At 46.9% G+C, this 121,134-nt stretch overlaps 2 protein-coding genes across 6 annotated transcripts; one reads left to right on the top strand and one right to left on the bottom strand.

The window, feature by feature from the left end:
- The first annotated feature begins 26,186 nt into the window (after window positions 1-26,186).
- Window positions 26,187-43,323, top strand: ABTB1 (ankyrin repeat and BTB domain containing 1). 5 transcript variants are annotated; one of them, XM_069736304.1, is made up of 13 exons: window positions 26,227-26,453; window positions 30,306-30,368; window positions 31,077-31,132; window positions 31,275-31,419; window positions 31,596-31,625; window positions 32,262-32,421; window positions 32,711-32,756; window positions 32,992-33,108; window positions 33,274-33,389; window positions 37,009-37,107; window positions 37,661-37,828; window positions 41,155-41,355; window positions 42,271-43,323. In XM_069736304.1, exons 1-13 carry the CDS (start codon window positions 26,398-26,400, stop codon window positions 42,475-42,477), a joined length of 1,464 nt encoding a protein of 487 aa, XP_069592405.1. In that variant the 5' UTR covers window positions 26,227-26,397; the 3' UTR covers window positions 42,478-43,323. The 5 variants fall into 5 exon arrangements, with proteins under 5 accessions (XP_069592402.1, XP_069592400.1, XP_069592405.1 ...); XM_069736299.1 differs by lacking the exon at window positions 31,596-31,625 and having other exon boundaries at window positions 26,201-26,453; XM_069736300.1 differs by lacking the exon at window positions 41,155-41,355 and having other exon boundaries at window positions 26,246-26,453; window positions 42,271-42,616.
- A 13,579-nt stretch (window positions 43,324-56,902) lies between these two features.
- On the bottom strand, window positions 56,903-94,233 carry MGLL (monoglyceride lipase). Its single transcript, XM_069736305.1, has 8 exons — window positions 94,122-94,233; window positions 91,510-91,644; window positions 80,856-80,962; window positions 66,781-66,917; window positions 65,958-66,068; window positions 65,573-65,662; window positions 61,888-62,103; window positions 56,903-59,753 (listed from the first exon to the last, which is right to left on the bottom strand). The coding sequence occupies exons 2-8, from the start codon at window positions 91,635-91,637 to the stop codon at window positions 59,607-59,609; spliced, it is 936 nt and encodes a 311-aa protein (XP_069592406.1). The 5' UTR covers window positions 91,638-91,644; window positions 94,122-94,233; the 3' UTR covers window positions 56,903-59,606.
- Window positions 94,234-121,134: the final 26,901 nt, after the last annotated feature.

Here is a 121,134-nt window from a genome sequence, read left to right on the forward strand (position 1 = left end):
ATATTGATCAGTCCTCCTGACACTTCTGTATTGATCAGTCCTCCTGACACTTCTATATTGATCAGTCCTCCTGACACTTCTATATTGATCAGTCCTCCTGACACTTCAATATTGATCAGTCCTCCTGACACTTCTATATTGATCAGTCCTCCTGACACTTCTATATTGATCAGTCCTCCTGACACTTCTATATTGATCATTCCTCCTGACACTTCTATATTGATCAGTCCTCCTGACGCTTCTATATTGATCAGTCCTCCTGACACCTCTATATTGATCAGTCCTCCTAACATTCTATATTGATCAGTCCTCCTGACACTTCTATATTGATCAGTCCTCCTGATACATCTATATTGATCAGTCCTCCTGACACTTCTATATTGATCAGTCCTCCTGACACTTCTATATTGATCTGTCCTCCTGACATTCTATATTGATCAGTCCTCCTGACACTTCTATATTGATCAGTCCTCCTGACACTTCTATATTGATCTGTCCTCCTGACACTTCTATATTGATCTGTCCTCCTGACACTTCTATATTGATCAGTCCTCCTGACATTCTATATTGATCAGTCCTCCTGACACTTCTATATTGATCAGTCCTCCTGACACTTCTATATTGATCAGTCCTCCTGACACTTCTATATTGATCTGTCCTCCTGACACTTCTATATTGATCAGTCCTCCTGACACTTCTATATTGATCAGTCCTCCTGACACTTCAATATTGATCAGTCCTCCTGACACTTCTATATTGATCAGTCCTCCTGACACTTCTATATTGATCAGTCCTCCTGACACTTCTATATTGATCAGTCCTCCTGACACTTCTATATTGATCAGTCCTCCTGACACTTCAATATTGATCAGTCCTCCTGACACTTCTATATTGATCAGTCCTCCTGACACTTCTATATTGATCAGTCCTCCTGACATTCTATATTGATCAGTCCTCCTGACACTTCTATATTGATCAGTCCTCCTGACATTCTATATTGATCAGTCCTCCTGACACTTCTATATTGATCAGTCCTCCTGACATTCCATATTGATCAGTCCTCCTGACATTCTATATTGATCAGTCCTCCTGACACTTCTATATTGATCAGTCCTCCTGACACTTCTATATTGATCAGTCCTCCTGACACTTCTATATTGATCAGTCCTCCTGACACTTCTATATTGATCAGTCCTCCTGACACCTCTATATTGATCAGTCCTCCTGACACTTCTATATTGATCAGTCCTCCTGACACTTCTATATTGATCAGTCCTCCTGACACTTCTATATTGATCAGTCCTCCTGACACTTCTATATTGATCAGTCCTCCTGACACTTCTATATTGATCAGTCCTCCTGACACTTCTATATTGATCAGTCCTCCTGACACTTCTATATTGATCAGTCCTCCTGACACTTCTATATTGATCAGTCCTCCTGACACTTCAATATTGATCAGTCCTCCTGACACTTCTATATTGATCAGTCCTCCTGACACTTCTATATTGATCAGTCCTCCTGACATTCTATATTGATCAGTCCTCCTGACACTTCTATATTGATCAGTCCTCCTGACATTCTATATTGATCAGTCCTCCTGACACTTCTATATTGATCAGTCCTCCTGACATTCCATATTGATCAGTCCTCCTGACACTTCTATATTGATCAGTCCTCCTGACACTTCTATATTGATCAGTCCTCCTGACACTTCTATATTGATCAGTCCTCCTGACACTTCTATATTGATCAGTCCTCCTGACACCTCTATATTGATCAGTCCTCCTGACACTTCTATATTGATCAGTCCTCCTGACACTTCTATATTGATCAGTCCTCCTGACACTTCTATATTGATCAGTCCTCCTGACACTTCTATATTGACCAGTCCTCCTGACACTTCTATATTGATCAGTCCTCCTGACACTTCTATATTGATCAGTCCTCCTGACACTTCTATATTGATCAGTCCTCCTGACACTTCTATATTGATCAGTCCTCCTGACACTTCTATATTGATCAGTCCTCCTGACACTTCTATATTGATCAGTCCTCCTGACACTTGACGATGATGTCATAAAGGACGTAGATATCCCGCGTCTCTGATTCAGCGACGGGCACAGTATCGACGTAGATGTCATAATTGTTGCCATGGCGACGATGATGTCATAAAGGTTGCCTCAACCAATCAGCGACGAGCACAGTCTGCCGCGAATTCTGGAATCATCATTGTCCATATACTACGGGGACATGCATGTTCTAGAATACCCGATGCGTTAGAATCCTGGAAATCCCGCGTCTCTGATTGGTCTGATTGTCCTGGAAATCCCGCGTCTCTGATTGGTCGAGGCCTAGCGGCCTCGACCAATCAATCAGCAACGGGCACAGCGACGATGATGTCATAATGGTTGCCATGGCGACGATGATGTCATAAAGGTTGCCTCGACCAATCAGCGACGGGCACAGTCTGCCGCGAATTCTGGAATCATCATTGTCCATATACTACAGGGACATGCATATTCTAGAATACCCGATGCTTTAGAATCGGGCCCCAATCTAGTAGTAGATATATTCTTGTACATAGGAGCAGTATTATAGTAGTTATATTCTTGTACATAGGGGCAGTATTATAGTAGTTATATTCTTGTACATAGGAGCAGTATTATAGTAGTTATATGCTTGTACATAGGGGCAGTATTATAGTAGTTATATTCTTGTACATAGGAGCAGTATTATAGTAGTTATATTCTTGTACATAGGGGCAGTATTATAGTAGTTATATTCTTGTACATAGGAGCAGTATTATAGTAGTTATATTCTTGTACATAGGAGCAGTATTATAGTAGTTATATTCTTGTACGTAGGAGCAGTATTATAGTAGTAATATTCTTGTACATAGGAGCAGTATTATAGTAGTTATATTCTTGTACATAGGGGCAGTATTATAGTAGTTATATTCTTGTACATAGGAGCAGTATTATAGTAGTTATTATCTTGTACATAGGGGCAGTATTATAGTAGTTATATTCTTGTATATAGGAGCAGTATTATAGTAGTTATATTCTTGTACATAGGAGCAGTATTATAGTAGTTATATTCTTGTACATGGGGGCAGTATTATAGTAGTTATATTTTGTACATAGGAGCAGTATTATAGTAGTTATATTCTTGTACATGGGGGCAGTATTATAGTAGTTATATTCTTGTACATGGGGGCAGTATTATAGTAGTTATATTCTTGTACATAGGAGCAGTATTATAGTAGTTATATTCTTGTACATAGGGGCAGTATTATAGTAGTTATATTCTTGTACATAGGAGCAGTATTATAGCAGATATATTCTTTTACATATGAGCAGTATTATAGTAGTTATATTCTTGTATATTGGAGCAGTATTATAGTAGTTATATTCTTGTACATAGGGAGCAGTATTATAATGGTTGTATTCTTGTACATGAGGCAGTATTATATTAGTTATATTCTTGTACATAGGGGCAGTATTATAGTAGTTATTGTATATAGGGGCAGTACTATAGTAGTTACATTCTTGTACATAGGGGCAGTATTATAGTAGTTATATTCTTGTACATAGGGAGCAGTATTATAGTAATTATATTCTTGTACATAGGGGCAGTATTATAGTAGTTATATTCTTGTACGTAGGAGCAGTATTATAGCAGATATATTCTTTTACATATGAGCAGTATTATAGTAGTTATATTCTTGTATATTGGAGCAGTATTATAGTAGTTATATTCTTGTACATAGGGAGCAGTATTATAATAGTTGTATTCTTGTACATGAGGCAGTATTATATTAGTTATATTCTTGTACATAGGGGCAGTATTATAGTAGTTATATTCTTGTACATAGGAGCAGTATTATAGTAGTTATATTCTTGTATGTAGGGGCAGTATTATAGTAGTTATTGATTATTTGGGCAGTACTATAGTAGTTACATTCTTGTACATAGGGGGCAGTATTATAGTAGTTATATTCTTGTATGTAGGGGCAGTATTATAGTAGTTATTGTATATAGGGGCAGTACTATACTAGTTACATTCTTGTACATAGGGGCAGTATTATAGTAGTTATATTCTTGTACATAGGAGCAGTATTATAGTAGTTATATTCTTGTATGTAGGGGCAGTATTATAGTATTTATTGTATATTTGGGCAGTACTATAGTAGTTACATTCTTGTACATAGGGGGCAGTATTATAGTAGCTATATTCTTGTACATAGGGGCCGTATTATAGTAGCTATACTCTTGTACATAGGGGCAGTATTATAGTAGTTAGATTCTTGTACATTGGAGCAGTATTATAGTAGTTATATTCCTGTACATAGGAGCAGTATTATAGTAGGTATATTCTTGTACATAGGAGTAGTATTATAGTAGTTATATTAAGTTATATTCCTTACATAGGAGCAGTATTATAGTAGTTATATTCTTGTACATAGAAGGCAGTATTATAGTAGTTATATTCTTGTAAATAGGGAGCAGTTTTATAGTAGCTATATTCCTGTACATAGAAGGCAGTATTATAGTAGTTATATTCCTGTACATAGGAGGCAGTATTATAGTAGTTATATTCTTGTACATAGGGAACAGTATTATAGTAGTTATATTCTTGTACATAGGAGGCAGTATTATAGTAGTTATATTCTTGTACATAGGGGACAGTATTATAGTAGTTATATTCTTGTACATAGGAGGCAGTATTATAGTAGTTATATTCTTGTGCATAGAGGACAGTATTATAGTAGTTATATTCTTGTACATAGAGGCAGTATTATAGTAGTTATATTCTTGTACATAGGAGCAGTATTATAGTAGTTATATTCCTGTACATAAGAGCAGTATTATAGTAGTTATATTCCTGTACATAGGAGCAATATTATAGTAGTTATATTCTTGTACATGGGGGCAGTATTATAGTAGTTATATTCTTGTACATAGGAGCAGTATTATAGTAGTTATATTCTTGTACATGGGGGCAGTATTATAGTAGTTATATTCTTGTACATGGGGGCAGTATTATAGTAGTTATATTCTTGTACATAGGAGCAGTATTATAGTAGTTGTATTCTTGTACATAGGGGCAGTATTATAGTAGTTATATTCTTGTACATAGGAGCAGTATTATAGCAGATATATTCTTTTACATATGAGCAGTATTATAGTAGTTATATTCTTGTATATTGGAGCAGTATTATAGTAGTTATATTCTTGTACATAGGGAGCAGTATTATAATAGTTGTATTCTTGTACATGAGGCAGTATTATATTAGTTATATTCTTGTACATAGGGGCAGTATTATAGTAGTTATTGTATATAGGGGCAGTACTATAGTAGTTACATTCTTGTACATAGGGGCAGTATTATAGTAGTTATATTCTTGTACATAGGGAGCAGTATTATAGTAATTATATTCTTGTACATAGGGGCAGTATTATAGTAGTTATATTCTTGTACATAGGAGCAGTATTATAGCAGATATATTCTTTTACATATGAGCAGTATTATAGTAGTTATATTCTTGTATATTGGAGCAGTATTATAGTAGTTATATTCTTGTACATAGGGAGCAGTATTATAATAGTTGTATTCTTGTACATGAGGCAGTATTATATTGGTCATATTCTTGTACATAGGGGCAGTATTATAGTAGTTATATTCTTGTACATAGGAGCAGTATTATAGTAGTTATATTCTTGTATGTAGGGGCAGTATTATAGTAGTTATTGTATATTTGGGCAGCACTATAGTAGTTACATTCTTGTACATAGGGGGCAGTATTATAGTAGCTATATTCTTGTACATAGGGGCAGTATTATAGTAGCTATACTCTTGTACATAGGGGCAGTATTATAGTAGTTAGATTCTTGTACATTGGAGCAGTATTATAGTAGTTATATTCCTGTACATAGGAGCAGTATTATAGTAGCTATATTCTTGTATATAGGAGTAGTATTATAGTAGTTATATTCCTGTACATAGGAGGCAGTATTATAGTAGTTATATTCTTGTACAAAGGGGACAGTATTATAGTAGTTGTATTCTTGTACATAGGAGGCAGTATTATAGTAGTTATATTCTTGTACATAGGGGACAGTATTATAGTAGTTATATTCTTGTACATAGGAGGCAGTATTATAGTAGTTATTGTATATTTGGGCAGTACTATAGTAGTTACATTCTTGTACATAGGGGGCAGTATTATAGTAGCTATATTCTTGTACATAGGGGCAGTATTATAGTAGCTATACTCTTGTACATAGGGGCAGTATTATAGTAGTTAGATTCTTGTACATTGGAGCAGTATTATAGTAGTTATATTCCTGTACATAGGAGCAGTATTATAGTAGCTATATTCTTGTACATAGGAGTAGTATTATAGTAGTTATATTAAGTTATATTCCTGTACATAGGAGCAGTATTATAGTAGTTATATTCTTGTACATAGAAGGCAGTATTATAGTAGTTATATTCTTGTAAATAGGGAGCAGTATTATAGTAGCTATATTCCTGTACATAGAAGGCAGTATTATAGTAGTCATATTCCTGTACATAGGAGGCAGTATTATAGTAGTTATATTCTTGTACAAAGGGGACAGTATTATAGTAGTTGTATTCTTGTACATAGGAGGCAGTATTATAGTAGTTATATTCTTTTACATAGGGGACAGTATTATAGTAGTTATATTCTTGTACATAGGAGGCAGTATTATAGTAGTTATATTCTTGTACATAGGGGGCAGTATTATAGTAGTTATATTCTTGTACATAGAGGCAGTATTATAGTAGTTATATTCTTGTACATAGGAGCAGTATTATAGTAGTTATATTCCTGTACATAAGAGCAGTATTATAGTAGTTATATTCCTGTACATAGGAGCAGTATAATAGTGGTTATATTCTTGCACATAGGAGCAGTATAATAGTAGTTATATTTTCGTACATAGGGAGCAGTATTATAGTAAATATATTCTTGTACATAGCGGCAGTATTATAGTAGTTATATTCTTGTACATAGGAGCAGCATTATAGTAGTTATATTCTTGTACATAGGGGGCAGTATTATAGTAGTTATATTCTTGTACATAGAGGCAGTATTATAGTAGTTATATTCCTGTACATAGGGGCAGTATTATAGTAGTTATATTCTTGTACATAGGGGGCAGTATTATAGTAGTTATATTCTTGTACATAGAGGCAGTATTATAGTAGTTATATTCTTGTACATAGGAGCAGTATTATAGTAGTTATATTCCTGTACATAGGAGCAGTATAATAGTGGTTATATTCTTGTACATAGAGGCAGTATTATAGTAGTTATATTCCTGTACATAGGGGCAGTATTATAGTAGTTATATTCTTGTACATAGGGGGCAGTATTATAGTAGTTATATTCTTGTACATAGAGGCAGTATTATAGTAGTTATATTCTTGTACATAGGAGCAGTATTATAGTAGTTATATTCCTGTACATAAGAGCAGTATTATAGTAGTTATATTCCTGTACATAGGAGCAGTATTATAGTAGTTATATTCTTGTACATAGGGGGCAGTATTATAGTAGTTATATTCTTGTACATAGAGGCAGTATTATAGTAGTTATATTCTTGTACATAGGAGCAGTATTATAGTAGTTATATTCTTGTACATAGGAGCAGTATTATAGTAGCTATATTCCTGTACATAGGAGACAGTATTATAGTAGTTATATTCTTGTACATGGGGGCAGTATTATAGTAGTTATATTCTTGTACATAGGAACAGTATTATAGTAGTTATATTCTTGTACATAGGGGCAGTATTATAGTAGTTATATTCCTGTACATAGGGGCAGTATTATAGTAGTTATATTCTTGTACATGGGGGCAGTATTATAGTAGTTATATTATTGTACATAGGAGCAGTATTATAGTAGCTATATTCCTGTACATAGGAGACAGTATTATAGTAGTTATATTCTTGTACATGGGGGCAGTATTATAGTAGTTATATTCCTGTACATAGGAACAGTATTATAGTAGTTATATTCTTGTACATAGGGGCAGTATTATAGTAGTTATATTCCTGTACATAGGGGCAGTATTATAGTAGTTATATTCTTGTACATGGGGGCAGTATTATAGTAGTTATATTATTGTACATAGGAGCAGTATTATAGTAGTTATATTCTTGTACATAGGAGCAGTATTATAGTAGTTATATTCTTGTACATAGGAGCAGTATTATAGTAGCTATATTCCTGTACATAGGAGACAGTATTATAGTAGTTATATTCTTGTACATGGGAGCAGTATTATAGTAGCTATATTCTTGTACATAGGAGTAGTATTATAGTAGTTATATTAAGTTATATTCCTGTACATAGGAGCAGTATTATAGTAGTTATATTCTTGTACATAGAAGGCAGTATTATAGTAGTTATATTCTTGTAAATAGGGAGCAGTATTATAGTAGCTATATTCCTGTACATAGAAGGCAGTATTATAGTAGTTATATTCCTGTACATAGGAGGCAGTATTATAGTAGTTATATTCTTGTACATAGGGGACAGTATTATAGTAGTTATATTCTTGTACATAGGAGGCAGTATTATAGTAGTTATATTCTTGTACATAGGGGACAGTATTATAGTAGTTATATTCTTGTACATAGGAGGAAGTATTATAGTAGTTATATTCTTGTACATAGGGGACAGTATTATTGTAGTTATATTCTTGTACATAGGGGGCAGTATTATAGTAGTTATATTTTTGTACATAGAGGCAGTATTATAGTAGTTATATTCTTGTACATAGGAGCAGTATTATAGTAGTTATATTCCTGTACATAAGAGCAGTATTATTGTAGTTATATTCCTGTACATAGGAGCAGTATAATAGTGGTTATATTCTTGCACATAGGAGCAGAATAATAGTAGTTATATTTTCGTACATAGGGAGCAGTATTATAGTAATTATATTCTTGTACATAGCGGCAGTATTATAGTAGTTATATTCTTGTACATAGGAGCAGTATTATAGTAGTTATATTCTTGTACATAGGGGGCAGTATTATAGTAGTTATATTCTTGTACATAGAGGCAGTATTATAGTAGTTATATTCCTGTACATAGGGGCAGTATTATAGTAGTTATATTCTTGTACATAGGGGCAGTATTATAGTAGTTATATTCTTGTACATAGAGGCAGTATTATAGTAGTTATATTCTTGTACATAGGAGCAGTATTATAGTAGTTATATTCTTGTACATAGGAGCAGTATTATAGTAGCTATATTCCTGTACATAGGAGACAGTATTATAGTAGTTATATTCTTGTACATGGGGGCAGTATTATAGTAGTTATATTCTTGTACATAGGGGCAGTATTATAGTAGTTATATTCCTGTACATAGGAGCAGTATTATAGTAGTTATATTCTTGTACATAGGAGCAGTATTATAGTAGCTATATTCCTGTACATAGGAGACAGTATTATAGTAGTTATATTCTTGTACATGGGGGCAGTATTATAGTAGTTATATTCTTGTACATAGGAGGAGTATTATAGTAGTTATATTCTTGTACATAGGGGCAGTATTATAGTAGTTATATTCCTGTACATAGGGGCAGTATTATAGTAGTTATATTCTTGTACATGGGGGCAGTATTATAGTAGTTATATTCTTGTACATAGGAGCAGTATTATAGTAGTTATATTCTTGTACATAGGAGCAGTATTATAGTAGTTATATTCTTGTACATAGGAGCAGTATTATAGTAGCTATATTCCTGTACATAGGAGACAGTATTATAGTAGTTATATTCTTGTACATGGGGGCAGTATTATAGTAGTTATATTCTTGTACATAGGAGCAGTATTATAGTAGTTATATTCTTGTTCATAGGAGACAGTATTATAGTAGTTATATTCTTGTACATGGGGGCAGTATTATAGTAGTAATATTCTTGTACATAGGAGACAGTATTATAGTAGTTATATTCTTGTTCATAGGGGCAGTATTATAGTAGTTATATTCCTGTACATAGGGGCAGTATTATAGTAGTTATATTCTTGTACATGGGGGCAGTATTATAGTAGTTATATTCTTGTACATAGGGGCAGTATTATAGTAGTTATATTCCTGTACATAGGGGCAGTATTATAGTAGTTATATTCCTGTACATAGGAGCAGTATTATAGTAGTTATATTCTTGTACATAGGAACAGTATTATAGTAGTTATATTCTTGTACATAGGAACAGTATTATAGTAGTTATATTCTTGTACATAGGAGCAGTATTATAGTAGTTATATTCTTGTACATAGGAGCAGTATTATAGTAGCTATATTCCTGTACATAGGAGACAGTATTATAGTAGTTATATTCTTGTACATGGGGGCAGTATTATAGTAGTTATATTCTTGTACATAGGAACAGTATTATAGTAGTTATATTCTTGTACATAGGGGCAGTATTATAGTAGTTATATTCTTGTACATAGGAGCAGTATTATAGTAGTTATATTCTTGTACATAGGAGCAGTATTATAGTAGCTATATTCCTGTACATAGGAGACAGTATTATAGTAGTTATATTCTTGTACATGGGGGCAGTATTATAGTAGTTATATTCTTGTACATAGGAGCAGTATTATAGTAGTTATATTCTTGTACATAGGAGCAGTATTATAGTAGTTATATTCTTGTACATAGGGGCAGTATTATAGTAGTTATATTCCTGTACATAGGGGCAGTATTATAGTAGTTATATTCTTGTACATGGGGGCAGTATTATAGTAGTTATATTCTTGTACATAGGAGCAGTATTATAGTAGTTATATTCTTGTACATAGGAGCAGTATTATAGTAGTTATATTCTTGTACATAGGAGCAGTATTATAGTAGCTATATTCCTGTACATAGGAGACAGTATTATAGTAGTTATATTCTTGTACATGGGGGCAGTATTATAGTAGTTATATTCTTGTACATAGGAGCAGTATTATAGTAGTTATATTCTTGTACATAGGGGCAGTATTATAGTAGTTATATTCCTGTACATAGGGGCAGTATTATAGTAGTTATATTCTTGTACATGGGGGCAGTATTATAGTAGTTATATTCTTGTACATAGGAGCAGTATTATAGTAGTTATATTCTTGTACATAGGAGCAGTATTATAGTAGTTATATTCTTGTACATAGGAGCAGTATTATAGTAGCTATATTCCTGTACATAGGAGACAGTATTATAGTAGTTATATTCTTGTACATGGGGGCAGTATTATAGTAGTTATATTCTTGTACATAGGAGCAGTATTATAGTAGTTATATTCTTGTTCATAGGGGCAGTATTATAGTAGTTATATTCCTGTACATGGGGGCAGTATTATAGTAGTTATATTCTTGTACATGGGGGCAGTATTATAGTAGTTATATTCTTGTACATAGGGGCAGTATTATAGTAGTTATATTCCTGTACATAGGGGCAGTATTATAGTAGTTATATTCCTGTACATAGGAGCAGTATTATAGTAGTTATATTAGTAGTTATATAGTAATAACTAGAGGTCCGGTGCGGGCTCCCAACTGTTCCGATGCGGGCTCCCTGCAGGTCCGGTGCCGCCTCCTTACAGGTCCGGTGCAGGCTCCTTACAGGTTCGGTGCGGGCTCCCTACAGGTCCGGTGCTGCCTCCCTACAGGTCCGGTGCTGCCTCCCCACAGGTCCGGTGCAGGCTCCCTACTGGTCCGTTTCGGGCTCCCTACTGGTCCGGTGCAGGCTCCCTACTGGTCCGGTTCGGGCTCCCTACTGGTCCGGTGCAGGCTCCCTACTGGTCCGGTGCGGACTCCCTACTGGTCCGGTGCGGGCTCCCTACTGGTCCGGTGCCGGCTCCCTACTGGCCCGGTGCCGGCTCCCTACTGGTCCAGTGCGGGCTCCCTACTGGTCCGGTCCCGTCTCCCTACTGGTCCGGTCTCGTCTCCCTACTGGCCCGGTGCCGGCTCCCTACTGGCCCGATGCGGGCTCCCTACTGGTCCGGTGCCGGCTCTCTACTGGTCCGGTGCAGGCTCCCTACTGGTCCGGTCCCGGCTCCCTACTGGTCCGGTGCGGGCTCCCTACTGGTCCGGTGCGGGCTCCCTACTGGTCCGGTCCCGACTCCTACTGGTCCGGTGCGGGCTCCCTACTGGTCTGGTGCGGGCTCCCTACTGATCCGGTGCGGGCTCTCTACTGGTCCGGTGCGGGCTCCCTACTGGTCCGGTCCCGGCTCCCTACTGGTCCGGTGCGGGCTCCCTACTGGTCCGGGGTGGGCTCCCTACTGGTCCGGTGCGGGCTCCCTACTGGTCCAGGGCGGGCTCCCTACTGGTCCGGTCCCGGCTCCCTACTGGTCCGGTGCGGGCTCCCTACTGGTCAGGTGCAGGCTCCCTATTGGTACGGTCTCGGCTCCCTAGTGGGCCGGTGCGGGCTCCCTACTGGTCCGGTGCCGGCTCCCTACTGGTCCGGTGCCGGCTCCCTACTGGTCCGGTGCGGGCTCCCTACTGGTCCGGTGCGGGCTCCCTACTGGTCCGGTCCCGACTCCTACTGGTCCGGTGCGGGCTCCCTACTGGTCCGGTGCGGGCTCCCTACTGATCCGGTGCGGGCTCTCTATTGGTCCGCTGCGGGCTCCCTACTGGTCCGGTCCCGGCTCCCTACTGGTCCGGTGCGGGCTCCCTACTGGTCCGGGGTGGGCTCCCTACTGGTCCGGTGCGGGCTCCCTACTGGTCCGGTACGGGCTCCCTACTGGTCCGGTGCGGGCTCCCTATTGGTCCGGTCCCGGCTCCCTACTGGTCCGGTGCGGGCTCCCTACTGGTCCGGTGCGGGCTCCCTACTGGTCCGGTGCGGGCTCCCTACTGGTCCGGTGCGGGCTCCCTACTGGTCCGGTGCCTGCTCCCTTCTGGCCCGGTGCGGGCTTCCTACTGGTCCGGTGCGGGCTCCCTACTGGTCCGGTGCGGGCTCCCTACTGGTCCGGTGCCGGCTCCCTACTGGTCCGGTGCGGGCTCCCTACTGGCCCGGTGCCGGCTCCCTACTGGCCCGGTGCCGGCTCCCTACTGGTTTGGTGCGGGCTCCCTACTGGTCCGGTGTCGGCTCCCTACTGGTTTGGTGCGGGCTCCCTACTGGCCCGGTGCGGGCTCCCTACTGGTCCGGTGCCGGCTCCCTACTGGTTTGGTGCGGGCTCCCTACTGGCCCGGTGCGGGCTCCCTACTGGTCCGGTGCCGGCTCCCTACTGGCCCGGTGCGGGCTCCCTACTGGTCCGGTGCGGGCTCCCTACTGGCCCGGTGCCGGCTCCCTACTGGCCCGGTGCCGGCTCCCTACTGGCCCGGTGCCGGCTCCCTACTGGCCCAGTGCCGGCTCCCTACTGATTTGGTGCGGGCTCCCTACTGGTCCGGTGCCGGCTCCCTACTGGTCCGGTGCGGGCTCCCTACTGGCCCGGTGCAGGCTCCCTACTGGTCCGGTTCGGGCTCCCTACTGGTCCGGTGCAGGCTCCCTACTGGTCCGGTTCGGGCTCCCTACTGGTCCGGTGCAGGCTCCCTACTGGTCCGGTGCGGACTCCCTACTGGTCCGGTGCGGGCTCCCTACTGGTCCGGTGCCGGCTCCCTACTGGTCCGGTGCCGGCTCCCTACTGGTCCAGTGCGGGCTCCCTACTGGTCCGGTCCCGTCTCCCTACTGGTCCGGTCTCGTCTCCCTACTGGCCCGGTGCCGGCTCCCTACTGGCCCGATGCGGGCTCCCTACTGGTCCGGTGCCGGCTCTCTACTGGTCCGGTGCAGGCTCCCTACTGGTCCGGTCCCGGCTCCCTACTGGTCCGGTGCGGGCTCCCTACTGGTCCGGTGCGGGCTCCCTACTGGTCCGGTCCCGACTCCTACTGGTCCGGTGCGGGCTCCCTACTGGTCTGGTGCGGGCTCCCTACTGATCCGGTGCGGGCTCTCTACTGGTCCGGTGCGGGCTCCCTACTGGTCCGGTCCCGGCTCCCTACTGGTCCGGTGCGGGCTCCCTACTGGTCCGGGGTGGGCTCCCTACTGGTCCGGTGCGGGCTCCCTACTGGTCCAGGGCGGGCTCCCTACTGGTCCGGTCCCGGCTCCCTACTGGTCCGGTGCGGGCTCCCTACTGGTCAGGTGCAGGCTCCCTATTGGTACGGTCTCGGCTCCCTAGTGGGCCGGTGCGGGCTCCCTACTGGTCCGGTGCCGGCTCCCTACTGGTCCGGTGCCGGCTCCCTACTGGTCCGGTGCGGGCTCCCTACTGGTCCGGTGCGGGCTCCCTACTGGTCCGGTCCCGACTCCTACTGGTCCGGTGCGGGCTCCCTACTGGTCCGGTGCGGGCTCCCTACTGATCCGGTGCGGGCTCTCTATTGGTCCGCTGCGGGCTCCCTACTGGTCCGGTCCCGGCTCCCTACTGGTCCGGTGCGGGCTCCCTACTGGTCCGGGGTGGGCTCCCTACTGGTCCGGTGCGGGCTCCCTACTGGTCCGGTACGGGCTCCCTACTGGTCCGGTGCGGGCTCCCTATTGGTCCGGTCCCGGCTCCCTACTGGTCCGGTGTGGGCTCCCTACTGGTCCGGTGCGGGCTCCCTACTGGTCCGGTGCGGGCTCCCTACTGGTCCGGTGCCTGCTCCCTTCTGGCCCGGTGCGGGCTTCCTACTGGTCCGGTGCGGGCTCCCTACTGGTCCGGTGCGGGCTCCCTACTGGTCCGGTGCCGGCTCCCTACTGGTCCGGTGCGGGCTCCCTACTGGCCCGGTGCCGGCTCCCTACTGGCCCGGTGCCGGCTCCCTACTGGTTTGGTGCGGGCTCCCTACTGGTCCGGTGCCGGCTCCCTACTGGTTTGGTGCGGGCTCCCTACTGGCCCGGTGCGGGCTCCCTACTGGTCCGGTGCCGGCTCCCTACTGGTTTGGTGCGGGCTCCCTACTGGCCCGGTGCGGGCTCCCTACTGGTCCGGTGCCGGCTCCCTACTGGCCCGGTGCGGGCTCCCTACTGGTCCGGTGCGGGCTCCCTACTGGCCCGGTGCCGGCTCCCTACTGGCCCGGTGCCGGCTCCCTACTGGCCCGGTGTCGGCTCCCTACTGGCCCAGTGCCGGCTCCCTACTGATTTGGTGCGGGCTCCCTACTGGTCCGGTGCCGGCTCCCTACTGGTCCGGTGCGGGCTCCCTACTGGCCCGGTGCGGGCTCCCTACTGGTCCGGTGCCGGCTCCCTACTGGTTTGGTGCGGGCTCCCTACTGGCCCGGTGCGGGCTCCCTACTGGTCCGGTCCCGGCTCCCTACTGGTCCGGTGCGGGCTCCCTACTGGTCCGGTCCCGGCTCCCTACTGGCCCGGTGCGGGCTCCCTACTGGTCCGGTGCGGGCTCCCTACTGGTCCGGTGCGGGCTCCCTACTGGTCCGGTGCGGGCTCCCTACTGGCCCGGTGCCGGCTCCCTACTGGCCCGGTGCGGGCTCCCTACTGGTCCGGTGCCGGCTCCCTACTGGTCCGGTCCCGGCTCCATACTGGTCCGGTCCCGGCTTCCTACTGGTCCGGTGCGGGCTCCCTACTGGTCCGGTGCGGGCTCCCTACTGGTCCGGTGCGGGCTCCCTACTGGTCCGGTGCGGGCTCCCTACTGGTCCGGTCCCGGCTCCCTACTGGCCCGGTGCGGGCTCCCTACTGGTCCGGTGCGGGCTCCCTACTGGTCCGGTCCCGGCTCCCTACTGGTCCGGTGCGGGCTCCCTACTGGTCCGGTGCCGGCTCCCTACTGGCCCGGTGCGGGCTCCCTACTGGTCCGGTCCCGGCTCCCTACTGGTCCGGTGCGGGCTCCCTACTGGTCCGGTGCGGGCTCCCTACTGGTCCGGTCCCGGCTCCACACTGGTCCGGTGCCGGCTCCCTACTGGTCTGGTGCGGGCTCCCTACTGGTCCGGTCCCGGCTCCACACTGGTCCGGTGCGGGCTCCCTACTGGTCTGGTGCGGGCTCCCTACTGGTCCGGTCCCGGCTCCACACTGGTCCGGTGCGGGCTCCCTACTGGTCCAGTCCCGGCTCCACACTGGTCTGGTGCGGGCTCCCTACTGGTCCAGTCCCGGCTCCCTACTGGTCTGGTGCGGGCTCCCTACTGGTCCGGTCCCGGCTCCACACTGGTCCGGTGCGGGCTCCCTACTGGTCCGGTGCAGGCTCCACACTGGTCTTATAGTAGTTATATTCTTGTACATAGGAGCAGTATTATAGTAGCTATATTCCTGTACATAGGAGACAGTATTATAGTAGTTATATTCTTGTACATGGGGGCAGTATTATAGTAGTTATATTCTTGTACATAGGAGGAGTATTATAGTAGTTATATTCTTGTACATAGGGGCAGTATTATAGTAGTTATATTCCTGTACATAGGGGCAGTATTATAGTAGTTATATTCTTGTACATGGGGGCAGTATTATAGTAGTTATATTCTTGTACATAGGAGCAGTATTATAGTAGTTATATTCTTGTACATAGGAGCAGTATTATAGTAGTTATATTCTTGTACATAGGAGCAGTATTATAGTAGCTATATTCCTGTACATAGGAGACAGTATTATAGTAGTTATATTCTTGTACATGGGGGCAGTATTATAGTAGTTATATTCTTGTACATAGGAGCAGTATTATAGTAGTTATATTCTTGTACATAGGGGCAGTATTATAGTAGTTATATTCCTGTACATAGGGGCAGTATTATAGTAGTTATATTCTTGTACATGGGGGCAGTATTATAGTAGTTATATTCTTGTACATAGGAGCAGTATTATAGTAGTTATATTCTTGTACATAGGAGCAGTATTATAGTAGTTATATTCTTGTACATAGGAGCAGTATTATAGTAGCTATATTCCTGTACATAGGAGACAGTATTATAGTAGTTATATTCTTGTACATGGGGGCAGTATTATAGTAGTTATATTCTTGTACATAGGAGCAGTATTATAGTAGTTATATTCTTGTTCATAGGGGCAGTATTATAGTAGTTATATTCCTGTACATGGGGGCAGTATTATAGTAGTTATATTCTTGTACATGGGGGCAGTATTATAGTAGTTATATTCTTGTACATAGGGGCAGTATTATAGTAGTTATATTCCTGTACATAGGGGCAGTATTATAGTAGTTATATTCCTGTACATAGGAGCAGTATTATAGTAGTTATATTAGTAGTTATATAGTAATAACTAGAGGTCCGGTGCGGGCTCCCAACTGTTCCGATGCGGGCTCCCTGCAGGTCCGGTGCCGCCTCCTTACAGGTCCGGTGCAGGCTCCTTACAGGTTCGGTGCGGGCTCCCTACAGGTCCGGTGCTGCCTCCCTACAGGTCCGGTGCTGCCTCCCCAAAGGTCCGGTGCAGGCTCCCTACTGGTCCGTTTCGGGCTCCCTACTGGTCCGGTGCAGGCTCCCTACTGGTCCGGTTCGGGCTCCCTACTGGTCCGGTGCAGGCTCCCTACTGGTCCGGTGCGGACTCCCTACTGGTCCGGTGCGGGCTCCCTACTGGTCCGGTGCCGGCTCCCTACTGGCCCGGTGCCGCCTCCCTACTGGTCCGGTGCGGGCTCCCTACTGGTCCGGTCCCGTCTCCCTACTGGTCCGGTCTCGTCTCCCTACTGGCCCGGTGCCGGCTCCCTACTGGCCCGATGCGGGCTCCCTACTGGTCCGGTGCCGGCTCTCTACTGGTCCGGTGCAGGCTCCCTACTGGTCCGGTCCCGGCTCCCTACTGGTCCGGTGCGGGCTCCCTACTGGTCCGGTGCGGGCTCCCTACTGGTCCGGTCCCGACTCCTACTGGTCCGGTGCGGGCTCCCTACTGGTCCGGTGCGGGCTCCCTACTGATCCGGTGCGGGCTCTCTACTGGTCCGGTGCGGGCTCCCTACTGGTCCGGTCCCGGCTCCCTACTGGTCCGGTGCGGGCTCCCTACTGGTCCGGGGTGGGCTCCCTACTGGTCCGGTGCGGGCTCCCTACTGGTCCAGGGCGGGCTCCCTACTGGTCCGGTCCCGGCTCCCTACTGGTCCGGTGCGGGCTCCCTACTGGTCAGGTGCAGGCTCCCTATTGGTACGGTCTCGGCTCCCTAGTGGGCCGGTGCGGGCTCCCTACTGGTCCGGTGCCGGCTCCCTACTGGTCCGGTGCCGGCTCCCTACTGGTCCGGTGCGGGCTCCCTACTGGTCCGGTGCGGGCTCCCTACTGGTCCGGTCCCGACTCCTACTGGTCCGGTGCGGGCTCCCTACTGGTCCGGTGCGGGCTCCCTACTGATCCGGTGCGGGCTCTCTATTGGTCCGCTGCGGGCTCCCTACTGGTCCAGTCCCGGCTCCCTACTGGTCCGGTGCGGGCTCCCTACTGGTCCGGGGTGGGCTCCCTACTGGTCCGGTGCGGGCTCCCTACTGGTCCGGTACGGGCTCCCTACTGGTCCGGTGCGGGCTCCCTATTGGTCCGGTCCCGGCTCCCTACTGGTCCGGTGCGGGCTCCCTACTGGTCCGGTGCGGGCTCCCTACTGGTCCGGTGCCTGCTCCCTTCTGGCCCGGTGCGGGCTTCCTACTGGTCCGGTGCGGGCTCCCTACTGGTCCGGTGCGCGCTCCCTACTGGTCCGGTGCCGGCTCCCTACTGGTCCGGTGCGGGCTCCCTACTGGCCCGGTGCCGGCTCCCTACTGGCCCGGTGCCGGCTCCCTACTGGTTTGGTGCGGGCTCCCTACTGGTCCGGTGCCGGCTCCCTACTGGTTTGGTGCGGGCTCCCTACTGGCCCGGTGCGGGCTCCCTACTGGTCCGGTGCCGGCTCCCTACTGGTTTGGTGCGGGCTCCCTACTGGCCCGGTGCGGGCTCCCTACTGGTCCGGTGCCGGCTCCCTACTGGCCCGGTGCGGGCTCCCTACTGGTCCGGTGCGGGCTCCCTACTTGCCCGGTGCCGGCTCCCTACTGGCCCGGTGCCGGCTCCCTACTGGCCCGGTGCCGGCTCCCTACTGGCCCGGTGCCGGCTCCCTATTGATTTGGTGCGGGCTCCCTACTGGTCCGGTGCCGGCTCCCTACTGGTCCGGTGCGGGCTCCCTACTGGCCCGGTGCGGGCTCCCTACTGGTCCGGTGCCGGCTCCCTACTGGTTTGGTGCGGGCTCCCTACTGGCCCGGTGCGGGCTCCCTACTGGTCCGGTCCCGGCTCCCTACTGGTCCGGTGCGGGCTCCCTACTGGTCCGGTCCCGGCTCCCTACTGGCCCGGTGCGGGCTCCCTACTGGTCCGGTGCGGGCTCCCTACTGGTCCGGTGCGGGCTCCCTACTGGCCCGGTGCCGGCTCCCTACTGGCCCGGTGCGGGCTCCCTACTGGTCCGGTGCCGGCTCCCTACTGGTCCGGTCCCGGCTCCATACTGGTCCGGTCCCGGCTCCCTACTGGTCCGGTGCGGGCTCCCTACTGGTCCGGTGCGGGCTCCCTACTGGTCCGGTGCGGGCTCCCTACTGGTCCGGTGCGGGCTCCCTACTGGTCCGGTCCCGGCTCCCTACTGGCCCGGTGCGGGCTCCCTACTGGTCCGGTGCGGGCTCCCTACTGGTCCGGTGCGGGCTCCCTACTGGTCCGGTCCCGGCTCCCTACTGGTCCGGTGCGGGCTCCCTACTGGTCCGGTGCGGGCTCCCTACTGGTCCGGTCCCGGCTCCCTACTGGTCCGGTGCGGGCTCCCTACTGGTCCGGTGCCGGCTCCCTACTGGCCCGGTGCGGGCTCCCTACTGGTCCGGTCCCGGCTCCCTACTGGTCCGGTGCGGGCTCCCTACTGGTCCGGTGCGGGCTCCCTACTGGTCCGGTCCCGGCTCCACACTGGTCCGGTGCCGGCTCCCTACTGGTCTGGTGCGGGCTCCCTACTGGTCCGGTCCCGGCTCCACACTGGTCCGGTGCGGGCTCCCTACTGGTCTGGTGCGGGCTCCCTACTGGTCCGGTCCCGGCTCCACACTGGTCTGGTGCGGGCTCCCTACTGGTCCAGTCCCGGCTCCACACTGGTCTGGTGCGGGCTCCCTACTGGTCCAGTCCCGGCTCCCTACTGGTCTGGTGCGGGCTCCCTACTGGTCCGGTGCGGGCTCCCTACTGGTCCGGTACGGGCTCCCTACTGGTCCGGTGCGGGCTCCCTATTGGTCCGGTCCCGGCTCCCTACTGGTCCGGTGCGGGCTCCCTACTGGTCCGGTGCGGGCTCCCTACTGGTCCGGTGCGGGCTCCCTACTGGTCCGGTGCCTGCTCCCTTCTGGCCCGGTGCGGGCTTCCTACTGGTCCGGTGCGGGCTCCCTACTGGTCCGGTGCGGGCTCCCTACTGGTCCGGTGCCGGCTCCCTACTGGTCCGGTGCGGGCTCCCTACTGGCCCGGTGCCGGCTCCCTACTGGCCCGGTGCCGGCTCCCTACTGGTTTGGTGCGGGCTCCCTACTGGTCCGGTGCCGGCTCCCTACTGGTTCGGTGCGGGCTCCCTACTGGCCCGGTGCGGGCTCCCTACTGGTCCGGTGCCGGCTCCCTACTGGTTTGGTGCGGGCTCCCTACTGGCCCGGTGCGGGCTCCCTACTGGTCCGGTGCCGGCTCCCTACTGGCCCGGTGCGGGCTCCCTACTGGTCCGGTGCGGGCTCCCTACTGGCCCGGTGCCGGCTCCCTACTGGCCCGGTGCCGGCTCCCTACTGGCCCGGTGCCGGCTCCCTACTGGCCCGGTGCCGGCTCCCTATTGATTTGGTGCGGGCTCCCTACTGGTCCGGTGCCGGCTCCCTACTGGTCCGGTGCGGGCTCCCTACTGGCCCGGTGCGGGCTCCCTACTGGTCCGGTGCCGGCTCCCTACTGGTTTGGTGCGGGCTCCCTACTGGCCCGGTGCGGGCTCCCTACTGGTCCGGTCCCGGCTCCCTACTGGTCCGGTGCGGGCTCCCTACTGGTCCGGTCCCGGCTCCCTACTGGCCCGGTGCGGGCTCCCTACTGGTCCGGTGCGGGCTCCCTACTGGTCCGGTGCGGGCTCCCTACTGGCCCGGTGCCGGCTCCCTACTGGCCCGGTGCGGGCTCCCTACTGGTCCGGTGCCGGCTCCCTACTGGTCCGGTCCCGGCTCCATACTGGTCCGGTCCCGGCTCCCTACTGGTCCGGTGCGGGCTCCCTACTGGTCCGGTGCGGGCTCCCTACTGGTCCGGTGCGGGCTCCCTACTGGTCCGGTGCGGGCTCCCTACTGGTCCGGTCCCGGCTCCCTACTGGCCCGGTGCGGGCTCCCTACTGGTCCGGTGCGGGCTCCCTACTGGTCCGGTGCGGGCTCCCTACTGGTCCGGTCCCGGCTCCCTACTGGTCCGGTGCGGGCTCCCTACTGGTCCGGTGCGGGCTCCCTACTGGTCCGGTCCCGGCTCCCTACTGGTCCGGTGCGGGCTCCCTACTGGTCCGGTGCCGGCTCCCTACTGGCCCGGTGCGGGCTCCCTACTGGTTCGGTCCCGGCTCCCTACTGGTCCGGTGCGGGCTCCCTACTGGTCCGGTGCGGGCTCCCTACTGGTCCGGTCCCGGCTCCACACTGGTCCGGTGCCGGCTCCCTACTGGTCTGGTGCGGGCTCCCTACTGGTCCGGTCCCGGCTCCACACTGGTCCGGTGCGGGCTCCCTACTGGTCTGGTGCGGGCTCCCTACTGGTCCGGTCCCGGCTCCACACTGGTCTGGTGCGGGCTCCCTACTGGTCCAGTCCCGGCTCCACACTGGTCTGGTGCGGGCTCCCTACTGGTCCAGTCCCGGCTCCCTACTGGTCTGGTGCGGGCTCCCTACTGGTCCGGTCCCGGCTCCACACTGGTCCGGTGCGGGCTCCCTACTGGTCCGGTGCAGGCTCCACACTGGTCTTATAGTAGTTATATTCTTGTACATAGGAGCAGTATTATAGTAGCTATATTCCTGTACATAGGAGACAGTATTATAGTAGTTATATTCTTGTACATGGGGGCAGTATTATAGTAGTTATATTCTTGTACATAGGAGGAGTATTATAGTAGTTATATTCTTGTACATAGGGGCAGTATTATAGTAGTTATATTCCTGTACATAGGGGCAGTATTATAGTAGTTATATTCTTGTACATGGGGGCAGTATTATAGTAGTTATATTCTTGTACATAGGAGCAGTATTATAGTAGTTATATTCTTGTACATAGGAGCAGTATTATAGTAGTTATATTCTTGTACATAGGAGCAGTATTATAGTAGCTATATTCCTGTACATAGGAGACAGTATTATAGTAGTTATATTCTTGTACATGGGGGCAGTATTATAGTAGTTATATTCTTGTACATAGGAGCAGTATTATAGTAGTTATATTCTTGTACATAGGGGCAGTATTATAGTAGTTATATTCCTGTACATAGGGGCAGTATTATAGTAGTTATATTCTTGTACATGGGGGCAGTATTATAGTAGTTATATTCTTGTACATAGGAGCAGTATTATAGTAGTTATATTCTTGTACATAGGAGCAGTATTATAGTAGTTATATTCTTGTACATAGGAGCAGTATTATAGTAGCTATATTCCTGTACATAGGAGACAGTATTATAGTAGTTATATTCTTGTACATGGGGGCAGTATTATAGTAGTTATATTCTTGTACATAGGAGCAGTATTATAGTAGTTATATTCTTGTTCATAGGGGCAGTATTATAGTAGTTATATTCCTGTACATGGGGGCAGTATTATAGTAGTTATATTCTTGTACATGGGGGCAGTATTATAGTAGTTATATTCTTGTACATAGGGGCAGTATTATAGTAGTTATATTCCTGTACATAGGGGCAGTATTATAGTAGTTATATTCCTGTACATAGGAGCAGTATTATAGTAGTTATATTAGTAGTTATATAGTAATAACTAGAGGTCCGGTGCGGGCTCCCAACTGTTCCGATGCGGGCTCCCTGCAGGTCCGGTGCCGCCTCCTTACAGGTCCGGTGCAGGCTCCTTACAGGTTCGGTGCGGGCTCCCTACAGGTCCGGTGCTGCCTCCCTACAGGTCCGGTGCTGCCTCCCCACAGGTCCGGTGCAGGCTCCCTACTGGTCCGTTTCGGGCTTCCTACTGGTCCGGTGCAGGCTCCCTACTGGTCCGGTTCGGGCTCCCTACTGGTCCGGTGCAGGCTCCCTACTGGTCCGGTGCGGACTCCCTACTGGTCCGGTGCGGGCTCCCTACTGGTCCGGTGCCGGCTCCCTACTGGCCCGGTGCCGCCTCCCTACTGGTCCGGTGCGGGCTCCCTACTGGTCCGGTCCCGTCTCCCTACTGGTCCGGTCTCGTCTCCCTACTGGCCCGGTGCCGGCTCCCTACTGGCCCGATGCGGGCTCCCTACTGGTCCGGTGCCGGCTCTCTACTGGTCCGGTGCAGGCTCCCTACTGGTCCGGTCCCGGCTCCCTACTGGTCCGGTGCGGGCTCCCTACTGGTCCGGTGCGGGCTCCCTACTGGTCCGGTCCCGACTCCTACTGGTCCGGTGCGGGCTCCCTACTGGTCCGGTGCGGGCTCCCTACTGATCCGGTGCGGGCTCTCTACTGGTCCGGTGCGGGCTCCCTACTGGTCCGGTCCCGGCTCCCTACTGGTCCGGTGCGGGCTCCCTACTGGTCCGGGGTGGGCTCCCTACTGGTCCGGTGCGGGCTCCCTACTGGTCCAGGGCGGGCTCCCTACTGGTCCGGTCCCGGCTCCCTACTGGTCCGGTGCGGGCTCCCTACTGGTCCGGTGCGGGCTCCCTACTGGTCCGGTCCCGACTCCTACTGGTCCGGTGCGGGCTCCCTACTGGTCCGGTGCGGGCTCCCTACTGATCCGGTGCGGGCTCTCTATTGGTCTGCTGCGGGCTCCCTACTGGTCCGGTCCCGGCTCCCTACTGGTCCGGTGCGGGCTCCCTACTGGTCCGGGGTGGGCTCCCTACTGGTCCGGTGCGGGCTCCCTACTGGTCCGGTACGGGCTCCCTACTGGTCCGGTGCGGGCTCCCTATTGGTCCGGTCCCGGCTCCCTACTGGTCCGGTGCGGGCTCCCTACTGGTCCGGTGCGGGCTCCCTACTGGTCCGGTGCGGGCTCCCTACTGGTCCGGTGCCTGCTCCCTTCTGGCCCGGTGCGGGCTTCCTACTGGTCCGGTGCGGGCTCCCTACTGGTCCGGTGCGGGCTCCCTACTGGTCCGGTGCCGGCTCCCTACTGGTCCGGTGCGGGCTCCCTACTGGCCCGGTGCCGGCTCCCTACTGGCCCGGTGCCGGCTCCCTACTGGTTTGGTGCGGGCTCCCTACTGGTCCGGTGCCGGCTCCCTACTGGTTTGGTGCGGGCTCCCTACTGGCCCGGTGCGGGCTCCCTACTGGTCCGGTGCCGGCTCCCTACTGGTTTGGTGCGGGCTCCCTACTGGCCCGGTGCGGGCTCCCTACTGGTCCGGTGCCGGCTCCCTACTGGCCCGGTGCGGGCTCCCTACTGGTCCGGTGCGGGCTCCCTACTGGCCCGGTGCCGGCTCCCTACTGGCCCGGTGCCGGCTCCCTACTGGCCCGGTGCCGGCTCCCTACTGGCCCGGTGCCGGCTCCCTATTGATTTGGTGCGGGCTCCCTACTGGTCCGGTGCCGGCTCCCTACTGGTCCGGTGCGGGCTCCCTACTGGCCCGGTGCGGGCTCCCTACTGGTCCGGTGCCGGCTCCCTACTGGTTTGGTGCGGGCTCCCTACTGGCCCGGTGCGGGCTCCCTACTGGTCCGGTCCCGGCTCCCTACTGGTCCGGTGCGGGCTCCCTACTGGTCCGGTCCCGGCTCCCTACTGGCCCGGTGCGGGCTCCCTACTGGTCCGGTGCGGGCTCCCTACTGGTCCGGTGCGGGCTCCCTACTGGCCCGGTGCCGGCTCCCTACTGGCCCGGTGCGGGCTCCCTACTGGTCCGGTGCCGGCTCCCTACTGGTCCGGTCCCGGCTCCATACTGGTCCGGTCCCGGCTCCCTACTGGTCCGGTGCGGGCTCCCTACTGGTCCGGTGCGGGCTCCCTACTGGTCCGGTGCGGGCTCCCTACTGGTCCGGTGCGGGCTCCCTACTGGTCCGGTCCCGGCTCCCTACTGGCCCGGTGCGGGCTCCCTACTGGTCCGGTGCGGGCTCCCTACTGGTCCGGTGCGGGCTCCCTACTGGTCCGGTCCCGGCTCCCTACTGGTCCGGTGCGGGCTCCCTACTGGTCCGGTGCGGGCTCCCTACTGGTCCGGTCCCGGCTCCCTACTGGTCCGGTGCGGGCTCCCTACTGGTCCGGTGCCGGCTCCCTACTGGCCCGGTGCGGGCTCCCTACTGGTCCGGTCCCGGCTCCCTACTGGTCCGGTGCGGGCTCCCTACTGGTCCGGTGCGGGCTCCCTACTGGTCCGGTCCCGGCTCCACACTGGTCCGGTGCCGGCTCCCTACTGGTCTGGTGCGGGCTCCCTACTGGTCCGGTCCCGGCTCCACACTGGTCCGGTGCGGGCTCCCTACTGGTCTGGTGCGGGCTCCCTACTGGTCCGGTCCCGGCTCCACACTGGTCTGGTGCGGGCTCCCTACTGGTCCAGTCCCGGCTCCACACTGGTCTGGTGCGGGCTCCCTACTGGTCCAGTCCCGGCTCCCTACTGGTCTGGTGCGGGCTCCCTACTGGTCCGGTCCCGGCTCCACACTGGTCCGGTGCGGGCTCCCTACTAGTCCGGTGCAGGCTCCCTACTGGTCCGGTGCGGGCTCCCTACTGGTCCAGTCCCGGCTCCACACTGGTCTGGTGCGGGCTCCCTACTGGTCCAGTCCCGGCTCCACACTGGTCCGGTGCAGGCTCCCTACTGGTCCAGTCCCGGCTCCCTACTGGTCCGGTCCCGGCTCCACACTGGTCCGGTGCGGGCTCCCTACTGGTCCGGTGCCGCCTCCTTACAGGTTTGATGAGGGCTCCCTACTAGTGGATGTAATTGGACTATCAGAGGTTAATATATATATATAATGAAAATCTATCAAATTATAATATAATGTTAAATATATTTTAATCCCCCCCAAAAAATATAAAATACAAGAAAATAAAAAAAAAAAACGGAAGAGCAAAAATGAAAAATAAGTCACGGATCAGACACGTTTCCGTGTTTACCCTGCAGACTTCCTACACTGGGGGCGGGGCTTCCATAGCCCCACCCACCTCAAGTAAGTCAACAGCTGGAGGGCGTGTCTAATTATGTAAGGGGAGTGGCGTGTGGGCGGGGTTACAGTGGATCGTCTCGCTATTTGAGCAGTCTTCGAAATGTGGGTGTGGTTTGCCTCACAGAGGCGTGGTCATCGGGCAGGGGCGGGGTGTCGGTGACTGTGTCAGTGCGGCACTCCGCTGTTTGTCTCCGCTGTGATCGCTCGTTCCTGGGCCTCCGGCCTCCGCCTCCTCCGACACCGCAGCAGTTTCCCGGTGCTTCTAGTCTCCGCGCTCCGTACCCGCCGGGTCAATGAGCCGTTCGCTCCGCCCAGCGCCGGGCCCGGGCCAATGGACACCAGCGACTTGTTTAGCAGCTGCAGGAAGGGCGACATCTTCAGAGTGCAGTGAGTGACAGCGGCCCCGGGGGTCGGGGGGCGAAGAGCAGTGACGAGGGCACCGGGGGCGAAGACCGGGGCACAATATCCGCTGGGCTATTACTGTTCTCACTCTGCGACTTCATAGCGGCAAAATGTTTTTTTGTTTTCTAATTATTTACATGTTTGTTTTCATAGAAGTCAATGGAAATCGCTCACTGCCCTCCAGATCATTACACATCCTGTATTATACCCCAGAGCTGCACTCACTATTCTGCTGGTGCAGTCTCTGTGTACATACATTACATTACTGATCCTGAGTTACATCCTGTATTATACCCCAGAGCTGCACTCACTATTCTGCTGGTGCAGTCTCTGTGTACATACATTACATTACTGATCCTGAGTTACATCATGTATTATACCCCAGAGCTGCACTCACTATTCTGCTGGTGCAGTCTCTGTGTACATACATTACATTACTGATCCTGAGTTACATCCTGTATTATACCCCAGAGCTGCACTCACTATTCTGCTGGTGCAGTCACTGTGTACATACATTACATCAGGGGTCCCCAACTCCAGTCCTCAAGGCCCACCAACATGTCATGTTTTCAGGATTTCCTTAGTCTTGCCCAGGTAATAATTGCATCACCTGTGCAATGCAAAGGAAATCCTGAAAACATGACCTGTTGGTGGGCCTTGAGGACTGGAGTTGGGGACCCCTGCATTACATTACTGATCCTGAGTTACCTCCTGTATTATACTCCAGAGCTGCACTCACTATTCTGCTGGTGCAGTCTCTGTGTACATACATTACATTACTGATCCTGAGTTACATCCTGTATTATACTCCAGAGCTGCGCTCACTATTCTGCTGGTGCAATCACTGTGTACATATATTACATTACTGATCCTGAGTTACCTCCTGTATTATACCCCAGAGCTGCACTCACTATTCTGCTGGTGCAGTCACTGTGTACATACATTACATTATTGATTCTGAGTTACATCCTGTATTATACCCCAGAGCTGCACTCACTATTCTGCTGGTGCAGTCACTGTGTACATACATTACATTACTGATCCTGAGTTACACCCTGTATTATCCCCCAGAGCTGCACTCACTATTCTGCTGGTGCAGTCACTGTGTACATACATTACATTACTGATCCTGAGTTACATCCTGTATTATACTCCAGAGCTGCGCTCACTATTCTGCTGGTGCAATCACTGTGTACATATATTACATTACTGATCCTGAGTTACCTCCTGTATTATACCCCAGAGCTGCACTCACTATTCTGCTGGTGCAGTCACTGTGTACATACATTACATTATTGATTCTGAGTTACATCCTGTATTATACCCCAGAGCTGCACTCACTATTCTGCTGGTGCAGTCACTGTGTACATACATTACATTACTGATCCTGAGTTACACCCTGTATTATCCCCCAGAGCTGCACTCACTATTCTGCTGGTGCAGTCACTGTGTACATACATTACATTACTGATCCTGAGTTACATCCTGTATTATACCCCAGAGCTGCACTCACTATTCTGCTGGTGCAGTCACTGTGTACATACATTACATTATTGATCCTGAGTTACCTCCTGTATTATACCACAGAGCTGCACTCACTATTCTGCTGGTGCAGTCACTGTGTACATACATTACATTACTGATCCTGAGTTACCTCCTGTATTATACTCCAGAGCTGCACTCACTATTCTGCTGGTGCAGTCACTGTGTACATACATTACATTACTGATCCTGAGTTACCTCCTGTATTATACTCCAGAGCTGCACTCACTATTCTGCTGGTGCAGTCACTGTGTACATACATTACATTACTGATCCTGAGTTACATCCTGTATTATACTCCAGAGCTGCACTCACTACAGGTCCTTCTCAAAAAATTAGCATATAGTGTTAAATTTCATTATTTCCCATAATGTAATGATTACAATTAAACTTTCATATATTATAGATTCATTATCCACCCACTGAAATTTGTCAGGTCTTTTATTGTTTTAATACTGATGATTTTGGCATACAACTCCTGATAACCCAAAAAACCTGTCTCAATAAATTAGCATATTTCACCCATCCAATCAAATAAAAGTGTTTTTTAATAACAAACAAAAAAACCATCAAATAATAATGTTCAGTTATGCGCTCAATACTTGGTCGGGAATCCTTTGGCAGAAATGACTGCTTCAATGCGGCGTGGCATGGAGGCAATCAGCCTGTGACACTGCTGAGATGTTATGGAGGCCCAGGATGCTTCAATAGCGGCCTTAAGCTCATCCAGAGTGTTGGGTCTTGCGTCTCTCAACTTTCTCTTCACAATATCCCACAGATTCTCTATGGGGTTCAGGTCAGGAGAGTTGGCAGGCCAATTGAGCACAGTAATACCATGGTCAGTAAACCATTTACCAGTGGTTTTGGCACTGTGAGCAGGTGCCAGGTCGTGCTGAAAAATGAAATCTTCATCTCCATAAAGCATTTCAGCCGATGGAAGCATGAAGTGCTCCAAAATCTCCTGATAGCTAGCTGCATTGACCCTGCCCTTGATGAAACACAGTGGACCAACACCAGCAGCTGACATGGCACCCCACACCATCACTGACTGTGGGTACTTGACACTGGACTTCAGGCATTTTGGCATTTCCTTCTCCCCAGTCTTCCTCCAGACTCTGGCACCTTGATTTCCGAATGACATGCAAAATTTGCTTTCATCAGAAAAAAGTACTTGGGACCACTTAGCATCAGTCCAGTGCTGCTTCTCTGTAGCCCAGGTCAGGCGCCTCTGCCGCTGTTTATGGTTCAAAAGTGGCTTTACCTGGGGAATGCGGCACCTGTAGCCCATTTCCTGCACACGCCTGTGCACGGTGGCTCTGGATGTTTCCACACCAGACTCAGTCCACTGCTTCCTCAGGTTCCCCAAGGTCTGGAATCGGTCCTTCTCCACAATCTTCCTCAGGGTCCGGTCTCCTCTTCTCGTTGTACAGCGTTTTCTGCCACATTGTTTCCTTCCAACAGACTTACCATTGAGGTGCCTTGATACAGCACTCTGGGAACAGCCTATTTGTTGAGAAATTTCTTTCTGGGTCTTACCCTCTTGCTTGAGGGTGTCAATGATGGCCTTCTTGACATCTGTCAGGTCGCTAGTCTTACCCATGATGGGGGTTTTGAGTAATGAACCAGGCAGGGAGTTTATAAAAGCCTCCGGTATCTTTTGCACGTGTTTAGAGTTAATTAGTTGATTCAGAAGATTAGGGTAATAGGTCGTTTAGAGAACCTTTTCTTGATATGCTAATTTATTGAGACAGTTTTTTTGGGTTATCAGGAGTTGTATGCCAAAATCATCAGTATTAAAACAATAAAAGACCTGACAAATTTCAGTTGGTGGATAATCAATCTATAATATATGAAAGTTTAATTGTAATCATTACATTATGGTAAATAATGAAATTTAACACTATATGCTAATTTTTTGAGAAGGACCTGTATTGTGCTGGTGCAGTCACTGTGTACATACATTACATCACTGATCCTGAGTTACATCCTGTATTATACTCCAGAGCTGCACTCACTATTCTGCTGGTGCAGTCGCTGTGTACATACATTACATCACTGATCCTGAGTTACATCCTGTATTATACTCCAGAGCTGCACTCACTATTCTGCTGATGCAGTCACTGTTCTCACTGGATTCCTTGTCTGCTCTTTTTCAGTATCCAGGGTGTGATATGAGGAGGATGTCCGTGTCATGAGATCTCTCCCTTCTCCCGGAGCTGCACTTTGCTTTCTGCTGTTGCTGCTCCTCTTTTCCTGCAGATTCTGTCATTTACTCTCTTGATTCTTCTTCCTTAGATACCTTGTGGAGCAGAGAGACGTGGAACTGAACGTTCGGGACAAGTGGGACAGTACTCCGCTGTAAGTCCCGTATTCTGTGGTTTTTCTGCCAGGGATTTGGGGGGGGCAGTTCTAATTTGTGCACTCTATGGTTAATTCATAGGATGTGTCTGATCTGTGGGAGACCCTCATCTAGGTTTAGATTGGGGGTCCTCTGACCTCTGTCAATTTTCTAACCTGAGTTCAAAAATAATCAGAGCCTTTAACTCCCATAGAAGTGAATGGAGGAGCCACCTGTGCGTGCGGCAGGAATCCCCCCAGGGTCAGGCAGCCCCCCATTTGTAGATAGGTGGGACCCCGATGTATCCTGCTGTTATAACTCTACATGGGGACACTGTGTATATAGCTGGTTCCTCCTTCCCCAGATCTCTGCTTGCTGTCAGTGACTGAGAACAGTCTTGTTTACATTCCGATTGTTACAATGTATCTCTCCGGACTCCGGGCTTCTAGACTGGATACAATTGTAAGATTCCGTCAGCTTTAAAATGTTTCCTGTGTGTAAAGTTTTTCGGCCTCTAACTGCAGTCACAGATGTTCCCATTTACTTGCAGCAAGCGGAGATACTGAAAACGTTATATTTTTTTCTAAAAGGATCGCGGCTGCAGTTTTTATGTCTTTGTTTTCATGGGAGTCCTGAAATGGGGACCCTGTTTATTTAGACCCATGGGCTGCCATTGTTTTATTAAAGGGGTTGTCTCATGAACACCGCATGCCTGTCTTCTCTCCTAGGTACTATGCCTGTCTTTGTGGACATGAAGAACTTGTCCGGTATCTTCTAGCCAATGGTGAGTCAGTGGATTAGTGCCCCCTAGTGGTGGCTGCAGGCGGTGTCCTTACGGTGGTCTCTTTGCCCCCCACACTGACACATGCAGCTGATCAGACTTTTATCATCCTGCTCTTATTAAATCTAATGATTTGCCGTCTCAGGAGCGAAGTGTGCGGTGAACACGTTTGACGGCGAGCGCTGCCTGTACGGAGCCCTGAGCGACGCCATCCGCCGGCTGCTGAAGGATTACAAGCAGATCCCGGCCAAGTGCATGCAGCGAGATTTCTACGATGACTTCCTGCAAAGGTGATTGGCCAAGAAGTGCGAGCGGCTCCCGGTTCACGTCTCTTAACCCCTTCCTACCACAACCATTTTGTGCTTTTTTTTTTTTCATCTTCTCTTGAGAGCCATGACTTCTTTATTTTGCACCAGCACAGCTGTATGGGGACTTGTTTTGTGACATTTTAGCGTTCATTTTCCAGGGTGAACGACCCGGTAACACAATTCTGCAGGTCAGTACGATTATGGCGATACCCAACTTATAAGGATTTTTTAAAATATATTTTAGTGGTTAAAAGTAATTTAGAACTTTTCGTATTTGGGTTTTTGTGACTCCATCTTCTGAGATTTATCACTTTTTTTATGGAGGCACATAGGGGCTATTTTTTGTTTTTTTTATTTATTTTTTGTTTGTTTATTTATTTATCTTCATGCCAGTTCAGGTACCTCCTTTTGTGATTGCCTTCTATTGCATTTTTTGGGGTACATGTGGCCATTATTTACAACTCCTGATAACTGGATTTTCTTTCTGATACATTGTTCCATCGTTGATAAAACTTTAAATTGTTTTAATAAGGATAGAAAAACCTTTCTGCTTTCCTCAAAACACAGCGCCACCCATGACTCCAGGCAGGTAGTGGTATTGCATCTCCGGCTCCTTTCTCTCCATTAGAGCTGAGCTGTAATACCAGATACAACATACATCAGAGGTGGCGCTATTTCTCAATGAAAGCAGTCAGGTTTTTCTAATCCTGGACAATACCTTTTAAAATTTCTGAAAAACTGAATTGTTCTTCACGTGATGCCATAGATTTATATGGAAGTCCTACTCTGCTGTTTCCCAAATTTTTTATTTTGTGTATCGACAGACTCCTGGAGCAAGGCTTCTATAGCGACACCATGTTTCTCGTCCATGGGGAGTCGTTTTGTGCCCACCGTTGCATACTCAGCGCTCGCAGCCCCTACTTTGCTGAAATGTTTGAGACCAAGTGGAAGGGGAAAAAAATGATTGCTCTGAAGCATCCGCTGGTAAGATGTTATAATGGGGGAGAAGTAAAAAAAAAAAAAAGTGGTGATAACATTGGCTTAAAAAAACCTAAAAAATATTTGGAGAATGCATCGGTGTAGTACCACCTTAGAGCCACTAGATGTCACCTGATGCATATGTTATGCTGAAGCCTTTGCAAAACAGGTTCAGTCCATAGGGGGCGCAGCATTAGGGGTCTTGGTGATTGAGGGGACCCCAGCACTATTGGGGGGATCTGTTACAGATTTTTTTTTTGCCCTGTTTATTATAATGTCAGTTCTGTCTCCGCAGATCAATCCAGCTGCCTTTGGCTCCATTCTACAGTACCTGTATAAAGGTGAGTGAGTCAATGTGCAGCGTAAGATGTGATTCTGTGCCATAAATGTGCAACCTACCTCACAACTGAGGGTTTGGTACAATTGCATCTACACTTGAAAATCGCTAAAAAAAAAGTTTGGATTTCCGCATTCTGGCCATTGAGGTTTGTTGGATCAGTGGGGTGTGAATACTTTCCCGCAGCTTCTATTCACTGACTGCGGCGCTGCCTGTGCCTTCCGTCTTCTTCCCTCCAGGTCGGATGGACATCGATGTGGAACATGTGGAGGATTGTAAGAGACTGGCCAAGCAATGTCGCCTGCAGGATCTCATCGAAGAGCTGGAGGAGAAGTGCAAGAAAGTGTACGAGTTTGGTAAGTGGAGACCTCGCTGATGTGTAGGGAGTCGGGGGTCTCTTAAAGGGATGTTCCCACCTGATATGCATTGCCTGGGTATGACTTTATGGTGGGGGTCCGATCTGGTCACTATTGAATTGTGGGTAGGCATTCTGTAATGTTACCTCTCCTTCCGCCCATCAGTTTCTTCCAAGCCTGGAACGTGTGTGAAGGTCCTGACCATCGAGCCCTCTGGCAATGAACGGCTGCAGGAGGATCTGGCCATGCTCGCTGACTGCGCCCTGCCGCCCGAGCTCCGGGTGAGGGTCCCGTCCAGTATTGTGACTTGTGGCGCACACAAACTCTTTCTGAGGAACTTTGTGTTTCAATTCGTTATTGCTTTCAAGATCTCTGCTTGCTGTCTGTGACTTGGGATCCCATGCTGCTTTATGATGGTGGGTTGGGGCGATCCGCCCGGATTCAGGCTTGTGCTGCGCCTGAGATTATTCCGTGGGATTTCTGCACTGATACATTGTAACCGGAGTTGTCGGTGAGCAGCAATGTTTCTGTATGCTGACAGCAAGCGGAGGTGCTGAAAGCGGCGGGGAACATTGGAACACAAAATTTATTACAAAGCTGCAGAACTTTTTGTCCTATGCTCATAGAGCGTTTTCTGGGACTTTTCCCTCCGCTGGGTCCACGGAAACTATTTCTGGACCCGGACGGCTTCTAAATATAAGACTGGCCGGCGATTTGGGAACAGAATGTCTTTATCCTCTGGGCCGAGTGTTTCCCGGGCGCAGGATCCATAGCAGTCTACCTGCCAGCATGGCCGCCGTTGTCTGTCGCCCTCCTTTGTCATGTGGGTCTATACATTGCTTGTCTTTGGTCCCATTCACTGACAGCAATAAGAGATTTTAACAAATGAAACCAACATGATATTTACAAATAACCGCACTCCCCGTTTGAAGACAGGATGAAATGACAACTCGTGTTACATTTTTTCCCCTAAAAAAACAAACAAACAAACAGCGCCCCCTCTTTCCTCAGGCTGTGTCTGGTATTGCAGTTTAGTCCCATGTACTTAATATATGGATGAGCTGCAGTACCGTAGACGAGGGGCACGGACTGTTGTACTGTTCCTCATCCCTTTGCCGATTGACTGCCAAACTGCAATACCCGACACAGCCTGTGGTCAGTAGTGGCACTGTTTCTGGATTTATAATCTTACCCCCTCTTTAGTATGAAATATCAACTTTTTAATGCAATTACGTCTTATTTCTACTGGCCCACTAACGATTACCGATCTAGTCCAGACATTAGCTCCGCCCCCTGGACTCCTTAGTAGGTCATGTGACCCCTGCTGCCTCTGCTGATGTGCCGCGCTCTTCCTCACCACTTGATAAGGCTTTTTATTTTTAAAAAAATGGTTACTTATTCAGGTCTGTCTCATTCACGTTCTCTTTTAATGGTCTCGGACTAGCATGCTGGGGGTTGTAGTTGTGCCATAGATGGAGACCCTGCTTCACTTTTTATGTGAATGATCCAGATAGAAATCTCCTATGCTCCTATAATAATCCGGGCGCGTGTCTCGCCCCAGCAGCGCCCCCGGGATTGTTAAAGGTGGAGCTTGTAATTACGCTCTGCGCCTTCCCTGTACTGGATTCTGTCATTTTCTTGTCATCGTCCCATAATCCAGATTCGCTTCCTTCCAGGATGAACTCGTAATTGTCTTCTTTTTCTGGAGAGCCACGATCGCCGTGTACACAAATAGACGCACGTAAAGGGGATATCCCAATGAAACCCCCTCTATAAGACCTGATAGGGTTTAAAACAAATTACTCCTTTAAAAAAAATCCAATGTTCATACACACTATTAAGGCTTTAAAGGGACATTCGTCCTAAAGCCACATCTTGAGGCCAGAGTGGAGCGCAAAGTGCGTCTGTGACCGGTGCTGTGCAAGTGCGTCTGTGATCTGTGCTGTGCAAGTGCGTCTGTGACCTGTGCTATGCAAGTGCGTCTGTGACCGATGCTGTGTAAGTGCGTCTGTGACCGGTGCTGTGCAAGTGCGTCTGTGACCTGTGCTGTGTAGATGCGTCTGTGACTGGGGCTGTGTAAGTGCGTCTGTGACCGGTGCTGTGTAGATGCGTCTGTGACCGGGGCTGTGTAAGTGCGTCTGTGACTGGGGCTGTGTAAGTGCGTCTGTGACCGGGGCTGTGTAAGTGCATCTGTGACCGGTGCTGTGTAGATGCGTCTGTGACCGGTGCTGTGTAAGTGCATCTGTGACCGGTGCTGTGTAGATGCGTCTGTGACCGGTGCTGTGTAAGTGCGTCTGTGACCGGTGCTGTGTAAGTGCATCTGTGACCGGTGCTGTGTAGATGCGTCTGTGACCGGTGCTGTGTAAGTGCGTCTGTTACCTGTGCTGTGTAAGTGCGTCTGTGACCGGTGCTGTGTAGATGCGTCTGTGACCGGTGCTGTGTAGATGCGTCTGTGACCGGTGCTGTGTAAGTGCGTCTGTTACCTGTGCTGTGTAAGTGCGTCTGTGACTGGTGCTGTGTAGATGCGTCTGTGACCGGTGCTGTGTAAGTGCGTCTGTGACCGGTGCTGTGTAAGTGCATCTGTGACCGGTGCTGTGTAGATGCGTCTGTGACCGGTGCTGTGTAAGTGCGTCTGTTACCTGTGCTGTGTAAGTGCGTCTGTGACCGGTGCTGTGTAAGTGCATCTGTGACCGGTGCTGTGTAGATGCGTCTGTTACCTGTGCTGTGTAAGTGCGTCTGTGACCGGTGCTGTGTAGATGCGTCTGTGACCGGTGCTGTGTAAGTGCGTCTGTTACCTGTGCTGTGTAAGTGCGTCTGTGACCGGTGCTGTGTAAGTGCGTCTGTTACCTGTGCTGTGTAAGTGCATCTGTGACCGGTGCTGTGTAAGTGCGTCTGTGACCGGTGCTGTGTAAGTGCGTCTGTGACCGGTGCTGTGTAAGTGCATCTGTGACCGGTGCTGTGTAGATGCGTCTGTGACCGGTGCTGTGTAAGTGCGTCTGTTACCTGTGCTGTGTAAGTGCGTCTGTGACCGGTGCTGTGTAGATGCGTCTGTGACCGGTGCTGTGTAGATGCGTCTGTGACCGGTGCTGTGTAAGTGCGTCTGTTACCTGTGCTGTGTAAGTGCGTCTGTGACCGGTGCTGTGTAGATGCGTCTGTGACCGGTGCTGTGTAAGTGCGTCTGTGACCGGTGCTGTGTAAGTGCATCTGTGACCGGTGCTGTGTAGATGCGTCTGTGACCGGTGCTGTGTAAGTGCGTCTGTTACCTGTGCTGTGTAAGTGCATCTGTGACCGGTGCTGTGTAGATGCGTCTGTTACCTGTGCTGTGTAAGTGCGTCTGTGACCGGTGCTGTGTAGATGCGTCTGTGACCGGTGCTGTGTAGATGCGTCTGTGACCGGTGCTGTGTAAGTGCGTCTGTTACCTGTGCTGTGTAAGTGCGTCTGTGACCGGTGCTGTGTAAGTGCGTCTGTTACCTGTGCTGTGTAAGTGCGTCTGTGACCGGTGCTGTGTAGATGCGTCTGTGACCGGTGCTGTGTAGATGCGTCTGTGACCGGTGCTGTGTAAGTGCGTCTGTTACCTGTGCTGTGTAAGTGCGTCTGTGACCGGTGCTGTGTAAGTGCGTCTGTTACCTGTGCTGTGTAAGTGCGTCTGTGACCGGTGCTGTGTAGATGCGTCTGTGACCGGTGCTGTGTAGATGCGTCTGTGACCTGTGCTGTGTAGGTACGTCTGTGACCGGGGCTGTGTAAGTGCGTCTGTGACCGGTGCTGTGTAAGTGCGTCTGTGACCGGTGCTGTGTACATGATTGATGGAAATGGGTGCTGTGTAATGCCGACTCTCTCCTCTTGGAGGCGCTGTGGAGGAAGGACTTGTCTGATGCCGCTCACCGGGCTGTTTTCTTGCAGGTCGGATTCGGGCAGCTTCCATTCAATAGCACCGATAATTTCTCCAGCTACCCCGACGTCTGCTTCCAGATAATGGGCTACAATTTCCTGTGTCACAAGGTAACAACCCGCCGTAAAGGGGGAAAATGAGTGTAAGTCAGCGACAAGGGTCATCCATCACTTGGCCAAAGTAGAGCTCCCACAGGGATCATCGGACTTGCGCCCTTAAAGGGAGTGTTCTTAGGACTTGGATCAATAAGGGTCCGACACCGGGCACCCCCACAATCAGTTGTTTGCTGCTCTGGTGCCGGCCACATGTGAACGGAGCAGAAACAGCGCAGCGCCGTGCGGTGGTCATTCTCTAGTACTGCAACTAAGATCACATTTACATCACATCAATGGCGGCGGAGCTGCAGTACCTAGAACGGCTACGGCACAGTGTATGGTGCTGCTGCTCCGGTCACTGCTTATGTCCGGCCTCTTGTTTACAGCCCGATTTCGGACCCCCGCCAATCTGATATAGGTCATCAATATCTAGTTCCCAGACAACCCCTTTAATTTAGCTCTCTGGTGTTGTTCCCTTTTATTAAAGGTGCAGGAATCCACTCTGTTATGTACAGTATGCACCCGCCAAATTGCCCAGAAGTCAACCCTTTCCCCTCTCCCATTCCAGTCTTTTTTCTGTGGTCGGAGCGACTACTTTAAGGCTCTGCTGCAGGATCACTTCTGCGAGAGCCATGAGCTGCAGACACAGCCGAGCGTCCCGGTCATCACCCTGCACAACATCAGCGAGGAGACGTTTACCCGGCTGCTGTACTACATATACAGCGACGACACCGAGGTGAGACCCCGCGCTGGGGACCGGGGTGTGGGGAGGACTAGTGAAAAGTTCTTCATACCAGCCAATCAGAGCTCAGCGTTCATTGTTTATAAGAAATGAAAACTGATATCTGATTGGTCGCTATGACCATTTTTTTTTTTTTGTTTAAATACTACTGCTGCCTCATTTATCAAAACATCACCTTTCTTGCCCTGTGCAACCAATCACAGCTCAGCTTTAATTTCTTCAACAGTGCTGGAAAATGAAAGCTGCGCTTTTGCAGTTTTCCTATGTACAAAGAATGGAGAGGTCTGTAATTATTATCGTAGGTACACTTCACCTGTGAGAGACAGAAACTAAGAATAAAAAAAACAGAAAATCACATTGTAGGATTGTTACATAATTAATTTGCATTTTATTGCATAAAATAAGTATTTGATACAATAGAAAAACAGATCTCAATATTTGATACAGAAACCTTTGTTTGCAATTATTGAGGTCAGATGTTTCCTGTAGATCTTGCCCAGGTTTGCACACACTGCAGCAGGGATATTGGCCCCCTCCTCCATACAGATCTTCTCTAGAACTCAGGTTTTGGGGCTGTCGCTGGGCAACATTGAGTTTCAGTTCTCTCCAAAGATTTCCTATTGAGTTCAGTTGCCCCGGCTGTGTGTTTCGGGGCATTGTCAAGATGGAAGACTCAGCCACGACCCATCTGCAATGCTCTTAATGAGGGAAGGAGGCAATACATGACACCATCCATCCTCCCTTCAATACAGTGCCGTTGTCCTGTGTCCTTTACAGAAAGCATCCCCAAAAGTATGATGTTTCCCCCACCATGCTTCACGGTTGGGAGGGTGTTCTTGGGGTTGTACTCATCATTCTTCTTCCTCCAAACATGGCGAGTGGAGTTGATACCAGAAAGTTCTATTTTGGCCTCATCTGACCACACGACCTTCTCCCGTGCATCTTGAGGGTCATCCAGATGGCCATTGGCGAACTTCAAACTGTCTGGACATGTGCTGGGTGATCGGGGGACCTTGTGTGCCCTGCGGGAATTTAATCCATGATGGCATAGTGTGTTACTAACAGTAATGTTTGAGACTGTGCTCCCAGCTCTCCTCAGATCATTGACCAGCTCCTCCCTTATTGTTCTGGGCTGATTCCTGACCTTTCTCAGAATCATCCTTACCCTACAAGACAAGATCGCACATGGAGCCCCAGACCGAGGAAAGTTGATAGTCGTCTTGTGTTTCTTCCATTTTCTAATAATTGTGCCAACAGTTGTTGCCTTCTAACGATGCTGCTGCCTATTGTCCTGTAGCCCATTCCAGCCTTGTGAAGGTCTACAATTTTGCCCCTGGTGTCCTTAGACAGCTCTTTGGTCTTGGCCATGGTGGAGAGGTTGGAGCGTGATTGACAGTGTGGACAGGTGTCTTTTATACAGGTAACGACGTCAGACAGGTGCAATTAATACAGGTAATGAGTGCAGAGTAGGAGGCTTCTTACAGAAAAACTATCAGGTCTGTGAGAGCAGAATTCCTGCTGGTTGGAAGGTGATCAAATACTTATTTCATGCAATAAAATGCAAATTAATTATGTAAAAATCCTACAATGTGATTTTCTGTCTTTTTATTTTTCGATTCTGCCTGTCAGAGGTGAAGTGTACCAAAATCGGCAGCGTATCAAATACTTATTTTCTCACTGTAGGTGACACAACACCGGCCTTACAACTTAAACCTCTCTAGCAGTAAATCCTTCCCTAGCGACTAATCACAGCGCAGTTTTCATTTTTCCAAGAGCCGAATTGAAATGAACGCTGCGCTGTGATTGGTTGGTAGGGTCAACAAGGCCAGTTTACTGTTAGGTTTGATAAATGAGGCCCTTATTCTTTTTAGACAGTTTTTATAAATCTGTTCTTTTTTATTATTATTATTATTATTATTATTATTATAATTATTATTATAAGGTTGTTGGCAGCAAAATAGTGAATTAATCCAACTCCTTAATAATATTGACTCTGGTTCCCGGGCTGAACCTGATTTGTTCTTACATTTGTTCAGTAATTTACAGCTTCGCATTGTTTCGTATATTTTACTTAATTTTAAAACCTGTTTTTTTGTTTTTGTTTGTTTGTTTTTTTTTAAACCACACAATGAATATTGTAAATTCAGTATCCCCACCCACAAAACACAGTGGCGGAACTGTTGTAAAATAATGTAATAATAATAATAATACATTTTTATATTTTACATTTTTACCACAATTTTGAATTTTTTTTTTTTCATTGTGGTGCATTCAAAACTGCAAACATTACGCCCCCGTACAGGTACGGTCATGGGGGGGGGGTGAATATTTCTCCTCCTGTTTTTCCAAAACATATCATTTTGACTTTAAAAAAAATAAGTAAATGCAAAAATATATAAATAAATCTATATTTATATTACACACGTTGAAAGGGGACCCAAGGGTCATTTATTATTAAGAAATGTGCTGATAATGAACATCCTATTAATGTAAATAATATAAATAATTGCACGTTTGGCCACGTGTGACTCATTGCCCACCTTACATCCTGTTTATACATGGGCTTGCATTGTGCGGCTCTTACGTTGTTGTTTCCAGCATTTTTGGCTATTACGAGCATTCACTTGGGTCCCTGAAAACATCAATATGATGTTGCATCCCATTTTCTTCCAGCAGGTGGCAGCAGAACACTATGGACAATCCGGGTTGGAGTTTGAAAGTGATATTAAAGGGTTACTTCCCCCCTCAAAAAATAAAAAAAGAACCAAAAAAATGTTATTGCTGGGTGTCTGAAGGCTATTATCATGAGAACTCTGCAGCCCCATCCGGATTGGAGCGGAGGTGCAGATCGGCCTCCGCTCTGTTCGTCCTCTATAGGACTGGTGACTACAGGGCTTTGTTCTATCCAGCAATGAAGGGATCCCGAGCATGTGCACCTACGTCCCACTCAGGATGGGGGCGCACAACCAAGTTCTTAAGGTTTCGAGCCCAAATTATTGGGGGGGGGTCTCACCTGGGGGACCAACCGCTATCAGCAAGTTATCCCCTATCCTATGGATAGAGAAGATGTAAAGTCGCCGCAGACTGATAAATGGAATAAAAAGATGCAAATATTAAATCATATTTTAAGAATTCCTAAACTTTTTTGGTGGGCGGTTAAACTTTTGGGAATCTCCCCTCCCCAGATGGTTGGTCCAGCGTGAGAAATCCCCTTTAAGGGAGGGTCTGGCCACTTCCCACAGGCCTTCTCCTGAAAATGCCCTATTGTTTGTGGCGGTGACCGTCCGTTCTGACCCCTGTGTGTTCTGGGGTCTCCGCAGCTGTCCCCCGAGAACGCTCACGAGGTGCTCTGTGTCGCCGACATGTATCTGCTCCCAGGGCTGAAGCGACTTTGCGGCAAGATCTTGGCGCAGATTCTGGACGAGGACAACGTGATGGTGATTTGGAAGACGGCGAAGCTTTTCCAGCTGACGCGGCTGGAGGATCAGTGCACGGAGTACATGGCCAGAGTTATCGAGAAGGTACAGAACCTGCCCGACACGTTGGAGCGAAATGTCACCATCGCAGACGAGGAACCGAAGGCTTATCAAACCTTGGGGTTCTTCACATCCTGCCCAGGCTGATACACTGTGCCAAACCTTCAGCTCTGCAGGCAGCACATGGGATGAGAGTTTCACCTCTAGATACAAACTTGTAGAACGTAGTTGTACACGGATACATTGTATCAATGTGCCGTCCGATTGTCAACATCTCTGCTCCATGTCTCGGAATGGAAACATTCATGTTTGAATATAGAGGTAAAAAAAAAACTATTCTTCTCTTAGCTGAAGATTTGTTGCAATTGTACCTGGTCTAGAAAATCCTTCTCTGAGCTAAATGCCCCAGCCGCGCAAATCTCCGATTATTCTGAAAGTTTGCTACAATGTATCAGTGCAGGTAAATGCCTGTCTAATTGTAGCAAACCCTCAGCTCTGCGTCTGTCTGTCTGTCTGGGTGGGTTTTTATTTTATGAAATCCCAGGAAGAGTCGAGTCTTACAGAATCTCCGAATAAAGAAATCTTCTGCGGCTTTCGAATCTCTGCCGTTTTTCCAGTTCTCGCCATTGTTAGGATTTCTCCTTTCTGACAGTAAATTGAAATATTTTTTGGCTCTTTGCAATTTAACGACAGACAGGTGAAATTCTAAAAACGCCAAGAACTCGGAAATATTTGGCAGTCGTAAAACTAGTTTATTTGGTGATTCTGCTGCGTTCCCGTAAGACCGGGTTTGGCCATTGTTGAATTGAAATATCTAAATATTTTTTTTGGCTACAGAAATTCTATAAGCGGCGAGGATTCGACATGCAGCGCGTTTCATGAAGTTGTTAAACTTTTTCAGAACTTTTCTTCTCTGCTGCGTTTCCCGTAACGCGTCCTTTCCCCGTTTTGCTCCCCCAGTTGGTGGATTCGGAGGAGTTTGCCTCTGCAGTACGAGAAGACGCAGCGGCGGTAGAAGAGCGGCAGGAGACGGACTCCATCCCGCTGATTGATGATATACGCTTCCACATCACGAGCAACGTGCAGACCTACAGCGCCATCGCAGAGGCAAACCAGCGGCTGGAGGCCTTGGAGCGGCTGCTGGGCTGTCTGGGGCTGGAGTGCTGAGCGCGGGGAGGATTGCGGTGTGCTGTGCCGCGCCGCTGTGTGCCGTGCCGCGCCGCTGTGTGCCGCACCGCTGTGTGCCGCGCTGTATTTGTCCTGCCTTCTTGCCGTTCCCATGCATTCATTCTGGCAGACGGTACAATTCCTCCTAGTCACATACCGCCCGCACCTACATGTCATGTATCCTGGGAGATCTGATACCTGTCAAGAAATGCATTAATGAACAAACCCTTTAAATGTTTAAAGGGGTGCTCCAGTTCTACAAATAATGTTTTCGTTTCCCTCTTTAGAATGAAAAGATCTACCGTTTTCTGTATAAGTTTCTCACTGGTTCAATATCTCTGCTTGCTGTCATTCAATAGATACTTTCGCAGACAACATTTTGACCTTGTGGGCGCACGGCTCGTTCCGCTCTGATAACTGCACTGCAACCGTGACAAATCCTGCATCTATCCTAGGACTGAATTCAGCTCGCAGGAAGGGAAAATCCAAAGGTTCCTGTGCACTGACAGCAAGCAGAGATCTTGAGGAATTGATAAAATGAAAAGTTCTAGTTTCCCCATTTATCTTTTATTAATTTTGCTAAGACTGAAATACCCCTTTAAGACGCTCCCGTACGTCTTATTCAGACTTCGCTGGGTCGGCAGAAGCACTAACCGCTTTTGGCTTTTGGGGATCTATTTATTGCATTTACCAATGGCCGTCACTGTGTGAACTGCGTCTTCTTTTGTACCTTTATTTTGCTGATTACATTGCATGTGATACAATTCGGTGGAGGCGACTGTGAAGCAGAGTATATAGCCGTAGACCTCCGAATAAAGTATGTTGTGTTCCCACCAATAATAATAATGATGATGAAGAGTCTTCAATAATAAGACTAAATTCAAGGTAATCACTGGCACTGCTTTATATATATATATATATATATATATATATATATATATATATATATATATATATATATATATATATATATATATATATATAATTATATTTAATGCAGGACTCCAGAGCTGCACTCACTATTCTGCTGGTGCAGTCACTGTGTACATACATTACATTACTGATCCTGAGTTACATCCTGTATTATACCCCAGAGCTGCACTCACTATTCTGCTGCTGCAGTCACTATGTACATACATTACATTACTGATCCAGAGTTACAACTCAGGATCAGTAATGTAATGTATGTACACAGTGACTGCACCAGCAGAATAGTGAGTGCAGCTCTGAGGTATAATACAGGATGTAACTCAGGATCAGTAATGTAATGTATGTACACAGTGACTGCACCAGCAGAATAGTGAGTGCAGCTCTGGGGTATAATACAGGAGGTAACTCAGGATCAGTAATGTAATATATGTACATAGTGACTGCACCAGCAGAATAGTGAGTGCAGCTCTGGAGTATAATACAGGATGTAACTCAGGATCAGTAATGTAATGTATGTACACAGTGACTGCACCAGCAGAATAGTGAGTGCAGCTCTGGGGTATAATACAGGAGGTAACTCAGGATCAGTAATGTAATATATGTACATAGTGACTGCACCAGCAGAATAGTGAGTGCAGCTCTGGAGTATAATACAGGATGTAACTCAGGATCAGTAATGTAATGTATGTACACAGTGACTGCACCAGCAGAATAGTGAGTGCAGCTCTGGAGTATAATACAGGATGTAACTCAGGATCAGTAATGTAATATATGTACATAGTGACTGCACCAGCAGAATAGTGAGTGCAGCTCTGGAGTATAATACAGGATGTAACTCAGGATCAGTAATGTATGAACACAGCGACTGCACCAGCAGAATAGTGAGTGCAGCTCTTGAGGGTTTCTTTATTTGAGCAGCACAATGATCCAGTATTGACTTTCATAGGCTTCATCATATTATATGACGGGGTCGGGCGTGGTTTTAGCAGTCACATCGTCACTTGTAGGGTTAAGTGATGGACCCCAAGGCCATTATTAGCAGTACACCCCCTCCGGTCTTCTCGCAGTTCTAACCTTGTCTTATTAATTCCTTAGGAAAGGACTAAGGTAAGAGATTCTCCGCTTCTACTTACAATGCCCGGAGGACGCGCGGCTTCGTCGCTGCCATCCCAGGGAGATGCATTCAGCGCGACGTCTTCATTAAATCTTGCATGTAAATGTTTAGAAACAGAAAAATAATTCTTCCAATTCTGTTGCCCCCTCTGCTGTGGGTTCTGTGTGCCCGGCGTCTAATTAGCGAGCAGAGCGAGGACGGCTATTAATAACGGCTCGGAGGTTCCCTGCGGTTCTTCTGTGCGGCGCTCAGACCTGTGTCGCTGTTTGACATCTCTGGAAAAGAAATTATTATTTTTTTGTTGTCTCGGGCAGAGATGAAATAATTATACAGGAAAAGTCTTTTTTTTTTTTTCTTGATTTTACTGGTCGCGTTTTTACCGCCAAACCGTTATACAATGATCCGATGTCTCCCCTCTCAGTCTGTGTGAGAGATCGTCATCCTTGTATCGGATGGAGAAATTCACCTTCAGTTATTCCTGGAGGAGAAGAATCAGTCGTATAAATTATCACCGTATTATGGTCGCCACTGATGTGACATTACAAGGTCAGAGAACGGAGAAACGATGCCGCTGCTAAACGTTTGACGAGTACAGATGGAATCGTGTCCTACTGTAGTGTTTCCGGCGGTGTTATACTTCAGAGCTGCACTCAGAATTCTGTTCTTTATGACAGCCTTCAGATTTCCATCAGTTTAGATTAACTGCTATAATGCATCTGGGCAGTTCAGAGCCAGTACACAGGACTGACATGTATTGCCTAGGAGGCACAGACAGGGCCAAGGGACGGACATGGGGCCACTGTGTCCCTTGGCCCTGTCTGAGCCCCCTTGACCCTGGCTGTGCCCCCTAGGTCCCTTGGTCTGGCCCCAGCATCATGCCCTCCAACTGAGCAGCATTTACTTATTTATGAGTGAATTCCCTGCCTAACCATCCCTGTATAACGCTTGTCTGTAAAAATGAAGGTTTAAAAAAAGCATTTATATTGTCCCTGTTTCCTATGCTAATGAACGCTTTGACTAGTCAGTGGGGCGTTAGTTGCCCCTGACTAGTCAGACCTCTTTCCATGTTATCACAAGGTTCAGAGGCGCACTGCACATGTCTGAAATTCAGAAGATGGCTTCTGGTTATGCGTAGGGCGCCTCTGAAGCTGGGAAGCCTGCACCTGGCTGCAGAGGTGCAGTGTTGCTGTCGAAATGTGCGGCACACATGCACGAGGTTTGCAGGGGATGTCGATGACGAGAGCTCCTACAAATTATGTTATCAAGCCCACAGGGGTCACTGGTGATCACTGTATTGCCTGTACACTGACACTATATACAGAGCTCATTTGTATGTCACTGGAGATCACTGTATTACCTGTACATTGAGACTGTATGCAGAGCTACTGTGTATAATGTCACCGCTGATCACTGTATTACCTGTACACTATAGACTATATACGCAGCTCCTGTGCATAATGTCACTGGTGATCACTATTACCTTTACACTACATGCAGAGCTACTGTGTATAATGTCACCGGTGATCACTGTATTACCTATACACTATATACAGAGCTCCTGTGTATGTCACTGGTGATCAAAATTACCTGTACACTACATGCAGAGCTACTGTGTATAATGTCACCAGTAATCACTGTATTACCTGTACACTGACACTATATACAGAGCTCATGTGTGTCACTGGAGATCACTGTATTACCTGTTATGATCAGGTGGCCTTGGAGCAGCATGAAATGACCTTCGCTGGAGCAGTGGTAACTATACTGACCGCAAACCCTGATCCTATCACCGCAACTAGAAGTAGCCGTGGGGTGTGCCTAACCAGACCTAGACACCTCGACACAGCCTAAGGACTAAATATTCCTAAAGATGGAAATAGGAAAACTCTCTTGCCTCAGAGTAGACCCCCAAAGGATAGGTAGCCCCCCACAAATAATGACTGTGAGTAGGAAAGGAAAAGACACACGCAGACAGAAAACAGGGATAAGCAAAGGAGGCCACTTCTACCTAGATAGGAAAGGATAGTACAGGATACTATGCGGTCAGCATAAAACACTACAAAATATCCACAGCAGAAAAATACAAAAACCACCTAACTAAAGATGTGGAGAGTATATCTGCGACTCCAGCGAGTCCAACTAGACTGAGAAAAACATCAGGCACAGTCTAGCAGGAACAAAATAGAAAGATAAGCACAGAAAATAAACACACAGCAGTGTCTAAAAAAATGAAGAAAACACTTAGCTGAATTGGCAGTAAGCAGGAGAGGCCAGGCAGAGGACCAACACTTCCAAAGAAATATTGACTACTGGCAAGGACTAATGAGTCCTGCACAGCTAAATACCCCAGTCAGAATTGCAATTAGCAGAAACACCTGTCCAAGACTGCTGCTCAGGAATAACTGCATTACCATCAACCACCACCGGACGGAGCCCAAGAGCAGAATTCACAACAATTACCTGTACATTGAGACTGTAGGCAGAGCTCCTGTGTATAATGTCACTGGTGATCACTGCATTACCTGTACAGTATACACTATCGACAGAGCTCCTGTGTATAATGCCACTGGTGGTAATAACAGCGTTATTAGTATTGTTTTTTTTATTAATGATCAGTAGTGTAGTATTCAGTCAAAATGTTGTGGTAATATGTGGTCCAATCATGGTGTGGCGGTATTTCTCTCTTGTATGTTGTATTATTAAAACTGTTTTTAACTAGTGATGAGCGAATATACTCGTTACTCGAGATTTATTGAGCACGCTCGGGTGGTCTCCGAGTATTTTTTAGTGCTCGGAGATTTAGTTTTCATCGCCGCAGCTGAATGATTTACATCTGTTGTGGGGGTTGCCTGGTTGTACTTATGCTGGTTATCAGATGTAAATCATTCAGCTGCGGTGAGGAAAACTAAATCTCCGAGCACTAAAAAATACTCGGAGGTCACCCGAGCATGCTCAGGAAATCTCGAGTAACGAGTATATTCACTCATCACTACTTTTAAGCAAAAGAACTATTTTAATGTACAATTACGGTAGTTTGCATCGCAGTTATGGTGGAGCACAGTAGATGTGCAGAAGCCGCCAGTGTTTTACAGTCGATGCTCCACTATAACGGGGATAATGGCTAACAGGTATTTGCATATAGCTGTAGGGTGGGCCCATAGTGTAAATTCCTTCTGTGGGCCCCAGACACCCCAGTGTGAACCTGACGGTCACAAGATACTGATGATGGAGGTGATGGGTGGTCACCAGATACTGATGGGATTTACATTTCTCTTTTCTTTATTCACTTTAAGTTTTGTTATTTGATAAAACCATTAACACTTCTATGTATGAAAGCTTAACACTTTGCAGCTTTTTTTTCCACATTTGACCAAAACATATCCTCAGTACTCTATTATATATTTCTGTATCATCTATCTATCTAGCCATCCATCCATCCATCCATCCAATGGGACAAATCAGCTGCAGTACCCTATTCTGTACACTAGGTGGCACACTAATGCCTGGCTCACTTGTGTTATTACTATAGTAGTTCTGATGTGTTCTCTCTTATGTTGTCATCGATCATGTGATTAGTATAAATGATGACATCAATATTTTCTGAACATTTCAGTATATATGGCATATCTTATCTTTCACAGCTTTCTTTTCCCGGATGATAACATTCTGTTTTGTTTTTTTAAATTGTTATGGGCAATAATACCCTGAACTGGTTTGTACCAAGCACTAAATCCTAAATGCTATCTGCTCCATCTTATGAATCCAATTTTTTTTGGTTATTTTTTTTTGTTGACAATATATTTAATATTTTAACAAAGAGGCAAGTTAAATAAAAAAAGAAATGGTGGTGCATCTAGTTCCCGTGATGAATTCTGTGGGGTCTGCACTTTTGATGGCGGTTCTGAGGGGTCTGGTGCCCCCTTACCAAGTAGTGACGCCCTTAAATGTGCCTCGTAAAATAATGTATCGAGTATCCCTTTAAAAAGTAATAATGGCCCCGAAGTTATAAAGTTTTCGTGCCCCTTTAAAATGTAATATTTTTGCGCGTGCCCCCTTAAAAATAAGAATGGACCAAGCATCCCCTTATAATGTAATAGAGCCCCTGATAAAGTAGTAATAGGCCGAGTGGCGCAATTTATCCATTTATCTCAGTTTAGAGCTAAAATCTCGATCTGAGCATGCGCCATTTTATTGAAGTCCTGCACACCGGACGCCGGCTCCCACTGCACAAGAAAGAGGAGGCGGGGGGGGGGCGGAGAACCAGAAGACCCCGCCTCCAGATCCCACCCCAAAGCACAGAAGAGGTCACTTCCTGAAAACTTTATAAGGTGAATATTCAGCAGCCACTGATCGGATCCCTTCACATGAGGTATCAGACTAATCAGTATCACAGTGCCATTATAGCCATGCCTTTAGTTTATAGTGCCAAATCCTGCTGACAGGTTCACTTTAAGAAGCCTCCTGCTCTGCACTCATTACCTGCATTAATTGTACCGGTCTGAACTCGTTACCTGTATAAATGAAACCTGTCCACATAATCAATCACACTTTAACCTCTCCACCCTGGCCAAGACCAAAGAGCTGTCTAAGGACACCAGGGACAAAATTGTGGACCTGCACAACACTGGGATGGGCTACAGGACAATAGGCAAGCAGCTTGGTGAGAAGGCAACAACTGTTGGCACAATTATTAGAAAATGGAAGAAACACAAGATGACTGTCAACGTTCCTCGGTCTGGGGCTCCATGCGAGATCTCGCCTCGTGGGGGGTAAGGATGATTCTGAGAAAGGTCAGGAACCGGCTCAGGACTACATGGGAGGACCTGGTCAATGACCTGAAGTGAGCTGGGACCAGTCTCAAACATTCCCATTAGTAACATACTACACTGCCATAGATTACAATCCTGCAGGGCACACAAGGTCCCCCGATCACCCAGCACATGTCCAGATTGTTTGCCGTTCGCCAATGACCATCTGCATGATCCAGAGGAGGCGCGGGAGAAGGTCAGGTGAGGCCAAAATAGAACTTTTTTGTATCAATTCCAGTCGCTGTGTTTGGAGGAAGAAGAACGATGAGTTCAACCCCAAGAACACCGTCCCAACTGTGAAGCATGGTGGAGGATATATCATACTTAGGGGGTGGTTTTTAGCAAAGGGGACAGGACAACTGCACTGTATTGAAGGGAGGATGGATGAGGTCATGAATCGCGAGACTTTGGCCATCAACCTCCTTCCCTCATTAAGAGCATTGAAGATGGGTCATGACTGGGTCTTCCAGCAGGACAATGACCCGAAAAACACAGCCGGGGGAACAAAGGAGTAGCTCTGTACGAAGCATTTCAAGGTCCAGGAGTGGCTTAGCCAGTCTCCAGACCTGAGCCCTTTGGAGGGAGCTGAAACTCAATGTTACCCAGCGACGGCCCTGAAACCTGAAAAATCTGGATAAGATCTGTATGGAGGAGGGGGCCAATATCCCTGCTACAGTGTGTGCAAACCTGGGCAAGATCTACAGGAAACATCGGACCTCTGTAACTGCAAAGGTTTCTTTACCAAATATTAAGTTCTGTTTGTCTACTGTATCAAATAATTAATTTGCATTTTATTGCATTAAATATGTAAAAATAATAAAAAAAAAAATCCGAAAATCACATGGTAAGATTCTGTCTTTCACAGGCGAAGTGTTCCTACGATAAAAATTACAAGGGAAAACTTGCAAAATCAGCGGCGTATCAAATACTTATTTTCTTCACTGTATTTACCAGGAAGGAGCCCAGGACGAGGGTCACATGTACCAGGATGGGGAAGGTCTTCATTTTCCATCGGGGCCCCTCAAACTGTAGTTACGCCATTGTCTGCGGGTCGGAGCCGCACATCAGGGGCCCTAAATATAATCCACATTGCAGAGCTCAGGCCTCGTTCACATCTCAGTATTTGTGTCAGTGTTTTATGCCAAAACCAGGAGTGGAATTTACAGAGAAAACTATAACGGAGCTGGACAGCGGCTCTGTGTTCTGCAGACGCTCCTGGTTCCGGCACACGGTACTGATGTGTGCACAGAGCCTGATGTCCTCGCTTTGCTACAATGTATCAGTGCGGAGTTATCAGATGTAACAAACCCTCAGCTTGGAGGAAGTATTGGATCCCTGCTGGTTCTCAGAATCTGGATCTACTCAAGATCGGTCCAATTCACCGACAGCAAGCACAGATGCTGCAGAAGACGAGAAATAAAAATCTACAGCTGCAGAATTCTTCGTCCTACGGAAAAATGAGAAGAAATATTTCTCCTGACCGTTCATCATGAGTCAAGACCAGCAGGACAAGTGCACAACGCGCTCCAAATAAACCCGAGAAATCGATGCCCCCTCCGCGTTCAGTAGCAACCACGGATTATTAATTTGCTTCACAGTAATTTTAGGGCAAAAAAAAAAAGCTTTTTATGGCATCTGGCTCCGGCCCCCCTATTACTACAGAGCGCGGCGCGGAGCCTGAGGTAACAAAAGGAGGGAACGGACCCCGAGCCCACTCCTCCCGCAGCAGAGGCCCAGAACGCAGCGGTGTGTGTGCGCATTTGTCAGCCAATTACTAACGCCCGGGCGCACTCAGGGCAGAATACGAGCGTTCCAGCTGCAGATTGTGAATGAAGGAGGGGGGAGAGTGCGTGCTGCTCCACACTGGGAAAAAAAGGAAATGAGGGGAAAAAAAGAGGAGATGATTAGTGATGAACAGAGCGAAGCACGGAATCAGGAAGAAAATGGGGGATGAATTTCAATCGAGTTCACTGCACGATTTATCGTAATGGTTCATATGATCAGTGCCGTCAGCGGGGTTAACGCTTCACCGGGAGGCAAACGGATGGCGGCATAATCACAAATCCCGGGCCTAACAGGGACATGAATGGTAACCTGAAAATACATATTACTGCACATAGGAGCAGTATTATAGTAGTTATATTCTTGTATATAGGAGCAGTATTATAGTAGTTATATTCTTGTACATAGGGGGCAGTATTATAGTAGTTATATTCTTGTACAGAGGAGCAGTATTATAGTAGTTATATTCTTGTACATAGGGGCAGTATTATAGTAGTTATATTCTTGTACAGAGGAGCAGTATTATAGTAGTTATATTCTTGTACATAGGGGCGGTATTATAGTAGTTATATTCTTGTACATAGGAGCGGTATTATAGTAGTTATATTCTTGTACATAGGAGCGGTATTATAGTAGTTATATTCTTGTACATAGGAGCGGTATTATAGTAGTTATATTCTTGTACATAGGAGCGGTATTATAGTAGTTATATTCTTGTACATAGGAGCGGTATTATAGTAGTTATATTCTTGTACATAGGAGCAGTATTATAGTAGTTATATTCTTGTACATAGGGGACAGTATTATAGTAGTTATATTCTTGTATATAGAGTCAGCATTATAGTAGTTATATTCTTGTACATAGGAGCAGTATTATAGTAGTTATATTCTTGTACATAGGGGGCAGTATTATAGTAGTTATATTCTTGTATATAGAGTCAGCATTATTGTAGTTATATTCTTGTACATAGGAGCAGTATTATAGTAGTTATATTCTTGTACACAAGGGGCAGTATTATAGTAGTTATATCCTTGTACATAGGAGCAGTATTATAGTAGTTATATTCTTGCACATAGGAGCGGTATTATAGTAGTTATATTCTTGTACATAGGAGCAGTATTATAGTAGTTATATTCTTGTACATAGGGGGCAGTATTATAGTAGTTATATTCTTGTATATAGAGTCAGCATTATTGTAGTTATATTCTTGTACATAGGAGCAGTATTATAGTAGTTATATTCTTGTACACAAGGGGCAGTATTATAGTAGTTATATCCTTGTACATAGGAGCAGTATTATAGTAGTTATATTCTTGTACACAGGAGCAGTATTATAGTAGTTATATTCTTGTACATAGGGGGCAGTATTATAGTAGTTATATTCTTGTACATAGGAGCAGTATTATAGTAGTTATATTCTTGTACATAGGAGCAGTATTATAGTAGTTATATTCTTGTACACAGGAGCAGTATTATAGTAGTTATATTCTTGTACACAAGGGGCAGTATTATAGTAGTTATATCCTTGTACATAGGAGCAGTATTATAGTAGTTATATTCTTGCACATAGGGGCGGTATTATAGTAGTTATATTCTTGTACACAGGAGCAGTATTATACTAGTTATATTCTTGTACACAGGAGCAGTATTATAGTAGTTATATTCTTGTACACAGGAGCAGTATTATAGTAGTTATATTCTTGTACATAGGGGGCAGTATTATAGTAGTTATATTCTTGTACATAGGAGCAGTATTATAGTAGTTATATTCTTGTACACAGGGGGCAGTATTATAGTAGTTATATTCTTGTACACAGGGGGCAGTATTATAGTAGTTATATTCTTGTACATAGGGGGCAGTATTATAGTAGTTATATTCTTGTACACAGGGGGCAGTATTATAGTAGTTATATTCTTGTACATAGGGGGCAGTATTATAGTAGTTATATTCTTGTACACAGGAGCAGTATTATAGTAGTTATATTCTTGTACATAGGGGGCAGTATTATAGTAGTTATATTCTTGTACATAGGAGCAGTATTATAGTAGTTATATTCTTGTACACAGGGGGCAGTATTATAGTAGTTATATTCTTGTACACAGGGGGCAGTATTATAGTAGTTATATTCTTGTACATAGGGGCAGTATTATAGTAGTTATATTCTTCTACATAGGAGCAGTATTATAGTAGTTATATTCTTGTACATAGGAGCAGTACAGTATTATAGTAGTTATATTCTTGTACATAGGAGCAGTATTATAGTAGTTATATTCTTGTACATAGGAGCAGTACAGTATTATAGTAGTTATATTCTTCTACATAGGAGCAGTATTATAGTAGTTATATTCTACATAGGAGCAGTATTATAGTAGTTATATTCTTGTACATAGGGGCAGTATTATAGTAGTTATATTCTTGTACATAGGGGCAGTATTATAGTAGTTATATTCTTGTACATAGGAGCAGTATTATAGTAGTTATATTCTTGTACATAGAGGCAGTATTATAGTAGTTATATTCTTGTACATAGGGGGCAGTATTATAGTAGTTATATTCTTGTACATAGGAGCGGTATTATAGTAGTTATATTCTTGTACATAGGAGCGGTATTATAGTAGTTATATTCTTGTACATAGGAGCGGTATTATAGTAGTTATATTCTTGTACATAGGGGCGGTATTATAGTAGTTATATTCTTGTACATAGGGGCGGTATTATAGTAGTTATATTCTTGTACATAGGGGTGGTATTATAGTAGTTATATTCTTGTACATAGGGGTGGTATTATAGTAGTTATATTCTTGTACACAGGAGCGGTATTATAGTAGTTATATTCTTGTACACAGGAGCGGTATTACAGTAGTTATATTCTTGTACACAGGGGCGGTATTATAGTAGTTATATTCTTGTACATAGGGGCAGTATTACAGTAGTTATATTCTTGTACATAGGAGCAGTATTACAGTAGTTATATTCTTGTACATAGGGGCAGTATTATAGTAGTTATATTCTTGTACATAGGGGCAGTATTATAGTAGTTATATTCTTGTACATAGGGGCAGTATTACAGTAGTTATATTCTTGTATATAGGGGCAGTATTACAGTAGTTATATTCTTGTACATAGGGGCAGTATTACAGTAGTTATATTCTTGTACATAGGAGCAGTATTACAGTAGTTATATTCTTGTACATAGGGGCAGTATTATAGTAGTTATATTCTTGTACATAGGGGCAGTATTACAGTAGTTATATTCTAGTACATAGGAGCAGTATTACAGTAGTTATATTCTTGTACATAGGGGCAGTATTACAGTAGTTATATTCTTGTACATAGGAGCAGTATTACAGTAGTTATATTCTTGTACATAGGGGCAGTATTATAGTAGTTATATTCTTGTACATAGGGGCAGTATTATAGTAGTTATATTCTTGTACATAGGGGGCAGTATTATAGTGGTTATATTCTTGTACATAGGGGTAATATTATAGTAGTTATATTACGTTTTATAGAAGGCAGTATTAATGTAATATTATTTAGGCTATGTGACTTTTTTATGGCACTTCCATTTTTGCTCATGGCATACACAGGGCATGGATTGACTATTTTGTTCCTTCGCTCTACATTGTTGCGTGTCATCCTTCTGCTAGTCACCTGTCTCCTTTTCTCAGCCTGTCGCAGACCTCGGGATCTCTGACAGCTCTGTCACAAGGTGTCTTATAAATAAACATTGCAGGTTTGTCACTTGCTCTTGCAGCTTTCACACATTGCCTCCGAAGGCTCCAGAATGGTGGAGTCATAATAAAGGCTTATAGCGAATAATCCCCGTGTACAGGAGACGCAGATAATTCTATTAAGACAATTAAAAACTTAATGATCCATAAAAGTACAAGTTATAGACAAATCCTAATTGGATGATACAGTGTTGCAGCCAATATGTCTCAATATATAGCAAACCTAGTGCCACAAGATGTGGGGTGACTGAAGCTGGGGTGCACAGAGTTTAGGGGACCAGGGAAATCTGTTTGCCATTTTGGATTAGATAGGGGTCCGCTATGACGATGTCCCCCGAGAATCCACTTACACTCACAATGTAAAAAACAATTAATTTTCAATACAAGAGTTGCTAGACTTCCGTATTGAGGATCTGCAGCTGCATCTCCCTCCTCTCCCCTCCTTCAGATTCCATTTACTATTTCACTTTAGATGCATTTTCTCATCTTTATTTCTCAGAAGAAGAAGAGACAGATGAACTACAAGCTGCAGAAAGCCAATTCGATACATTGTATCCCTAAGTGCAACTATTTGGAAATCATCCGGGTTTGCTTTAATAGGAGACAGGTTTTGTAACAAGTTTATTTCCCAGGGACTAACAATTCTGGAAGGCGTTTTATTAGAACGGTACATTCTATTATTCCTCTGTTATCCTTCCTGGAAATATATGAAGAAACTGAAAACTGGGCATTACCCATCCCCTGGTTAAAGAGGTCTTCATATTTGCTACCCAGATGCCATTTCTTATGAAAGGGCATTGGCCACTGAAAATAGGATATAAGCTATTAATTGTGGGGGTCTGACTGTGGGGACCACCATCAATCAGCAGAAGAGGGCAATGCTCCTGCTTGACTGATGCGCCATTCATTCTCTATGGGAAAAAGCCGAGCACAACACTTGGCATCCCTATGGGAATTAATGAAGCCGGGGTTGGGGGTCCGCGCTGCCGCTCTAACAGGGATAAAAGTGCCCAATTCTGCCAGCAGGCCCCCGGTCCCGATGGTCAGAACCCCTCCACTTAACCTGCAGATGTGAGACATTCATTTTCAGGGCACACCCCTTTAATCTACAATCCAGGACCCTCAATAAGGAGAGCAGAGGGACGTCCCCTACAGATGTTCCGGGCCACGGATGGTAGGGGCACTGCCGGCCGCTCCTGGTGCCTCACATTTGGGTGTAATGCCTGGGGGCGCGGACTCCGATAACGGCGCCGGGTGGAGACGCCACAACAGCTGCAGAACGCAGGTCCATGGTAATGAAGAGAATTTACATTTCATCTGCTGCACTGAATACATTTCACAGCTTGTGCAGAATATCGCCCAGGTTATAGCGACACAGAAAACACTGCGATAGCAGCTGCGGCAGGTCATGGCAACGGGTACCGCGCCCAACGATGTGCCAGCAGGAAATAATATCCAGGTTATGCCACCAGTATCACTATATATACATCGGCTGCACATATATAATTATATGCAGAGGACGCCCAGGTTATAGCGGCTGTACATATATAATTATATACAGGAGATGCCCAGGTTATTGCGGCTGTACATGTATAATTATATATACAAGAGATGCCCAGGTTATAGCGCCTGTACATATCTAACTATATACAGGAGATACCCAGGTTATACCAGCTGTACATATATAATTATATACAGGAGATGCCCAGGTTATTGCGGCTGTACATGTATAATTATATATACAAGAGATGCCCAGGTTATAGCGCCTGTACATATCTAACTATATACAGGAGATACCCAGGTTATACCAGCTGTACATATATAATTATATAAACAGGAGATGCCCAGGTTATAGCGGCTGTACATATCTAACTATATACAGGAGATACCCAGGTTATAGCGGCTGTACATGTATAATTATATATACAGGAGATACCCAGGTTATACCGGCAGTACATATAATTATATACAGGAGATGCCCAGGTTATACCAGGCGTACACGTATAATTATATACACAGGATACCCAGGTTATAGCAGAACATACAATCCACAGCTCAGGTCTAACAGTCGGCTTTTATTCAGACAGGACTTCAGTGTTTCTTCCGTGTTACAGGTATAAAAAGTGACGGATATTTTGTGCCTTTCTGGTTACAAAGTGCAATAATAACAGATACAGAAATCTCCAGGTTTGTGGATCAGACCAAGATTAAGACAAGTTTATTAACCCTTCAGTTGGTGATGAAATATCCACCTCGTCTCCTACTGTAATGTTCAGTGTTCGCTCCATCGTTTGGTAGGGCACTACAAGTCCCAGGGTGGCCTCCCATGTTTTCCTTTACAGAGAATACTGGGACTTGTAGTCCTTCTAACCGAACACACGTACAGACGTTGTAGTTTTGCAGATTTACATTCAAAGAAAAGTTCTGCATAAATCCGGCAATAGAGGGAATGAGGCCATGTTATAGTAATGGGGCTGAACCTGGATCCCTAATATTCCAGGTAAGTCAGATCGGGGGGGGGGTCGGCATTTGCTGGAATAACATGAGCAGTACAGGAGGATAGTTGGAATGTTTAAATATATCTTAAAGGAGCGGTGGGTGCGGAAGTTTTTCCCGATACAGAGCCCCGAATGCTCAGCTCCCCTTCACATAGAGCTTAATGGTAAAATTCTGCCTCCCTGTGACCACCACTAGGGGGAGCACACGCTGCTTATACATTGAACTTCGCAAGCTCCTGAGCTCCCCCTAGTGGTGGCTACAGGAAGGCAGAATCATATAAGACTGGTCAAGAGATTAAAAAAAATAGAATATGTAGCTCCGGAAAAGAGAAAAAAAAAAATCAGCATTGAGTTGGAATAAAAATAAATCGGTTACATTCATGAAGAACATTAACTTGAGGGGTTTATACACAGGATCGAGGCCCAATAGGATCATGAATATTTATAATCCTAATTAGGACGGGGCCTTTAACTGACAATTTCAGGGGTGCGGCGGTAGCAGTCATATTTGCGTCATGATACCTTAGAGGGATGGCAAATAAAAAGACAGTTGTGTCATAAATTGAGGCCCCATCATATGTTTGAACACTTGTAAATTTTGGCATGGAGGCAAGACACCACTGCGGGGAATAAAGGGGCGCCACGCCGATCTCCTCATTTTGATTTCACACATGGATCCATAGCATTTTAGTGATGCCACCACTAGAGGGAGCTCAATGGTAACTGTATAAGATCACATGCACTGAGCTCCCCCTAGTGGTGGCCGCAGGAAGCCAGTATTTATCATGCACTGCTGGAAACAAGGGAATTAGATCAGAATCGGGGGGGGGCGGCGATACTAAGTTTTGCAATGGGGCCCTGTTATATCTGTGTATTGGTGTAATACATATGGGTAGGATGCAGAAACTGTTTTTTCTTCCTATGTAAGAGTTGTTTTTTTTTTATACATTTCACCACCAGGAACACCTAACACACACCGTCCCACAGACATGAGTGGCTAGAGAAAACATTACATGTTGTCAATGAATAGCAGGCAAAAAGGCCACAAGTTCACATTTCTATAATGTATAAAATAATCTAAAAAACTACTGGAACCGATCCGGCAGTAATATATTAACATATTAAATATTGTATTATATTATGTGTAATAAAATCTATTAAAATCAGAGCCGGGAGGAGGTATTTACAGAGGGTCCTTCACATATGGGGCAGGGGTCGGTACGGGACATATTGCTTTGTGCTTCGTGGAGAACAGTCCAGGAGGCTTTTATTCTCGAAGGTCCACAGTAAGCGAGCGACTCCTTAATCCTCAGGAATCTATCAGTACGACTCTAGGAAAGTGGACGGGACTTGGAAAATTATTGCTGAGAATGGTAATGCCCAATCCTCCTGGGAACACCAGTCTGCACCGTGCCGGGATATCGTAGGTGTCCTTTCTGATCCAAGCTGGGATGTAGCAGGTGCCTTTTCTGCATCACAATGGGGCTTCTTAGGTGTCCTTTCTGCACCATGCTAGGAGGTCTCGGTTTCCCTTTCCGCACCGTGCTAGGAGGTCTCGATTTCTCTTTCTGCACCGTGCTAGGACATCTCGGTTTCTCTTTCTGCACCGTGCTAGGAGGTCTCGGTTTCCCTTTCCGCACCATGCTAGGACATCTCGGTTTCTTTTTCTGCACCGTGCTAGGACGTCTCGGTTTCTCTTTCTGCACCGTGCTAGGACGTCTCGGTTTCCCTTTCCGCACCGTGCTAGGACGTCTCGGTTTCCCTTTCCGCACCGTGCTAGGACGTCTCGGTTTCTCTTTCTGCACCGTGCTAGGACGTCTCGGTTTCTCTTTCTGCACCATGCTAGGAGGTCTTGGTTTCTCTTTCTGCACCGTGCCAGGATAACATGGATGTCCTTTGTGCCAAGACATCCGAGGTGTCCTTTCCGCACCTCCTCAGGGTGACACGTGTGCGCTTTCTTGCACCGTGCCAGGATGTCCTGTGTGTCCTGGAAAAGGTTGATACTTTATTTTTGTGCTTTCTCTAAATTTTATAAAGAGTTACATTTGAATTAAGGAAGTTTCCCAGGAGATCCTTCATCTCAAGAAGTTCTGCTGGAGGACATTAGGAAGGAGTGATACTTGGGCTTGGCTTCGAAGTGTCAAGGTTGGAGGTCTTAGGAGTAGTTGGACAGGGGGTAGGTCAGCAGGAAGAAGACCATACTGGCTGGAGGCTTATTCCGAAGGAAACAAACTTGAATGCTGCATTCTTGGAGGACTTTCCTAAGTACTGGGAGCAGGAGTTGCATCGGAAGGAGCAGCTCCCATAGGTTCTAACCGCTGGAGGATCCATCTCTCGATCTCTTGGAATACAGAGCTAGTCACCTCGGGCAGTTCTTTGTGCAAAGCGTGAAATCCTTCATCATAGATCTGCAGAATAAACATATATTTAGTTTTCTCGAGCCTCCATACTCAAGTGTCTGCCATAAAAGACTCCAACTCCTACTGGTACAATATCAATACATTATTGATACTTGATAGCAAAACCCTGCAATTCACATCATGACCACTGGGCGGCCAATTAATAGACACATATACTATAATCATCTCCCAACAGAGTAACACAAAAGAATGGTTTTTTAAAAATTCACCATTTTTTATCCTTCATCTTAAGATATATCGAGCTGAAGGAAGAATGGAACGACTGATGCCTCCATCATCACCTGCAGGCAGCATTGGCAAATGAACATATTTTCCTCCATTTGTGATGACGTTATGGGGCTATAGGAGAACGTGACGCTTTATGTTTGTCGCTATGGTCAATACCAGAATCGTCCATCTAACTGTCTCCACGGTCGGAGGACTCCCTTGCTTTGTCATCCCCCCCTCTACGTGTGATAAGTTAATAATGTGGTGCAGATTCAGGGCTTAGATTTTGGCTGAGGTGCGGACCCCGACATCTGGACTCAATCGTGGAGAGAATGAATCCTTCTAGCAAAGTGCGGAGGACTCTCACTTCGGGTTGCCAACATTGCACAGATTGTTCAAGTGTTTATGACCTTATAAATCCACATCACGTTATCCGACCAGGACACGGTGACCCAGCTTTCCCGGAGCCCTGACCGACATCCCAGCACCGTCACCCAACTTTCCCGGAGCCCTGACTGACATCCCAGCACTGTCATATAATGATGCTATCTAGTGATAAGTAATCACTGCAGAAACAAGCATCTTTCTCTCCTCCTGTGTATTTACACTTCTCACCATTTTTTAAGATCTCCGCTTGCTGTCGGTGAATAGAACATTTGTCTTTCCAGCCGAAGGCGTCTGTGCTACAATGTATTCAGTCTGAGCTCATAGAGAATTATTTTGGGCTCTTGGCTGACAATCTGCATGCGTTGGTACATTGTAACAAAGTATCAGCACAGGAGAGAGATTAGTTTAAAGGGGTTTTCCTCAGATGGATATATTGACGAACAATCCTTAGGATCAGATTGGTGGGGGACCGACGTCTATTCCGTAGTCAGGAGTCCACACTGCGCAGCGGCCGTATTGGCACGGAAGCTCAGCTCCTATGGAAGCGAATGAGATCTGAGCTGCAGTTCTGCAAACGGTCACTAGATAGCGCATGGCGCCGTATACATCCCATAGCCCCCCAGGGATAGGTAACAGCTGATCGGGGGAGGTTGTCGGGTGTCAGAACTCCAATCCGATCCTAAGGATAGGTCATCGATATACAACATCTGAACAACCCCTTTAAGACAACGAGCACACGTTGCGGCTGGAATCAGGCATTCTGGGCAGCAGTCTGCAGGGGGCAGCAGCGAGCAGCACACTTGGTGATAAAAAGTGGCGCAGAGTTATGCAATAAAACGGCCGCTCATTGATTTACAGTGCGGCTATGAAGAATTAAAGGGGTTGTCTGGGGCGAATCTCGGCACACCTCCGCCGATCAGCTGTTCCTGATGTTGACAGGACCTGCACAGCAATTTTTTAATTTGCGGCTTATTAAAATTTGCAGCCGTTGTTGAGATATTAACACTGTTCTTCCGTTTACAGCTCGTTGCCTAGGCGACCGACCACCACTATTAGGCAGCAGAACACGCACGATGCTTCCAGCGCCTTACTACGGTGCTTGCTGTTATTTCCTAATCCCGGCCACCATTAGCACAGTACTGACAAGCTATAGCCAGCAGCGGTGGTCGGTTTCCTAGGCAACAAACTATAAACAAAACACAAGTGTTAGTATTTCAAGAACAGTTTCAAATGTTAACAAGCAGTAAATTGAAGTGATAGTTTATCTGAGCACTATCCAACAACATGCATCTATGAAGATAGGAAAAATCCTTTAAAGGGGTCCCCCTCTTAACTTTTAAAGGTATCATTACTTATTAAAATAATAATATTACCATATTGGGGTAAATCGAGAGACCCCCTTAGTATCAGATGTAGCTGAGCACCGCTGAAATCTATAGACGGCCACCTACATTGTGAGGGCCCCGGATGATGAACCCCACCCCCTTTACTTCAGAAGACCCCAAAGTCTGGGGGTTTCACTCTTCACCTTTAGTGTTTTGTCCTCGCTGGGGATGGTGTCCATCATGAGGCGCGAGCCCCGAATGTCACACAGCTTGTCCGCAGTGCCGTGGAAAAGCAACAGAGGCAGCCTAAAATGAGGCAGCGCCTTCTCCACCCGCGCCGTAGCATTGAGCAGCTGCACCCCGAACGAAACCTTCATCCCCCCGTGGTAAACCAGAGGGTCCGTGGCGTACGACTCCACCTGGGGGGAGAAACGGCAGCAATGACATCCACGGTACAGAAGGCAGAAACATCGGATTAGTAAAGGCGGCTGTCTGCTGCGCCGTGTATCTAATCCTATCCTGTGTGCTGCGCCGTGTATCTAATCCTCTCCTGTGTGATACTGTCTGCTGCGCCGTGTATCTAATCCTATCCTGTGTGATACTGTCTGCTGAGCCGTGTATCTAATCCTATCCTGTGTGATGCTGTCTGCTGAGCCGTGTATCTAATCCTATCCTGTGTGATACTGACTGCTGCGCCGTGTATCTAATCCTCTCCTGTGTGATACTGTCTGCTGCGCCGTGTATCTAATCATATCCTGTGTGATACTGTCTGCTGCGCCGTGTATCTAATCATATCCTGTGTGATACTGTCTGCTGAGCCGTGTATCTAATCCTCTCCTGTGTGATACTGTCTGCTGAGCCGTGTATCTAATCCTATCCTGTGTGATGCTGTCTGCTGCGCCGTGTATCTAATCCTCCTGTGTGATACTGTCTGCTGAGCCGTGTATCTAATCATATCCTGTGTGATACTGTCTGCTGAGCCGTATCTAATCCTCTCCTGTGTGATACTGTCTGCTGCGCCGTGTATCTAATCCTCCTGTGTGATACTGACTGCTGAGCCGTGTATCTAATCCTATCCTGTGTGATACTGTCTGCTGAGCCGTGTATCTAATCCTATCCTGTGTGATGCTGTCTGCTGAGCCGTGTATCTAATCCTCTCCTGTGTGATACTGTCTGCTGCGCCGTGTATCTAATCCTCTCCTGTGTGATACTGTCTGCTGCGCCGTGTATCTAATCATATCCTGTGTGATACTGTCTGCTGAGCCGTGTATCTAATCCTCTCCTGTGTGATACTGTCTGCTGAGCCGTGTATCTAATCCTATCCTGTGTGATGCTGTCTGCTGCGCCGTGTATCTAATCCTCCTGTGTGATACTGTCTGCTGAGCCGTGTATCTAATCATATCCTGTGTGATACTGTCTGCTGAGCCGTATCTAATCCTCTCCTGTGTGATACTGTCTGCTGCGCCGTGTATCTAATCCTCCTGTGTGATACTGACTGCTGAGCCGTGTATCTAATCCTATCCTGTGTGCTGCGCCGTGTATCTAATCCTCTCCTGTGTGATACTGTCTGCTGAGCCGTGTATCTAATCCTCTCCTGTGTGATACTGTCTGCTGCGCCGTGTATCTAATCCTCTCCTGTGTGATACTGTCTGCTGCGCCGTGTATCTAATCCTATCCTGTGTGATACTGTCTGCTGCGCCGTGTATCTAATCCTCCTGTGTGATACTGTCTGCTGAGCCGTGTATCTAATCCTCTCCTGTGTGATACTGTCTGCTGCGCCGTGTATCTAATCCTATCCTGTGTGATACTGTCTGCTGAGCCGTGTATCTAATCCTCCTGTGTGATACTGTCTGCTGAGCCGTGTATCTAATCCTCTCCTGTGTGATACTGTCTGCTGCGCCGTGTATCTAATCCTATCCTGTGTGATACTGTCTGCTGCGCCGTGTATCTAATCCTCCTGTGTGATACTGTCTGCTGAGCCGTGTATCTAATCCTATCCAGTGTGATACTGTCTGCTGAGCTGTGTATCTAATCCTATCCTGTGTGCTGCGCCGTGTATCTAATCCTATCCTGTGTGATACTGTCTGCTGAGCTGTGTATCTAATCCTCTCCTGTGTGATACTGTCTGCTGCGCCGTGTATCTAATCCTATCCTGTGTGATACTGTCTGCTGCGCCGTGTATCTAATCCTATCCTGTGTGATACTGTCTGCTGCGCCGTGTATCTAATCCTATCCTGTGTGATACTGTCTGCTGAGCCGTGTATCTAATCCTATCCTGTGTGATACTGTCTGCTGAGCCGTGTATCTAATCCTATCCTGTGTGATACTGACTGCTGAACCGTGTATCTAATCCTCTCCTGTGTGATACTGTCTGCTGCGCCGTGTATCTAATCCTCTCCTGTGTGATACTGTCTGCTGCGCCGTGTATCTAATCCTATCCTGTGTGATACTGTCTGCTGAGCCGTGTATCTAATCCTATCCTGTGTGATACTGACTGCTGAGCCGTGTATCTAATCCTTTCCTGTGTGATACTGTCTGCTGAGCGGTGTATCTAATCCTATCCTGTGTGATACTGTCTGCTGAGCCGTGTATCTAATCCTATCCTGTGTGATACTGTCTGCTGAGCTGTGTATCTAATCCTATCCTGTGTGATACTGTCTGCTGAGCCGTGTATCTAATCCTATCCTGTGTGATACTGTCTGCTGAGCCATGTATCTAATCCTATCCTGTGTGATACTGTCTGCTGAGCCGTGTATCTAATCCTATCCTGTGTGATACTGACTGCTGAACCGTGTATCTAATCCTCTCCTGTGTGATACTGTCTGCTGAGCCGTGTATCTAATCCTCTCCTGTGTGATACTGTCTGCTGAGCCGTGTATCTAATCCTCTCCTGTGTGATACTGACTGCTGAGCCGTGTATCTAATCCTCTCCTGTGTGATACTGACTGCTGAGCCGTGTATCTAATCCTCTCCTGTGTGATACTGTCTGCTGAGCCGTGTATCTAATCCTATCCTGTGTGATACTGATTGCTGAGCCGTGTATCTAATCCTCTCCTGTGTGATACTGTCTGCTGAGCCGTGTATCTAATCCTATCCTGTGTGATACTGTCTGCTGAGCTGTGTATCTAATCCTATCCGGTGTGATACTGAGCACACACTACTATGGATGAGGATGGAACATTTTCCGCCATCACCTTATACCAGCGGCTGCAACAGACACTGGAGACCCCGCAAGATGTCAGGACGGTGGGGGGAGTAGTCCGTGCTGCGGGATCAGATATTATGGATCCGTTTATAAAAACACGCGCTCATTCTCATAGATGGATACACAATAGGACGGCGAGATCCATCAACAGCAGCTTACTGACAGTTTCCATAACCACTGACCATAAAGTGCAGAAGGCTTGTCGATGAGGAGCCCCTCGCAGACAGGACCACGGGGGGCCGGAATCGATAGTCCCAGGGTCTGGTGTTGACCCCGCTGTATGATAATGATGCCTGAGCCGATGGTATATAGTAAGAATGCAGAAATCACTATTCAATCTCAATAAAGTTCTGAAACTTTCTAATGGACTTTTTATTTATCACCATTTTCTCTGCTAATAGGGACTGAGAACAGAAATCAGCTGAGGGTTTGCTACAATTGGATCCTAAACTCCTGGATACAGACGATACATGATGTGACCTGATACATTGTAGCGAACCATAAGGGAGATTATGGCTGCCGAGCACTGGATACAACTGTAGCAAATGGCACCGACAGCTCAGTTCTGGTTCTTCCCCGGACCCCCATCTCCAGGAATCATAGTGGAGAGATCAGGGGTGATAAGGGGGCGCCGCTTATCTCCTGCAAAAAAAAAAAAAAAAAATAGAACCCATTGCACGCACCTCCTCCTTATTCCGGGACACGTTGTTCGGGTCGATGCAGCCGAGGGACAGGTTGGGCAGGACGTGGTTCAGTATTTTGGCCGCAAACACCTGTTAAGAGAGTAAAATACACATTTTTTTGGGAAATACTAATATTTTCTGAAACTTCAGATATTTGACACACGGCCTCCGTCTATGCGAAAACTGGAAATCACAATAATTCATTTAACAGTTGCTCCATTTTTATCCTTCTATGGTAAAATTAAAGGGGATGTTCAAAATGGTAAAAGTGAGGCAATGGTTGAGACAATCCCTTTAAGAGCCCCATGTACCGCAGTTGGCGGAATTGTCACATCACGTACATGGAGGAGGAGGACCGGGTGCAGCCGCTGCTCTCAGGACTCACCTTGAATGATGTGGCAGATTCGGGATTTGGTAAAACCAACGGGGAAATCAAGACGACGCCAGAAAACTCCACCGGCCGCTCGTTAGCCATTAAAATGCTAATTGCACCACCCTGGAATAGAAAGAAAAAAGGCACAAATCTGTCCAAATGTAGAGCTCATAACTAGAAGAAAAAGTAATAAGGTTCTACGAAATAAATGAAAAAAACAAACAGCGCCACCACTTTCCACTGGTCGTATGTGGTATTGCAGCTCAGCCCCATTCACTGCAGTAAAGTAGATGAGAATGGAGGAAAGAACACAACAATGGGCAGAGGTCGCACTCTTAAATGGAAGAAAGTAGCAAAAGCTTTAATTTAATATAGAAAAATAAAACAAATAGATAAAAATAAATATTTAAAGAGGAAGCGCGCTGTAAATACACAAAGCAGAAGATGGGGAAACGCTGGCAATGTGGCCGTTATTATGGGGTCACCTCCGCGCTCCAGGATCCAAGTCCAAGAAATGTTTCACGCCTGATCTCACGCTCATTAATAATTAATGGACGCACGGGGGGTGGGGGGGGCTTTAATGTTTAATGCTTTATTACGGAGTCAACAGAAGAAAGGAAACACGAGGAGCAGCCATGTCCCCCCATCCCAAGCCGTTAAAGGGATGACGGCTGCTAATTTGCACTATATTGGGTCTTTATTTGTAGCTTTCAAACCCTCTGCTTGCTGTCAGTGAATGAAGATCTGACGTGGCCGCACTAGGGCAGCGCACACGGCAGCAGGGCTTGTGCACATGATCTGAGGGGGTCCATATCTTGTCCCTTGGGGGTCTCACCATGGAGTGTCCGCAGATGAACATCGGCAGGTCCGGAAAGGCTTTCCTTACAAGGTCCACGTGCTGCAGGCCGTCCCGGACGTAAATCTGGAAATCGGACACCGTCATCCTGTCCCCTTCGCTCTGGCCATGGCCGACTGCGTGAGAGCGGGAAGAAGAAAAAAAAAAAATTTATAAAATTTCAAACAAATATATTAAAACCCCCTCAATACAAGATGCCCCTCTGCCAACGCCATACTTGGGTGGACCCCTGGGCCCTGGTATACCAGCTGCTGACACTGGCCCAACCAGGTGGATTAGTGCTCAGGCGATCGGCCCTGCGGGGGTCCGGCCGTACGGATGATCACCCAGCTTTTCCAGATGCTGAATGGCACAGCCAGGCCGACGTGCCGATCAGAGTGATGGGAGCAGCTGGGTGAACTGCAGTGAATTGGGCGGCACATGGAAACGGGCGAGAAAATAAAAAGGCCGGTTGTTTTGCAGGATGTGCCCTATTTTCATCAGGCGCCAGCCCGTGCCCGGCACATCAGAAAGACTCGCCGAGAAAAGCCGTCCTGCCAAATCCACTTGGCATGGAAGGGGCAAAACAATTCTTCTAGGAGCGGAGACAAGAATGTTAAATGGATGCAGATAACAGGAAGGAAAAATGGAAAAGTTATAGAAAAAAGTGCAAAGTATTGGAAAGGACATAAAGATCATAGGCCCTGGGGGTCCGTGGGACCCCAATATCCCCCTTACACATAGAGACACCAGTATTAGAAACAGTAATATATACAGTCTTGGGGCCAAACACCCCAGTACAGGCTTTCCAAATAATACAGACCCCAGACCAGGCTCCCTGAGCAACTACAGACCCCAGACCAGGCCCCCTGAGCAAATACAGACCCCAGACCAGGCCCCCTGAGCAAATACAGACCCCAGACCAGGCCCCCTGAGCAAATACGGACCCCAGACCAGGCTCCCTAACTAAATGCAGACCCCTTAACTAAATGCAAATCCCAGACCAGGCCCCCTAAGCAAATACAGACTCCAGTCCACATGAGCAAATACAGACCCCAAACCAGGCCCCGTGAGCAAATACGGACCCCAGACCAGGCCTCTGAGCAATTATGGACTCCAGACCAGGCCCCTGAGCAATTATGGACCCCAGACCAGGCCCCTGACCAATTATAGACCCCAGACCAGGATCCCTAACTAAATGCAGACCCCAGGCCCCTTAACTAAATGCAAATCCCAGACTAGGCCCCCTAAGCAAATACAGACTCCAGTCCACATGAGCAAATACAGACCCCAGACCAGGTCCCCTAGGTAAATGCAGACCTCAGGCCCCCTAAGTGAATAAGGACCCCAGACCAGGCCCCCTAAGTAACTACAGACCCCAGAGCAGACCCTGCAAATAGCCCCCTCTCCTCACCTCTGCAGCTTCCCGCCTGACTTGTCTGTGCAGAAGAGAGGACTGTGGGGTAGGAGAGTCTCCGCATTCAGGATGTGGTGCCAGGAGGGTCTCACGGTTCCTCTAGGAGTCGGCACATGTCCCCTTTCCCATACAGGACATTCCTGAACAGTCGGCACTATAGCTTTATAGTCCATTTTCACACTGAGCGCAGCAATAGGAGGATTTACAGTGAGCTCCCCCTAGTGGTGACCGCAGGCAGACGCATTTCTGTAACTACGTCTACGCTGAGGATTTGGCTCAGCGATCAGAGCGCTCATCATTGTAATCGTATACTGAGAGTTTCACAGTGATACATTGTCACCAGTAGCCTCCTATTAGGGGTCGATAATAAATCCCTCATTACAGCCGCACCGCGCGATATAGACGCTGAACTTTATGTAAGGAAATCCAGTATCGGCTCATTTCCCATATTTAGTTTTTGATGAAAGTTTTGACAACTTCTGTAAATATTCAGTGGTAAAGCTTACACCTGCAAAATCTATAACGAGAGATAAGTGTGTGCTAATTAATCCGCGGCGCCCGCTCAAGGCTCAGACTGCAAATTAGCAAGAAATGACAACGAAGAAAAACGGGCAAATAAAGGCAAACGTGCAACGCCACCTAAAGGTCAGTGATGTAACCCCCCGAATGGCAGACCCCCCTAATATAGCTGCACATGCACCGCGCAGGACTCTAACGCCACGTTCACATGTGCAAAAATGACAATTTCTCCGCAGGTTTCTGCACCAAAATATTTGTGATTAACTGGGATAATTGATTCTAAGAAGAAGAGGTTTAGTTTGGGGTAAAGGAAAGGGTTAAGACCCGTAAAAACACGTATATGAAAGTTTCGGAAAGTTTTGACACTCAGTGAATCCCATATCCATCGCCTTTCCTGAGACGGCAGCTTTCTAGGTGAATCCGACCAATGATAGAGCGGTATCATTGTATATTAGGATCTGCCATTCTGGAGTCTAGAAAAGCTGGGTGATACATTGTTGAGAACGGCTCCATGACAGACTGTGTGATCTTTCCACAATATCAGTCATAACCTGTGGACAGGTGTGAAGAGGTTTTTTGGAAATATGTAGCCAAATATTCCAAATATTGGACAATCCCTTTAAGAAAATAATTAATTCTGTATTTGGGTATACGGTATTAAAGGGTATTCTTGTCTAGAACATTTAAAGGCATATAATCCTCTAAGACCGTCATATTGCAAAAATAAAAAGCTGCTTACTCGGCTCTTCTTTAACTCTCTAATAAAAGTTTATGAAGAAGTTGGCGCCGAGGAATCTGATGTTCTGTTAGTAGGATCCAGAGAAAGCCATGTACGGCAAGGGTTAATGCGTAAACAGCAAGAATAATGTCCCACTTGATATTAAACAGTTGATGAGGCACAAAAGACTCCCTGCTCAATTAACGAGCTGCGGCAACGAGTCTGTGGTGAGTAATGTATCAGTCAGCACCAACAGCAGCAGCATACAGCACAGCAAAGGGGTCCGACACTGCGGAACCAAGGAGCAAAACTACTGCACATAGGGGAAGCACAGGAGCAGAACAAAGAGCACAGCTCTGGAGTATAATACAAGAGGTAACTCAGGATCAGTAATGTAATGTATGTACACAGTGACTGCACCAGCAGAATAGTGAGTGCAGCTCTGGGGTATAATACAGGATGTAACTCAGGATCAGTAATGTAATGTATGTACACAGTGACTGCACCAGAAAATAGGGAGTGCAGCTCTGGGGTATAATACAGGATGTAACTGTTGTGAATTCCGCTCTTGGGCTCCCTCCGGTGGTTGTAAGTGGCACTTTTGTGAGTTCTGCTCTTGGGCTCCCTCCGGTGGTTTTAAGTGGAATGGCTGCTCCTTGGATTTAGCAGTCTGCTGCTGCTTTCACTGATTATCTTTCTGCTCGGCTATTTATGCCTGGCTCTTCCCTTCAGCCAGTGCCACTTGTCAATGGTTCCTGGTTGGATTCACATCTCTCTTGGATTTCCCTGATATCCTGACCAGTTCTGCAAAGATAAGTCCTTTCTTTGCTCTTTTCTGTCCACTTGTTGTGGACTTATCCGTTCTGTGCATTCTATGTTTTGTCCAGCTTGTCAGTATGGATTAATTCAGTTAAGCTGGAAGCTCTGGGAAGCAGATTTACCCTCCACACCTTTAGTCAGGTGTGGAGATTTTTTGTAAACTCTGTGTGGATTTTTGTAGTTTTTAATACTGACCGCACAGTGTTCCATCCTGTCCTATCTATCTAGCTAGACTGGCCTCCTGTGCTCATCCTGGTTTCATTCTACGTATGTCTTTTCCCTCTCCACTCACAGTCATTACTTGTGGGGGGGCTGTCGATCCTTTGGGGATTTTCTTTGAGGCAAGATAGTTTTCCTGTTTCTATCTTTAGGGGTAGTTAGATCTCAGGCTGTGACGAGATGCCTAGGGAGAGTTAGGAGCATCCCACGGCTACTTCTAGTGTTGTGTTGAGCTTAGGGACTGCAGTCAGTACAGTTACCACCTCCTTCAGAGCTCGTCCCATGTTGCTCCTAAACCACCAGTTCATAACAGTAACTCAGGATCAGTAATGTAATGTATGTACACTGACTGCACCGGCAGAATAGTGAGTGCAGCTCTGGGGTATAATACAGGATGTAACTCAGGATCAGTAATGTAATGTATGTACACAGTGACTGCACCAGCAGAATAGTGAGTGCAGCTCTGGAGTAGAATATAAGATGTAACTCAGGATCAGTAATGTAATGTATGTACACAGTGACTGCACCAGCAGAATAGTGAGTGCAGCTCTGGGGTATAATACAGGATGTAACTCAGGATCAGTAATGTAATGTATGTACACAGTGACTGCACCAGCAGAATAGTGAGTGCAGCTCTGGAGTAGAATATAAGATGTAACTCAGGATCAGTAATGTAATGTATGTACACAGTGACTGCACCAGCAGAATAGTGAGTGCAGCTCTGACACCTAAGACATCCTGGCATTGAAGCTATTTCCTAAAACATAGCTCACCGACAACGCAATATTTTTAGGCTGCAGAAATCTGGTTGGGAGCAGTCGTCTAATCACAGAGGAGATTCCATGTAATGAGATGATAGTTACAGACTAGTTCACACTGTGCAGCACACAACTGATAGCCGGTCTGTGCACCTGGATTACGGGGGTTTATGCTCCAAGATGGGACGAGATCAGACAGGAGTTCAGCTCCTGCAGGGGCCTACTTCTGCCAGATTTCAGGTCCGATAAGACTGAATTATATTGTGGTTGGAAAGTTTTTGCTGTCTGCTGTCAGGTGCTAGGACTGATCCTCTAGTTCTCAGACGTCCGTTTTTCCCCATAGAACGTGTACCCATTATAGTCTATAGGGCTGTTCACATATTTGGATTTTTTCAGGGACTTGTGTCTGCAAAAACAAAAATCACGTGCGATGCGTTTATAGCCTGCAATTCTCTGGCACTGCTGCCGCTGCGAGTGTGCGCTATGTGGTTTGCAGGTGTCAGACGCCATTTTTAATCTCTCATGTATGAGAATTTAAGACTAATGCACCAAAGTTGATCCATCTTGATACATCCGGAGCAATTTGCACTGACACACACATCTCAGCCGCCCTCCATAAAGTTCCCGCCAGCCTATAAATGACCCCCGTAGGGCTGACAAGCAAAACTCCGCTATACTGCCATTTTCTTTAGCAATGTAGAAAATTAAGTCTCTCTTCCCAACCAGCGACATTGCGGCGTGTAAACTTTTGAACTTGACTTAATGTGATTACATTTCATTATGGGTTTTAATAACGTCTGCCAATTAACAAAGGAGCGTTTATCAGCCGGCTCCGAGCTCCCCGATGGGCTCCGACACACCAGCCCGGGCTAAAGCTTTCCCGCCACAGGGTCACAGCGAGGAGACGGATCATGTTAGGGGGTCCCCCACGGGCTCCAGAAAAAATCCAGGACGCAATTACTGGAGAGATAGAAGAGATTTGTATACGGCGGGGACAAGGCATGGTTATAAATCCACATTTATGTAAAAGGGCCCTGGAAGGAATGGGATGAGAAATTCAGCGGAAAGGCGACACCGGCGGAATATCGTCCTACAAGTCCCAGTCTACGGCTGGTACAGGGGCTTTTGTGGTAATTTGTCAATCACTACAAGGGGGCAAATGCCCAGAAATGACACGGCAATGCTGTGTGCACCGTACCAGGCCACAGGCCACCTATTCTCCGCTTGAACGGATCGTGGAAATATTTGATTATAGAAAGGAAACATGTGAAAGGTTTTAGGGTCGGGCAAAATGATTTGCCGGAATTCCTGTAGGCCTTCTGGTTATGAGATCTGTGCGGTATATGGAATAATTGATGAGCTAGGATTAGGGTAGCGCCACACGTCGATGTGCAATAGAACGGTTCACAAGTGGCGGTATTATAGGGTCTCGCTACAAATCCGCAGCGTGTGAGCTCACGCCCGGATCATGGCATGGGTGCAGAACATTGGCAACCTCCCCGCATTTACACCTCTCCTTTCCCTCTTGAATCCTGGGCAACACTGAATGGTAATCCTCCTTTAATAAAGCAAGAATTATAATTGCAAGGGCAGATCAAAGGAAAAGACCCATAATCAAAAAAGCCTTCAAAAGGAAAAAAGGTTTATCATCTGTTATTTAGCGAGAATGTCAGCAGATTATACTCCCCCACTTGTGTCTGCCAGCCAGCGAAGAGTTAATCCCATAATACTCCCTTATGAATGTTCCTTTTTTTCTTCTGTTGATGGATTATTATCCATCTGCCGCTGCAGTCACAAGTAGTTTTTACATTTATTAGACGGCGGCTGTTTACAGAAACAGAGCAGAGATTCTCGTCTTCTGCCCATAGAGATGCCATTAGGTGTGCCCGCTGCGGCCGACAGACACCGGATCTCGGAGTTCGCACTTTCAAGGCTTTAAAAGCCCTGGAAGAAACGGTCGTACATTCCCCAGGATCTGGATAGCTGGAGAAATCGGAAATAAGGAATAGAGGTGATAACGGAAGGACCTCGGTATAGCCAATCCTAGAAAAGGCTGGTGACCTCCCATCATACCTCCCATCGAGTGGTCACAATGCTTTTCCAGGCTCCAGAAGGGCATTTGTGTCTCGCTCTGAGGGGAAGTATCCCCCCATTACTTGGGAACCAGAGTTTAAGTAGAGACAATATGGAGTTAGTTGGCTACGGTCACTTAGGGAAGATTTTATATGCCCAATGGTGGCAGCTGATGGGGATGTCATACTTCAGATCCAATGCCTTTCATACTATTCTCCACCCCAATTCACCATATCTCAACTCAACTCCCCATATCCATCCATTCTTCCCCAACTCACCATATTCATCAATTCTTCCCCAACTCACCATATCCATCAATTCTTCCCCAACTCCCCATATCCATCAATTCTTCCCCAACTCCCCATATCCATCAATTCTTCCCCAACTCACCATATCCATCAATTCTTCCCCAACTCACCATATCCATCAATTCTTCCCCAACTCACCATATCCATCAATTCTTCCCCAACTCACCATATCCATCCATTCTTCCCCAACTCCCCATATCCATCCATTCTTCCCCAACTCACCATATCCATCCATTCTTCCCCAACTCACCATATCCATCCATTCTTCCCCAACTCACCATATCCATCCATTCTTCCCCAACTCACCATATCCATCCATTCTTCCCCAACTCACCATATCCATCAATTCTTCCCCAACTCACCATATCCATCAATTCTTCCCCAACTCACCATATCCATCAATTCTTCCCCAACTCACCATATTCATCCATTCTTCCCCAACTCACCATATCCATCCATTCTTCCCCAACTCACCATATCCATCCATTCTTCCCCAACTCACCATATCCATCCATTCTTCCCCAACTCACCATATCCATCAATTCTTCCCCAACTCACCATATCCATCAATTCTTCCCCAACTCACCATATTCATCCATTCTTCCCCAACTCCCCATATCCATCCATTCTTCCCCAACTCACCATATCCATCCATTCTTCCCCAACTCACCATATCCATCCATTCTTCCCCAACTCACCATATCCATCCATTCTTCCCCAACTCCCCATATCCATCCATTCTTCCCCAACTCCCCATATCCATCAATTCTTCCCCAACTCCCCATATCCATCAATTCTTCCCCAACTCCCCATATCCATCCATTCTTCCCCAACTCACCATATCCATCAATTCTTCCCCAACTCCCCATATCCATCAATTCTTCCCCAACTCCCCATATCCATCAATTCTTCCCCAACTCCCCATATCCATCAATTCTTCCCCAACTCCCCATATCCATCAATTCTTCCCCAACTCACCATATCCATCAATTCTTCCCCAACTCACCATATCCATCAATTCTTCCCCAACTCACCATATCCATCAATTCTTCCCCAACTCACCATATCCATCAATTCTTCCCCAACTCACCATATCCATCCATTCTTCCCCAACTCCCCATATCCATCCATTCTTCCCCAACTCCCCATATCCATCCATTCTTCCCCAACTCACCATATCCATCCATTCTTCCCCAACTCACCATATCCATCCATTCTTCCCCAACTCACCATATCCATCAATTCTTCCCCAACTCACCATATCCATCAATTCTTCCCCAACTCACCATATCCATCAATTCTTCCCCAACTCCCCATATCCATCCATTCTTCCCCAACTCCCCATATCCATCCATTCTTCCCCAACTCACCATATCCATCCATTCTTCCCCAACTCACCATATCCATCAATTCTTCCCCAACTCCCCATATCCATCCATTCTTCCCCAACTCACCATATCCATCCATTCTTCCCCAACTCACCATATCCATCCATTCTTCCCCAACTCACCATATCCATCAATTCTTCCCCAACTCCCCATATCCATCCATTCTTCCCCAACTCCCCATATCCATCCATTCTTCCCCAACTCCCCATATCCATCCATTCTTCCCCAACTCCCCATATCCATCCATTCTTCCCCAACTCCCCATATCCATCCATTCTTCCCCAACTCCCCATATCCATCCATTCTTCCCCAACTCCCCATATCCATCCATTCTTCCCCAACTCCCCATATCCATCCATTCTTCCCCAACTCCCCATATCCATCCATTCTTCCCCAACTCCCCATATCCATCCATTCTTCCCCAACTCCCCATATCCATCCATTCTTCCCCAACTCCCCATATCCATCCATTCTTCCCCAACTCCCCATATCCATCCATTCTTCCCCAACTCCCCATATCCATCCATTCTTCCCCAACTCCCCATATCCATCCATTCTTCCCCAACTCCCCATATCCATCCATTCTTCCCCAACTCACCATATCCATCCATTCTTCCCCAACTCACCATATCCATCCATTCTTCCCCAACTCCCCATATCCATCCATTCTTCCCCAACTCCCCATATCCATCCATTCTTCCCCAACTCCCCATATCCATCCATTCTTCCCCAACTCCCCATATCCATCCATTCTTCCCCAACTCCCCATATCCATCCATTCTTCCCCAACTCCCCATATCCATCCATTCTTCCCCAACTCCCCATATCCATCCATTCTTCCCCAACTCCCCATATCCATCCATTCTTCCCCAACTCCCCATATCCATCCATTCTTCCCCAACTCCCCATATCCATCCATTCTTCCCCAACTCCCCATATCCATCCATTCTTCCCCAACTCCCCATATCCATCCATTCTTCCCCAACTCCCCATATCCATCCATTCTTCCCCAACTCAGCCATTCCCCAACTTATTGGAGCCATCCATTTATCCCCAATTTACCCTATTTAATATATTCATATCTGAAATTCAATATATCCCAATTCAATTTACCATATCCAACATATCCAAGCCTAATTCAGCAAATCTCTCCCAATTTAAAAAAAATAAACTATCTTGAAGCACAAAGTGATTACTAGATGGTTCCACCTATCAGGTGTTCATTTATAGGGTATTTTTAAGTAGCAGAGTGGCCTTTGGGCCCCGTGAGGCACCAAGGACGAGTGCTTCCTCTGTACCCTAAAAACGAACAGATCTGACTTCATGCCTCTAATCTAGAGCCCTGCACCAACTTAATACCAGTATGACCATAGACTGGGGCGTATGCACCATACAGGCACACCGGGGTGCAGGAGACCTTCCAGAGAGGGGGCGCAGGATTAATTGCTTCCATCCTGGTAGAGAAAACCTGGACAGGACTCCCCACTGCAGAGGGAAGGGTAATAAATCTGTAGATCCCTCTGTCCATGGTGGTAAGACCAGGCAATATTATTGGGGACACTTTTTTTTCTATGGGGTCCCTTTTTGTACTGTGCATGCCGCAGCCCATGGATGAACAAATAAGTATGGCTTGGGTACAGCTTGTACACGCCTCTATTGCAGTTCTTGTGTATTTGCATAAGTATTCACACCCACGCAATGAAAAACAGCCATGCACTGACTGTATAAGCATCAGGCAATGAGGAGTTAAGCGTTACGGTCGAGACACGGCTAGACCATATTAACGCTCTTCTTCATGATAGCGAGTTGGCACATCTACCTCTGGCGCCATCCCGGGATCCCTGGCAGCCTTGCCATGCGATATCAGTTTAGTAAATATAGAAAAGGGACAGCGCCAGCCGGAGGATCCTCCTTGTTGGACGGCGAGTTGTTGGTTTCCGTATTACTATCTGGCTCCCTGCAGAGCAGGATACTGCCTGTGCCGTACGTCTTGGCGGAGGGACAAGCTCCGCCGATGTCACTGCTAATATACCAGGTCCGCAGAGGCCTCTGCCATCTGTTAGCCCAACTCGGATTTTCCCACCGTTTCATCCAGAACTTGGGGTTTGTGACTTCACTTCCAGGATTAGATGTTGTTTGCATTGGAAAAAGACAATGAATTTTCCAAAAATTGTCACATTTTATAAACAAAAATGTGCAAAAATAGCTACAATCAAAGCAACGAATAACAATCAATGGAAATAAAATGTACAAGACCCCAAAGAGCAAAGACTAAATGGACATGGCAAAAACGCTAGATATTGGGGTAAGTATGGCGCCCACTGGGTGCTGCTGATTCGTGCCATTGCTGTCCACCTCCCCGGGAGGACCCATTACTGTTCAGCATGAACTCCTAGCTATTGGCCCCTCGCTTTATTATAGCAAGGGGTGTTGGGGCCACGCTCGTCCAAGTGTTGGTTTTATAGGTTTACTTTCACCTAAATACACCACGGTGGGCGCAGGGGCATGACTATAGAGGGTGAGGAGGAAGCCATTGCTCTAGGACTTGTTTCTCAGGACCCTTCTTCCACATAAGAGGCGTTTAAAATGTCTGATGACCCCGCCATCAGTCTCGCATTGGGGTCCAGCGGCAGTGCTGACGGTGGATGACTGACATCATAAGACCCCTCAGTGGTAGTCTGCAATCTCAGCCTGAAAACCAAGGTCTGCAGACGAAGAAGACTACCAAAACACCAAGACTACAAAAAGACACTGAGAAACCGGAGCAAGTTCAGAGAAGAGCAACCAGGATGGTGAGTGGACTGCAAACTATGTTCTACAAGGAACGGTTACAGGATCTGCAAAAAAGGAGCGAAGAGGAGACTTAATAGCGGTCTACAAATATCTGAAGGGCTGTCACAGTGTAGAAGGATCATCATTCTCATCAATGAGTGGAACGGGCGGCCACGGGAGCTGGAGAGTTCTCCTTCAATGGAAGTCTTCAAACAGAGGCTGGACAAACGCTGTCTGAGATGGTTCAGTGACTCCTGCATTGAGCAGGGGGTTGGACACGATGACCATGGAGGTCCCTTCCAACTCCAGAGATCCATAGATTAGGACTTACAGACCCATGTTACATGCGATACAAAAGGAAGACTCTTGGACCCAGTGAAAAACCTGTCTTGTATCAACGTCTAAGGCGAGTCTGAGTCTATCGTCTTCCTGGGGTGCAGGGAGTCACATGAAAGTGTCCGCAGTTCATTTCGAGCCGCCGCACACCCACATCTACTTTTTTCTTCCCGCAGTTCAGCGCCGACACTGGTGATTATAAGAGGCGCGGTCTGTAATTATAAAAGTCTGGAGCAACAATGTAACCACGGAACGAAGCGAAAAGGGAAAGGTCTTGTATCCTCAGAGGTTTATTATTACACATCCGAACTGACTGCGCACCCAGAAATGTAAAGACGCACCCGTTTTCATTTTCTTCACTTTTTTGCATTTATCTTTTTCCTTTCCGTCTTTTATAAGTTGTAACTTTGCTACGTTTCGGTTTATACATTAGAATGGATTTATGGCACCGTTTAATTTACAGTAGAAGGTTTTTGGAAAAATGCAAAAATAAAATAACTTCATGGGGTGGACTAAAGAAAACGAGAAATTCTGCCAATGTTTTTTTGTGTTCTAGTATTACGGCTTGTAATCATTTTATTGCTGTCAGGCTGTAATACTAGAGACAACATACTGACACGAGTGGCGCTGGTTTTGTTCTCATACCCTATAACATATATTTAGAGCTAAAGTTTAAGGTCTTTGGACAGAGAAATGGTAACAACAACAAGTAATCACATTAGGTGTTTTTCCTTCCGCGATTGTGATGACTTAATTCACAAAACAGTTTACAATGATTCATGCAGAGATCATTAGCAGACGGGTTTTCCAACAATTCTGCAAAAAATTAGGCACTTCAAAAAGGTCCCAAGAAATCCGGACAGGAAGGAATTAAGGCACTATTATATTGCAGAAAACATTTCTCTAGAGCAGTCAAATCATTGACTGCCCTAGAGAAAATAAGTATATATATAATTGCCTAAGGGTTTTTCCGTCTGTCTGTCTGTCTGTCTGTCTGCCTGGAAATCCCGCGTCTCTGATTGGTGGAGGCCTGGCGGCCTCGACCAATCAGAGACCGGCACAGCATCGACGTAGAAATCCCACGTCTCTGATTGGTCGAGGCCGCCAGGCCTCGACCAATCAGCAACGGGCACAGCGACGATGATATCATAATGGTTGCCATGGCGACGATGATGTCATAAAGGTTGCCTCGACCAATCAGCGACGGGCACAGTCTGCCGCGAATTCTGAAATCATCATTGTCCATATACTACGGGGACATGCATATTCTAGAATACCCGATGCGTTAGAATCGGGCCACAATCTAGTAGTAGTTATATTCTTGGACATAGGGGCAGTATTATAGTAGTTATATTCTTGTACATAGGGGCAGTATTATAGTAGTTATATTCTTGTACATAGGGGCAGTATTATAGTAGTTATATTCCTGTACATAGGGGCAGTATTATAGTAGTTATATTCTTGTATATAGGGGGCAGTATTATAGTAGTTATATTCTTGTACATAGGGGCAGTATTATAGTAGTTATATTCTTGTATATAGGGGGCAGTATTATAGTAGTTATATTCTTGTACATAGGGGCAGTATTATAGTAGTTATATTCTTGTACATAGGGGCAGTATTATAGTAGTTATATTCTTGTACATAGGGGCAGTATTATAGTAGTTATATTCTTGTACATAGGAGCAGTATTATAGTAGTTATATTCTTGTACATAGGGGCAGTATTATAGTAGTTATATTCTTGTACATAGAGAGCAGTATTATAGTAGTTATATTCTTGTACATAGGGGCAGTATTATAGTAGTTATATTCCTGTACATAGGGGCAGTATTATAGTAGTTATATTCTTGTACACAGGAGCAGTATTATAGTAGTTATATTCTTGTACATAGAGAGCAGTATTATAGTAGTTATATTCTTGTACATAGGAGCAGTATTATAGTAGTTATATTCTTGTATATAGGGGGCAGTATTATAGTAGTTATATTCTTGTACATAGGGGCAGTATTATAGTAGTTATATTCTTGTACATAGAGAGCAGTATTATAGTAGTTATATTCTTGTACATAGGAGCAGTATTATAGTAGTTATATTCCTGTACATAGGGGCAGTATTATAGTAGTTATATTCTTGTACACAGGAGCAGTATTATAGTAGTTATATTCTTGTACATAGGGAGCAGTATTATAGTAGTTATATTCCTGTACATAGGAGCAGTATTATAGTAGTTATATTCTTGTATATAGGGGGCAGTATTATAGTAGTTATATTCTTGTACATAGGGGCAGTATTATAGTAGTCATATTCTTGTACATAGGGGCAGTATTATAGTAGTTATATTCTTCTACAAAGGAAAATGGCTTCTGCAAGGGATAAGAACATGGTCTGTTATCCATTATTCCACATACTAGTAGCAACAAAATAATCAGGGAACGACATTTTGCGAGTGATTCCATTGTTGCGATGGTTAAACGCCTGGACGGACCGAGCTTTTATTTTAATTGATTACAAGGATCAGATTCCCCGCAGTAACGCGGCTGTAGATGCAGCAGGTTAAAAATAATTATCTTGCCAACAAAATTGCATGGAGACGTAAAACCGATGGCATTTCACTTAGCAACATAGACCGGACGCACAATACCAGCAAATGATTTTACCGGCTCCCCATTGGCTCTTTCAGAGAATAAATGTAATTGCTAAGTATTAACTCTTGTTCTGCCCTTCTGCATGGTGGACGGGCACTTACCGTGGTCGTGGGCAAAGACAAAGAAATTTAAGCCGGATAAGATTTGGGCCAAATCGTTGTATCGACAGCAATGCTCCCCGGCCCCATGGACCACAAACACCAGCGCCCTGCCGGGAAGAAAGGAAATGGGGGATCAGAAAAATAACAAAATTCAGATTTCTAAATCATATACCGGATGTTCTGATATCTCCCACCATCCGCACAACCCCGGAGGTGAGAACATTGCACCCTCACGCACCTTGCTGCATCTGATGGGAGCTGCACCTTTAGTGGGTTAATACGGAACCAAGTGCCGCCATATGGTGCCCGGATGCACAGGAGCCCATATTCCATCCACTCCAGAAAAACTGAAGCATGACAAAGCCCGTTTCACCTAAAATTTTGCAACAAAATTGCTCTGTTCATCCTGACTAAAGTCATTCTTAGACAAGCTTATTATATGCACCTGTAATACAGATGCAAGTCCCAGCCCGACAAGGGGGCACAGATCCCTATAAAGCTATTAATTTGGGTTATTAGACCCCCTTAAGACTTGCATCCACATTACAGAAGCACAAAAGTGCAAGCAGTTTTGAAGTTCTTCTCCGGTCATATCCACATGGCCCCATTAATTGCAGCAGTTGCGCATAGATTTAACGTTAACATCAATCCAAGGGTAAGTTAATAACTTGCTGTTCACTGCTAGGCGGGATGCAAACCTGAGAGCGAGCTTCTGAAGTTCCATGTTTGAATGGAGAGATGACAGCGCGTGCACATCACATCGCCATCCACTGGATATGGGACTGGCGATGTGATGTGCATGCATTGGATCACGGCGTGTCACATTCAGGGGTCAGATGATCGGACCCTCAGCGGGCAGCAAGTTATCACGTATTCTATGGATCAGTGATACAACCTCCTATGCAGCCTAAGGATGGGGCTGCCTTCTCGTACTTTTCACAAGCTGTTGGCCCCTCCCGAGTCACCAAAAAAGATGTCCCTAGCGCAGCTGAACGCGGGTTGTTTTCTTCGCATTAATCTGACCCCACAAGTGCAGGCTAATTTGCAGGGTGGGAATTTCCACCCTGCGAGAAACAGATGTTCTTTTGATCTTGGAAAAAAAAACATCCACAGCTCCAATTTTCCTTTAGGAAAAAAAAGTTGTGTCTCAAGTCCTCATCCCTTCCGCTGTGAATGAGGACACAACAACAACCGCTTATAAATAGCAGATGTCCAGCCTTCGGCCTTTCACCGCCATAGTTAACCTCTACATTGCCAGGGAGCCGACACCCCATGTCGTCACCCAGCTCCCAGCCAGTTATGAATGATCCAATGTTGAGAGAAAAATTAAAAACTTTGGCGCATTTCATTAGACTTTTTTTTTTTTTTGTTTTATAATCCGGCAATTTACTAGGCAATTTACTACATGCAAAACTCAGATTAACACACTTTGCTGGGAAAAAAATATGTATACAGTGCACTATATAGGGTATATAGTGCAACCTGCGGCACTACAGATCCTAACATGCCCCCGCAACTAGGACAGGTCTAAAAGACGGACCACCTGGCGGAGCTCAAGCTTTGTCACCGCTATGTGGAAGTTGGGTCTTTTTGCCCCAGTGGGGCTACTGAGACTTTAGCCTGGAAATGTGTGAAAATCACCCAGTACCGGTTCCATCTCTGACTATTACAGTGCCGTCACTGGTTCGGGCCTCAAAGAATGGCATTTACGTGACCACTGCAGCCAATCACTGGCCTCAGCAGTGACCTTTCCATGTGGCGATTGGCTGCAGTATGGATGCACGTGACGTCACTGCTGCCGGACCACATTGGAGCAGTAGAGCTGGAGTGGCGGATGACTGAATAGGCGAGTGATGCTTCTTTTCCCTTATTTTCAGTACGTTTCCGTTTGTTAATAGTAATCCCAGACGATTCCTTTCAGGAATTCTCTTTAGAAAATGATAAAAGCAAAATGCAAATTCTTGTGCTACTTTGCAAAGAAAGCGGATGGCACACAGGTGGTAAATGAGCGCAGCACCGGAGAGCGTGTAAAGCTGCGGCACAGTGGCCCGCGGTAACATGACAGCTCCACAATGCAATCTAAACATCCAGATTAATTTCTCCAGCAGCTGGTGAAGTACGACACGGAGGAGGCACGTGCTATGGCTGCATGTCACGCAGGATTAACCCTCTAACGCCTGGAGAGTAATACAGCGGCCGATATCCTCAATTGTGCAATTCACCTTCTGGTCCCCAATCATCTGCAAACATCCTCCACGTGTCCAGGAATCCTAGTGGTCCTACTATTGGGAATAGCTCATGGACCCCAATGCAAAAGCTCCAAACGGGACCCCAATTAAGTCTGTAATAGCATTTATATAGGGTCTTTGGCCCCCCTAGGCTCCAGGGCCTGACGCAATTACAACTCGTGCACCTATTCCAGTTACGCCCCTGGTTGTGGATATTCCCGTCCCCCAGGACCATCCTCATGTTTGTCCTCAAAGCCTTTACTGCAGTGACTGATTATTCTAAAGCTTCACCCCAATAACCTATTAACCCGTCCACATCAACAGATCAGGGTCCCCCTCCGTTACCAAAGGGGTCCCCCAAATAGGCATCTATCCCCCAACACTGGATGGTCTGTATCCCCAAATTCTCAATAGGAAACCCTATTAATTGTCCCTCAGTCTCCCACACTGCAGCTTATGCCAAACCCTGGTGGCAGGAGCCTCCATTACTTGCATTGACACTTTAGGGGGGGGACCGGACCCCAATATCGCCTTTTGCTACTTTGCATTGGACACTTCTTCCTAAAGGCCATTGCACTTGGCTCCATATTTCTCCAAGGAAGCCATAAATAATCCCGAGTCTTCCAATATTGCTTCATTTCTCCATATCCCATTCCCCAGAAGCGTCTGTCGATTTGCAGCCACACATTTGGGGAGTCGCATAATTCAAAGAAAAATTTCCCACAAAATCCCTCGTGTGTCCCTGAGATGACGGAATGGATGATTGCATCCTATAATCTAAATCTCCAGATTCCAGAAGGGACCCTCAATACCCTTCAGTCTTCTCACCATGCTTCGTTACTCCAAACTCTGGTCCTTCAAAGCCTCCTCGATTTGCATCACGAAAATCAGGGGGGGTCGCCTCATTGACAAAGGAGTTCCCCTAATTGCCTTCCTGAAATGTTAGCCCCCTACAAACCTTTGCACCTTGATCAATATCCTCACGTTCTAAAGGGGGTCTCAATATCCTTCAGTCTCCTAGATTGCATGATTACTCCAAACACGGTCCCCAGAAGCCCCCATCATCTGTGGCCACACATTGGGGTCACCCAATTCACCTCTATAAGCCGTTTCCTCTAGATCCTAATTCCCACTTCCGCCAATCTCCTGCCCCCAAATCCATATCTTGGGTCCCCCAATTCCCAATGATGCCCCCTACACCCAGCAATCGCTTCTCTTTTCAGTGGAAACTAAAAAAGGGGAAGAAGAACTTTAATGTTGTTATTATGTAAAACCAAAGACGGAAGTGGCTTCTCTGGGGTCCGCAGACTGGGAATATTCCTGGGTCTGGGGGAGGGGCGGTCAGTTCATTTCTGCACACATATCAATTCTAGGAGCAGCGGCGTGATGGACGGCTCCGCTCTGGAGTCTTTCCACCAGGATCTCACTAAAGAGCTGTCACACTGCAGAATCCGCTCAGCCGGCTAGGCGCGACCTTGAGGAGCCCGGTGACCTTGTAATGCTCCACCTGAGGTCACTCCGGCAGACATTCCTCCGCTCGCTGTTTGCAGTCTAAGTAAAGATATATATATATATATATATATTATTCCATAGGTGGAGCTCCGCTGCTGATCTAGATAGCCGGCTCGTCTGCGCGCTGTTGGGAGATGCACCTGTCTTCTTATACATAGTGATGAAGGACATTTTCTGGTTGCAAATATATTCAGAAGAATTCATCTGGTTCCAGGTTTGCAGATCTACTGTGGGATAAAAAGCTATTCTGCACAAAAGAAGAAAAAGCTTACTGTGTGAAAAGAACCACAAGGCTCAGCTTTTTATCATATTGCTACAGTGCCCAGATAAAATGACACCAATGCGGTGCCCAGATAAAATGCCGCCATGCTGTGCCCAGATAAAATGACACCAATGCGGTGCCCAGATAAAATGACACCAATGCGGTGCCCAGATAAAATGACACCAATGCGGTGCCCAGATAAAATGACACAAATGCGGTGCCCAGATAAAATGCCGCCATGCTGTGCCCAGATAAAATGACACCAATGCGGTGCCCAGATAAAATGACACCAATGCGGTGCCCAGATAAAATGACACCAATACGGTGCCCAGATAAAATGACACCAATGCGGTGCCCAGATAAAATGACACCAATGCGGTGCCCAGATAAAATGACACCAATGCGGTGCCCAGATAAAATGACACCAATACGGTGCCCAGATAAAATGACACCAATACGGTGCCCAGATAAAATGACACCAATGCGGTGCCCAGATAAAATGACACAAATGCGGTGCCCAGATAAAATGACACCAATACGGTGCCCAGATAAATACAAATATCATGCAGCGGTCAGATAGTGGATATGGTGCACAAGAGGTTATCACAGTGCCAGAACTCTGTGCGTAAAGTTAAAAAATGTCATACCGAACCCAGATATCAAGTACATGAGATATTCAGATAAACAGTGGATATAGTCTGTGGCATATCATGGGTTTAGACTTGTAGTTGCTCTGGGAATGCAAAATTTAGTCACCCAACTCCTCTCTTCAGGGTCCTTTGCACATGTCCTGCATTGGAAGTGATCGTGTCTGCAAGCGTGCAGTGGATGCCTGTCTGGAGTTTGATCGCTTGCTGTGCTCTGCATAGGCAGCAACCAATATGACAAAGCTCAGTATGATGAAGTGAGCTTTGTCATTTCAGGTACTGGCTATGCAGAGCGAAGCAGCCGATGACAAACTCCTCGCCGCTGCTGCGCTCCTCTTGCGAATAGGACATTGTACCACAAAAAAAAAAAAAAATACAACAAATAACCTTTTTATTTTTAAAGTTTTAGCAGGAAAAAAAAATCTAGGAGGTCAAAGCACAAACTAATTTGATTAGCATTTTCCTGATATTACAATACATGTGCTTGGGAGATCCGGGGGTTCGATCCTGCAGTGGTGGAAGGAACTTCAGAAGCACCAACGGTTCATGGGTTAAGGGGGCGCTAAATACTTGCCCTATCCGGGGCGCTGGGAAACCAGGCTGCACCACTGAATACAGTGCACAGGGGGCTCAGGGCATGAAGTGCCAAGGACAAAAATATAATTCAGCTCCCAGATAGTGAGTGCATGTTGCATTCAGATAAATAATGCACAGGTGTTTAGGAAAGAACAGGGTCAAAATTCATGATACCACACAGTATTCAGTGATCACAGTACTAAATTAAAAGTGTCATACAGTACCCAGATAGTGAATATAATGATGTATACCAGATAGCCCCCATATAGCGAGCGCATGCAGTGTCCAGATAAATAGTGAATATAGTGATGTATTCCAGATAGCCACCATATAGTGAGTGCACGCAGTGCCCAGATAAATAGTGACGTATTCCAGATAGCCACCACATAGTGAGTGCATGAAGTGTCCAGATAAATAGTGATGTATTCCAGATAGCCACCATATAGTGAGTGCACGCAGTGCCCAGATAAATAGTGAAGTATTCCAGATAGCCACCATATAGTGAGTGCACGCAGTGCCCAGATAAATAGTGATGTATTACAGATAGCCACTATATAGTGAGTGCACGCAGTGCCCAGATAAATAGTGATGTATTACAGATAGCCACTATATAGTGAGTGCACGCAGTGCCCAGATAAATAGTGATGTATTCCAGATAGCCACCATATAGTGAGTGCACGCAGTGCCCAGATAAATAGTGATGTATTCCAGATAGCCACCATATAGTGAGTGCACACAGTGCCCAGATAAATAGTGAAGTATTCCAGATAGCCACCATATAGTGAGTGCACGCAGTGCCCAGATAAATAGTGATGTATTACAGATAGCCACTATATAGTGAGTGCACGCAGTGCCCAGATAAATAGTGATGTATTCCAGATCGCCACTATATAGTGAGTGCATGAAGTGCCCAGATAAATAGTGAATATAGTGCATTAGGACAACACATACGGAGCCAAATTTATAGAACCATACAGTAGTCAGGTGTTAAAGTGTCACGGTAAAGAATACCAGACAGTACACAGATAAATAGTGTATATGCTCAGTGCTACAGCTGCGCCAGGAATACCCCCTCACCTGACTTGAGCAGAAAGCCAAAAAAAAATAAAAAAAATATATATATATATATATATATATATATATATATATATATATATATATATATATATATATATATATATATATATATATATATTTTCTATTCTGCAGATCCTGTACTCGGACTGGACAGCAGAGCTATGGAGGAGGCTTCCTCAGGGAGCCCCCATAGTTACTACAGAAACACCGAGGGGTATAAAGGTGATCACATACAGTGCCCAGATATCATACAGCGCCCAGATAAAACGCATGGTGTATGAATCTCATTGGGACGCCCTAGTCTCCCGGTGTCAGCTGGCAGGGGACGAAGGGAGGAGATGCTCTTATTAAGGGAACGGCATTGGTACTGATCCACTAGAGATCACACTATAGGATGTATCTCTGACTGTCACATATCCGCAGGATTCGCCCTTCATAGTAAGTCCCAGGACGAGATCGCAGACGTTGAGCCGCCATCAAACGCTCCTAGCCGAACCGCGTGGTGTCATCTGATGTTAGCGGTGGTCGATTTACCAGCTGACAATTGTATCCGGCATGTTACTGGAATGCGATTCCTCTCATCGTAACCCTCAGAAATGAACGTCTGGTTGTTACATCCCATCTGGAGTCGGCGTGGAGCTGTCAGGCTGAGCTAGCGCGCTTCAGGGATCTTGGCTATAAATTTACCTAGTTGGGTGCGATTGCGTCAGGTGTCACCTTGGGGGGAGTTAATAAGGGAGGACATACAAAATACATGTTTTAGCCAGCGTGTTCATACTGCACATTAATCCCAATGGGCAACATGTAATATCCAAATTCCCCTGTGAAGGGCTGTAGGGAAACTGAAAACAAGGTCAGGTTGCCAAGGTGCCTTTCAATCAGCTTTATGGGGCCTTACCTTACTAAAAAAAAGTGGGATTGTCCAATAAGGGTAAACACTGTACGCCCCATTTGCATTCTCTGCATTTGTTTTCTCAAAGCAAATACTAAGATACAGTATCATCCGCCGACGTGTTGACAGGTTCGATGACCCTCATAACGTGCGCAGGGTGGGATTTTAGATGGCCACATTGTGGACAGGTTACAGTATTGATCCAAAAGTCTGATCACGAGTCAGGTCATCCTGCTCAGGAATCTTCTACGTCGCTGACCTCTGTCACACTGATCGTACCTCTTATTGCAAACCAATCGCGGAATATTTTCGCCCATTTTTCGGCTACACTTATCCAATATGAATAAGGTGAACAAGGCTGTATGACCGCCTCACGTCTTACAGGGAGCCGGGTGTTCATATCCCGCTATATCTGGCCTCATAAGAAAGGACAAAGCTGCAGTATAAAGCATGGTGGATAAAAAAAGAAGGGAATATTCTAGTAGCTAATCTAATATAGTGATATATAAGTCAATGACCGACAGATAAGGGGAAAATGTTACAGACGGCAGCAGGAAATCCTCTATAACTCTACAATGACAGTAAATGAGGGGCCCCGAAAATAATTCCCTCTGCAGATAGAAATGAAAGATGGCCGTCCTGGAGAAACACTATCAGACGGCCGCCAGGTGTAAATGATCTGACATCACTGAACAGATCTTCAGGCAACCGGCCGACGTGACCCCCCGAGATCAGCTGCTGTCAGTGGGGTCCCCCTAATGTTATCAGGATGCCAGATCTGCCGCTCCCCTCCCTGGGTGATAGAAAGGGGGGGTAATCGGGACCCCCATCTATTACTGCCGTATGCTTTAACCCTTTGACAACCAGAATGGACTAAGGCTGCTCTTTTTGATACCATCTATGTAGTACGGACATTTTTACGTTTTATGGGGTAAAGTTTTGCAAAGGTAAAATAAAGAAATAGACACATTTTTTCATTATTATTCGTGAAATTCCATATTTTGGTGGGAAAATTCTCATTAAAATAAGGCGTTACATTGGTTTTTGTATTTTTTTTTGTTCAGTCACTTTGGGTTATTGATGTGGATTAGAGTCTGCAATTATTTTGTATTTTTAAAACCTTGTTTTTTGCCTTTTCTTACAAATTGTTGTACTTTTTTTGTTATTTCATGCTATATAGATTAAGATGTGAAAACATTTTTTTTTAATGAAGCGTCACACACCTGATAGAACCATGTGCTTAGGAGGTTGCATGGGGGTCCTATGCGTCCCCCGCGCCATGAGGGTGCCTATGCGTCCCCCGCGCCATGAGGGTGTGCTGCGTCCCCCGCGCCATGAGGGTGCCTATGCGTCCCCCGCGCCATGAGGGTGCCTATGCGTCCCCCGCGCCATGAGGGTGCTTATGCGTCCCCCGCGCCATGAGGGTGCTTATGCGTCCCCCGCGCCATGAGGGTGCTTATGCGTCCCCCGCGCCATGAGGGTGCTTATGCGTCCCCCGCGCCATGAGGGTGCTTATGCGTCCCCCGCGCCATGAGGGTGCTTATGCGTCTCCCGCGCCATGAGGGTGCTTATGCATTCCACGCGGTGTGGGGGTGTGCTGTGTCCCCTGCAGTACTACACCAAAGCATGGTGCACCATGCTGGGCAGAAATGTGGAGATATTTCAGGGGTTCTGTAATATGGGTCTGATGGAACAAGTAAAAATCAGAAATTGAGAGGAAAAAAAACAAAAAAAAACAAAACAAAAGACACCTGATTGCTTCTGTATGAAATCGGAGGTGTGCGTGGTACAGTACTGCCCATAGAAGTCTATGGCACAGATGACGTGTTTTGCTCGTGTACATGAGCCATTACTGGGGCATCTGTAGAAAAACCAGATACGGTGTGAAGACCCACATGTTATGGTTCAGCCCCGGGCACCCATCACCCCCTCTCCGCTGCTTCTATTCCACACTCCCTGGTCATTTAGAGGTTAATATGTCATGTGACGGGGGGGGGGGGGCGCTTCATATCATCATCATCTGACTAGCCCACTCGCTACTAATTAACTACAGGTGCGGGTACGACTCGAGCGCAATATAATTAGTATGTGGCGACATTCCTACGAAGAATAAAAACACCAAACTGGTTATACTGGTCCCAGAGGACTTTTTTTTTTCCCCTCCTGCACCTATGACCACATCCCGCAGGACCGGCTCTGCTACATGACAGGTTTCTCCTTCCATCCACCACCAATGGCGCGGCATCGCCGTGTAAAGCCGCAGGTGGAGAGACACGAAGTCACTCAGGTCGGCTCCAACCGCGTCATTTCTCCTCTTCTTAAAAGAGATTTAATTACATTCTAGGTTAATTTCCTGCCGCAGATCATCATCATCTCCTCCATCATTAGCCTGAGGCGCCGGCTGTGCCATACTGCCGGATACTGTATGGTAATGGAGGGGTGGTCAGCCACAGAGGGGGCAGCGGCGGACACAGGGCCCCGTTCAAGGACAGTATATGGGCCTTTCCAGTCCGATAGTGCTCAATGCTGTTTTGGAGGTGGAAGTGGCCCCTGCAATGATATGTGCGCCCCTGAAGTGGGACGATCATAATATGGCCCCCAACTTCTCCATAGGGCCAATATTAAAGGAGACTTCTCAGCACATAGGCGTCTCCCTACAGAGGAGCAACTGCAATCTTAAAGGAGTTATGGGGGTACGTCATCTTACCAAATAGCTCCTTTAAGACGACAATGACAGGTGATATTTGAGGACGTCAATACGACCCTCTATACTGATACCGAGGAGCAATGACTGGACTCTTAAAGGGGTTACTTGGGTAAGTAAATATCTTCCTTCTTATAGATGCTGAAGAGCAACTGTGACAATGTTAAAGGGGTTGTTCCTGCTTAAGGGTGCTGAGGAGCAACTGTTGTAATCTTAAAGGAGCCATCCGGAATTGCAGAGCTTAGAGCTAATCAGTGTAAAATGAAATGTTCTACAGCTTTCTGATAAGGGGGACACAAGTCTCTTCCCCCCGCCCCGTCTGCTTGCTTTCAGTGAATGGAAACACCGCTGCTTGGATTCAGAGACTTGCAGCCTGTGCACACTTTGCAGCAGGTGCACCCGGTTCTCTGTAAGCTAATGAGTCCGGACTCCAGGATGATCCCTTTAATTACCTAGGGCTGATACATTGCAGCAAACTATCAAAGACGGGAGAAAGAGTGGAGCCCATCAGTTTTCTGAAATGATTACACCTTATTTACAGGACTGAACAATCCCTTTAAATCTTCAATTTAAACCATTAATATTTTTATGAGTATCGTAAGTACAATTGTCTCCGGGAGAAGCCGGCACAAGTAGCTTCCTTTCCCTTTAAATTCAAGGATGAAGCAGAGATGCTGTAAATCCATCCCTTAAAGGGTCTCAGTATGGAAATAAAAAAAAATAAAATAAAACTGTTTCTCTGTCATTTTCACTTACCTCGGCTGACCTACTGGTTTCCAATATTTACAGTATATCTGCTGCCCGTCTGTATTGGTGTAATGCTGCAGATCTTCGTAGGCGGCGTCCTGCGGACTGAGCCCGGGGGAACCGTCTTCAGGCATCATTGGTGTACTGCAAAAAAATATATATATATTATATCCCCTAGAGTGTTAATATTAGGGGGTTTAAGATTTATATCAATCAGTTGGAGGACCCAGAACATCCATTGGCACACTGTAATACTGCAATTCTCCTTCGGAGGCGCTCTAGAGAGCAATCAAACACTTGTATTCTGTGCGGGAACCTGCCAACAACTGATCGCTGGGGACTTCAGCAGCAGGATGACCTGTAGCTGTATTATCATGTTACCCCTCTAACAAAGAGCCAGAAATAGACAATCCCTTTAAGAGCACAGTAATGGCTGCCATTAGTGATAGCCACCTGGTATATGAGTGACCGAAATATTAAAAGACTTCCTAATGGATTTTCACATGTAGATGAGCACTTGCCCTGTGTTTAAAGCATAGACGTCAATGCCAGCTCTTAAAGGGACAGAGACCCTGAATTATTTATAGCATCCTCTCTGCGGAAACAGCAGCGTAGCGCGGACAGGGTTAAAGATTTCTTGTTCTGCTCTGCGGTCACACATCATAACAGGCTATTAGTATTCTCCGTGGTTCATTTAGGTCAAGCGTTCCTGCATTTAACCAGATATCGCTGTGAACCGACACTTTAGCGAGTCGACCACATTCTTTCATTAGAAAACCAGCGGGCGGCTTTATAAGCTCCACAAAAGACTCCAGCGGCAACTAAAATGATCTCTACCGAGCGTGGCGAGGCAGCTGAACGCTACAGCCTGGAAGAGAAGGGGTTAAAAAAAAAACGCTCGCAGATAACAGAATGCGCCGCTTCCAGCCGCCCCTTTAAGGCATGCAAAGTCAAAGAAAGGACCCAACAATATCCCCCATTGTCAGGGACAGACAGGTGCCAGGATACACAACCATCACATAAGTACGATGTAGGGCGTGTAAACGTCCGATGCAAATGTAGACACAGCACATAGCAACGTGGTAAGCGGCGTGCATACATGTGCAAATCTATACACGCCTATGCAAAGATACAGTTAATAAAATGACATCATAGCTGTGCACCATAGAAAATTACTCAGCGGGTGCTGCATGGCAGCTGTGGAACTACAACACCCAGCAGGAGATGGCATCAGACAACAATTCCATTATCGCCATGAAGTGGAGTAAATCTGCTACAGTCTGTGCACAGGTGGCATCAAACAGGGCATCAGGGCTGAACAGAAAGTGCTGCCACCCTGTGGATACAAGGGGCACGACACCTCCGTTTATGGTCAGATGCCCAAATGCCAGGGCAATAGATGGGGGAAACTCTAGATAAAGGAGCTTGGTACGTTAATGCCAGAGTATCAGGGCAAGGAGCAACAGAAACTGCACCTCATGCACCCAAGTGATCAGAGGTGACCTCATTCTCCAACACGAGCCGCACTCGACAAGGAGATCAATATTAAAAACACAAACTGTGCCCTATCTGCGAACACATCGATACCACGCGGCACGATCTACCAGGGGGTCATGTGGAACGCGAGGCAGGAATGTGCGCAAGAAGCCAGGAGTCGGCGACTAGGGCCACACAGGTGAATCCTGCAAAACGAGCGTCAGCTCCGCAGCCAAGAGATGGCGCAAACCAATACCATGTCAGCGCTGGGGGGTCAAAGCCCACCAAGGATAACGTACAGGCGTTTATAGGGGTGTCCCCCCAAAATCTAAAGCCATTCTGATTGGGGCGCACAATCTATATCCTCTATGGGGACAGTGATGATGAGGTCTGTAGGGCGCCGTGGAATTAATGGCGCTATATGAGTAAAATACATAAATATAGGGACGGGCATGGAAAAGGGAGCGCCAGCTCTGTAACCAAGCGTTGGCACAAGCCTATACGCCATCATGCCCAATAATAGGCAAAATCATGGAAACGGAGCGTCAGCCCTGCAGCCAAGAAGTGGCACAAACCCATACAATATGTCATAGGCAATAATATAGGTACAGGCATGGAAAAGGGAGCGCCAGCTCTGTAACCAAGACATGGAAAAACCTAGAACCTACCCATTATTACACAAGCATGAAAAGGGAGCGTCAGCTCTGCAGCCAAGAAGTGGCACAAACCCATACAATGTCATAGGCATGAATATAGGGACAGGCTCGGAAAAGGGAGCGCCAGCTGTGTCCTCCAGCCATCCCCATAACCACAAAATATAGAAGTCAGCTCTGTAATACTGGCAGATCCTCAGATTATTATTATTATCATCCCCATGAACACCGGCATGGCACCGGCCGGAGCTCTGCTGCCCACCAGCCCAGGCAGAGGAGAGGGTCAGCACCATCCACAGAGGCAGCAGCAGCCCCCGAGGAGCGCTGCTGCCCATCAGTGCCCCTACATGCTGCCACCTCCAGGTCAGGTGATGCCAGTGCCCGGGGAGATGGCACTGAGGACTGGCAGCCACGAGCGATGCGCATCTGCCGCCGGGCACAGCACTGAGGCGGCGGAGCAGCAGTGCAGCCCGTGCCTCGCCCCATACATACCCGGCTCCTTGCCAGCAGCGGTCCGTCCCTAGCCCCGGAGCACCATGCTGAGCCAGCGGCGGCCGAGTGCCCAGCGCGGAGTAACCTGCTCTGCCGGCGAGCGTAGCCTGCACCGAGGACGGCGGGGCGGAGCTATGCAGATCAGATGGGCGGGGACAGCAGGCTGTCACTCACTGGACGCTGCACGTGCGCGGGGGGGAGTAGGCGGGGACTGTATGGAAGGAGGTGTGGTCAGAAGCACACCACGCCCCCTCTTAAAGCAACAGCTGGTGATAATAGGAGGGTGACACATTGTACCGAAACACTGACACATTGTACTCTACGCTGATGACACCCAGACCTACCTATCCGGACCTGACCTCACCTCCTTACTTACCAAAATCCCACACTGTCTGTCCGCTATTTCATCTTTCTTTTCTGCTGGTTTTCTAAAACTGAACATGGACAAAACAGAATTCATCATCTTTCCCCCATCTCACTACCCCTCCACCAGACCTCTCCATCATTGTCAATGGCTGCTCACTCTCCCCAGTCCCACATGCCCGCTGCCTCGGGGTGATCCTCAACTCTGCCGTCTCTTTCAAGCCACATATCCAAGCCCTTACCTTCTCCTGACGTCTCAAACTCAAAAATATTTCCCGGATCCGCACATTCCTTGACCATGAAACCACAAAAACCCTAGTCCATGCCCTTATCATCTCCCGCCTCGACTACTGCAACCTCCCACTCTCTGGCCTCCCCTCTAGCACCCCTCCAATCCATCCTACACTGTGGGGTACCCCAGGGCTCAGTCCTTGGCCCCCTTCTCTTCTCCCTCTACACGGCCCCAATTGGACAGACCATCAGCAGATTTGGCTTTCAGTACCATCTTTATGCTGATGACACAACGATACACATCATCCCCTGACCTTACCCCCGCTGTACTACAGAACGCCACTGACTGTCTGTCCGCAGTCTCCAACATCATGTCCGCTCTGAAACTCAACCTCTCCAAAACTGAACTTCTTCTGCTCCCGCCATCTACCATTCTCCCTAAATCTGACATTTCCCTCTCCGTGGATGGCACCATAATAACACCCCGGCAGCAGGCGCGCTGTCTGGTGTTATGTCTGACTCCGATCCAGCGTCGGACTGGAGCACCTTGGGCCCACCAGACTAAATCATTCTTGGGGCCCACAATGTAGCTACATAGAAATAGATACAAGACCACCAATTGTGCGGTAAAAAGCGCTAATATCAGGGTATAATATAAGGTAGTTCACGTCTTAGTAATGTAGCAAGGGTTGGGGTAGCCCCCTCACAGAATATAATGTAGCCCCCTCATAAAATATAATGCAGTCCCCTCTCATGGAATATAATGCAGCACCCCACAAAATATAATGCAACCCTCTCAGGTATAACGTAGTCCCCATCATAGAATATAATGTAGCTCCCTCATAGGGTATAATGCAGCCCCCCCCATATAGTGTAATGCCACCCACCACAGAATATAATGTAGTCCCCTGAGAGAATAATGCAGCCCCACCACAGAATATAATGCAGCCCCCCATAGAGTATACTGTAGCCCCTCATATAGTATGTTGTAGCCCCCCATAATATAATGTAGTCCCGAGAGAATAATGCAGCCCCACCACAGAATATAATGCAGCCCCCCATAGAGTATACTGAAACCCCTCATATAGTATGATGTAGCCCCCCATAATATAATGTAGTACCCTGAGTATAATGCAGTCCCCCCACAGAATATAATGTAGCCCCCCAGGGCCGTATTTAGAGTTTCTGCTGCCCTAGGCACTTTTAGCGCTGCCTCCCCCTTTGGTGAGTATGACACTATCGGCAGTGACTTTGGCAAGAATCGCTGATGTGAAAGTCGCCTTTTGCAGCAGATCGGGCAGTTTTTCTGCATCTGCCGCGTAACGGATCACTTACAGCAACACTGCGTTTGGATTCATTCATTCCCTATGGGATTTGCGGCACTTGCTGTGATCTGGCAGATGCGGTGCCATACCTCCCAACTCTTGAAGGGAAGGAGGTATAAAGTTTGCGGCGCACATAGTGCGCCGCGGCAAATTTTAGGCCACGCCTCTAACCACACCCATTTCACAACTAGTCACACCCATATCCACGTCCCAACCGCAGCCATTTAGCACTGCTGATCACACTGTTTTATATACAATAATTATAAGCAAACAAAAATATGGCCACACAGTGCTCCATACTGTATAATGGCCTCACACATGATGCTCCATACTGTATAATGGCCACACATGATGCTCCATACTGTATAATGGCCACACACATGATGCTCCATACTGTATAACGGCCACCACACATGATGCTCCATACTGTATAACGGCCACCACACATGATGCTCCATACTGTATAATGGCCACACATGATGCTGCATACTGTATAATGGCCACACATGATGCTCCATAGTGTATAATGGCCACACATGATGCTCAATACTGTATAACGGCCTCACATGATGCTCAATACTGTATAATGGCCACACATGATGCTCAATACTGTATAATGGCCACACATGATGCTACATACTGTATAATGACCTCACATGATGCTCAATACTGTATAATGGCCACACATGATGCTCCATACTGTATAATGGCCACACATGATGCTCCATACTGTATAATGGCCACACATGATGCTCCATACTGTATAATGGCCACACATGATGCTCCATACTGTATAATGGCCACACATGATGCTCAATACCGTATAACGGCCACACATGATGCTCAATACTGTATAATGGCCACACATGATGCTCAATACTGTATAATGGCCGCACATGATGCTCAATATTGTATAATGGCCGCACATGATGCTCAATACTGTATAAAGGCCGCACATGATGCTCAATACTGTATAATGGCCGCACATGATGCTCAATATTGTATAATGGCCGCACATGATGCTCAATACTGTATAATGGCCGCACATGATGCTCAATACTGTATAATGGCCGCACATGATGCTCCATAGTGTATAATGGCCACACATGATGCTCCATAGTGTATAATGGCCACACATGATGCTCCATAGTGTATAATGGCCACACATTGCTCCATACTGTATAATGGCCACACATTGCTCCATACTGTATAATAACCACCCACACATGATGCTCCATACTGTATAACGGCCACACAGTTCTCCCTACTGTATAATGATCCCTCATAATGCTCAATACTGTATAATGGTCACAAATGATGCTCCATACTGTATAACGGCCACACATGATGCTCCATACTGTATAATGTCCATTGGCCACACATGATGCTCCATACTGTATAACGGCCACACATGATGCTCAATACTGTATAATGACCTCCCCCCCTGTATGCATGGCTCATCTCCCTCCCATCCCATATACATAGCTCATATTACCCCTCCTGTATGTATGGCTCATATTCCCCCCTCCTGTATGCATGGCTCATATCCCCGCCCCTGTATGCATGGCTCATATTCCACCCCTGTATGCATGGCTTATATTCCCCCCTCTATGCATGGCTCATATCCCCCCCTCCTGTATGCATGGCTCATATCCCCCCCCCTGTATGCATGGCTCATATTCCCCCCTGTATGCATGGCTCATATCCCCCCCCTGTATGCATGGCTCATATTCCGCCCCTGTATGCATGGCTTATATTCCCCCCTGTATGCATGGCTCATAGTCCGCCCCTGTATGCATGGCTTATCTCTCCGCACCCGCACCTGCACCTGCTCCTGCTCGGCGCGCCGGCTTATGTCCTCCTTCATCCCCCCGTCCCCCCGTCCCTTATACTCACCTGTCCCACTGCACGGCCGTGCCGACATCCCTCGCGCTCTGTCCCGACTCCAGGCGGCGGCGCCGGCGCAGCACCTTCTTCCTGCTTGAGCGGTCATGTGACACCGCTCATTTAAGGTCATGAATATGCGCATATTCATGACCTTAATGAGCGGTGTCACGTGACCGCTCGTTCAGGACGAGCTGCAGTGCAGACGCCAAGACCATCGCTGGAGCAGGGTGAGTATCGTCTTCAAGGCGGGCGGCGGGGGGGCCCTGGAGCAGTGGGGGCCCTGCCAGCAGGTGTCAGTGCCCACCGGAGGATCCTCCAGTTCTCCGGTGGGCCAGTCCGAGCCTGCTCCGATCTCTCCTTCATCTCCCACATACAATCTCTTGCCCGCTCGTGCCTCTTACACCTAAAGAACATCTCTAGAATCCGCCCTTTTCTCACCATAGAAACAACAAAAACCCTCACTGTCGCCCTGATCCACTCCCGCCTGGACTACTGCAACTCTCTATTAATTGGCCTCCCCCTTACTCGACTTTCCCCTCTCCAGTCCATCCTTAATGCGGCAGCCAGGGTCGTCCATCTGGCTAATCGTTACTCGGACGCGTCCGCTCTTCGCCAGTCATTACACTGGCTGCCCATTCATTACAGGATACAATTCAAAGTACTTGTTCTCACCCACAAAGCTCTCCACAGTGCGGCACCCCCTTACATCTCCTCCCTCATTTCTGTCTATAGGCCTAACCGACCGCTGCGCTCTGCAAATGACTTGCGATTAACCTCTGCACTAATCCATACCTCCCACTCCCGACTCCAAGACTTCTCCCGCACTGCGCCAATCCTCTGGAATGATCTACCCCGAGAAATTAGGACCATCCACAATTTGCATAGTTTTAGGCGCTCGCTCAAAACACATTTGTTCAGAGCGGCCTATCACGTTCAGTAATCAAAGTCATTTTATGTTTGTGTGTGTAGCCCATTCACTATCTCCATCTATCCCGCACCCCCTGAAGATGGCCGGACCCTCATTGTAAATACATCATTGTAAATACACACCTGTGCTTTGTATCTCCCCCTCCTCATTGTAGATTGTAAGCTCTCACGAGCAGGGGCGGCTTATTGTGCTTTATTGTATCTTATGACTGTTGTGTTTGATACTGTTAAACTGTAAAGCGCTGCGGAATATGTTGGCGCTATATAAATAAAGATTATTATTATTACACTCAGCTGCCCGACTAATCCACCTGTCCCCCCCCCTATTCCCCGGCCTCTCCCCTCTGTCAATCCCTTCACTGGCTCCCCATTACCCAGAGACTCCAGTACAAAACCCTAACCATGACATACAAAGCCATCCACAACCTGTATCCTCCATACATCTGTGACCTCGTCTCCCGGTACTTTCATGCACGCAACCTCCGATCCTCACAAGATCTCCTTCTCTACTCCCCTCTTATCTCCTCTTCCCACAATCGTATACAAGATTTCTCTTGCGCATCCCCATACTCTGGAACCCTCTACCACAACACATCAGACTCTCGCCTACCATCGAAACCTTCAAAAAGAACCTGAAGACCTAGATATCCCGACAAGCCTACAACCTGCAGTGACCCCCGATCCACCAAACCGCTGCACGACCAGCTCTACCTTCACCTACTGTATCCTCACCCATCCCTTGTAGATTGTGAGCCCTCGCGGGCAGGGTCCTCTCTTCTGTATTCTCACCCATCCCTTGTAGATTGTGAGCCCTCGCGGGCAGGGTCCTCTCTCCTCCTGTATTCTCACCCATCCCTTGTAGATTGTGAGCCCTCGCGGGCAGGGTCCTCTCTCCTCCTGTATTCTCACCCATCCCTTGTAGATTGTGAGCCCTCGCGGGCAGGGTCCTCTCTCCTCCTGTATCCTCACCCATCCCTTGTAGATTGCGAGCCCTCGCGGGCAGGTTCCTCTCTTCTGTATTCTCACCCATCCCTTGTAGATTGTGAGCCCTCGCGGGCAGGGTCCTCTCTCCTCCTGTATCCTCACCCATCCCTTGTAGACTGTGAGCCCTCGCGGGCAGGGTCCTCTCTCCTCCTGTATCCTCACCCATCCCTTGTAGATTGCGAGCCCTCGCGGGCAGGGTCCTCTCTTCTGTATTCTCACCCATCCCTTGTAGATTGTGAGCCCTCGCGGGCAGGGTCCTCTCTCCTCCTGTATCCTCACCCATCCCTTGTAGACTGTGAGCCCTCGCGGGCAGGGTCCTCTCTCCTCCTGTATCCTCACCCATCCCTTGTAGATTGTGAGCCCTCGCGGGCAGGGTCCTCTCTCCTCCTGTATCCTCACCCATCCCTTGTAGATTGTGAGCCCTCGCGGGCAGGATCCTCTCTCCTCCTGTATCCTCACCCATCCCTTGTAGATTGTGAGCCCTCGCGGGCAGGGTCCTCTCTCCTCCTGTATTCTCACCCATCCCTTGTAGATTGTGAGCCCTCGCGGGCAGGGTCCTCTCTCCTACTGTATCCTCACCCATCCCTTGTAGATTGTGAGCCCTCGCGGGCAGGGTCCTCTCTCCTGTATCCTCACCCATCCCTTGTAGATTGTGAGCCCTCGCGGGCAGGGTCCTCTCTCCTACTGTATCCTCACCCATCCCTTGTAGATTGTGAGCCCTCGCGGGCAGGGTCCTCTCTCCTCCTGTATCCTCACCCATCCCTTGTAGATTGTGAGCCCTCGTGGGCAGGGTCCTCTCTCCTACTGTATCCTCACCCATCCCTTGTAGATTGTGAGCCCTCGCGGGCAGGATCCTCTCTCCTCCTGTATCCTCACCCATCCCTTGTAGATTGTGAGCCCTCGCGGGCAGGGTCCTCTCTCCTCCTGTAACCTCACCCATCCCTTGTAGATTGTGAGCCCTCGCGGGCAGGGTCCTCTCTCCTACTGTATCCTCACCCATCCCTTGTAGATTGTGAGCCCTCGCGGGCAGGATCCTCTCTCCTACTGTATCCTCACCCATCCCTTGTAGATTGTGAGCCCTCGCGGGCAGGGTCCTCTCTCCTCCTGTATCCTCACCCATCCCTTGTAGATTGTGAGCCTTCGCGGGCAGGGTCCTCTCTCCTTATTAAATACAAAACTCCAAGGCAAAGTGCACATAAGAAACAATTCAATGGAGAGAGAAATCCAAGGTCCCAAATAATGTTGTACTAGGTGCACTAATGGACAACTCAGAATTAGAACAAACTAACGGCGAAAAAGAACCCAAACACATATCTAATATTCAAATAAAGAAAAATATTTACTCAAGGATACATACACCATAAGGAGAGGTGGGAAAATACCAAAGAAAGGGCAACATAGGGGACAATGATTATTCGAAGCTGCCCGGTGTGGTGGCGATACGCGTTGGGTCTCTTAGTAGCCCACATTAGGACTCCTTTTCCAGGCGCTACAGGCTTGGGCATTATGTGCCCTGGGTAATATGCTATCTCTACAGCTTATACCATCTTGGTGCTATTTTTCTGTATAGTGGCATGGCAGACTGTTGGTCACATGCTATTGAGGTATTATGCTGATACCTTTGCTGCTTGACATTCATGTATCGTCTTGCACACACCTGTCGTTTCCATTTGCTAGGCAGGTTCGTGTATTTGTGTCCCTTATTCAGCACTTGTAGTGCAGGGATTTGTATGTCTATGTGGGCTTTATAGTTTTGCTATTTTTGCATTCACACTATCAGTGGTCTGTTTCCATTTGTAGTACCCAGGGGAGTGCCTAGGTAGCTTGGCCTACATCTATCATTCTATGACCATTTTTGGTTCTAGGTTATTACATTATGTATATATAGTTCGAGTCCTATGTGGGGTACGGCCGTATTAGGGGCCGTTGTGTACAGCATTTGTATGCTTTTTAAGTGTTTTTATATGTCTATGTGTTTGTTACCCTTGTTTGTATATATATTTCAATAAAGCTGTGTATATTTTTTGCCATATCTTTGTTGTGGTGATCCCCTTTCTTAGGACCTTGTCTGTTTCTCTTTTTTTGTGTATGCTCATATATCTTAGGTCCTGATGGTATCCCATGATCCGTGGTGCCCCCTTTTCCATTACATGCTCTATTAATTGGCCTCCCCCTCACTCGACTTTCCCCTCTCCAGTCCATCCTTAATGCAGCAGCCAGGATCGTCCATCTGGCTAATTGTTACTCGGACGCGTCCGCTCTTCGCCAGTCGTTACACTGGCTGCCCATTCATTACAGGATACAATTCAAAGTACTTGTTCTCACCCACAAAGCTCTCCACAGTGCGGCCCCCCTTACATCTCCTCCCTCATTTCTGTCTATCAGCCTAGCCGACCACTGCACTCTGCAAATGACTTTCGACTAACCTCTGCACTAATCCGTACCTCCCACTCCCGACTCCAAGACTTCTCCCGTGCTGCGCCAATCCTCTGGAATGCTCTACCCCAAGATATTAGTACCATCCACAACTTGCATAGTTTTAGGCGCTCGCTCAAAACCCATTTGTTCAGAGCGGCCTACCACGTTCACTAATCAAAGTCATTTTATGTTTGTGTGTGTGTGTAGCCCATTCACTATCCCCATCTATCCCCCACCCCCTGAAGATGGCTGGACCATCATTGTAAATACACACCTGTACTTTGTATCTCCCCCACCTCATTGTAGATTGTGAGCCCTCGCGGGCAGGGTCCTCTCTCCTCCTGTATCCTCACCCATCCCTTGTAGATTGTGAGCCTTCGTGGGCAGGGTCCTCTCTCCTCCTGTATCCTCACCCATCCCTTGTAGATTGTGAGCCCTCGCGGGCAGGGTCCTCTCTCCTCCTGTATTCTCACCCATCCCTTGTAGATTGTGAGCCCTCGCAGGCAGGGTCCTCTCTCCTCCTGTATTCTCACCCATCCCTTGTAGACTGTGAGCCCTCGCGGGCAGGATCCTCTCTCCTCCTGTATCCTGACCCATCCCTTGTAGATTGTGAGCCCTCGCGGGCAGGGTCCTCTCGCCTACTGTATCCTCACCCATCCCTTGTAGATTGTGAGCCCTCGCAGGCAGGGTCCTCTCTCCTCCTGTATTCTCACCCATCCCTTGTAGATTGTGAGCCCTCGCGGGCAGGGTCCTCTCGCCTACTGTATCCTCACCCATCCCTTGTAGATTGTGAGCCCTCGCGGGCAGGGTCCTCTCTCCTCCTGTATCCTGACCCATCCCTTGTAGATTGTGAGTCCTCGCGGGCAGGATCCTCTCTCCTACTGTATCCTCACCCATCCCTTGTAGAGTGTGAGCCCTCGCGGGCAGGGTCCTCTCTCCTCCTGTATCCTCACCCATCCCTTGTAGATTGTGAGCCTTCGTGGGCAGGGTCCTCTCTCCTCCTGTATCCTGACCCATCCCTTGTAGATTGTGAGTCCTCGCGGGCAGGGTCCTCTCGCCTACTGTATCCTCACCCATCCCTTGTAGATTGTGAGCCCTCGCGGGCAGGGTCCTCTCTCCTCCTGTATTCTCACCCATCCCTTGTAGATTGTGAGCCCTCGCGGGCAGGGTCCTCACTCCTCCTGTGTCCTCACCCATCCCTTGTAGATTATGAGCCCTCGCGGGCAGGGTCCTCTCTCCTTATTAAATACAAAACTCCAAGGCAAAGTGCACATAAGAAACAATTCAATGGAGAGAGAAATCCAAGGTCCCAAATAATGTTGTACTAGGTGCACTAATGGACAACTCAGAAATAGAACAAACTAACGGCGAAAAAGAACCCAAACACATATCCAATATTCAAATAAAGAAAAATATTTACTCAAGGATACATACACCATAAAGAGAGGTGGGAAAATACCAAAGAAAGGGCAACATAGGGGACAATGATTATTTAAACTCCATACAATGTGGCCAAAGTATTTATCCAAGCCATATTAATGTGGCGCTGAATAAAGATCACTTACGGTAATGTGACGACTTCTCGAACCGACCAGCAGTGTGGATAGTGCATACTGAAACTTGGGAAATCCCTGTAACAATTCCTTCCACCTGGGATCTATATATTTGGAAAGTTTATTACCAGATAAACCATTGCAGGCTGGATAATAGTCACCTGTACCTGAGCATCCGGCGGTACCTGTCACTAGGGTGTAAGATCATTTCTGGGTGTGCACACTATTACAAAGGGTAATGAAGGTGAACACACTGGTTTCGTTAACTAGCTTAATGGCCGTCATCCTGACTGCACCTTCTAGAACTTGCAGAGTATTACTGCCCTTAGGCAACAAACAACAAACCATAAAATACGATTGCATTACAAATATAGCGTGAGCTGCAATACCAGACACATCCTACCGACAAGAGTGGCGCTGTTTCTGCAAAAAAAAAAAAAATCATCTATCAGCTCCCATTGTGGAGCTGAACCCCAAAATGGCGACTACATACACAGTGTGCACATACCCTTACTCCGACCTGGGTGTCGGTCCCCTATAAATACCTTAGCTCATCATTATCTAACTCTTCAGTGGCCTGGGAAAGCTGGGTGACAACCTCTGTGGGTGCTCCAAAGGCAGCGATATTGGTAGTCACTTACTTTTATCTTTTTCTTTTTTATTGCCATTAGTGTGGTAGTAAAAGGGTTAAGCTCCCGCACAGTAATAATGATATTCCACGCATCACCCATGACAGGAGACAAGTTCTGCGCAGCATGACCTCAGCTAATGCATCAGCGCACAGCATATGTGTAGCCAGGGTGGGACCAGATAAGGTCCAGATGTGTGAGGTTTCCTTATGGGCAGATTCCCAAATAATAGGCCCATTAAGGGCTGTGGATCTATGACATAGCGCCTGCAGACGGCTACGAGCCCACACAGAATCTCAGGCCCACCTAGTCGTCTGCCCCAGTTACCCATCTACAGTAATAGTGGGATAAACAAAGAATAGTGGGAACAAAGTGGAACCGCCTATTATCATTTATCAGTGTATAGCAGTATTATTCATGGATTTAAATGGCAGCATTATATGGGTTCTATTAAACACTAATTTTTGGATGCTATATAGACTGTATAGTGATATGATAGTTGCTGTATATGGTAGTATTATTTTGGAGCAATATGGCAGTTTTCCATGAACTTTGTACATGGGCACCATGTGGTTTTATTACGTAGGTTTATATTGCAAAAATATTCATGGTGGCATTATGCGGGCGATATAAAGCAGTATTATTGTTGCTCCAGGTGACGGTATTATGTGGATTCTTTTTGCACAATTATTTTGGTAACAAATAGCAGTATTATGTGAGCTGTATACAGCAGTATTGGCACCATGGGGTAGTAATTTGTAGGCTGTACATGCCAACATTATTTCGGTATTATGTGGGCCCTATAAGGCAGTATTATCGTGGCTCCATGTGGCAGTACTATGTAGATTACACATTATTATTTATATTATTTTAGCATTATATTGTACTGTATATATATATATTTTACAGCATTATTATTATATATTATATGATTATTACAGAAGAATTACTTTAGCACTTTATGACAGCATTATGTGTGCCGTATATATGGTGGAATTATATTGGCACCTCATGGCGGTATTATGTAGGCTGTATTATGACAGCATTATGTGTGCCATATATGGTGGAATTATATTGGCACCTCATGGCGGTATTATGTAGGCTGTATTATGACAGCATTATGTGTGCCGTATATATGGTGGAATTATATTGGCACCTCATGGCGGTATTATGTAGGCCGTATTATGACAGCATTATGTGTGCCATATATGGTGGCATTATATTGGCACCTCATGGCGGTATTATGTAGGCTGTATTATGACAGCATTATGTGTGCCGTATATGATGGAAATATATTGGCACCTCATGGCGGTATTATGTAGGCTGTATTTGCACGTCATGGCGGTATTTTGTAGGCTGTATTTGCACGTCATGGCGGTATTATGTAGGCGGTATTTAGCAGCATTATTTTGGCACTATATGGCAATCATTGGTCCATTTAAAAGCAGGGATAAAGTGTCACTCTACACATCAGTATCCAGTCCCGAGTGCAGGAGGGGCCACCGTCATGGCAGAATATGGCCCCACCGTCATGGCAGAATATGGCCCCACTGACGGCCATTGTATTCTGCAGAGGAGAAGTAACTTACATCACATCCTCTGATGCTACAAGATATATTTGGTAACATGAAACTAGTTTTGCAATGGAGATAATCCAATTTATATACTACATTAATTGTGTAAACTGCCAAAGCCCATAATATTTACTAACAATACACTGCACATCCGCCCCGGGAATTAACCCTTCCCTGGAAATCCCTGACCTAGCAGTGCTGGGGCTGTCATCAGTCGTAATGAACAGATAGGAGAAATCTGCTGGAAAAAAAAAATTATTACCATTAAATTATTTAACCTCATGTGCACAAAAAGTGGAAATAAAGACATACAATGGCTGGAGCTTTCTAGGAAAACATACAGATAGATAACTTTCAAATAATGAATTTTCTAACATAGATTACTAATATCTATCAGGCCACGTGGCCCAGTCCTCTGGTAGCCACACCATCCTGGCCACTTTATTTCTAGCCCTGTGCTCAATACAGGACAAGAAGTTTATTAAGGGAACTGGCTGATTATTTCAGAAGCCTAGCCAGCCCCCTTCTGGGTTATATAAAGACATAGAAGGGGGCTGGTTTGGATATTAAAAGTAAGCTGTCAGCCAGCCTCCTTCACATACAGGCAGCGCTCTGATGTTCTGACCCAAGAAAGCACAGGACCGCAAGCACAGGGGCCTGGACCCGTGATGCAGCGGCTACCTGACCGAATAGGAATATCTAATGTATTATCAGAATAGTAATTTATATAGGTTACTAATTATTCCTTATTTATCTATATTTTGCATTAATATTCACCATGATCTATAGATCAAGGTAATAAGAAAGGTGCGGCTTATTTACAGAGAAATGGCTTTATTTATTTATTTATTTATGTATTTATTTAATTGAATAATGTTGTTATACTTATAAGTGCAAGATTTAAAAATAATAAATGCTGAACCCCTCCATATCTCCATAAACCCTTCTAGGGTCACAATTGGGTACAGAGAGATAAAAGAAATACCTCTAGTAAACTATCATTGTTTTTTTACCCTTTGAATTGAAAATGTTGGTGCCTGAGGGGCCTAAATTCCCTTTTGCCACATTAGAAGACCACAGTACACATAATAGATGGGGACCTAGATTTTACATGTTATGATATCTAATAAGTTTATAGCATTACTAATCATTAGTGATGAGCGAATGTACTCAGATAAGGTGTTATCTGAGCATGCTCGAGTACTAACCGAGTGACTTCGGCATGCTCGAAAAATATGTTCAGTCCCCGTGGCTGCATGTCTCGTAGCTGTTAGGCAGCCACAACGTATGTTGGGATATACTGTTTGTTAGGCAATCCCTGCATGCGTTGCTGCTGTCGAACAGCCGCGAGACATGCAGCCGCAGGCATTCGAAAATATTTTTCAAGCACACAGAAGTCATTCAATTAGCACCCGAGCATGCTTAGATAACACCTTATCCAAGCATGTTCGCTCATCACTAGTAATGATGAAGAAATAAGTGCTGCGGAATATGTTAGCGCTATATAAATAAAATTATTATTATTATATTATTATGAAAGCTCCCCCCCCCCCCCCAAAGAAAGTCTGAAAAACAATCGTAATCACATGAAAGGCATGGACAGGACGGGCCAGGACGGATGCTTAGTTAATGAGGACGATAGATGTTAGCTCCTGGGATTTCCTGCACATTTCCGAAAACTGCACAATGGAAGACGTCAATAGGTACGTGGCTCAATTTCTGCCAGGAAAGGGCAATTTTTTGGATTATAATGATGCAAGAGTTTGAGGTCTTCTATTATTATAGTCACCCTTTACCTTGACTCCCACACAGGTAACGATCATGTAACTAATTCTCTAACAGTCACCCCTACAGAATCCATATCAGGGGTCACACTTTTCTTTTTGCTCTATATACAGGTCCTTCTCAAAAAATTAGCATATAGTGTTAAATTTCATTATTTACTATAATGTAATGATTACAATTAAACTTTCATATATTATAGATTCATTATCCACCAACTGAAATTTGTCAGGTCTTTTATTGTTTTAATACTGATGATTTTGGCATACAACTCCTGATAACCCAAAAAACCTGTCTCAATAAATTAGCATATTTCACCCATCCAATCAAATAAAAGTGTTTTTTAATAACAAACAAAAAAACCAACAAATAATAATGTTCAGTTATGCACTCAATACTTGGTCGGGAATCCTTTGGCAGAAATGACTGCTTCAATGCGGCGTGGCATGGAGGCAATCAGCCTGTGACACTGCTGAGATGTTATGGAGGCCCAGGATGCTTCAATAGCGGCCTTAAGCTCATCCAGAGTGTTGGGTCTTGCGTCTCTCAAGTTTCTCTTCACAATATCCCACAGATTCTCTATGGGGTTCAGGTCAGGAGAGTTGGCAGGCCAATTGAGCACAGTAATACCATGGTCAGTAAACCATTTACCAGTGGTTTTGGCACTGTGAGCAGGTGCCAGGTCGTGCTGAAAAATGAAATCTTCATCTCCATAAAGCATTTCAGCCGATGGAAGCATGAAGTGCTCCAAAATCTCCTGATAGCTAGCTGCATTGACCCTGCCCTTGATGAAACACAGTGGACCAACACCAGCAGCTGACATGGCACCCCACACCGTCACTGACTGTGGGTACTTGACACTGGACTTCAGGCATTTTGGCATTTCCTTCTCCCCAGTCTTCCTCCAGACTCTGGCACCTTGATTTCCGAATGACATGCAAAATTTGCTTTCATCAGAAAAAAGTACTTGGGACCACTTAGCAACAGTCCAGTGCTGCTTCTCTGTAGCCCAGGTCAGGCGCCTCTGCCGCTGTTTATGGTTCAAAAGTGGCTTTACCTGGGGAATGCGGCACCTGTAGCCCATTTCCTGCACACGCCTGTGCACGGTGGCTCTGGATGTTTCCACACCAGACTCAGTCCACTGCTTCCTCAGGTTCCCCAAGGTCTGGAATCGGTCCTTCTCCACAATCTTCCTCAGGGTCCGGTCTCCTCTTCTCGTTGTACAGCGTTTTCTGCCACATTGTTTCCTTCTAACAGACTTACCATTGAGGTGCCTTGATACAGCACTCTGGGAACAGCCTATTTGTTGAGAAATTTCTGGGTCTTACCCTCTTGCTTGAGGGTGTCAATGATGGCCTTCTTGACATCTGTCAGGTCGCTAGTCTTACCCATGATGGGGGTTTTGAGTAATGAACCAGGCAGGGAGTTTATAAAAGCCTCAGGTATCTTTTGCATGTGTTTAGAGTTAATTAGTTGATTCAGAAGATTAGGGTAATAGGTCGTTTAGAGAACCTTTTCTTGATATGCTAATTTATCGAGACAGGTTTTTTGGGTTATCAGGATGCCAAAATCATCAGTATTAAAACAATAAAAGACCTGACAAATTTCAGTTGGTGGATAATGAATCTATAATATATGAAAGTTTAATTGTAATCATTACAATATGGTAAATAATGAAATTTAACACTATATGCTAATTTTTTTAGAAGGACCTGTATAAAATGAGCTGGCCTGGCACATTAATTAATAAGGACTTGACTCTCAACCAGTCTCTGATTTTGCACTGTAGAGGGGCGAGAACTCCGAAACAGCTGTCTGCAAATGGAGGTCTTATCCTTTTGATGAAGAGTCTGGTTTGACTAAATATGCTAAGTCATATAATAAGGGTCTTTATGGGGTCAACATTAATTTATGGGGTGGCCACCTCCAAAAGGTGACACTCGTCAGCCAAGTTTCTTCCTTTTGAAAAAAAAAAGCTATAGTAATATTTTATATATTTACCTGGCAGTAAATAGGTGCATGCACCATGACACATACAAGCTTCCATCTATTAATTATTATTATTTATATAGCACCATTAATTCCATGGTGCTGTACATGAGAAAGGAGTTACATACAGGGTTATAGATATCGTTAACAGTAAACAAATTTACAATGACAGACTGGTACAGAGGGGAGAGGACCCTGTCCTTGTGGATAATGGGGAAGAGACAGGAGGTTGGTGTGCTGCAGCACTGGTGGTGGTGAGGCGGCTGCTCGGGTGGTCGTGGCGGCAGCTCGGGTGGTCGGTGACGTGGCGACAGCTCGGGTGGTTGGTGAGGCGGCAGCTCTGGTGGTGGTGAGGCTGCAGCTCGGGTGGTTAGTGAGGCGGCAGCTCTGGTGGTGATGAGTCGGCAGCTCGGGTGGTCGGTGACGTGGCGGCAGCTCAGGTGGTTGGTGAGGCGGCAGCTCTGGTGGTGGTGAGGCTGCAGCTCGGGTGGTTAGTGAGGCGGCAGCTCTGGTGGTGATGAGTCGGCAGCTTGGGTGGTTGGTGAGGCGACAGGATGGTTATTGCAGGCTGTAGGCTTTCCTGAAGAGATGGGTTTTCAGGTTCCATCTGAAGGAGCCGAGGGTGGTGGATAGTCGGACGTGTTGAGGCATGGAGTTCCAGAGGATGGGGGATATTCGGGAGAAATCTTGGAGGCGGTTGTGTGAGGAATGAATAAGTGTGGAGGAGAGTAGGAGGTCTTGGGAGGACCGGAGATTACGTGAGGGAAGATATTGGGAGATTAGTTCAGAGATATATGGAGGAGACAGGTTGTGGACGGCTTTGTAGGTCAGTGTTAGTAGTTTGAACTGGATTTGTTGGGGAATTGGGAGCCAGTGGAGGGATTTGCAGAGGGGAGAAGCAGGGGAGTAGCGAGGAGAGAGGTGGATTAGCCGAACAGCAGAGTTGAGGACAGACTGGAGTGGTGCAAGGGAGTTAGCTGGGAGGCCACAGAGGAGGGTGTTGCAGTAGTCGAGGCGGGAGATGATGAGGGCATGTACAAGAGTTTTAGTAAATTGTGGGCTGAGGAAGGAACGGATTCTGGCAACATTTTTGAGTTGGAGGCAACAGGAGGTGGCAAGAGTTTGGACGTGCGGTTTGATGGACAGGGCAGAATCGAGAGTTACCCTGAGGCAGCGAATTTCAGGTGCGGGAGAAAGCGTGATGCCGTTTACCATAATAGATAGATCAGGTAGGGGGGATACGTGAGATGGGGGAAAGATGATGAGTTCGGTTCTGTCTACATTGAGTTTTAGGAAGCGAGAGTTAAAGAAGGAGGATATTGCTGACAGACATTCCGGGATTCTGGATAGAAGAGAGGTGACATCTGGGCCAGAGAGGTAGATCTGAGTGTCATCCACATATAGGTGGTACTGGAAGCCATGGGACTTTATGACTTGTCCTAGGCCAAGGGTATAGATGGAAAAAAGTAGGGGCCCTAGGACAGAGCCTTGAGGGACTCCAACAGAGAAAGGGTGGGATGAGGAGGTGGTGTGGGAGTGGGAGACGCTGAATGTGCGGTTGGAAAGGTATGAGGCAATCCAGGATAGGGCAAGGTCTTTGATGCCGAGGGAAGAAAGAATCTGCAGCAGTAGGAGGTGGTCGACTGTGTCGAAAGCAGAGGACAGGTCTAGAAGGAGGAGGATGGAGAACTGTCTGTTAGCTTTGGCTGTGAGTAAGTCATTAGTAATTTTGGTCAGGGCAGTTTCGGTGGAGTGGTGGGGGCGGAAGCCAGATTGGAGGTTGTCAAGAAGAGAGTTAGATGAGAGGTCGGAGGAAAGTTGAACATGGACATGCTGCTCAAGGAGTTTGGAAGCAAACGGGAGCAGTGATATGGGGCAGTAGCTGGGCATAGCATTTGGGTCAAGGTTAGCTTTTTTGAGTATGGGTGTGATGGTGGCATGTTTGAAGGCAGAGGGGAAAGTACCAGAAGATAGCGATAGGTTGAAGAGATGGGTTAGGGCTGGAATGAGCGTGTTATTGAGGTTGGGGAGCAGGTGGGAAGGGATGGGGTCAAGTGCACAGGTGGTGAGGTGTGATTTGGAAAGGAGGCGAGTAAGTTCTTCAGTGATGTTGGAGAGGGAAGTTATTGGGGAAGGGCAGAGGTCTGGTATATGGAGTGGTTGGGGTGGTGGAACAGTAAAGGTTTGCCTTGTTTGGTCGATCTTCTTTTTGAAGTAGGTGGCCAAGTCCTCAGAAGAGATTAGGGGAGTTGGAGGTGGCAGTGGTGGGCGGAGGAGGGAGGTAAATGTGCTGAACAGTTGTTTTGGGTTGTAGGATAGTGAAGATACAAGAATTAATGGCAACGATCACCCTTGTAACGGATTTGTATCACATCCAATGCAATTGCAATAAAAAAATAAAGCAGCTTTGCAAATAGTCTCCATGGTAACAGAGTACAAACACCCCGTGTAGTCAGATACTGCAGTCATATTCCGTTCCATTCAACTCTTTTTTTGCCAAAAAGTATTTGGAGGGTTGGAAAGGTGCAAAAATTGAAAAAGACGGTTGGTTCATTCCCTCCGATATCCCTCATGTGCATATGATACTTTAGGTCTTTAGAGTTCGGCTTGTTGATTCCCACCCATGACTAATAGAAAAATACATTTTGCTCCTACCTGAATTTGTCCGCAGGAGGAAGCATCTCGCGTAACCTCCCCACATGGAAACCTTTTAGTGATATTTGCTTCCTCTTTCTTCATAAACGGGAAGTGATGGGGGAAGTCGGACTCGCCATATACAACATACAGCCATGTGTCTGTAAACATGATCAGGATGGATATTCAGGCCCTGAGGGTCAGACCATTCTCAGACGAGAGTATTATGGCGTATTTGTTCACAGATATTAGTGATGCAGGTCTTTGCTATGTCCAGAACCAGGTCCTAGCGATCTATGGAGTTTCCACTTTTGGTCTTGGGCAGACAGGGACCTGCATCCATAAGGCTGGTATCACAAGTCCAACATTCACAGTCCAAGTAAGGACCGTGACGTCCAGACCGATCCCAGGTTTTGTGACCCTTGTGCAGCATCCTCATAATGAGAGTGTAGACACCAGGTGAAGGGCGCTGCCACGATAACAGATGTAATCAAATGGAAAAACTATCAAAAAAGAATAAAAATTTATTTTAAATCCAACGCGTTTCGGCTGCTTCCAGGCTTCTTCGGGTATCTCATTTTAATTTTATTCCTTTGGTCCTTTTTTGGGTAATTTTTCCATTTCACCCTCATTATGCACTGCCACAACTGTCTTGTTGGTGATTTTATTTTCCTAATCCTTTAGTTTTTTTTAGGCAGAATAAGATGATTTTTCTTCCTCAGATCTCTATATTAAGTAAGAAAAAAACACAACTTAATGTATGTTGTTTTTCTACTGGTGTTTGAGATATTACAGAACTGGTGACTCGTGAAATCCCGTGACATGTAAATCACAAGACCAAAAACCCCCAACATCAATTACAATATAGGCCCTAAAACACAGTAGGCCTCATTTATCAAAGGACCATCTGTGTTACCCATAGCAACCAATCAGGGATCAGCTTTTATTTTCTAAACAGCTCTGCTAAAATGAAAGCTGTGCTGTGATTGGTTGCTATGGGTAACAGACCCAGGCATGATAAATAAGGCCTAGTAACAGGGCAAAGGGAAGAATTTTAGGAGTTTGTGACCACATATGGGAAAGTCACTCTGACTTTATTTACATGTCGCTAAATGAGCCCAATACTAATGTAATGATGAGTAAAGCTTTACTTCATGTGAAGGAGGAACTAATGTACATTTAATATTAGCAGCCGGCCATCATAGCTCTTATTTCCAGCTTGTATAGTAATTAAACTAATCTCTTTCCTATTCAAGGTGCAATTTATGAGGTGCTTAACACGCTCCAGCAGTCACATATTTCAACCTGCACAAAAGATGCTGATAAATTAAATGGCAATGCACTAATGTGATCAATATGGAGGATACAATTGCTGCAGACTATCTCGCCATTAAAGTTGTACTCCTGTATGGGTGACTTATTCATGAGGGTCCCTGGGGCCCCCAGCCCTGGTGAAAGTCTCTGGGTTCATACATTGGTGCTTGATACATCACTCATGGAAAGGTAAATCAGGACTCAGAGCCCTTGGTCCGGCCGAGCAGAACCTGCAGCACGGACCAAAGCCGATGGTGCAGCAGCTGGAATAAAAGAGGCCGATGAAGCAAATTTCAGCTGAAGGTGAAGGATGTGAATCATGGAAGAAGAATTGTAGACAAGGCAAGTGGTGTAGTAGAGCTGAGTGAGGATACTGGTTCAGTGTCAAAAGTGGAACAGTAGAACAGCAAATTTCCCAGTGATATAGCAGAGCTAGGTCCAAAGCAAAACAGACCAGCTGTCTATCGGTGATCCCTGCAATATAGGAAAGCTGGGGTATTCAAAGAGATCAACAGTAGGGATGAGAGGACCCCTGGATGCTTGGGTTCAACCGAACTTTAGTTCAAAGTTCGGGTACCAGAGCTCTTCCCGAACTTGAACCCGAACTCCATAGAAGTCAAAAGGGATCCAAACTTTGGTGCTGTAAAATGGTCGGACATCTGTCTCTTAGAAATGAATAAGAACTTTAAAATTTGGGGTTCATACCTTACACCTAGTGTCCGGAGCTGAATTCCGAACACGGACTTTCCCCCCGGAAGTCCATTTTTTAGTGTTCAGAGTTCTGATGACAACAGAGAGGTGTTAGGGATGAGCGGACCCGTGGATGTTCGAGTTCGACCAAATTTTAGTTTAAAGTTCGGTTCGAGTACCCAAACTTGAGAACCTGAACCCAATAGAATTCAATGGGGACCTGAACTTTGGTGCTATAAAATGGTCGTAGGTCTCTCTCTCTGCATCCGAACTCCGAACACAAAAGAGACTTCCGGGAGAAGTCTGTGTTCAACGTTCAGCACCGTGTCGGTCCGAAAAATGAGGAGACAAATCACTTTACAGTTCGAGTTTGCTCATCTCTAATCAAGGCTTATCAGGCAGAGTCTAAGCAGAACAGGCAGTAGTAGAGTGGAGTTCCCTGCCATATAGTAGAGCTGAGGTTGTCACAGGGTCTTAGGCAGAACAAGTCAGCAACATTGCAGATCTCAGTTTGTCTCGGGGTCTAAAGCGGAACAGGTAAGCAGTATGTCAGAGTTTCCCAAGACAAAGCAGAGCTGGGTTTGTCCCAGGGTCTAAGACAGAACAGGCCAGTAGTATAGCGACGATCCCATCAAACTTGCAGGGACTAAGGCATATCAGGCCAGCAGTATATAAGAGTTTTGCAGAAATATAGCAGGGCTTTGGTTGTCACATAGTATAAGACAGAGCAGGCCAGCGGTGTAGCAGAGCACACAGCGATATAGCAGAGTTCGGGTTATCATAGAGTCCAAGGCAGGACAGATCAGTGGTATAGCAGAGTTCAGAGCGATATAGCAAAGCTGAGTTTGTCACAGAGTCTAAAGCAGTAAAGATACCAGCAGCGAGGATGGCAACTGCCTGAATACTCAGGCTGCGTGCTGCTGCCTGAGCCAGCATATAAAGCATGACTTCATAGGAGTGCTGGTGGCAGAAAGTGACAACTATGAGGAAGATGGAGAGGCCAGATACGTAACTGAGATATACAGTAGATATTTGGCTTTAATAAAACATCTGTATTTCTCATCATCTTTACTATTGGAAATTCCCGGTAACATGATTCTCGCCTGTGACAATGTGTCCTGCCCCAACAGTAGATAACCAGAGTGTCAGGAGCAGATCACAAGGTTCCACAGGGGGGCAGATAAATTGGTTGCACATTTTTGGTAATTGATGTTGGCAGCTTGGCCCCTGCAGATCTTTGGGGCACCCTGGTTGGCACAATACATCCTGTCCCTGATGAGACGTTTCCCCTCTGAAGGTAACGGTACAGATAAGGGAGACTTCATTTTAGGTCTTTCTCTGATAAATGAGAGACGTGTTCTACCACAATCAGGGATAATGAGCTCGGGAGGTGCAGCGCTAATAACGTGTGCCCCCCACCTCCGCCATTACAGCCGTGCACGGGCATCGCTGGCACAGGGGGGGCATTATTTCTCCCGCAGTAAAATTAATCTCTGTTGCTAACACATTATTAAAGATTTTGCCTTTGACGCTTCTTCTTATGGTTGTAACGAGCGTTAATGGAGTTCTCCAGTGCTCCGAAAAATCTCATTACAGACTGCAGCCGTTATCAGAGCGCCCACATCTGACTGTATTCATAGGAGCCGCCTGCTGCTTCTCGTGTAGCCAGTGTTCTAGGAGGCTACCTGGGCGACAGGACAGCTCAGTGCCACTTATTCTAATGCCCTATGTTATAATAAATGCGGCCTAGAAGATCGGAGATCTGCACGTTGTCTGGGGGAGGGGAATGGGGTCAACCTGAGCTGCACCCAAGTCATGGACCATAGTCGGATCCAGAGTTCGTGCGAAATCTAGATCCTCCATTGACCTGAAGGAGGAGCCCAGGACCCTGATATAAAAGCTATATAATTACCATAAATGAAGAATTTCAGTGCTTTATTCTAGGTCCCAGCCGTCAGACCCCAGCGATTTATTCTGGGTATATGTGATAACGTGCCAAGTTGAAAATACCCCTATAAAGGGAATCTGTCAGCAGGTTGTTATTATGTAATCTGAGGGCAGCATGATGTAGTGGCTGAGAGCCCGATTCAATGGATGTGTCACTTACTAGGCTGATTGGTGCAGTTTTGATAGAATCCCTGTTTTCTCTGCTGTAGATGTAGCAGAGCTCAGAATGCAGAGATCTGTATAACCCCGCCCACATCCCTGATTGACAGCTTGCTATAATGCACAGTGTACACAAGAAGCTGTCAATCAGTGGTGGGGGCAGGGCAACACAGATTACCTGGACGGGTCTGCATGTGAGACTTAGTCAGGCAGGAAAAATCTCCCTCTGATAAAACACTAATTGTAATGAAACTACAGGACACAACCTAATAAGTATCACATCCCTGGAATCAGGGATTAAATCGCAAAAACCTGCTGACAGATTTCATATAAGTTGCATGGTGTCCAGGGTGGCACCCCCTTTTATACCATGCTTGAATAGCAGTATACAGAGTCCAAATAACAGCTCCATACACAAAATAATCTAGTAACAGAGCTACAGCTGCAAATCTGGTGCAATGCCACAGGTGGCGCACTCATCAGTAGCAGTGACTAATGTGCCCTGTGCAATGAAGCTATACATCAACAATTCTTCATACATGGCGGAATGGGTCCTGCAGTTAGGGGCTTAGCTGGAGGGCCCTAGAATGGCTTTTTGCACAGGGGCCCATGAGCTTCAGTCTTTTCCTGTTGGTGTGTATGTGCATTCTGCGGTATTTACAGCTGAGCCCAAAACATTGACTTTCATCTAATTTGCATCTTCTAAATTTCTATCTTCTTTATTTCCTTTGAACGTTCTAGCTCCCTTATCGTATATTGGAGATAAGAGTAAATGACATAGATGTGATCGGCTTTTTGTAGATTATTGTATGCAAGATTTTTTTTTTTTTTACCTAGAATTAGTTTGCAAAAATTATTTCCTATGTGACCATAAGATGATGTTCAATTTCTACTGTTCTGTAGAAAAGTGTATAAAAGCTACTAACGCTTAATGTGTATGCTGATTCGTTATTTAGGCCCCTCCTTCTACCAAGGGTATGATCCAGGCTCCTCCTCCTGGCCATAATTAGCTAGTTAATTTAGGCTCCTCCTCTGTGTGCTGGGGGGTGTTTTATTCCGTCCTCCTGACTATAAATAAGAACATGATTTAGGCTCCTCCTCGTGTTACCATGGATATCATTTAGGCTCCTCTGTTTAGGCCCCCCTATGACCAAGACACAGTCTAGGCCCCTCCTATGACCAGGACACAGTCTAGGCCCCTCCTATGACCAGGACACAGTCTAGGCCCCTCCTATGACCAGGACACAGTCTAGGCCCCTCCTATGACCAGGACACAGTCTAGGCCCCTCCTATGACCAGGACACAGTCTAGGCCCCTCCTATGACCAGGACACAGTCTAGGCCCCTCCGGAGACCAGGACACAGTCTAGGCCCCTCCTATGACCAGGGATACAGTTTGGACCCCTTCTATGACCAGGACACAGTCTAGACCCCTCTTATGACCAGGACACAGTCTGGGCCCCTCCTATGGCCAGTGACACAGTCTAGGACCCTCTTATGACCAGGACAAATTCTAGGCCCCTCCTATGACCATGGACACAGTCTCTCCTAAGACCATGGACACAGTCTAGGTCTCTCCTATGACAATGTACACCGCTTAGGCCCCTCTAATGGCCGGTACACAGTTTAGGCTCCTCTTATGACCAGGGACACAGTATAGGCTCCTCCTAAGACCAGGACACAGTATAGGCTCCTCCTAAGACCAGGACACAGTATAGGCTCCTTCTAAGACCAGGACACAGTATAGGCTCCTCCTATGACCAGGGACACAGTATAGGCTCCTCCTATGACCAGGGACACAGTATAGGCCCCTCCTATGACCAGGGACACAGTATAAGCCCCTCCTATGACCAGGGACACAGTTTAGGCCCCTCCTATGACCAGGGACACAGTATAGGCCCTTCCTATGACCAGGGACACAGTATAGGCCCTTCCTATGACCAGGGACACAGTATAGGCTCCTCCTAAGACCAGGACACAGTTTAGACTCCTCCTATGACCAGGGACACAGTATAGGCTCCTCCTATGACCAGGGACACAGTATAGGCCCCTCCTATGACCAGGGACACAGTATAGGCCCTTCCTATGACCAGGGACACAGTATAGGCCCTTCCTATGACCAGGGACACAGTTTAGACTCCTCCTATGACCAGGGACACAGTATAGGCTCCTCCTATGACCAGGGACACAGTATAGGCCCCTCCTATGACCAGGGACACAGTATAGGCCCTTCCTATGACCAGGGACACAGTTTAGACTCCTCCTATGACCAGGGACACAGTATAGGCTCCTCCTATGACCAGGGACACAGTATAGGCTCCTCCTATGACCAGGGACACAGTATAGGCCCCTCCTATGACCAGGGACACAGTATAGGCCCTTCCTATGACCAGGGACACAGTATAGGCCCTTCCTATGACCAGGGACACAGTATAGGCTCCTCCTAAGACCAGGACACAGTTTAGACTCCTCCTATGACCAGGGACACAGTATAGGCTCCTCCTATGACCAGGGACACAGTATAGGCCCCTCCTATGACCAGGGACACAGTATAGGCCCTTCCTATGACCAGGGACACAGTATAGGCCCTTCCTATGACCAGGGACACAGTATAGGCTCCTCCTATGACCAGGGACACAGTATAGGCTCCTCCTATGACCAGGGACACAGTATAGGCCCCTCCTATGACCAGGGACACAGTATAGGCCCCTCCTATGACCAGGGACACAGTTTAGGCCCCCCCTATGACCAGGGACACAGTATAGGCCCTTCCTATGACCAGGGACACAGTATAGGCCCTTCCTATGACCAGGGACACAGTATAGGCCCTTCCTATGACCAGGGACACAGTATAGGCTCCTCCTAAGACCAGGACACAGTTTAGACTCCTCCTATGACCAGTGACACAGTTTAGGCTCCTCCTAAGACCAGGGACACAGTATAGGCTCTTCCTATGACCAGGGACACAGTATAGGTCTCTCCTATGACAATGTACACCGCTTAGGCCCCTCTAATGGCCGGTACACAGTTTAGGCTCCTCTTATGACCAGGGACACAGTATATTTCAAAAACCTGACCTGCACATCCAAACATAGACTGAGTGTGAACAGGTGCTGAACCCAGAGTCGCCAACTCGTATATAGTTAAGTAAATAGGGCAGCACACTGCAGCGCCAAAACATGCAAACTTGAAAACACGAAATTTGAACTGCATTACTGCACTAGAAATATGAAAAATGAGAGCTTTTAGCGCATAAAAATGGCCAATTTTATGTGTACCTCGTAGCCACTTTACGGCATCTCTCTTATACGAGGTCCTACGCTTGACCTACCTCGCTGAGAATAAACGTCTCCATCTGAATGGGTACATGTAGAAACCTCTTCTTGGACTCAAATTCTCTCTCTCTGTGGAGGGGTATTGGACCTACTATAATTAAAACACCTGTGGCTAGGAGGCGGGGAGTGCACGATCAGAAGGCTAGAGAATACATTTCAAAAACCTGACCTGCACATCCAAACATAGACTGAGTGTGAACAGGTGCTGAACCCAGAGTCGCCAACTCGTATATAGTTAAAGACACAAAAGAGAATAGTAAAACCAAAAACACTCAGTTTGAAAAAATGTTGTAGTAATCCGCAAGTGCTAGTAAAAGATGTAAAAAACAGGGTATTTGGTTGATACGTTTTTTGCAAAAAATGTATACTAAGCTGCTCTACCAATCTTCACGGTATACCCTTATCAGAGCAGTCCTAACTAATGTATGCAATCCCTATCTGATGTATTTAAAAACCTGATCATCTGTATATAACCTGTGTGAACAGGGTTCAGAGAGGAAAAATCCATGTGTGCATACAGGGTAGAACAGCTATTGTGCAGATAGCCCAAGAGGAGTGGTGGAACTCCCCAGTCTTGTAGACACAAGAGAACAATTATGGAAACAGGAACACATGGGCTACTTGCACAGTGAACAAGTCTGTAGGATCATGTTCACACACCACCAAGAAACCTGAAGACACAAAAGAGAATAGTAAAACCAAAAACACTCAGTTTGAAAAAATGTTGCAGTAATCCGCAAGTGCTAGTAAAAGATGTAAAAAACAGGGTATTTGGTTGATACGTTTTTTGCAAAAAATGTATACTAAGCTGCTCTACCAATCTTCACGGTATACCCTTATCAGAGCAGTCCTAACTAATGTATGCAATCCCTATCTGATGTATTTAAAAACCTGATCATCTGTATATAACCTGTGTGAACAGGGTTCAGAGAGGAAAAATCCATGTGTGCATACAGGGTAGAACAGCTATTGTTTCCATAATTGTTCTCTTGTGTCTACAAGACTGGGGAGTTCCACCACTCCTCTTGGGCTATCTGCACAATAGCTGTTCTACCCTGTATGCACACATGGATTTTTCCTCTCTGAACCCTGTTCACACAGGTTATATACAGATGATCAGGTTTTTAAATACATCAGATAGGGATTGCATACATTAGTTAGGACTGCTCTGATAAGGGTATACCGTGAAGATTGGTAGAGCAGCTTAGTATACATTTTTTGCAAAAAACGTATCAACCAAATACCCTGTTTTTTACATCTTTTACTAGCACTT

Source organism: Ranitomeya imitator, chromosome 8 (genome assembly GCF_032444005.1).
Source record: "Ranitomeya imitator isolate aRanImi1 chromosome 8, aRanImi1.pri, whole genome shotgun sequence".
Lineage (NCBI taxonomy): Eukaryota > Metazoa > Chordata > Amphibia > Anura > Dendrobatidae > Ranitomeya > Ranitomeya imitator.

Bases quoted from the DNA above. Each gene is read 5' to 3' on its own strand.
- ABTB1 (XM_069736304.1), top strand. From the start codon at position 26,398: ATGGACACCAGCGACTTGTTTAGCAGCTGCAGGAAGGGCGACATCTTC. The intron at 26,454-30,305 runs GTGAGTGACAGC...CTTCTTCCTTAG, and splicing joins GGCGACATCTTCAGAGTGCA to ATACCTTGTGGAGCAGAGAG. The intron at 33,109-33,273 runs GTAAGTGGAGAC...TCCGCCCATCAG, and splicing joins CAAGAAAGTGTACGAGTTTG to TTTCTTCCAAGCCTGGAACG.
- MGLL (XM_069736305.1), bottom strand. From the start codon at position 91,637: ATGATGCCTGAAGACGGTTCCCCCGGGCTCAGTCCGCAGGACGCCGCC. The intron at 62,104-65,572 runs GTGCGTGCAATG...TTCTCCCCCCAG, and splicing joins TGTCCCGGAATAAGGAGGAG to GTGGAGTCGTACGCCACGGA. The intron at 59,754-61,887 runs GTGAAGAGTGAA...TTTATTCTGCAG, and splicing joins GCGAGGACAAAACACTAAAG to ATCTATGATGAAGGATTTCA.